At 38.0% G+C, this 144,179-nt stretch overlaps 3 protein-coding genes and 1 long non-coding RNA gene across 4 annotated transcripts; 1 reads left to right on the forward strand and 3 right to left on the reverse strand.

Annotated features, from left to right (window-relative positions):
• Positions 1 to 9,572: 9,572 nt before the first annotated feature.
• On the reverse strand, positions 9,573 to 40,369 carry LOC140138322 (uncharacterized). The gene is given in 13 exon segments (XM_072160232.1): positions 9,573 to 11,496; positions 12,603 to 12,730; positions 13,127 to 13,222; positions 14,230 to 14,394; positions 16,308 to 16,508; positions 17,900 to 17,980; positions 18,719 to 18,888; positions 19,771 to 19,939; positions 20,611 to 20,781; positions 23,837 to 23,975; positions 26,143 to 27,548; positions 27,550 to 27,965; positions 40,232 to 40,369. Coding segments are annotated over 12 exon segments (3,249 nt in total). The 5' UTR covers positions 27,901 to 27,965; positions 40,232 to 40,369; the 3' UTR covers positions 9,573 to 11,324.
• A 270-nt stretch (positions 40,370 to 40,639) lies between these two features.
• Positions 40,640 to 80,574, forward strand: LOC140136805 (uncharacterized). The gene is made up of 12 exons (XM_072158403.1): positions 40,640 to 40,852; positions 42,792 to 42,850; positions 44,702 to 44,864; positions 46,600 to 46,749; positions 47,500 to 47,637; positions 50,093 to 50,164; positions 51,945 to 52,062; positions 66,290 to 66,569; positions 71,813 to 71,915; positions 75,168 to 75,433; positions 77,772 to 77,951; positions 78,943 to 80,574. The coding sequence occupies exons 1-12, from the start codon at positions 40,801 to 40,803 to the stop codon at positions 80,254 to 80,256; spliced, it is 2,895 nt and encodes a 964-aa protein (XP_072014504.1). The 5' UTR covers positions 40,640 to 40,800; the 3' UTR covers positions 80,257 to 80,574.
• A 9,575-nt stretch (positions 80,575 to 90,149) lies between these two features.
• On the reverse strand, positions 90,150 to 95,575 carry LOC140136806 (uncharacterized). Its single transcript, XR_011856767.1, has 2 exons — positions 93,682 to 95,575; positions 90,150 to 90,653 (listed from the first exon to the last, which is right to left on the reverse strand). It is a non-coding gene; the product is annotated as an uncharacterized lncRNA (long non-coding RNA).
• A 1,760-nt stretch (positions 95,576 to 97,335) lies between these two features.
• LOC140136807 (allograft inflammatory factor 1-like) lies at positions 97,336 to 124,823 on the reverse strand. The gene is made up of 6 exons (XM_072158404.1): positions 124,567 to 124,823; positions 116,661 to 116,722; positions 112,595 to 112,661; positions 103,529 to 103,570; positions 101,531 to 101,693; positions 97,336 to 98,563 (listed from the first exon to the last, which is right to left on the reverse strand). Exons 1-6 carry the CDS (start codon positions 124,601 to 124,603, stop codon positions 98,479 to 98,481), a joined length of 456 nt encoding a protein of 151 aa, XP_072014505.1. The 5' UTR covers positions 124,604 to 124,823; the 3' UTR covers positions 97,336 to 98,478.
• Between the last annotated feature and the right edge of the window lie 19,356 nt (positions 124,824 to 144,179).

The following is a 144,179-nucleotide window of genomic DNA, read 5'->3' on the forward strand; positions in this document are numbered from 1 at the left end:
CATACTGTGCTATCAGGTGTATATACCAATACACACTGTACAGTGCATACCGTGTTATCAGGGGAAGATAGCAACACACACACTATACCATACATACTGTGCTATCAGGTGCAGATACCAATACACACTGTACAGTGCATACCAAGTTATTAGGGGTAGATAGCAACACACACTAACACACACTATACCATACACACTGTGATATCAGGTGTAGATACCAATACCCACTGTACAGTGTATACCACGTTATCAGGGGTAGATAGCAACACACACTATACCATACATACTGTGCTATCAGATGCAGATACCAATACACACTGTACAGTGTATACCATGTTATCAGGGGTAGATAGCAACACACACTATACCATACACACTGTACAGTGTATACTGTGTTATCAGGGATAGATAGCAACACATACTATACCAAACATACTGTGCTATCAGATGCAGATACCAATACACACTGTCTGTACAGTGCATACCATGTTATCAGGGGAAGATAGCAACACGCAATATACATACTTAATGTGCTATCAGGTGTAGATACCAATACACACTGTACAGTGCACAGTGTCGACACCCTGTATTATAAATGTAAACTTAATACTCCGTTGGTGAGCGACGGGCGATTGGTATTTCACCGAACTTTCACCGAACGCAAGAAAAGGAAGCCTATCTGATTGGCTAGAAATCGATCGCTCAGTGGTGTAGTACAAACTCAAAATGGAGACATGTATTCAATTCGATTGAAATCAATATTCTATTTAATATTAACGCAGATAAAGAAAGTGGTATAGTGGGTCGATAATGTACATTGTATTATAGATACAGCACCTGGATCTTCATGGGTTCCTTTATTTAATTCATTTCTCAAACAGTTGAATATATCACAATTTTGACTTTTGATTTCAAAATCTTTACTTATAAAATGCAGTAAAATATATCCACAGCAAACAGCAAGGCCCCACTAATTCGTGTACCGCATTTCGAGTTAGTGTATTGGAAACAAAACCTGTGTTTTACCTGACAAATCAAATTTTCTATAATGGCAACACCATATGTGGTACTGATCATGCGCAAATCGTAGAATAGAAACTCTGCGGCAGGCTCTGTGGTATCTCATATCATGTAAATGGTATGCTTAGCCTAACTAAGTCGCTCGGCCTATCTCGAACAAAATCGCCATGCGTAGCTTTTGAAAAACGAGAGGATTCACCGTACTATCACGGGATGATGAAGATATAGGGATGATGATGTTGTGCAGTGCATACTGTGTTATCAGGGGAAGATAGCAACACACACTATACCATACATACTGTGCTATCAGTGAAATTCCAGTTGAAATCCATACACCCCCTATGGAAGAAATGACATTAACCTCCCACACTGGAAGTGTGAACTTCAAATTGGGTTACCTGAATGGGTGTGGGAGATTAAGGTCTTCCATGGGGGGGGGGGAGGATGTATAGATTTCAACTGGAATTGCCAAATACTCTTAGGCCAAGAAACAAGGCGGTTCTCGAACCACGAGTCTCGCCTGCTTTCGCGACCGCAAATATTTTTGGTAGAGGTAAATGAATTTGGCGGTTATCGGCTGGGCACGATTATCTGGCTGATGGTGACTGTACCCACCAAGTTTCATGCCCATGCAACAGTTTTTACTAATTTGACCTCAGCTGACCCCTGGTGACCCTGAAATGACCTTCCAAAAATTTGGCTCTAAATGTTGACTGTACCCACCAAGTTTCATGCCCATACGACAGTCTGAAAAATTTGACCTCAAATGACCCCGGGTGACCCCAAAATGACCTTCCAAAAATGTGGCTTCAAATGTTGACTGTACCCACCGAGTTTCATGCCCATCCAACAGTTTTTACTAATTTGACCTCAGATGACCCCTGGTGACCTCGAAATGACCTTCCGAAAATTTGGCTTTAAATGTTGACTGTACCCACCAAGTTTTATGCCCATACGACAGTTTTTACTAATTTGACCTCAGATGACCCCTGGTGACCTCGAAATGACCTTCTGAAAATTTGGCTTTAAATGTTAACTGTACCCACCAAGTTTCATGCCCATCCGACAGTTTTACTAATTTGACCTCAGATGACCCCTGGTGACCTCAAAATGACCTTCCAAAAATTTGGCTTTAAATGTTGACTGTACCCACCAAGTTTCATGTCCATCCAACAGTGTTTACTAATTTGACCTCAGGTGACCCCCGGTGACCTCGGAATGACCTTCCAAAATTTGGCTTTAAATGTTGACTGTACCCACCAAGTTTCATGCCCATCCGACAATTTTTACTAATTTGACCTCAGATGACCCCCGTGACCTCGGAATGACCTTCAAAAATTTGGCTTTAAATGTTGACTGTACCAACCACGTTTCATGCCCATACGACAGTTTTTACTAATTTGACCTCAGATGACCCCTAGGTGACCTCAGTGACCTTGACCCACTAACCAATACAAACCGGTTCTGTCTCGGGTCAAGATGCACCCACCCACCAAGTTTGAGGAACGTATGACTCCTAGTCTCCGAGAAAATAGGCGGAAGGCAAACTTTAACCAAAACTTTAACCAAATTTGTCACACACACACATACACACATACATACGCACGGAAAAGTGATTATATAGTCTCCTGCCTTATCAGGCGAGACAAAAATTGTTTGCTTGCCCTCAAATGAATTTTAACAATTGGGTTGGTCGGTCGGGATTTCGTTTTTTTTAATTACTAGCAAACTCTACTGTTTGTATTAAGGGATCTGGAATGAGCGTTTTGAGCATTTCGACAGTATTTTTTGTGGGACATGAGAGCACATCAGACATATCGAATTGCATTCTGAATACGAAGAATGTCTTTCTGATATCAAATAATTTTCAATTTTTGAAATTTACGATATAATACAAATTTTATGACAAATTATTAAAATTTGATATTTTTCACATTTTTGATATATAACAGTCCTCGAAGTAAATTTTATAAATCTAATGATATATTCTTAAAGTGTATGTAGCTGGGAGGAAAAGCCGACGATCAATTGAAAATTTTGACCTTTCATATTGAAAATATGGATTTTTTTTCCAAAAGACCTAATTTTTTTGGTGTTTTGAGAAAAAATCCATATCTTCAATATTATAGGTCAAAATTTTCAATTGATCGTCGGCTTTTCATCCCACCTACACACACTTTAAGTAAAAATCATCAGATTCATAAAGTTTACTTGAGTACTGTTAAATATCAAAAATATCAATTTTTAATCATTTGCCATAAAATGTGTATTACATTGCTAATTTCAAAAATTATTTGATATCAGAAGGACATTCTTCAGTATTCAGAATGCAATTCGATATGTCTGATGTGCTCTAATGTCCCAAAATAAATACTGTCCAAACGCTCATACCCCAGCCCTTAATTCAGGCTCAAAATATGAAAAATCAGACAATTTTGGTGTCAAAATGAATCAGCTAAACAACTAAAATGTTGAACACAAGCTCTAAAATACAATTTTTTTACATCTTCAGAATGCAAAAATTTGAAAAGAAAAAAAAAAACTTTTTCAGGAATTTCCAAAAATAGGGTTGGTATTCTTTTGTACAGTAAATAGAATAAAAACACTTTTTTCTGATTTCCAAAATTAGGGTCAGTCGGTTGAGGGCAAGCAAACATCTTTTTTTTTTTTTTTTTTATAATAATTGACCAATTTCAATAGAAAAGTGACATTATATTCTAATTTATTCTCTTAATACCACAACATACAAATCTTACATTTGCAGGTTTCTTTTCCATAACTCAGTCCAATGTTTCAGAACTTGATACACACACACACAAGTTACAAACATTTTCTTGTAATACTAAGAACTATATAATTATACTTCTCTGAAATGACAGTTTCAGAGCAATTGTTTGTAGGTATTACTGTAATACAATAAATAACAGAATTCAAGCTTCCATAATAAGCATGTATAAATTTGGCATTAATTCTAAATGCAAATTTTTCCAGCAGACATAATAAAACTCATGTGCGTTACGCATACAAAACATACTTCTGATAAATTCTCAAATTGTGTTGTATCAAATTTTTAGATCAAATATTCTCTATTTGATTGTCAATCATGGAGACCCAACTTATGCATACAAACCAAGTGTTCCAATATGCAATATACAGTAAGCCAAAAAAAATAAGGTACCAGTTGTGTTCACTCCTGTATATCCTAAATAAAGACGAATATGTCAAAATTAAAACAAGCAGCTAATACCTGAACTCTTTAGCTCTAATTCAAGACCTTATTTGTTGAAATGGGTTGAGAATTGAAGAAACGGTGATCTAAAACCTACTGAGGAGACGAAATCAAAAGTTGCACTTTTGTGTTCTAATCAATGAAAGCATGACGCTAGTTTTAATGTGCTAATCAATGGAAGCACGGCACTGGTTCCCTTGTTCGCGAACGCTTTGTACACAAATCAATATAGCGCATGCAATGGAAGAAACTGCAACTTTTAAATTGGCACCTTCCGTGGGGTTTTGAATCATTGTTTCTTTATTTTTTGAACAATTTCAACGAATGAGGTCTTAAATTCGGGCTAAAAAATGCAGCTATTGGCTGCTTGTTCCAATTATGACATATCTGTCTTTGTTTAGGATATACAGGGGTAAACATAACTGGTACCTTAATTTTTTGGCTTGCTGTAAATACTTTGAATTCCTGAAATTTGTTTTTCTATTGTATTGTTATGATTACTGTTAATTGATCAATCCCACAACTTTCACCACCGATCTTTTTGAATTATAATAACTATAGAGTGCAACATATAAATATTTTTTGCAGTGCAAAGCTGTTTTTGTCATTGTCTCTGCTCGCGCTCGGCAAATCATATAGGACACTTTAATGCAAGCGTCAATTTGAAGCTTGAAGCAAGCTTGACGTCGATTTGATGCTGATAATTGAGGTCATACCTTTGTTGACCTCTATCATCGGCATTGAATCGACATCAATAATATGCCGAGGCTCGAGGTGGGTAGGTTCAAGCTTCAATTTGACTCTAGCATATATAAGGATTATTATAGGGATGGTTAATAGCCATTCCAGTTAAAATCCATACACCCCCTATGGAAGACATGACCTTAATCTCCCACACAGGGGTGTAAATTTCAAATGGGGTTACCTGAATGGGTGACTCCAATTGAAATCTACACCCCTGTGTGTAAGATTAAGGTCATGTCTTCCACAGTGGGTATATGGATTTCAACTGGAATGGCCCAATAGAAATCTGATATTTATCATTATACAGTTATCATGACATGCAAATATATTTTACAACTTATTTTTTAAGCTGAAGAACAGAACAGTAACACATTAATTGTAGGCCTCAATGAATACAGTCTGTCTACATAGAAGTACAAAGTAAATAGACCTCGGAAATTGGAGGTATGAGAATGATTATTTCAGTGCAATGCTTCTTTGGCGCACCAATTGCTGCGAGATTTGTACTTGCCGAGCACACCACGCTCTTTACGCGTCGCGTTCTCGTGTAACGCAAGGCATTGACCCCGGATGCCACAAATTTGGTTTGTACTTCTATGTGGACAGACTGTAGGCAACATAACGTTTTGGAATATATGCATACCCCTCCTCCACATATCACAACACCCCTACCTATTCAAGCAAATTATTTAGGTTTAAGGGGGTACTACACCTCTGTGGCAAACTTGTGACTATTTTTGTATTTTTCTCAAAAACTAATAACACACTGGTAACAAAAGTTATGTAAATTATTGGGGCAAGGAATCCAACTTTTGTTACCAGTGTGTTATTAGTTTTTGAGAAAAGTGCAAAAATAGTCACAAATTTATCGCAGGGTGTAGTACCCCCTTAAGTTGGGCATAATACAATTGTTACAAATCTTGATTCGGTTTAAAAACATTGTTTGCGGTCACCCTTAAGCAGAACACCAACCCGAAAGATTTTTCCTTCGTTTTTCATTTTTTTTAAATCCTCCACCCTACATTATTCAAACACAAAAGGCAAGGAATCATTTTCATATAAGTTGTAAAATTCAATATTCATGGTTTGTATCATTTTCTTCAAAGTGTCCAATAGTACAAACTGTGTCACTAGCTAATGATTTATTTATTTATTTATTATTTAATCTGGGGTGACCAATCAATGCACTGGCACTGTTCTCCCTTGGTTCCCAGGTGACTTGGACAACCGACCATAATGTTTCTCGGCTTGATAGAGCAAACAATAATTTTTTGGCACTTTAGCATGTCTGGTGCATTTAACACCAACTTCATAGAAGCTTGTCATGACAGCATCCCTTAAGGGGGTACTACACTCCTGCCAAATTTTGTGCCTATTTTTGGATTTTTCTCAAAAATTATAGCGCATTGGGGACAAGTAATATATGTATATTATAGGGGCAAGGACTACAACTATTGCACTGGAAATTTTATTTCAGCTCAGACAACAGTTATGGAGTTACAGTCAAAAATGAGGGAAAACCAATATTTAATCAATAAATCAATAACTACTTACTCTGAGTTGCTGAATTTTCAGTACAGTAGTTGTGGTCCTTGCCCCTATAATATACATATCTTCCTTATCACCAATGTGCTATAATTTTTGAGAAAAATGCAAAAATAGGTACAAAATTGGCCAGGGGTGTAGTACCCCCTTAATACATTATGATCTGAAGAGAAACATTGCAAGTTATCTAGTGTGACTAGGATATCAAGCTAGGATTTGACAAGTGTCAAAGCAACTTCAGAAAAGAAAGTTTCCTATTACCAAGAATGTACCTTTTGAGAAGGTTTGCATGTTTAAAAGTGAAAAAGTGGGGTCTCCCTGTCAGTCGGAACCACCGTCAGTCCTAATTTTAGAGGTAGGGTTAGGTTTAGCGTTAGGGTTAGGGTGTTCCTAACCCTAACCCTAAAAATTCGGACTGACAGTGGTTCAGGCTGACGGGGTGTACCTGTAAAAGTAATCACAGGGCATGCTGTTATAATTACTGCGTTCAGAAATTTCAATCATCACAGCAAATCATAAACAACCCGTATCTGAATTTGATTGACAGGTGAGGTGACGTCGGACGCATACTAGTTTCTTTATTTCTGCCTCCGATTATAACATTACCTTAGATTCGTCAGTCTGCGATGATCACGATAGTATGTAATAAACAACTAAGAACATCGTAGGAAAAAATATGAAACACTAGAAAATTACAAACAAAACTTGCAATGAGGCACCTAGGATGTATTGTATCCGATGTGATGATTACAGGAAAACATATTTTTCTTGCAGACATTTGAAAATCTGTTTTATACAGACCTCTTTTATACAGATATATCCGACCTCTTATATACAGATATCTCTGTTATCCATCTGCAGAACTGAATAAAATACCGTATTTCCTCGAATAAACGCCACCCGGGGGTGTTGCATTTTCCAAACGGGGGCGTTTATTAGAGGTCATTTTTAGCACGACAATTCCCGTTAAAATCATTAGGTAAGCTTCAAAGTCACGCTAAAATGACGAACTATGAACTAGAAACACTTGACTTTTGGTTCACTTTTGGGTATCCGATGCAGATTTTCGCCAATTATTGCTGCTATTATCGACCATGTGAACAACTTGGTAAGCTTACTACACAAAATAGCATGGAAATGTCAGCATTTTTGAAACATCTTGGTTGAAAAAAGTGGTGGGGGCGTTTATTTGAAGGGGAGCGACTATTCGAGGAAATACGGTATGCGCTTATCACCATATCTTTCTTACTATGATTTGAGCATTGGAAGGCCATGTCAGTATAGGCTAATCCATTTGAAATCCATACACCCCCTAAGGAAGGCATGACCTTAATCTCCCCATACAGGGGGGTGTAGATTTCAACTGGAGTCACCCATTCAGGTAACCCCATTTGAAATTCACACTCCCTGTGTGGGAGATTAAGGTCATGTCTTCCACAGTAGGTATATGGATCTCAATTGGAACAGCCTACTGTTGTCTGCAGCATTGTTTGGGGAGTATACAATATATTTTGGTTTTATTCCCCGTCATTCATGACTTTTCCAATATGTCCACTTTGGACAATCGGTACAGAATTATGCATAATATTTTCCTCCCACAAAACCTACATAAAAACAGGCCCATATCATACTAGAACTCACAGTATGCCATTCAAAAATTGGAGTGTTCAAATGTTGGTACTAGCATTCAGTCTTGGCTATCAAGTTGCCATCTAGTCAACTTGTTTTCGATTTGACGCTAGGGCAGCTTAGCGACTTATCCATCAGATATCAACAAACACTTTTCCGATAAACAACGGAAAGTTGGGTCTCAGATGATGACAAATCCTATAATGAAACTCTCCCAACTTTATCGTGCTTTAAGGGGGTACTACACCCCTGTGGTAAATTTGTGACTATTTTTGCATTTTTCTCAAAATTAATAACACACTGGTAACAAAAGTTATGTATATTATTGGGGCAAGGAATACAATTACTACACTGAAAATTCAGTGAATCAAGACAAGCGGTTCAGTAAATATGATAGGAAATGAGGTACATCCTAGCGGTACCTCATTTTCTATCACAAGTATCGAACCGCTTGTCTTGGGTCACTGAAATTCCAGTGAAGTAATTGGATTCCTTGCCCCTATAATATACATAACTTTTGTTACCAGGGTGTTATTAGTTTTTGAGAAAAATGCAAAAATAGTCACAAATTTATTGAGGGGTGTAGTACCCCCTTAATGGAAGCAGGCCTCATATGACATAGTCCCGTCATGACCTTAAGACTGCATGTAAATTTATTTGATGGTAGCACAGGAGTATTTTTTTAAATCGTCACTGGGCGGTAAAAACCTCATATGTACATTTTGCCCTTGAACATGGATGAAGCAAACCATTCAATATAAAGTCTACACCTACAAGGCTTTATCCATTTTCAAGGGCCAAAAGTAAATAATGAGGTGTTGTCTGCATGTACTTTTGGCCCTTGAACATGGATGAAGCAAACCATTCAATATAAAGGCTACACCTACAAGGCTTTATCCATTTTCAAGGGCCAAAAGTAAATAATGAGGTGTTGTCTGCATGTACTTTTGGCCCTTGAACATGGATGAAGCAAACCATTCAATATAGTCTACACCTACAAGGCTTTATCCATTTTCAAGGGCCAAAAGTAAACATGAGATGTTTCCTGCATGTATTTTTGGCCCTTGAACATGGATGAAGCAACCTCTCCAATATAAAGTCTACACCTACAAGGCTTTATCCATGTTCAAGGGCCAAAAGTACATATGAGGTGTTTCCCGCTCAGTGACGAAATATCTTTGGTCAAAAAATCAAACTTGATTTATGCCGATGAATTCCTAACAAATCAGATTTTGTAATTTGCACATACCGACGATTGGGCAATTCCAGTTAAAATCCGCATACCCCCTGTAGAAGACATTGAATTTAATCTCCCACACATGGGGTGTATATTTCAACTGGAGTCACTCATTCAGGTAACCCTGTTTTAAATTCACACTTCCTGTGTGAGAGATTAAGGTCATGTCTTGCATAGGGGGTGTACGGATTTCAACTGGAATAGCCCAATACCAGAGTACTATGTTTTGGCAAAAACAGTTTTTAAATTCTTTTCTTTTCTTAATAATATTTCATTAATAAATTGCCCATAACTCGGTAACCAGATGTCCAATTTTGATGGGATTTGCATCAAAATGTAGCATTTGTAAACTGCTAGAAAATAATGGAAAAAACTTCTTATTGAAACTTGCCGACATGCAACTCATTCCCCTTGATCATGTCACATATGTGATTCACTAAGCCTGGGTCATGACCACAGCCAAAATAGCCTCGCACTGCAAAAAAAAAATTGATAACATCACTCTCTTCAGCCAGTGTAATTTAAAAGGGATGGTTTACAATTATCTGGGGTTTGTCAGTTTCAGAAAACCACAATAATATTAGTTTGTTCACCTGATCCTTTTATACATCTGCATTAACTTTTCACCAAGTTAGCACACTGCTTTGATCAACACCTCCCACTGAGGAAGATTTCGCAATTCCAACCAAATTCAACACTTTGCAGGGTCAGAATTTTCTTTCACAGTGCGAGAATCAATCTTGATTCTTGCTGAATAAATTTGCGGGAATCATTTGATTCTTGCAAATAAACTTCTGTGTAAACTACAAAAGTTTACGAGAATCAACTTTGATTCACACAAATCTGTTTACAAGAATCTTTGCCAAAATTCTGACCCTGCTTTGAATAATTCCAGTTCCAACCCTTTTCATCTGAACAAGTACAAAAAGTGTCTAAAATTGTGAAATTCCACACAAAATATTCCTCATTTCAAGCCAAATTGGTGCAAAATCCAACTGGATTTTTAAATTTCGAAAGTTTCAAACTGGAATTTAAAAACAAACTGGCAAAAGTTTAGGTGCAACTGGAATTACGATGGCCGTGTAATCTTCCACAATGGGTGAGTGGATTGCCCAATTACATGCGCAAAATCAGCAACTGCCATGATATTGGCAACTCCATGTATTACCCCATGTTACGTTACGTTCCCTCTTCCCTTTAATATTTGTTCCTAATCAGGGTTGTAGCCACGGTGGTTGGCAGTAACCAGTACTCAGTCTGACCGACCGGCATCAAGGGAATTATAGGTCTTGCCGACCAGCACTAAAATGATAAATTGTCTTCAAAACAGCTGTCAAATGCCATTACTGTCAAGTAATTGGCATTCTGATTCAATTTTCTCTTAATTTTAGCCGGTACTAAAATATGGCTAGCTACAACCCTGTTCCTAATCATTTTCTCATTTTTTATGTTTCACACCACCCTGTCATAGCAGTTTACTTACTCTATCTAAAGAAACAAAAAAAGGGGGGAAATGAGCTAGCTTCTCAGCAAAGTTTTCTTCAGGACAAGGAAGGCGCATCTCAAACCCAAGTGTCGTCTGCTCTCACAATTACCTTAGGCAATACGCATTTTATCCTTGATTACCATTTTCCGACAATCCACAAATCGCAATCTCTCAAGTCTCACTTAGTATGCATCCAATCACCTGTAAATGTAGAGATTTTCGTGCCACATTTAATTTCACGCCTTTCGCATTCTAAGCCCTTACCATGAAAATAGCAACATGAAAACATATTCCTTTCATGCCTAGTTAAGGTCAATGTACGGAAAGTTTAGAATCGCAAATATAGCAAGCGAAACCGTTCAAAATTACCCAAAAGCGAAAAAATTGAAACACACGAAAAATTTCAACTTTTACAGTATCTATCTCTCCGTCCATCACGTAGGTAAAGCAGAGGGATTGTAATTAGGGTCGAGGTAGTTGTAATCTCCCGTGCTAGGTGTAAATTGTGTGTAGTCAGAGTCAACAAAACTTGGTCCAGCTCCTCCGTAATGGTACTGTATAGGTTCCATCTGGTGACTGCTTGAATGATCAGGGGAGCTGAAGTCACTGCAATAATACACAAAAGTTACAAGAAGAATGAGAAAATATTGTCATGGTGGTGTTTTTTCTAAAAGGACATACAGCAGATAAGTTGAGAGAATGGTTACAGTAATTAAGATGGGGTCTGGTGGACCATGACTGTATGTTTTTTTTCCTTTCCACCAGGCCCAAGTACAGGTGAATAAAAATGGGAAAAAAAAAAAAAAAACCGGTTCTAACCGTTTTAATACAAAAAAAAAAAAAAAAAAAAGTTGAGAGAATGGGTAAAAATGCTTTCCACCCCAAAATTATTGTTTGATAACTTTGCCCTCATGAATAATTTATAAATACCTAACCCTAACGGCCTAAGGGCTTTTCGGCGACGGGAAGGGAAAGAAGGAAGGAATAAAGAGAGTAAAGAAAGAAGTTGTTTGCTCTGGGTGGGATTAGAAACAGAGACCCCTCGCATGCCAAGCACACGGTCGGCGACACCTTGCCACGGGTCTTGGGCTTCGCTGGCCAGCGAAACTGTGCCTATATATCACTTAGGGCGATTGCGTCATCACACCACATGGGATGCAGGCACGAACAGCACATACATCAAGTAGTATTTTGTAGTACACGGTACGGTTAGGGTTACGGGTAGTTGACGGTTATCTAGGGGTTTGTCAGATGGTGATAGTACCAGGATGCTTGCATGGTTTAATATGTATGGAGACAGCAAGAACCATAGATAAATGTGATTTTCCTGCGTAATATATTATGCGAGTTAAGAGTAGTATTACAAAAACTTAATAATGTCATTTTTACATTGATGTGACTTACCAGTCTACACAAACCAGACTTTGGATTATAATTGGTGAAGACTCAACCTTGTGGATTGATATAAAATCATTACAAAGGCGTGCACACAGTTGTGCGCATTACATACACTAGCTGCACTTTGTGCGACTGGCGAGCGTAAGTAAGAGCGTAAGTAAGTAAGAGCGTAAGTAAGTAAGCAAGCAAGCAAGCAAGCAAGCAAGCAAGCAAGCTAGCAAGCAAGACTTCGTTATTTATTATAATTTTCACCAATTTTTAGCCAAAAATACTAAACACAGTGCCATCTTATTCCTACTTCAAGTCTGACTTACCAGTCTACACAAGCCTGACATAGATCTGTTGATACATGAACAGGGCAGTCAACACAGTGCCACCTTATTCCTACTATAGGCTCCATATTACACCCATCGCATTTGAATCCCTGATGACTCATTAAACTCTGAAACAAAAATTGATATATTAAAGATTACTATCATTATTGTAAATTGACTGTTTTACATCATTCCCAATGTTTCTACAACTTTAGGATACAATTAAAATACCTCTATGATGTCACTTTATCTATTGCTAAAATTAATTTTCAAGGTGCAGAATTCACCAGGGTTTTTTCCTCATGATTTTACCAAATTTTTTCTTTGAAATTTTCACATGTAAAAACATGTTTTGATTTTTTGTAAATACCTGGTAGGATTGTACGCATATGACTACATTCCACTGGTACTCTTTTGACTTTATCATGGTGTATAGCGGTTCTTGGAAGAAAAAAAAATTAAAAAATTGATTTAAATATTAAAAATCTGATTTAAATAAAAAAAATCAACAACCCTGGACTCACCTGTTGTTTCAACTTGTCTTTCTTCATCTTCTTAAGTCTTAACAAGTCCTGATATTCTTCACAATTTCTAAGCTCCACTGGAATGCTCTCATCATCCTGTGTGTATATCAAAACAAAAATACACCATTACATCAGACTGTGATGCTGTCTAATTCAGTATTCCCACACACTTCAAATCTCTAAGTTTGGCAACTTTTGAATGATTTAAAAAAATCACAAAATTCTTTCTCAACAGATAGAACAGCATACATTATAATAAAATAAAACTGGCTTCCAACCACTCCTCTTGCAGCCAATCTTAAGCTTGATTTCATATACTACATCGCTGAACGATAGCGATTGGTTTTTAGCCAAAGAGGTAGAGCGCTTTTTGTTGCGTTGAAAAAAAGTGTGTTACCTCATTGGTCAAATACCAATCACTCATCTCACATTATTACAAGGCTTTAGGAACCCTAAAATTAAAACGCAGAATTTTATTTCAAACAGTTTTGTTGTTAAGGGAATTTTGTTTCTTCAAATTATTTCAATTCTGTGACTTTTGCAGGCTTTAGGAACCATAAAATTACAACACAGAATATTATTTCAATTTTAACAGTTTTGTTGTTAATGGCGTTTCAATTCCATTACTTTTGCAGGCTTTAGGAACCCTAAAATCACAACCCAGAATATTATTTCAATTTGGACAATTTTGTTGTTAATGGGTTTATTTTTTCTTCAAATTTTTTTTAAATTTCATAAAAATGCTTTGGGCTAAGGCCTAAAAAAAAAAAAAAAAAAAATTGTTTGATTGACGTAACCCGACCGACCCTAAAAATAGACCCTACCCTAGACTTTTTTTTCTTATTTTTTTCGCAAAAAATGGGGGGAAAAAAACCCAAATAAAAAAAAGATTAAAATTCAAAACAAAAAAATGAAAAATTCACGATTTTCAGCTTAAAATGTGTGTAAAATTTTTTTTTTTTTAATTGCTGATTGAACTACCCTAATTTTTTTTAATGTTACGCCAATCAAATTTTTTTAAGCCTTAGCCCAATTTTAGCAAGGCCTGGTGACTTGAATGTTAACCAAATTGTGCGGGGAAAGCCCCTTGTGATTATACTCACCGATACCAAGTCGTCATCATCGTCGTCATCTTGTCCTGGTACATAGCCAGACCATCCTATATTCTCGTCCTCCTCCATATATACCGGCGGTCTCACTGACTGCAGGAAAGTTGAAGGCTGGTATAATGACTTGGTGAATGGATGAACTCTCTTGGTTTCACCCCTCTGATAAAGAAATCAAAACATACAAAATTATGAAGAATAGTGGTCACTGGTCATTGCTTCCGACCATACATCTACAACCTTACACAAATCCAGTGGCAGTGCCAAGGGGGTAGGGGATATGGGCATTTAGCCCCCTCCCCTTGTCAAAAAGAGGGGGGTGCCACCCTTAGGGGGCGCCAAATTTACCAATTTAGCATTTCGGCACAAAATCAATTGAAAGAACATTTAAGACAGTATTCAACTTATAGTAACCAAAATTAATTAGTGGTAGGCCTTATTTGTCCAAATTGTTTCAAGAATGGGGGGGCGTCTAAGATATTTTTGGGTCGCCAATTTTGTTTCTTGCGCCGGGCGCTACCAACCCTAGTTACGTCACTGAATAAGCAGTAACTTCCTTGTAAAGAGTAATTTCAAACTTGACATTGCCAGGGCTCGTACAGTCGCACATCAAGCTGCAATCCTGGTCATAATTGTTTGAACACTTTAACATGGGTACCTCAAATATGCCCCCATTCCCCTTGATCAATGTTGTTGGTTGTTTTTTTGGTCATGAACCCCTAGAAACATCCAACATTGATTGGTGGGGCAGGGGGAGGGTTGTAGTAGTAGGAAATGGTTCAGACTTCACGTCAAAGAAAGTGAACTTTTAATATGTCAAGTATATCAGAATACGGTCTCAAACAGTCCTACTTAGACACAAGTATTCAAACGACTTATGTCCGGGATTGTGGGTGCCTGACCGATTGTCGCCAACTGGACTAAATTAGTAAATGAAGGGTAAAGGCAAATACCTATTGTGAAAAACAACTACTTCAATTGTCCTGATGGCACAAAATGACAGTGTAGGCCGGAGCTTCTCAATAACAATCATTTCAAAGATTTTGTGTTTACACCTTGGTTTGCTATGTTTACTGTACACTTCAGAACTGTTTAAGGGCCAACCACAACTGGTCAGCAGGCATAATCTAGCCCGTGGGCAGCCTATTCGCCATAGAAGCATTAATGTAACAGGATTAATTACCATAGTAATAGGTGAAAACAATTTTTGAATCTGTATCTGTGTGGATACCGCACAACGCTCCGTGCAGAACAATACGAGCAGGAATTGGTGTGCGCCTGAAGATGCTTTAGTCTTGCTTTAGGTATTCTTGCACATCTGCTTTGAAGCTGGTTGAGTCTTGAATTTGGATGATTGATTGTGTTAGTTGATTCCAGTCTATTATAGTTTTTGGGAAATATGAATATTTGTAACAATCCTTTGCACAAGTGATGATCTGGTATGAATCAGTGTGGGTATGCCGAGATTGATGCAGGCTTGGTTTAAGTAGGTGTTCAACCGGCAGGGCCAGGAGGCCCTGTCTGGCTTTGTGGAGAATACTTAATCTGTTGGCAGTTCTTCTATCTTGTATTGTGTCCCAGTTTAAGTTCTTGATGAGTTTGGTAATACTGGTCGTTCTGTCGTATGTGTTTGTTGTGAATCGGGCAGCCCGTTTTTAGATCATCTCAATTTTGTTAATGAGATCTCTCTGATGGGGGTCCTTGCACTTTAAGTATGCTGCACTCATTACCTGTCACCCCTGTGTATGTGTGCAATCATACACCAAATACAATACTGCTCTTTTTGAAGACACTAATCTTACAGGAGAGTGAAATATACATTGACTGAGCATAATGTAAAATTTCCATAAAATTACGATCCAGCTCTTTATGCCTATTCTTTGATAATCAATCATTGGTGCGATGCAGAGTTACAGCATACTTCTAGTGCAGTGCAATACATTCAAAAATTGTTTTCACCTATCGCTATGGTAATTAATCCTACATCACTATGGTACTTCTACAGCAAATTGAGAACCCATGGCTTAGGCATACAAACAAACACATTAACAAACATACAAACAATATATAAGTACCTTTCTATTGGCATAATAGGTCATATTAGGTATCCTCCCTGGCACAGGTAATCCTGCCTTGGTTAATTTAATAAAATATTTCTGTACACGACTAGCCACCTGCTGAGATGTGCGATTGCCAAGTGCCCTGGCGATCTTCTCCCACCTTCTGGCTTCCACTTCCTCCATGGGGAATTTGACGAGCAGCTCTTCTAATTTACGCTGTAGAAATGATAGTTAAAATAAAAACAACACAATGTGTTACGGGTTATTGACAATGCACATACAATACTGAAATGTTCAATCATTAATTAGAGGTTAATGACTGCGCATCAGTTGTTTTGAGGGTATTGTGAAATATCTAAACATTGTGCTTTGGAACCGAGGGATATTCCGAGGTCCAAAGCTCAATGTTTAGATATTTCACAATACCCGAAAAATAACTGATGCAAAGTTATTATATAACCTCATTCATAACCGTCACTTTTCACTTTTCAATTTACGTCACATTTTTAACTTTATCTGTTGTTTCCCTGTAAAAAATCGAATAGCCCATTAAGGAAATACCGCTAGCGACTAATTATGCGATGTCCAAATACGGTGGCCAGCGTCCGCGTAAATTGTTCGAACGCGTAACACATCACGTAACTGTCACTGTAGAGCGTACTTTTAGCTACGTCACGAGACGCGTTCATTATACTTTTTCAATGACCTGCATATTGCGTCCGCGTATTTAAAAGTTATTATCTGTGATTGGATCGCACTTGCTGTGTATATTAATGAGGTTATGAATAATTATTTATATATTTTCAAAATTCAGCAAATGCCAGACAAAATCTAATACATACACATATCAAATTGAAAGGATGCCTAAGACACCAAAATAATAGAGTGGTGATGTACTGTACTGGTTATACACTACTCTCTTATGCTTTCTGAAATACTTCCAAAGTACAGGAAATAATATAAGCCTAATAATACTAAGATATGAAGACAAATGATACTTTTTCAAACCCTTGTTGGCTATATACTTTGTTTCACCTTCAACTTGGAAATTAATGTAGATGCTATTTCACTGATCGCAGAATCAAATCGTGTGCTAGAGCGTATACATACACACACATGTAGAAAGGCAGTCTCTTGGCATACTTGCCACGTAAAAGCACTGACGTTTCTAACAAACTCGATGTGCCTGGCCAGATTTCGGACAGGGCAAGATGGGCCCAAGATCCGGGGAGCGCCAAATTTGTGGGAAAACTGAATAAAATGTAGATAAATGTAAATGTAGATATTTATATAGCGCTTTATGCCGTAAACAGCCTCAAAGCGCTTTACATTTATTCCGCCGTCATTAGAATATGTCAGAACCACGTTTGAAGCCTACAAGTGGTGCAGGGTTCATCAGTACAATGACTGTGACTACCCCTAACAGCTTCCCATTGCACCTGGGTGAGGTGAATCATTGTTTTGGAATGAGAAATAGGTTGCAGGGATAGGATGGGGTGTGTAACACATGGATCCCGATAGCTAGGGGTTCCCAAAAGATTAGCCTGGCCCTGAAAAAGGTCAATCCTGCCCTGTCGAGGTGTAACAAAAAGTAGTTAATGACTAACCTGCTCATCCACTGTCCAGAGTTGATTAAATGAGGCTGGTTTATTAGGGTCAACAGATCGACCTCGTACTACAAAGGCTTCCTGCAGTAACCAGAGAACATTACAAAGGAAATAAGAATATCAAAGGTAAGTCAAAAACATTAGCACATATCGTATGACAAAAACAAAATACACAGAAATACAGTAAGCAACACAGACGCTTGAAGACGCAAACTCTTGTTTGATTTTGGGCTCTTGCCGATAAATTCCGTAGGTACATTGATCCTCTATGAGCAACAAACAAAGATGGTGAATTTTCCATAGGTTATGTATGGTATTGAGTTGGTAATCTTTGGTTCTAATATCTTTGGGTATCCTATGATTCATACTAGTGTTTGGCGACTTCAACTTTTTTCCTAGTCGACAGCAAATAGTCACAACTACGACTATAGTCGCGACTATCTGTGGTCTACATTGGACCGAAAAATTCGGTGAAAGATTGGTTTGCAAATTTACGATAACAAGTCAATAACACCAATTTAATGATGATATATGAACTTCATGATTATTTGTTGGTTAATGTTACTATTAGTAAGACAATGCTTATTATTTTCGCAGTTTATATGTTAGTATTTGGTTGGTTTTGGCAGATATTTGGCGCTTTTAACATGATTTTTTAACATAAAAATATAGTTTTGGTATTCAATAGTCGTAGTCGCGACTACCAGTAATAGTCGCGACTAACGACTATTGGCGACTTAGTCGCCCAAGCCTAATTCATACCCCCAAATGGGATTTCTTCACGATTGATACTAATCATTCCATGGATTAATTTCTTACCTTTCTGTCTATGGTATTCAAGAAGAACATATCAGGTGTAGAACTTGTTGATGGCTGTTGAGATGAAGCCTGAGATATCTGCTGTTGCTGCTGCTGTTGCTGATGGCTTTGTGATGACGGTTGAGAAGCACTAGTTGATTTCTGTGACAGCTGACTTACAGCTGTAAGAACTGAAGAAGTAATATGAACAATTATTGATTATTATTGATTATTGATTATTATCATTTGAGATCAAATGTGACATGTCATGTCAAAAGGACACACTTTTGGGCAGGATCGTAAATGGAGAAATAGCCAAAAATCTGCCCGAGGATGATTCACAATAATTGTGTTTGTTGCGAATTTGTGATGTTATTAATGTTTAAGATATTGTCTGATAGGTTCAGACCAGAAAATAACTGGAATCTTGTATTTTTTTGAGACATTTTTCAAGTAATTCCTACTCTCAACATTGTCAATAATATTTTTAAAGGCCGATATCTCAATTTCCAATTTTATAATACCATAACTTACTAACACAATATCTTCACTTAGGAATGTCCAATTTCATTGGGGAAAATGGCGTTGTGGAGCAAAATATCTCTATATTTAAGAAATGTAAAAACCTCAAAATTGATAACCTGCCCAAAAGTGTCTCCTTTTGACATGTCACATATATATTAGGTTAATCCAGTTGAAATCCCATAATCTCCTGCACAAGGGGTGTAGTTTTGACATGGAGTTATCCATACAGGTAACCTCATTTGAAATCCTCACTCCCTGTGCGGAAGAAGATTCCAGGTCATGTCTTCCATGGCAGGCGTGTGAGAGGCCACTGACCAACAGTGAGGAAAATACTATTGGTAAATTGTGTTTACAAGTCCAATAATTTACTCACGTTTAGACGTTTCATCTTCTGATCGGAAGACTTCATATCAGTAATGCGATGAACCAGCAACACTCCTACTCTCATCCATCTCCAGAGTGTACAGTTCTTTGCAGTAGCTGGTCGTATACATGATTGAGAGAGTATGTCCCTTCATCGTGGTTGATAACGTTGCCCCCCCTCCCACCCCCGATCCACATGGCTTCTCTAATCCATCTAGTTTGCTTGCAAGAGTCTTTGTCAATTACTTTCCCTCCATCCCAATCAATAACAATTAACATGGTTTTCTTGTGACACGTGGTCTGTGATGACGGATTTATTAATTTTGTCGACCAGCTACTGTAAAGAACTGTACACTATGGAGATGAGAGTAGGAGTGTTGCTGGTTCATTGCATTATATGAAGTCTTCCGATCGGAACTGCTAACCATGTAATATGAAATATCGTCATAACGCCGATGTGCACATCCTTTAGCGAACATCGCTACTGCGCATTTGAAATCCACGAAGTGCTCAGTAACAATGTGCGCATTGGCATGATGACATCAGAGGTCTACCCGCAAAGGCCTATGGTAGAGTCCGAAGTTTACCGTTTTCTAAAATCCATTTTCCGTGTTGTAATCCATGTTGTAAAATTTGTAAATCTGTGTCATGAATAAAGCTTAAAATGTATAAACAATGATATTAATGTCACAATAAAGTGTTCAATATCGCGAGCAATATGCTCTGATTGGAATATTCTCACGATAATAGACCGACTATTACGATGTTTGAAGGGATATAGGGGGTTCTTGCCTTGGTAATATGCCTTTATTTCGGTATTATTGACCAGTATTTTTATCATAAAAATTGACATACACAACTCATGATTGTTTTTAGCATTTATTTCTCTTATCTTTTGTCACATCATACAAAAATGTCATTTCCGTGTTGTACCTCCGATTCCGTGATTTTCTTCCGTTCGGAAAACTGCGGACTCTAGCCTATGGGATTTACCATTGAAGGCGAAGCATATATCCAGTACTTACTATTGATATTACTTGTGTTAGAATGTTTGCCTGCAGCAGTTGAGTGTTTTGCCCTCTAGTCTGATGTTTAAAACCTGCTAGCTCTATAGCTTCAGCTGCACCCAGGTACTTAGTCCAATCGGTCTCAGGTAACACCACTACTCTCTGGCCATTGGGTAATCCAACATCCTCCTGTGTATGTAGAAATAAGCATTAATTAGAATCAAATGTGTGACCTGCTACCACTAAATGAGCGTAAAGTCACAAGTTAGTAGTTTCGAGACGTCCTGTCTGCTGTGTTGGTATTCTTTGTTTCACATGCACCTGTTCGAGCCAATAGTATGTCTATGTATGTCTTTCCCATGTGAATGGGAACAAAATGGGTCATACACAAAGGACAGGTGTACAAGCCAGTAGCCAGGATGTCTCAGCAGGCAGCATGTCTCAAAACTACCAACTTGCGAATGACTCAAATATATAAATGCCACGTTAATATAAACATCAAAAAAGGAATTTTTGGCTATGTCACTGTTCAGGGGGACCATACCGCTACTTAGAGTCTCTTTTTTAACTACCACTTAGGCCTTAGGGTCTCTTTTTTAACCACCACTTAAGGTCTTTTTTTCAACCTCAAAGATAACCATTTAGGTTACAAAGTATTTTTGGAAAAATTGTTTGATTTTGACTTTAAATTAGTGAATATAATATTAAAATGTTCATAAGCTCCAGGTCTGAGTCATACAATGACTCTACTCATGTAGTCAGGGTTGCCAAACCCGCAATTTGGTACATGTAGCCCAATTGGGCGACCTTTGAAGACTTTTGGCAATTTCCTGTACCATAGAAACCAAGGTTAAGAAAAAATTTGGGCGACTTTTCAACATTGGCTCACGCGACTTACGATAGTTTCCTGCCCCATAGAAACCAATGGTAAAGAGAAAAATTGGGCGATTTTTTGATTATTTGACCCGCGATTCGGGCTGAAATCTTTTGGCGACCCTGCATGTAGTGTTAAAATAGTCTTTTTTACCATCATGATTTACAAGTGATAATTCACCACAAATAGTTAATAAAGGTATGGTTGGTGGTTAGGCAACAAAAAAAAAATGTTTGGTTGCCCTCAGAGACCGACCCAAAAAATCAGAAATCTTGGGTCGGGTTTTTATTTTTTCAATCACTTTTTTAGAAGTAACCTTAAATTTGGACAGTATCAAAATGGAGGGAAAATGGATAAGGGTGTGAGTAAGTCCCGGGAATTCGAGTCCCGCCTGAGAATCCTGTTACCCGGGCAGGAAATTCCCAGCCCGGGTATCCGAAATTAAAAAAAACAACGATGTTTGTGTTTTTATTAAGGAAATTGATATTTTGTGATAAATGGGGGACTTTTTACGTCCTGGAACCCTAAACCAGGCGTCCTCTACCCATCCAAAAAAATAATAAATAAAAAAAAAAGGGGTTTTTTTTTTTTTGTTTTTCTTAGGTCAACCATGAATGATCCTAGCGTTTAGGTCTAGGTCCGGGGACACTAAAAAAACGGGAATAAATAAAATTATAATTTTTGGCAATTTTTTTTTTTTTTGCAATTTGGTACCCGTTACCCGCCTCGAAAAATGCGCCGGTACCCGGGCACAAAATTACCAAAATCACACCCCTAAAAATGGAGGAGGAACCCATGAAAAAAAAAAGGATCGACCTACCGACCCTCCAAATTTATGTCTTGGAAGGGCAACCAAACAGTTTTTTTTTGGCCTTATGCCATTTAAGGTTATTACACATTGACAGTTACATCATTTAGGATAGCAAATTTGCTACCATACCTTTCGTGACCTGCTACCACGAAATGAGTGTAAGGTCTAAAGTCCTGGCTTCGACGTTGGTGTTCTTTGTTTCACACACACTGTCCAAGCCAAAAGTATGTCTGTATATTCATTCCTTTGTGAATGGGGGTGCAATGGGCCATCATAAATGATACTACTACTGGCTTGTACAGGTATGCAGCAAACAAAGAACATTAAAGGAGTATTTCGTGATCCTAGCATCCTCTTTTTATGACATTTTTCAGTACATATCCACGAAAAAAACCTATTCCCAAAATTTCAGTTGATTCCGATTTTGCTTTGCGAGTTATGCATGATTATGTGTATTACACTGCTCCATCTAGACAATGCGTTGTAATTTCGTTCTGGTGCACCAGAACGAAATTCAAATTTCACGATATCTTTGCAAAACGAATTAATCTGCAAGAAATATTTTGTACATAAACATTATGTAGCCAGAGGTTTCCAGTGATATAAAAATCTCAACTTTTTTTGAGAAAAGTGGGGGATGAGGCTGTGGATCACGAAATGCCCCTTTAACTCAGCAGCTGTCTCCAAACTACTATCTTGCAACTGTACGCTCATTTCGTGGTAGTAGGTCACATGTAAGGGTTTTGCGGGTTGAATAACGAGCGTGGGTGACCCATTTATAATTTTTTGTTGATATCAACAACTGTGCGGACTGACCCAATTTATGCTCATTTCGTGGTCACAATCAGGGTCTAGACCCCACCCCAAGTGCGGTCAATACACTATGGACCACAAGAGCCTCATCCCAATGGCATAGTCCAATAACCTCGCCCTCAATTACATAATCATAGTGCAAAATTTGACCTCAAGTTGCAGAGTATGAGTTTTGTACCCAAATCTTCAAAGGTCATTCAATGAATGTACAATTGTATTGGGGTTTAAGAATTGTTCCCCTGATAGATGAGCATGTTGTGGATCATAATGATAGCTATATTCTTTCTAATGGCAATTTAAATCCACAGTTCCTGTGAGTCCACTGTTGCACAGATTTCTCGAGCGTTTGTCCTAGTTTGCCAGTATTTAGTGACGTAATAAACTGGATTAACTACCATAGCAATAGGTGAAAACAAGTTTGAATATATTGCGCTGCACTACAAGCTGGTTGCACTCATCACCTGTGTATGTCTGCAATCATAGATTGAATACAATACCGGTCTTTTCAAAGATACTAATCTTACAGGTGCGAATGATCAGCATGATATGGTTCAATGCAGAGGTACCGTGTGAACGTTGTAGTGCAGTGCGGTATATTCAAAAATTGTTTTCACCTATTGCTATGATAAATCCGATTATTACATAACTTCGCCAGTGTAGAAACACGTATCCATACACCCCCAATCTGTTTTCGGATTTGTTTATAAATGTTCAATATTATAAATAAGAAAAGAAAAATGTTTTACCCTTTGTTGCAACTTTTGTGCAAAGCCAAGAGGATCCTGTAAAGCCTCCTTCTTCTTGTCCACAAGGACATCCAAATCTTGCACCGCTTGCTTTCTTTGGGCTTCCAAGGTTGTCAAGGTACGCAGCATCATACGGTAGCTGAGGGAGGGAGGAGAAATTATCAAAATGATCAAGGCCCAAGGCTTGAGTTCTGATGAAATGTAGGAGAGCTAAATATAATAAAATATTGCTCTCCTGGGTCCTGTTTCACAAAGCTTTACGATTGATCTTACAATTGATTTACCACACTTTGTCCCCTATTATATCAATGGAAAGGTTATATCGTCACTGGGCGGGAAAAACCTCATATGTACTTTTTGCCCTTGAACATGGATGCAGCAAACCATTCAATATGAAGTCTATACCTACAAGGCTTTATCCATTATCAAGGGCCAAAAGTAAATAATGTGGTGTTGTCTGCATGGACTTTTGGCCCTTGAACATGGATGAAGCAACCTCTTCAATATAAAGTCTACACCTACAAGGCTTTATCCATTATCAAGGGCCAAAAGTAAATAATGAGGTGTTGTCTGCAACTCTGCATGTACTTTTGGCCCTTGAACATGGATGCAGCAAACCATTCAATATGAAGTCTATACCTACAAGGCTTTATCCATTATCAAGGGCCAAAAGTAAATAATGAGGTGTTGTCTGCATGGACTTTTGGCCCTTGAACATGGATGAAGCAACCTCTTCAATATAAAGTCTACACCTACAAGGCTTTATCCATTATCAAGGGCCAAAAGTAAATGAGGTGTTGTCTGTATGTACTTTTGGCCCTTGAACATGGATGAAGCAACCTCTTCAATATAAAGTCTACACCTACAAGGCTTTATCCATGTTCAAGGGCCAAAAGTACAGATGAGGTTTTTCCCGCCCAGTGACGATATGTAATGTAAGACTGAAAGTCAATTCCCAGTTTCCCGTTACATTATTTTTCATGACTGTGTAGGTGACTATTTCATTTTTCATTATTCATTATTTCATACCATTTCATTATTGCATCAGTTACAGGTGTAAACCAATAACTACCCATGTATACATGTGATAAATCAGTGTTTGTAGTTTACAGGTGTAGTTTACAACCACATGAAGGTGATTGTACAACTATTATCAAAAGTTTCACAATATTTATTACGGGATGAGATCAGAGCAGATCAAAAAGTGCGAGACAGAGAATTGAGTAGGTATTCATTAATAATTCATTATTAACCATATACCATGCTCCTACTGCAAAGAAAATTCCTGAAAATCAACAGAAAGAGATTTATGATATATTTAAAACCACAATTATTTATTTGTATGTTAAAGTTTGTTAGAAATCAACATTTTATTCAAAATAATGAAATATTTGGCCAGCAAATTGTTTTGAGCGGAGTAGGGTAACGGGAAACTGGGAGTCAACTTTCATTAGCGTAATGTAAGTCATATGAATGGATGAAGCAACCTCTTCAATATAAAGTCTACACCTACAAGGCTTTATCCATTATCAAGGGCCAAAATTAAATAATGAGGTGTTGTCTGCATGTACTTTTGGCCCTTGAACATGGATGAAGCAACCTCTTCAATATGAAGTCTACACCTACAAGGCTTTATCCATGTTCAAGGGCCAAAAGTATGAGGTTTTTCCCGCCCAGTGACAATATGCAAGTCTTTGTGAAACATGCCCCTGGTGACTATACACCTATTTATATATCCATACATCCCCAATTGACAACATGATCTTTACCTCCCACACAGGGGGTGTAGATTTTAAATGGAGTCACCCATATTAAATAACATAAAGGTAGCCCAATTTGAAATACTCCCTCTGTGTGAAATTAAGGTAACATCTTTCATAGGGGGTGTAATGGGTGTCAACCAAAATAACACAATGAGTAAAAATTGTATCCTAGATATGAGGAAATTATATTTGCATTGGAAAGATAATTTCTAATATTAATCATCGTCAACGTTTTTAGAGGATGTTCCAATTATGCACTCAATATAACAATAACAAATACAAATTGTAGCAGAATTGATGAAGTTTTCAAAATTGACTTAAACTCCTTAATTTTCAGAATTGATACCGATCTGAATTCCTGAATAAAGAATAGATTCATTAAAGAGGAAGCCCCACCAGAGCAGTTCTTCTGGGGAGAACCAAACCTGCCTGGTTATCAAATTAATCAGTGAAAAGGTTATCTCTGAATGATTTGATAACCAGGCAGGTTTGGTTCACCCCAGAAGAACTGCTCTGGTGGGGCTCTCTTTAAACATGACTTACTCTCTGTTTCCTTTGAGTGCCACATGGTCAGATTCAAAGAAAAACAACTCGGTATCTTCTACATCTTCATACCATCCTTCCCCAGTGAAGTCCTCAAGCTCTTCAACAACAGGTTTGCCATCTCCAATCTCAATATCACCCTGATTCTCCTCCGTTCTGCTCTCAGTTGTGTCCTCAGTCCTCTCTGCTGCAGTCTTTTCCTCTGCATTTGCTACTGAATCTTCATTTAAAGGTTCTTTGCTCTCAATTAAACTGTTCGCCTCATTCGACTCTTCACTTAACTCTGATGGGACATCGGGGACTTGTCCTGCAGAGCGAAGCCCTCGTCTTGACGAAGGCGACCTTCCCGGTGATTTTGCTCTTGATTTCCTTGGACTATTGGTTGGGGTCGATGCTCCTTTCCTACGAGATTTTGCACTCTCTTCTTGCACATCAAGGACACTACTAGAATTGTCTTTCACCTCTGAGTCGGGTTTTTCTGAAACTGAATCATCATCCTGAACTTTGTCATCTGTATCACAGTTTGGAATCAATTCTGAATTCCCTGTCTTTCCCCTCTCCTCAAATTCAGAGGTTAAATCTCTGCACACAGAGCCTGTTCTTTTTCTCTTTTTACTGGAATGTGTCGCAGCGGCATCTGCTTCGGTCTCCTGACTCCCAGACGGTCGTCTTTTTCTACTTGAATCGGACTTTGCAGAACTTTGGGCTTCTCCCTCCCCCCGTTCAAGAGATTCATGTTTTGGTAGAGCGACCGTACCTGCGCTTCTTGTCCTGGGTGAAACAGGAGGAGTGTCTTTACTTGCAGCATTGTTTGTTACTGGAGATACTTTGTCACCTTTGGCCAATGACCTCTTGTCAGCGTGCCTAGGTGATACTTTTGGTCTTCGGGGACTAGTTCTTGTATGCAAAGAGTCCTGGGATGCGACATTAACGTCAACACTGAGCACCGTGTCAATTGAAGCAGACTTTCCAGGCGCATGCCTTCTACTAGCACTGTGTGAATCGTGTATTGCAACATCTGAAGAGTCCGATTTTAATTTACTTGAAATTGACGGGACTTTAAAACGACCATCATCGCCATCTGCTTCAAGTTTTTTGTTATTATTTCCAGTATTCTTTTTATTAGTTTCTTTTGCATTTCCAGTTTTACCAACAGGAGACTTATCTTCTGTGGAACTGAGTTTCCGACTTCTATGTCTGAATCCATCTGATTTGACACTTTTATTCTCTGTTCCAACAGGAGATGAGTCTGATTCCGCATCGTTTCCAGATCTTTTCCGTCTTCTTTCAGATCTAGCAACAGACTGCCCAGATGATGTATCGCGGTGAGATTTTTCTTGGTTCTTTCTCCGCATTGTCACCACTAAGACGTCCTGATCTCCTTCGTGTACGTCTTGACGCACCGGGAGAACTATCATTTAAATGAGGCGATGGTCCACTACTGTTGTTCACACTGTGAACCTGCTTAGAATTAGTCAGTCCGTCCACATTCTTTTTAGATTTTACATCTTCCTTATTTTGCCTGGCAGGTTTTGCTTCATTATTTGGCTTTTTCAGTCTGTTACTTTTGGGTAGCTCAAGTATTATAAGATCTTCTGATGAAGTCCTTGATCTGGTGGCCCTATCAGGGGCATACATTTCTTTGGGATGAGTGCGTCCTCCATTGCTTGTTGGACTGAGGTTTCCATCTTCGCTGGTGGTGTCTTCGGCACCAGTAGATCTACTGCCTGAAGATCTTGTCTTCCTTCGTAAGGGCATGGTTTGATTGGCTTACATCATAACGGTTCACACTCTGGAATTAATCAAAACCATTAAACCAATAACTGAAAAAGAAAACAAAAATACTGATTTTAGATTGCAAGATAATGGAACAGCAAGTTATAACTTTGTCCAGGCCTGAAAAAAGGATTACATAATTTCCCAGTGAAGGTCAGACAAAATATCCTGCAAAATTTTTTTAACAAACATAAAAATTCCCCAATGACATAAATGGAAAGAAAATTTAGTTTTAATTTGTACATTTATTTTCTCTACACTATATATAATTTATTCACATTATTTTTTATGAATATTAAACGTCTATGAAAATAGCATAACATTTAAAATATGTTTGTAGTTTTTCTAGGGTCTGTGAAATGAACCAAGTAACCTTGGATTGCTAGGATTGTATTTGTGGAAATATCAGGGTTCTTGCACCTTCAGGGCAATAAAATTCCATGACTTTCCATGACCAAATTATGAAAAATACATGACCGATTTCATCAAAAGTCTAGTGTATCATAGTGACGTACTATGGTAGCACTAGGATGAAAGTATTATACTAATGGTCACATGTCATATGGTGGGGCACATTTGCGTTACAAACACTGATTTTGATCATTTGCCTTCATTTTCACTTAAATTGATACATATCTAAAACTATACATCTCACACCAACAAAACTATACATTTTTGGAAAGCTAATGTTCCAAGGAATCCAACAATGCAAAATTGATGTTGGTATACAGGGTGTGTAAGAAAATATATAGGGTAATATCATGAAAAAAAATAATTTTACTAGAAAATTAATAATTTATTGCATTTGCTACTGATATGGAATACCTCTAATGTAATCTAATTTTGTGGCAGGCAACACTATGAGCTTTAATAAAATGTATACCTTTACTATGTTATGATTGGCCAAAGTGGTGATACAGGGTGTGAAAATGTACGTAACTTTACGCACCAAATGTTGATTTGAAAATATTTTCTTTAGAGTGTATCCTACATTTATTTTAACTGCATATTTGGATTCCCTGGGTAAAATGCTTTCCAAAAATGTATACTTTTCCTATCTATATAATAAATCTGTATAATTCTCAAGTAACAACAATTTAAAGCCAAAACGCATATTGTGACTGAAAATCTTGGCATTTTGTGTGTAGTGAATAGGGAAAAATTGTGGGTCTTGTGACTTGCGGTTCTCAGCGAGTACTTGAAAACATGAAATAGATCAAACTAATAGTTGAATATGAATAATTAATGAACAAGCTTTGATTTGAGATATTATTTACATGTATAGCACAGAATTTGGCAATGATAAAATTTAAAATTCACAAAGATATCATGTTTCCACAACATTTCTCATAGAGATTGCGAACATACTCCTCTACCGCTTATCCTCTACCGCTTATCCTCCAGGTTTATCCTCGTTAACATTTTAATATTTTTTACTAATTAAACAAATGATAATTTCAAATTGTGAAACATGTTTGAAAAGTAGAATAATCAAGCTGTATAATGAGCCCAAACTTAATGCAATTGGACAAAGAATAGCTCTGTACCAACAAGTGAAATCTGGAAGAGGAGAGAAAAATGTAACACCTCCCACTATTTTGGGGTCGGCCAGGGGTGCAAATTGTGATTTATTCCTCAGGAGCAAGGTTTTTAGGCTCAAGATTTCCTCAATCATACCATGCATAAAATAGCTTTATTCTTGCCTTCAAAAGATGAGAATGTTACTCGTAACATAGCGTGTATTTTTAGAGCGACTGTATGTTAGGTCTTCTAGCATCCAAAAAAGGCTTCATGATGACAATGTGAAAATTTGGTATTTTACACTAGTTTGGGGTCAATTTTGGTCGGACAGAGGCTCCTTTCCCCTTTCATTTTCCTTTACCCCCATTCCTCTTTCATTTTTTTGTCAGAGGAGCACAACTTGTTTAGTGCTTTATGGTTCTCTTTTTAATTTTCCTCCATATTTTCCAGTTTGTCCTCTTCTCAGTGATACACTGAATTCCTCCATGACTTTTGTTCCCATAAAATCCTCATTGCTGCCTCTCTATAAATGTCCTCAGATATGATTAATTGCCGCCTCTCTAAATTTCCTCAGATATGAGCCCTGTTTCCACCTGTCTTCATCCAACTTATTTTCTTCCTGTTAAATTACATTGAATACCTCCTATGGTGATGAATTGTAAATTTCCTTATATCCCATTTCTATATTCTAACACCAACACCTTCTTTTTTGCTCTTATTTCTTGAACAATAATGTGAATATCTCCAAATTTTGCACAACCAGTGTCTTTAAAGATATCCTCTCATCCATTCAGTAGCTTCACTTCCTCACAGCCCTCCCCTATTATCTTGTACCTCATTCTTCTTCTTTTTCTTTTTCTTTCCTCTTTTCCCTCTTCCTCTTCTCTTTTCTTTTCTTCTCTCTCCCTCCTTTTTCCTCTCTTTCTTTTTTCTTCCCATGGCATTATTTCCTCAATTTCCTAGGAGCGGTGCTCCCCGCTCCCGCACAATTTGCATCCCTGTCAGGGGTCCCACCATATGACACATGACCTAATGCAAAATTAGATGTACTGTCAGTAGGAACTATGTTCCAGTTCACATACCGTAAACGTTCGCCTAATGGCGCACCTGGGGGCTCCTTTGCCTTGGGGTAAATTTCATGTACAAATAGAGAACTTCCTCCTCTAAAAATCCCAACAAGAATTAAGGGTAGGTGCCCTTATTTGCTGGTGGTATTTTTATGGGAGGGCACTTTTAGTTTGTGTCTAAAATTCCAGTTATGTCAAGGGAGCCCATAGCTATACTATGTGAACTCTATGAATACGGTACTGCATTCCGTGTATACAGTATATTCCTATGTCAACTTTAAAGATTCATAACTGGAAAACTGCGCCACCTGCGTACATATGAACTGCATCATGAGATAGAGCTTTTTAAGATAAAGCTTTCCTGAAAAAATTGGACAGAGCTCCACCTTGAACTGTCAGTAGCAACTTTATAATGGAGGATTTTTCAAGGAAATGCACGACACAACTTTATGAGATTGACTAATTCTCAAAAAAGAGGAAAATGCTGGTGGAAAATGGCGACCGGAGTCTCGCCACTCACGGCCGGGGTCCAGGGGCAAAGCCCCGGTGGGGGTCGAGTGGGTGAAGCCAGACACCATTTCTGAGGGGAAAATTACATTCAAATGGATTAGAAATTTTGAGAAAACAAGCCTAGATAAGGGCTATTTCATTATAAATGACACGTTCACAAAAATGGCTTTTATCATATCTGGTTGATATAATTAGGGTGATAATGCAGTGTTATTAACTTAATTCTAAGTATGCCACAAACTACAAGCTACATGAGCATTTTTACAGAATTCTGTCTATTTTTTGTATAAAAAAATTGCCAAAAGGTACATTTTTAACCCAATTTTGGAGTCCCATTTCATTTTGCCCATGTATTCTGAATTAATTCTTTGAAAAATTAGGTACATTCTATGGCAATGTGCTTGTTGCAATGAAAATATGATATGTGTGGAACATCATGCAAGTTGAATGGTGAAAATTGGTGCAAAAATGTTAAAATTCCGTAGATTCTTGCAAAATTGGCATTTTGCGTTAAATAAAAAAAATGAGTGTCCTCTCCAATTCATGCCTCCATTTTTGTTAACATTAAAGAGGAAATATAAACCCTTACCCTACCTGTATAATCTGTGTTATATTACCAATTGATGGGACAGGGCACTGATTGAGGAATTCATTTATTTTACATACAGTAGACCACTTGTTCTTGATACCACAGTTCCGCGTTAAAAATTTGTCCTCTCCAGAACTGAAGTTAATTACTAATTGTTGAAATAAGAAGGATTATATCATAGAATGTGAAATTTGTAGAGGAAGAGTGGTCTTCCTTCTACCAAGGTGGCACATGATTTGGTATTTGTTGCATTTTTGCAAGCCTGTATCCACGATTCTGTTTGCAATTTAACAAATGTCCTCTCCAGCACAATTATGTCATTTCCATGAATTGGTAAACAAAAAAAAAAATAAAAATTTCAAAGAGCCAAACCCACAAGAAATTTTTTGCATTTTATTGCAAATTATGCTTACAAACCACTTTAGTGTTCAAATTATTGTCCAGTTGTTGAGAACACATATGCTATTATTCTGCATTGAACTTCGGTTAGCTAAAATTGCAATATTCCTAATTTAACCAGAATATTAACCCTGTTAGTAGTGGATTTTAAATGCTGGGGATCTTTTATGCAATAATATTGATGCAATAATATTGATGCAGCTATTTCTAAAGTTAAAGTATGCTTTATTATGTGTTAAAAATGTGTCCTATCCAGAACAAATGACACAGGAGGGTCTTTTATTTTAGGTTTTCCATGACTAGTACAACAGATTGACGCAGAATACTCACTTATGCATCAGTGTAGCTATTGGGCAGGACAAAATGACTATTTCATGAATTTTTCATGTGAAGATAAAGTTTATCCTTAAAATATGTAGTAATTTTGCACCATTTATCTGGATTAGTATCAATTTACTAATTGTTTTATATTGAAACTGGCATATTTAAGACACTGAAGTGTAAAGGAACATACAACAATTATTACAGACTAAATATGAATAAGTATGAACCCAATGTTGGTTACATATACTCTTTCAAAGTTGTGTATTAAATTGTTTAAAAAATGTCCCCTCCAGACGGCAGCTATGTTTTACACAGCAAAAATTCAATTTAATTTTTCTAATGGTTCCTGAGGGTTTGACGCTCTAATATTTTGAGAATTATTGACACACCATCTGAACTTTGAAATGATAATGAATTTGCATGAAATAAATGAGTTTGAATTTTGACCCCTTTTGGGACTCAATGTTGTCATTTATAATGAAATAGCCCACAACAGCCTTGAAAAATATCTATTATGTAATATTCTACAAGGCTGTTATCTTGGCTTGTTTTCTCAAAATGATAGACATTCTTCAAAGTTTTTTTTTGCCTAGTAATAGGCCTAACATTGGTATTTGGGCAATATAAAAACGATGACTCATCAAATTTTTGACCCCCCCCCCCTCTTCATACTCTTCGGGTATGTGGGAGGGGCCCACATGGAGGCACTAGGAGACCATTTTTGACATAAAAACATGTTTTAGACTTTTTTGAAAAAATGCTTCCTTCATCCTAAAAAATTGGTTTGAAATGTTCAGTTTCCTATACTTTTGTACATCGAGAGACATTCTTCAAAGTTTTCCTTTTGCCTAATAACATGGCCTACATGGCTGAAATTGATAATGCGCAATATAAAAACAATGATTCATCAAATTTTTAATAGAATTATAAGGTAAGCAAGCACCGGGAAAATGTGCAATTTGCGCGATTTTGTCCATAATATTCCCAAAATGCACACATTCCCCCCCAAAATTAAATTTTTTAATATTTTTTATTTCCCCAGTGTCTTGCATTGGTTAAAATTTGTCTGCATGGATTGTATTGCAGATCGCCATGATTTCTTTCAAATTTTTTGGAAGTTTAAAAATGGATATTTTGAAAAATCTTTAAAAAAATTGACTGATCACTGACATATTCATGACCCCCTTTCTGAAGAAAATGACATCCCCAATATCCTTATTTTAGCTACTTGTTGATATAAATGCATTCACACCATTCACAACATACAAATGTAGAGTACCATACATGTAGACTATAATATTTGTAAAAATGAAGGGGCTCTTTTCATAAAATCTTTAGGCCCTATACAATTTAAGGTTACACACAATTTTGACAAAATTTTTTCAAAAACTGGCTGTACGTAGCCACCTAAAAAATTATTTTTTCAAAAAATAAACATGGTATGCCCAAAAATTATACTTCATCTTAAAGGTGGCCCTCTAGAGATTATTATTATAATATTTTTAACGTCATAGCTCATACACAAATGTACTTTGCAAGTGTTTCAATTTTGTTCACGTGTCATGAGCATGAAGATTTTTTTAAGACAGAGGCCATAATTTCCTGACGCATAGCCCGATTTTACTCTCGATTTGGCTACTGATTATAAACAGGTCAACAAAATAATGTAGCTATTTATTTTCTATGCAGCTTGCGTTGATTTAATTTTCATAGCTCAGTGTATTGACAGAATTTCAATGGAATCTGGTACCACTTTGTTGTCATTTTGCAACAATAATATTGTTTTCGTGGAATATGTTGTCGACATAATTCTTAGCTACATTATTTCTATGATCCCTTTACAAACAGCATGTGGTATGCTTATTTTACTAGGATTCGCCAAAAACGAAATATCCGTGCGTTTATTCGCATCCATGCCGTCATTTTCAAGGATTTCAATATCTCGAGTTATAGCCAATGACAGAAATACACAAGACAAAATCACCCGTTTTAACTATACCTTTCAATCTGTTGAATGCGCAATGGACATGATGATTACTAATAAACCTGGAATTGTAATCGCCAACTAAATACTCACCATTTATGTAGAAAAGTGCAAAATTTCATCATAATTAGTTCCGAGATGACAGCGCGTTCACATGTTACTTGCAAATCAAAATAAACAGGTTTTGCGCACGTCACTACTCACTGATGAGGTCAACTTGCTTCAGAACCAAATTGACCCAATGCAAATTTGCCCCGCTATGGCAAACAACTGTGTCCAATTTTATCTGCCGTTTTCTTCTTCCTCTCTTTCTTTCTCCCGCACTCCCCCTCCGCTGTCTCTTCCTCCTCTCCTCTCTCTCAAAAAAAAATTAAAATAAATCCATAAAATATATGAAATTAAATAAAGAAGGATACGTAAAAATAACATAGGCCTAAATAATATAAAATAAATGAACAAAAATTTAGAATAACATATAGGACTAGAAAAACCTCTACACTCTCAGAACATTGGTTAAAAATTTTAACCAACTTGGTTAAAATTTTAACCAACCATGTATTTACAGGTGAACAGCCCAACAGTTGGTTATATTGTTAACCAACCTGGGTTGGTTAACAATATAACCACAGGTTGGTTAAATACATTGACCAACTACTGGTTAACATTACGGTAACCAACCAATTGGGCAAAGCATGTTGGGCAAAATGGGCAAAATATAACCAATAGTTGGTTAAACACTATGAATGGGAAGTTCATTTCATTGTTCATATTTTAACCATTTGGAGACATTTGAAGGTAGGAAACTATATTATAAACATTTTATCGGGTATAACACTTAGTTTAAGTGTGTGCGAGGCCAGACTGTGAGCAAGACTTACGATGCTTTATCGGCGACAGCTACCACCACAACTCGTAAGCTTGCTCACAGGCTTCGGCCTCGCATAACACTTAAACTAAGTGTTATACCCGATAAAATGATATACTTTATAATATAATTTCCTACCTTCAAATGTCTCCAACAGATCTTGAAGACCCCGATCCACAGCTTTGCAGCAAGCCACTCATATCGGCCATCTTGTTTTCTGAAATGCATTTTTGCCCAACACAATGACCAATCAAAGTTCGCAAAGGAACACCATGTGACCATGGTTGGGCAAAACCATACTTTGCCCAACTTTATTGGCGGGAAAAGGATGTTTTTTACCAAGGTTGGTTAACTTTTAACCAACATTGTGTAAATACCATATTGACAGGTTTGACCAACCATGTATTAAACTGGATTTTGCCCAACTTCAAGAATCTTAACCATTGTTGGGCATTTTTTAACCAACTGTTTTCTGCCCATTCATTTTTTATCCAATGTTCTGAGAGTGTAGTTCTTTAAATAATTGTTTGCTCCAGCTTCCCCCTGCCCCCAGGCTTTTTAGATTTGGGTCAACCTCGGCCTGTTGCTGCAAGGGGCGGCAAAATTTACATTTCCCCCGGGGGGGGGGGGGCACTCAAATATGACAGTGTACGCATGCGTGACCAAATTTTTTTCAAACACCCCTAACCGAGTTTTACCCTACCAGCAAATTTAGCCCCTTTAGTTTTTAGTTTAATTGAGTGTAGAATTTACCCCCTAATGAGTTTTTTGCTGATGAAAATGCAACAAATGTACCCTTTTTGGACTCATAATTTTCCAAAAATTTGAAAAGGTACCCTAAATAAGTTGTCCAGTTTCAGAAAACTACCCTTATTCTTGAAAATCACTGTTTTTTAGACCCTAAATGCGTTACGCGCGTAACATGCCTTGCCTAAAAAAACACCCCCTTTTACTTGTTTTTTTGGTCACGCATGCGTACAGACCATTTATGTGAGTGATCCCCCCGGGACATTTTCTTATAGCCCCCGGGGTTGGAGCGGCCACGCACGATACGCTTATGTGGTTACGACTTACGCGTGTAAGTACTGGCATACAGCCGACGACGATGCACCGCGGTGATCAATTCTACCGCACCGGGGGTGCTCAAATATTCGCAGACCAGATCACGGTTCGTACCATCATAGTATTGGAGATAAAACTTACAGTGCCATTGAAATTTTATTGATTTTGTTGGTCGTATAAAGGCAGCCGCGGGGCCTGAGGAAATTAGCTGGACATAGTATAAGAGAGAGTGTTCAACAAGACTAATCCAAACCATGTAAGTTTTAGGTTTACAAATTGCACGTGTTCCTAACAATTTGGAATTTACAGGGCACAGTGTCATCGCCCCTATATCTTCATGGTAGAAATCACCATGGTATGTTGAATCCACATGGCAATTTTCTTCCGATCTTTAATATGAGACGCAGTAGCCAAGTGACCTGACTAAGGCTACTGACAATAGCGGGTTGTATACGACATTGCGGTCAATGGTCATACTGCCTCCACTGTGCGGGGGTATACAGTATGGTGGCCGACGCTGGTACTTTGGTGTATAGTACCAACGTCGGCCACAAAGGGCTTGTGTACTCGGTAGTAGCTGCGGTAATAGCCGCGAAGTAACATTGCAGCAGAGGTACTCCGTCGTCAGGAATCTTGTAGTGTATATAGACTGCGCGCTGTAGTCCATACAGGACCAACGCAATATAAAATTTAGAATTTTGGTCAGATTTTGAGTTCAAGACGCATGGCCTTTTCTCAAGACGCAAACTAACGACTATCATATCTGTTCAACACGTATTTTCAAGTGTATGAGACCAGATCTGGTTTCTTGAGACGAAATCATTTACGGAGATATTCATTATTTTCCACCCGGTATCCGAAGATTTTCGTCTGATATCAAAATCGTGCATAGCAATTCATGTGTATCGATCCCGTGTATTTATTTTAGTATCTCTGCTGCACCAAATAATTATTAGCCAGGCGATGTCGGTGTGCACTGTGCAGGGGGTGCAAAGATTTTGACAGTCCATGAAGGAGGGTATATAGGGGCAAGCAATTTTTAGCAGGCCGTGCAATTTCTGGCAAGCCAAGGGGAAGGATTTTTGGCTGGTCATTTTTCCATTTCCTCCTCCCACCGGACAGATAATTACCACCCCCGGTATTGCACAGGAGTCCAGCCACATGGCATAATTATGTAGTAGCCTGAGACCCTTTAGCACTAAAGTGACCTGGTGACCTTTTACTGTTTAGTCTAATATAGTGCGTCTACCAGGGGTCAGTTGTCAATAGGCAAAACTGAAAAAATATTCTACATGAAGCTAAGTGTTTTAGTTTCTACGGTATATTGGCAGAGTTTTAGTCTGAATACTAAAAAAAAAAAGAAGATTCATAGGGCAATTCTGGTCGGTAGAACTTCAGCTCCCCCCAAGTCTTGTTCAGATGCTGACCGCCCTGAAATTTAAAAATTAGTAAGCCAGTTTTGTGTGCCTTTTAACCCATTTTTGATTACCCCCCCCTTGACAGTTGCCCTGCCACCCCCGTCTCATATAAATGTCCTGTCTACGCCACTATTCCCTATAGTACCGGGTAATTACGCAAATATTTGTCAGGATTGCCAGTCACGAACTATTATAATAAATTTTTTTTATTGGCCTAGTTTTTATCTTTTTCTGGCTTTTAAGTTTTATAGAGGGAGGGCTGTGGGTTTGGGGCTGGGTTAGCACTAGGTCGAGTTGGTTGGTTTGTCTTGGTTGGTTCCAGCCAGTTAGGCAGCGCCTTGTGCTTGTGCTAAAATACGAAGGAGCACCAAGCTGACTGGGACTGGAACAAATTACATTGCCTTGTGTTCTGTTCAGTTCAATATCTATATTTGAATAGGAATTGTTTTATGCGCACTTACAAAATTTTTATGGAACACATTTTCTTCAATATTTTGTCAAGTTGGCGTCAAATGTTCTGTTCTATATTATTTGGCAATAGTGTCTTTTATTCAGAGCACATCCAAAGTTGTAATTTTGTGTTTTAGATTGCAAAAATCGGATATTTTTATTCACGACTGCACGTCCGGGGCTTCGCAAGCATTGGCAAGGGTGCAGAATTCGACAAAACTTTGACGGTAATTTTGCCTGTTTGGACACTAAAAGGCATTCGATCGTTAATTTTGTTTGAATAGAGTTTTGAATAGGTAACACAATGAGATGTGTACCGATTTTATATACAAAATTGTGAAGAATTGTTTTCAAATGTCCGACCTGTGTACTTTTTATTGATTACAAATTGGCGTGTGTTCGTCCTAAATATACATAGGCACGTCGTATATAGGACTGGTAGCGAGTCTAATACTGTAAAATGCAGGCGGCGGATGACATGATCGCGCCGCAACTCGTGAAACCGCCCGGCCGTATGGCATTTTCCATATACTCGTTAGTTTTGTGGGGTTCATTATCGAACCCCAACGGTTTTAGCTTGTATTTATATTATTTATCAACATAGGCCTATTTGTTTGTGATATTTCAAGCTATTTAAAATTTCAAAATAATCCCATTCAATTACACGGTTGACGATGAAAATTTACTGAATTTAGGGACTGCATGTCATACACCACCTGGTAAAATGTGTTTATCGATGAGACTACTTACATCGCTAACAAGCGTCCCTAACAACCCGTCAACTTTAAGACAAATAGGTGAAAAATGACACTTTAATGATTTGTTTTCATTGATTTTTTTATTTCACGTGATCCATGCTCATATCGCCTAGCTAAAAAATGTAAAATATTTTTTAGACTAATCAAACCAATATATAAGCCCATATAACCTTAAGCCCACTAACCTCGACTAGATACTACTGAATGTATCAAGTCTGACTGAGATTGTAAGTCTGTTACACAATAAGCAATGAAATCTCTTGGCAATTTGAGAGGTTTTTTTTAAATACCTGTTTGGTAATTTTATATATATTTTGTGTTTTATATATTTGTGCTTGAAATTAAAGCACTAATTTGCAACCAAATCAAACAATGAATGCCTTTTACTGTCCAAAAATGTGAAATTTGTGTCAAATTTTCGCCGAATTCTGCACCTTAGTAGCTTTGCAAAGGTACAGAATTTGAGTCGAGAATAAAATCTTAATTTTTACAATCAAAAACACAGAATTACAACTACATGTATATGGCAGTATATCACTAAAGGCAAATGAAGCAATCGCTCAAGAATACTGAATAAGCCCTTTCGTAATTTCAGATCATGGTGCATCATGGGTAATATTTGCCGATAAAATTGGAGATAAACACGATGAGGCTACTGTACATTTCCAATGCGGTGAACTGTGCCGTTTGCATAAAAACATCTTGTACTGGGATTTTGCCAATAAATTTGACTTTATGATATCAATATCAAATACAATGTATCATGAAGAAATAAAGACACAATAATCGGCATAATTCCAGTACAAGACGTTTTTATGCAAACGGCACAGTTCACCGCATGCCGCATTGAATCGCACTGCAGCCTCCTCGTGATCGTGTTTATCTCTCGTTGAAGAACTGTGTGACGATGTCTGAGCATGCGCAGTTGCAATTTTCCGAATTTACGAAAGGGCTTATAGGACATTTGACATTGACTTAATTTATACAAATATTAAAACTTTCAAAAATTCAACTTTCTAAAAAAATTTGCAAATCGCCAGAAGAATTTTGAATAGCAAGACGGACTTAGCCCAACTCAGTCATCGACATTGTCAGTTACAAACTTATGTCTATTACTATCCTTTTAGACTGGTAAAATTTCAATTCGTATCATATACATACATATATATATTTTCATGTGTCAAAGCTTCCACAGCTGTCGAATTCGGCACCTAATCCCATTTTGTTCCCAGCCCTATTATCTTCCACGTAATTACCCCACATGACATATTTGGAAACCAGCGAGAAAACTACATTACTTCCTACATATAAAATCTACGCGGTACAAAATGACCCGAATTCGGAGATATAATCTGCATATATTTACCTATATTTGACACCAGCCGATGCCCTGTTATTTTCGGTTTTATCTGACAAGATTTGAAAAAAGTCAGCCAACAATTTCGTGATATTTTAAGCAAATTTTGTGCAGATCGGCTTTCACTCTCAGGCAATGGAGGCTGACATATTGGAACATTTCAATGCATGCTTGAGGGGACACTTTTTATATTGCCATGTCAAGTTGATTTCAAACACAATTAACCAGTATTATTTATAATAAAACATTGAAGAAAATGATTTTTACTTATAATTAATTCAATTTCAACACAGTGTACATTGTACAATATAACCATAAATTTTAAAGTAAGTAAGTGCATCATCTTCTCCCATTTATAAATAGTGGAATAGCCCACGACGAAGAAAGGGGCCCCCAACGTGGATAATGAATATTTTATACATATTCATAAACGTCCTTTCTATGACCCAGGGTTTTTGTAGGAGAAGTGAGGTGCTGGCGACAATGAGAATACCATAAAACCTCCGCAAATTGTGATTGCGGAAGTTAATTCTCATTGATAAATTAAACAGACATTTTTAAGGGCTTCAAAGATTAAGATGGATCGAACAAAAAGTTATAGAATATCAGATTTGGCGAGTCACAAAGCTGGTAAGAAAGGATGTTGTGACTTCAGAATTCTGCAGTTCTGGATTGTTATTGAAAAATTCTCCATACCTTACATGGTATTGATAGCATAAATATAAAGCGGCGAGTTCAAAACACCTGATTTCTTGAGCAAAAGTTTATGAACGCATTGAACAGGTGTTTTGACATTGTCAGTGTTAATAATAATGTTCATATTCATATTGATTGACAAAACAGCATCATCAGCAATTCAGAACTGCAGAATATTGAACAATATTAATAACCATGATTTGCATGATACGGCGTAGCATACTGCATAGCCATAGCATTTATTTATTCACTTGTCATGCTTGTATAAATGTTGTATTCAAGTTGTAGTTCGAGCTCGGAACTTCGGAACAAAATGGGAAAATATCTGCATCTGATTCTGGAGACTGAATAATCTAGCCTTCTACGACAGCCTATGGAGTTTAAAACAGTCTGACCCTCGGACTACTGGAGACTATAAACTAAACTAAACTCTGCAAATTTGCCTTGCGTCTTGGACGCATCGGATAAAGTGCTGACGGCCCTGTATTCCGTGTATCCGAGGTGCGCAGGTATAGCAAGCTCATTGGCGAACTTTAAAAACACGCCCTTTGCATCTTGTTTCGCAGTTTTCGGGATAAATTTTTATTTTTAGCATATTAGTTTTTGTTTTTGCTCTTCTTTCAACAATGCTCCAATTGTTTCGCTAAATGCCAATGATATTTGTAAGATACTGGCTTTACAGGAACACCAAGATGGAAAAATCATCAAGTTCCAACAACCCATTATGCATTCAGGCCAAGTAAAAAAAAAATTAGTTTCTCATCCCTGCCCGCATCGTCTTTTCGATTGAATTTAACTGTCAGTACCTTTTCTAGTCTTGTTTGTAGCTATTGTGAGTCGTAACCATTACCGAAATGGAAGTCTTGCCGAAAAGACGCTAGGTCTATCATCTTTGGGGGAAAACAATGTTTTGGAAAAGGCAAAAAAAAGTACCCTCAGGCCAAAAAAAAAAAAAAAAAATTGTTTGTTTGTCCATAAAGGCTTATGAAATAGTTGGGTCGGTAGGTCGAATTTTTTTAAATTTTTTTACAGATATTGCACTTGAAACTGACAACTGACAAGACTGGTAAATAAGTCCAAACACACAGCACTTCACTGGTTTAACTCTTGAGATGGTTCTGCTGATAGGCCTGGCATTTTCGGTAATTTTTACCCGGTACCAGCGCATTTTTTCGGCGGGTAACCGGGTACCAAATTGCAAAAAAAAAAAAAAGTTTTTTTATTTTTGTGTAGTGTCCCTGGACCTAGAACTAAACGCTAGGATTATTCGTGGTTTATATAAAAAAAAAAATTCAAGATGTTTTGTATTTTTAATATTTTAAAAATTGATACTTTGTATTCATGTCATACTCTATTAATGATTTCAAAATGCATTCAAATTCAATGCATTTTGAAATCATTTTTTTAGGTCAACCATGAATGATCCTAGCATTTAGGTCTAGCACCAGGGACACTACAAAACCGAAAAAAAAAAACTTAAAAAAAAATTTAAAAAATCTTTTTTTTTTTTTTTTTTTTTTTTTTTTTGAAAAATTCAAAAAAAAAAAATTCAAAAAAAAAAAAAAAAAACGGTCGGGACCAGGGTACACGGTCGGTCGGACGTGGACAAACAAACAATTTTTTTTTTTGGGCCTCATCCTCCTTTTTGAAAAAAAGTTAGGATGAGAAACTTTTTTTTTTACTTGGCCTAATATGGACGGACAGAAAAATCCTGAAAGAGATAAATGTATAGTATGGAAAGAAATAATTTCAAACTATACTTCATACAGATTGTGATACTATTTAGAGCCATATTGCAAAATGAAATACCAGACTGACTTTTTGTTGATACAACTAAATTACAAGATTTAGAACATTTATTCTTATATTTCAGGGGGGAAATTTCATCCTGGTCCAGGAGGTGATCATGGTGGTAGCAGCAGCAGCAAAAATGTGAGTAAAGTGTGTGTGGTGCCAGGCTTATGCCATGCTTCTACTGTCCTAAACTCTATATGAAGTGTGAGGCTTGGCTAGCCACTTGTCCATCTTAGATGGGGTGTTTGCTCCTTGGACATCCAAAATTAATGCCCTTGACAGTTGCATTATGGTAGGTGTTGAGAAAGGCTATTGACCTTCTTAGGACACCAGATTTGCAAAACAAGGCCGAAGCAACACATTTGAACTCCACAAATGGTCTGGTAAATGTTTTCAAGGTCACAGACATACTAAAATGACAGGCAAAACTCAATTTATTAGGGGGTGCAGAGAATACATTACCATATTTGTAGGGAAGTGCCCCCCTCCCTTTCGGAGAGAGTGTTCATTCATTATTTGTGTACCAGTACATTTATTAAAAAACAAGTGTTACTACATAAAACCAAAGTGTGAATTAAATTAAAGGTGTATGACCTGTTGGACAGCCTTGACCCCCGACTTGCTTTTAAACCTCATCAAAATGCAAGTTTTTGTATCATCAGAAAGCTCATGAATATATTTTTCTCATAACCCCAGTGAAATTGTAGGCCAGGTTTTTATATATTTTGTTTCAGGCGATACAATTGCAAACAAAAACATGGCAGCAGGGCTCGAAATAAAGTGGGCCTAACGGCCCTCGGCCCCCTAAAATCAGTGAGGGCCTGCAAAAGACACATCCAGCGGGCCATTTTTTGTGGGTTTCATAGGTTTAAACTAATGGCCCAAATTCGGGCCCACAAAAATTTGTGAGGGCCCTCAAACATTTAAGATCAAGGGCCCAGGGTTATAGCCACGCAGGTCGGTGCCGGTCGGGGGTAACCGGCACCCGACCGGCACTAAAAAAAAAAATTAATTTTCTTTAAAAAATTTTTCCCACAAATGTTTTATTTATCATAAAAGAGTAAAAACCAAAAAAAAATTTGGGGGTATACCCCCAGCCTATTCCCAGATCCTTGTGTTAAGCTAAAAAGATTGTGCCCTCTAATTGGATAGTAAAATTAGCCGGCACTCAACTTGGGCTAGCTATAACCCTGCAAGGGCCCAAATGGCCCTCAGAGGCATGCATGGCAGTTTGGTGGTTACCTCCCAGACATTGTGTGCTGGTCTATGGGCAACTGAGATACACTTTTTGCTCAGAGAACTAGAATCCGGATTGCTGGAGCAATTTAGCTCAAAACTTGGCATAAGAATGTCTGGGTGATGGCCGGGCCTCAATGTGAGGTAGGAAACATAATGTGGTACATAAAACCATAGACCGTGAAGACATGGACGGTCATCTGCGGCATATCCTTTGAAGCTATGATCGTCTCGCCTGAACACAAAGAATAGATAGTCTTCTAACCTGCCACCGAATCGATTTATGATTCAAAAGGTCAATAACCTAACTCTCGTCCACTCAATTGCATTATCAGTCACAAACCAATGGAATGTTGTGCTCTGAGCATTCATGCAAGCATGATGTTGAGACCAAGCCTTATTTAACGCCAAGTGAAACTCATTCAATGCCAGAGTAACAGGTATTGTTAGATAAATCGCAACGGTGAATATATGTATTTATTTCATTAACTTGAAACTGAATCAAATAAGCAGTTTTTAGCGTGGCATTTCTTGTAACCATAATTGTTTTATGACTAAAGAGTTTATATTGCAGTCGTAACTGTGTCGGAGACAATGTATGTACTTTGATTGATTGCTGCTGACGTACATGGTTTCAGCATAATGTGAAAACAACCGTCCATCTCTTCACGGTCTATGATAAAAACCACCCACAGTTTAACCATTCTGCTCATCTGTTGATGAAAATATTTATATTTCATAATTTGAATTCAGGTCCAAGCTACTAGAAGAAGTAAGAGGCAGCCCAAACCAATCATACGAGAATCATCATCAGATGACGACGATGATGACGATTCAGCAGCTGCCAGGAAGCGCCCTCGCAAGAATCCACCCAAGCGCATACCAACACGCAGGGTCATTGGTCCTATTGATAGTGGTAAGAAGTTGTCAAATAATTTCTGCAACAAACTGCATTTGTATCAGAACTGGTCCAGTTTCCTCCCGATTTTAAGGTAGGGCGAGCTTAGTATCAATGGTCGTATTAACTGCCAACAAGGGTGAAGAGTAAAAATAGTGTAAAGATTTATCCTAATAAGTTACCTGGAAGGCAAAGAACATCCTATTTGTCTTATGTGCAAAAACTGTTTGGGGACTTCCAACTTTTTACTGCCTAATGCCATTAATACCACTTTGGCTTCAAATCGTAGTACATGGAGAAACTTTGTAGTCGCCTGATTCGCAGCCGAATGAAATGAATGGATGAATGAACTGACCATGATTTTATGATGAAATTTATCTCGGTGAAAGATCTCTATTTTAAGTATCATCATTCTCTGAAGTTTGACCAGTTTACTGAAAGTGATTAAATTGAATGGGAATGATATTAAATTTAGTACCAATGATAGTTATTTTTGTAATACAGTAACTAAAGTTTATGAAGCCATACCCTTTTTTTAAAATAAAAATAGAAATTTCTCAGATATTTATATTTTCACAAATCTGGACTTCCTTCAAAAGTATGAAAGTACATAAATTTGTAATAATACCTACGTTTAATAAATTACAAGACCCACACAGTGGTGTGTATATCACCTAGGTTTCATTATCATTGAAGTATAGGACTTTTTATTTTTTCGGAGGAGAGCAGGTAGGGCAACTACTTGATTATATTTCTACATGTTCATACTACATACTCTGAAAATTTTAGAAAATTCATGACGAGTCCGTTTTTTAAAAATCACATTTTGTTCCTAAAATGGGGTTATAAGCGCCCTCAGCGGGCAATCTCTCCATAGGGCTACATGTAAAGACCAGTTATAGACAAATGGCCCTAAAATAAAACGGACTCGTCTGAATTTCCTCAAATTTTGCATATGATGTAGATTTAACATCTGGAATGTAATGCAAGTGATGTCGTTGCTGTTCTTCTAAATTCATTTTTAAAATGTCCGCCCCAGACCAAGGTGATAAGGGATCAGTTGTCAAGGGGGAAGATAACACAAATTCCCATTGTTCACCATTTTGGCCCGTATCATTTGCGACTAAGACAAATATGACCTTTACTAGGGGGCAAGGTGGTACTGGCTACACCTCCAAAGGGTTGCAAGTTTGAGCCCCAGCGTGTTGTGCACTTGGGCAAGGCGCTTTACCTAACTTGCCAAGACCCAAGGGTGAAGTAGGGAGCTGTTATGAATATTGTCCATTGAGCATCACTCAAAGGTATAAGCATACCTTGGGCATTGTATGGCAGCTGACATATTCTAACGACAGCGGAATAAATGTAAAGCGCTTTGATACATGTGAAAGTTGCTAACATTTATAACTAGTTAATTTGGTACTGGTACAAGATTGATCTTGCAATTTTACAAGGGCAAGGTAAATTTGGATGTAAAACACAGGGATGCAAGTTTTCCTGCTTTTGCAGGAATTCCTGCTTTTTGTTACTCCAAATTTACGCACTTTTATTTATTTTCAGCCCGTTTTGTGGCTTTATAGCCCTAATTTAAACACATTTTCAGGCTTTTCCTGCAAAATCACTTCAGGCCACTTGCACCCCTGAAAACAGACCACAAAGAAGATGTACACATCAATGCTGGTTGAACTTTCTGCATGACACTAGGTTCGCCTAATAATATGCTATTATGATTATTTGTTACTCTGTATTTCCACAGAGGGCAAGCCATTCTGCTGTGACAAGTGTCAGTCACCCTATGTGATTGATCCCAAGAAATCTAGCAAAGTAGAAGCCAAGAAGCTGCCTGGTCCAAGGTACAAGATTGACCCGGAATCAGGCAAGAGACTCAAACTCTGTAATGCATGTGGTAAGTATTTGCTAAATGTGTGGAAACACGCTTTAGTCCTAACATGGTCTTGCTTCTAAATGGCTTTAATTAGGTACCTGGTCCAAGGGTATATTGGCATATGTGACCAGCCATCACAAACCGCACGTAAAGTCGGCAAATTGTGTTTCGAGTTACAGTGCAAAGTGTGCATAAAGGTTGTATTCATAATGTACCTAATGTTTGTCCTACATGTTTCTCATTTTAGTCCAGTCAAACACCAATCTTTAATCCTATTGTTGAAGAGGATAATAAGCTTATACTTATGTATAGAATTAGTAAATAGCTTGAGTCTTTGTTTGCTTTGGCAAAATCCTGCTCAAGTGGTGGGTTAACCAACAATTAACAGTGAGAGGACATTCCTGCACCTCATTGACTTGTTGATTTGAAGTGACCGCCAATTATGACCATTTAATATTTAATACCAGCAATGTAGAAAAAGAGAAATAATGTAGTACCAAAATAATGTACCCTTTTACTGAAGGAGCAAAGTTTAACAAGCCATAACTCCGCTTCTGGATATCGTTTGAAGTCAAATTATATATCATTGCAAAGCTTATAATATATATTTTCTAAACACAGAAGAAAACAAATTTGACCAGGGGCCGACTTTACGAGCGTTTCGAAGTGGACGGTCACATATTTTAAGGCCTGAAGGTTAAGTCCCCTGAAATTCAACCCAAAAGTTAGTGCAAACACTTACCATGATCTCCCTCTCACTTGGTCCTTCAGGTTTAGCATTTGACCGAGCTCAGAGGAAACCACAGCGTCCCAAGCCTAGACCACCTACTGAAGAAGATAAACAGAAGTATGCAGAGGATGCAGAGAAATTTGCCAATTCCTTGGTGGAAGGTCTTGGTGATCCTGATGGTAGGTGTGGCTCTTCTCGTATTCTTGGGTGGTTATGGGGTCTTGGAAAATGATAAAAGATATATCTGCAATATAGGAATAATCCCAGTGATCTCCAATAGTAATTCCCCTGGTCATCCAGGGTCATTCTTTGATGGGGAAGGGGAGGGGAGACTTTTGAAAATGATAAAAAGGGCTGAGTGATAGCAAGGTTAGCAACGTGTTTAAGGTTAGCAATTATTTTAAACTGTTGCGATTTGGTAGTTCACAGCATCTTGCAAATTGGTAGTGAGCTTTGGCAAAATTTGCATTGATCATTTCATAGCGAGTGGGTAGAAGAATTCAAATATCACAGATATACTTTTGTAGGTCCTGTGGTTCTTGAGTTATGTTGTAAAGAGGGCTGAAACAACAACACTTCTGTAAAACGTACATGTATAACTTATTCACAACAATAAATCAAGCAAGTTTTCAAAGTATGTGATTTGTAGAATGAAACATCAAAGTGCTATTTTGATTTAGATAATAAAAATCTTTTTTTTTTTGGCTGCTTCGACCAACAATACCTATCCACCCTTAAGCAGAGTCACTCTTTGGGGAGGGGATTAAAAAACTACTGATTTGATGCCAAAATGAACTAAAATCAGTCATAATAATCTTGATCAGGGACCCTCAACTGGGGGCATGTGGCTCTTGTGTTGCATTCCAAATGCTGCACGGCGACCAGTAAGAGGGTAACGGAGAGCTGTGTCCTTGTCAAAGGAGAGCCTGCCTGGACCCAGTGGCGTAGCTGCCGGCAAAAAAAATTGCCTATTTGGGCCCCCACCCCCTAATGCAAGGAAAAAAGAGGAAAAGGAGGGAGAGAGAGGAAAAAGAGGGGAAGAGAGAGAGAGAGAGAGGAAGGAGATGGGGAATCCATACGATATGCAATACCATATCAATAAACCTGGCAAAAATTGTCTATTTGGGCCCCCGCTCCCCTAGTGCAGGGAAAAAGAGAAAGGTTTGGTGGATTTGGGCCCCGCCCCATACAGGCTTGCCCCCACCCCCCGGAAAAAATCCCAGCTACGCCGCTGCCCACCTAAGGTGGACCCATGGACTCCACTCACCCATTTCTTAAACCGCTCCACTCTTATGGGTAGTGTCACTCACTCAAGTATTCTCCAAAATTCTAAAGTGGCACTTCAAGGAATATAGTTGTGAATATCTGATCTTGATTTTAAGCACAGTCAGATGAGGTAGTGCTGATAACAGCATGGACAAGGGTGGTACTCAGTCTGGGAGCTATCTTATGCCATCAAGTTTATTTTTATACTTTTGGGAAGAGATTGTTTTACACTTACAGGTGAATTTTTTGGTGAAATGATGGTGAAACCACAAATACTGATATTTGTAGGTTTTAAATGAACACATATTACTTGTTGGGAGAGAAATTAGACAAAATAATGCATGCACGCTGATGATGATGTGTCTAATGCACTAGCCCCGGCGGGAGTGCATTAGACGCATCAACATCAGTGCAAGTGCATTATTTTGTCTAATTTCTCGAGAAGAAAAAAAACCACTTGATTTCTGCTGTTTTTTTAACAAAATTATCACTAAAAGTGTTCAAAAATACAAGCAAATATAAATGCATCAACGCAAGAAAAATAAACGCGTCCGAATGCGCGCCTTGCATATATACACAACCAGTGCATGGTTTGGATTTTTCTAACGCTTGCTCTGATTGGTTCTCGCTATCTAAGAGTGTATGAAATGTTGATTATTCATCTAGAACAGTTGAACTTCTTTAGAGTTTTACTCATCATTTTGAAACAGTGGTGGGTTGTAGAAATGCGTAATAGGTAGTGAATGAATGTATGAAGTAATGAATTACGGAAGCCATGTGGGTAAGGTAGGGAGGACGAGAATTTACAAGGGAGGGTGTCTATGATCTTGAAACGGGATGGGAAAACTGGCAACACCAGATCCTGCCATAGCAGTGTTCTGAACATGAAGGTAGTAGAGAAGGAGAAAGCTGGCACACATTCTATTGTACAATCATAATTGCCACCCCTTTGAGGTTTCCAGTCAATGTTTTGATTATGTAACACAGCATTTACATGCAGGGGAGTGACTTGGTTCGTACTAAGGCCTAAAAAAATTGTTTGATTGTCGTAACATAAAAAAAATAAGGGTAGGTCGGTCGGAAATTATTTTTTTTTACACACATTTTAAGCTGTAAATCGCGAATGATAAAGGCTTTGGAACTTTTTTTCTCCTTTTTTTTAATTTATATTTTATAAGAAAAAAAAAATTTTTGGCAAAAAAAATTAGAAAAAAGTCTAGGGTCGGGCCACACCGGTTACGCCAATCAAACAATTTATTTTAGGCCTAATCCTGTGATATTTTTGAAATGGCCCAGTTGTTTGGATGTTTTCTGCCATTATGTTTTTAATCTTCTAATGCATTTCTTTTGGTCAATGTTATTTTACAGCTGCAAGATTGGCATGCCCACATTTTGGACAGAAGCCTTGTGGGTGCATACAGAGATTTGTCATTGGAGAAGGTGATATAATGCAATGATCAAGAAATAAATTCCAATATTAAAATTTTAGCACTCTTAAAAAGATATCTTTTCTGCTACTTGTTTAATTGTTTCCATTAGGCAACAAAAAATAAAAACCTTGTTTTATGGGCGGACAAACTTTTCAAGTTCGGTCGGTTGGGATTTTTTTATTCAAGAATTAAAAAAATCCCAACCGACCAAACTTGAACTTTAGGCTAAAATGATCCTAAAAAATCACCACAAGCCTGAAAAATCTGGCAAAAATTTGATATTTCAAAACAGTTTCAAAATATGTTTACAAAAAATTTACAAACATATTTTGGAAAAAAAAAATCAAAAGCTTTCCAGTAAAACCAATAAAACTTGGCACAAAAATGACTGATTTTACCCAAATTTTGTTGCCTTGTGACTAATAGTCGTAGTTGCAACTATTATCAGTTACAGGTCAATCGTCCCAAGGTTCATTAGTCCGAAAACTCCAATAACTTGGTTATAAACCCAAATCCTTACCCTAACTTGTGCCTTAATACTAACCCTACCCATAAAATTAACCCTAGTTAAAAACTCCAATAACTTGGTTATAAACCCAAATCCTTACCCTAACTTGTGCCTTAATACTAACCCTACCCATAAAATTAACCCTAGTTAAAAACTCCAATAACTTGGTTATAAACCCAAATCCTTACCCTAACTTGTGCCTTAATACTAACCCTACCCATAAAATTAACCCTAGTTAAAAACTCCAATAACTTGGTTATAAACCCAAATCCTTACCCTAACTTGTGCCTTAATACTAACCCTATCCATAAAATTAACCCTAGTTAAAAACTCCAATAACTTGGTTATAAACCCAAATCCTTACCCTAACTTGTGCCTTAATACTAACCCTATCCATAAAATTAACCCTAGTTAAAAACTCCAATAACTTGGTTATAAACCCAAATCCTTACCCTAACTTGTGCCTTAATACTAACCCTACCCATAAAATTAACCCTTCAACCCTGACACTAATCCTAACTCTTACCCTAACCCTATCCCTAAACAATGCTAACCCTAATCGTATCCGTAACCCCATTCCAAACCTATTGCCCTAAACGCTAACTTTAACCCTACTAATGACCCTTTAACTAGTGGGTTGTTCCCCTACTTTCAGTGAATGTGACTTATTACCTGGTGGATAGTCAACTATCCAAATGTACTCAAAAAGCATTTAACACAGGAGATACTCACTCAAAATGTGGCTGCAAATTATTCATTGCTTTGTAAATGTTTTTGAAATTGGTGTATTTGTTAGCCTAATTTAAAAGTGTTTTGTTTTGTGTTTACCTACTTGTGAACTTTGTATGGTCACAAAATTACCTTGGACTTTCAGAGATTTGACCTCCAAATATTCATCATATTCACCCTAGTCATTGTAGTCACAACAATTTGGTGTTGACTGTTAAAATACCTGAAGTCATGCAACTCTTGACTCCTATCACATCCTTTCCATTCTTTGCCAAAAGAGTTCAGCCCAAATCGCGGGTCAAAAAATAAAAAAAAGTCGCCCAATTTTTCTCTTTACCGTTGGTTTCTATGGGGCAGGAAACTATCGAAAGTCGCGGGAGCCAATGTTGAAAAGTCACCCCAATTTTTTCTTAGCCATTGGTTTCTATGGGACAGGAAATTGTCAAAAATGGCGGGTAAAATCTTCAAAAGTCGCCCAATTGGGCTACCAAATCGCGGGTTTGGCAACCCTGATCCTATCTGACCTTGTGTTTTGTGTGTTTTTGTTATTCAGGAGACATGGAGGATTCAAGAGAGAAAGCCAACAGACTTTTGCTCATCCTTAAACAAGCTAAAAAACTCAAAGACAAGAAATGTTACAATGTTGATGAGGTCATCAGTAGGGGCAAAAAGTAAGCATAAAGCCATGAAGGGGATATTGTGTGTATGTATTAGGCCTGTTATCGACTGTCGAAAGTATCGTTAGTCGGAAAATTCATAGACTTCCGACATTTTGGTACACTCAATGGTAGTATCGATACACAAACGATGTACCGTCTCCCAACATCAAAAGCCACTAGCCGCTGATAGCTTAAACACTTGAAATATAGCACAAGACCAAAACAAACTAGGAGTAGGAAACTCATGCAAGAAAGCAACTTTTTGTACGGAAAATTACTAGGCCACACCCCGGGCATAGAAAGTTTAGCCATACACTCATCCAGGGGCCAACTTGTGACACCCGACATGATTGAGTTTGTTGACCTTAAGTTCACACATTTAACAAAAATTATACAACGTTATATTTATAAGACACACCCCCGAAACCAGGAGCATAGAATTGAATTCACAAATTACATAACATGCTCAAGATGCCATCACAGTGATGTGAATAATACCGTAATAAATGGACAAACACACATGTAAATATCATGTCAGTGACATTATTATTATATTATTATTATTATTATTTCAAGGATTTATTGAGCGCATTTCCACAAAGTCCAATGTGCTTTACATAATAAAAATACATACAAAATACAACTACAAGAGACATAAATACATATCAAAGTTCACACATTTAATTTGTTGGTGTGGCTGACATCCATCACCTTTGCCTTGTGGCTGTTTAAAAATTATGAAAGGGGGATGCATATAGCATACCAAAAATTGCTTAGCCCCCCTCCCCTTTTGGCTTCTCAAAAAATTAAGTCCCTCCAAGTTTACCCTTCCACAGGGCTCATAATTATTGCACATGCAGCCCCTACAATTAACACTTGTACTTGTACTACATTTACAATTAGTACCAATACCAAATGGTCAATTCTGCATGCATATCAATACAACTAAATGTGGTAAAATACTGCAATGAATTCTGTGGAAGTAAAATGATGCATAATAATACTTATTACATATCAAACAAAAAAGTCATTAAGGTTAGTAATGCAAGTGATGCCATCCTTTGCTATTTTATGTATTAGTTTACCAAGTAACACCAACACCATGTTATGTTGAATAGATTCATCAGGTTTGTTCGGTAAATAAACATTTTGGATTTTTTGCAAGTGAAATTTTACTCACTACAATATTTCGTCCTACATGTCGGAGGACTTAATCAGGTATGACTGATTTTGGTCATCTGATCCACTTTCCCGGCAAACAAGTTTGAGTGGGTTCCGGTATTCCTTAGTCTCTTTTGCAGACTTCAGAAGTGGATGTGACTCAAGAGGTAGGTGCCCTCCTCCCTGTTTAGGGTGTTGGAGCCCCGTCTTCTAATCTCCATTGCTTCCCGGACTTCTCTTGGAGCTTTTGTCACGCTCCCGTCCAAGGATCTTGGATTCTTCCCAATCTATAACATGGTCAGCCCTTGCTACGTGATCTGATATGGCTGATTTGGTCTGTTCCATTTCCGATGTCCTGCGTTCTGTGCGAGTGAACTTTTTCTCATTGGCCTTTTTGACTTCCGCTTTATGTTCAGCAAGTCTAGTGCCGAACATCTGTGAGGTTTCGCCGACATAGGAGAGATGACAGTTTTTGCAGCTGATTCATAATACAATTGCCGGTTTTCTCCTTTTCACATTTGTCTTTTGGGTGGACTAGTATTTGTCTGAGAGCGCGGTGGGAATTCATTGACACAACATGTTTAACACCATGTTACTTCTTCATTGGTGTCCATAAATGAACTTCCTGCCATGCTGGCCTCATGTGACTACCAATGATGTTTCACAACTGGCTCTGGTAAATTCATGAATGTGCTTAGGGTGACTGCTGCCGATCTCCACTTGCCGATACTCCCCATGCCTAAAATAAGGCTCCTTAAAATACCAAGAAATAGAGCAACGGTACATGTGACTACCAATGAGGTCTCACAACTGGCTCTGGTAAATTCATGAATGTGCTTAGGGTGACTGCTGCCGATCTCCCCTTGCCGATACTCCCCATGCCTAAAATAAGGCTCCTTAAAATACTAAAAAATAGAGCAATGGTACATGTGACTACCAATGATGTTTCACAACTGGCTCTGGTAAATTCATGAATGCGCTTAGGGTGACTGCTGCCAATCTCCCCTTGCCAATACTCCCCATGCCTAAAATAAGGCTCCTTAAAATACTAAGAAATAGAGCAACGGTACATGTGACTACCAATGATGTTTCACAACTGGCTCTGGTAAATTCATGAATGTGCTTAGGGTGACTGCTGTCGATCTCCCCATGCCAATACTCCCCATGCCTAAAATAAGGCTCCTTAAAATACCAAGAAATAGAGCAACGGTACATGTGACTACCAATGATGTTTCACAACTGGCTCTGGTAAATTCATGAATGCGCTTAGGGTGACTGCTGCCAATCTCCCCTTGCCAATACTCCCCATGCCTAAAATAAGGCTCCTTAAAATACTAAGAAATAGAGCAACGGTACATGTGACTACCAATGAGGTCTCACAACTGGCTCTGGTAAATTCATGAATGTGCTTAGGGTGACTGCTGCCGATCTCCCCTTGCCGATACTCCCCATGCCTAAAATAAGGCTCCTTAAAATACTAAGAAATAGAGCAACGGTACATGTGACTACCAATGAGGTTTCACAACTGGCTCTGGCAAATTCATGAATGTGCTTAGGGTGACTGCTGCCGATCTCCCCTTGCCAATACTCCCCATGCCTAAAATAAGGCTCCTTAAAATACCAAGAAATAGAGCAACGGTACATGTGACTACCAATGAGGTCTCACAACTGGCTCTGGTAAATTCATGAATGCGCTTAGGGTGACTGCTGCGATCTCCCTTGCCGATACTCCCCATGCCTAAAATAAGGCTCCTTAAAATACCAAGAAATAGAGCAACGGTACATGTGACTACCAATGAGGTCTCACAACTGGCTCTGGTAAATTCATGAATGCGCTTAGGGTGACTGCTGCCGATCTCCCCTTGCCAATACTCCCCATGCCTAAAATAAGGCTCCTTAAAATACCAAGAAATAGAAACAGCGGTACATGTGACTACCAATGAGGTCTCACAACTGGCTCTGGTAAATTCATGAATGTGCTTAGGGTGACTGCTGCCGATCTCCCTTGCCGATACTCCCCATGCCTAAAATAAGGCTCCTTAAAATACCAAGAAATAGAAACAGCGGTACATGTGACTACCAATGAGGTCTCACAACTGGCTCTGGTAAATTCATGAATGCGCTTAGGGTGACTGCTGCCGATCTCCCTTGCCAATACTCCCCATGCCTAAAATAAGGCTCCTTAAAATACCAAGAAATAGAAACAGCAGTACATGTGACTACCAATGAGGTCTCACAACTGGCTCTGGTAAATTCATGAATGTGCTTAGGGTGACTGCTGCCGATCTCCCTTGCCGATACTCCCCATGCCTAAAATAAGGCTCCTTAAAATACCAAGAAATAGAGCAACGGTACATGTGACTACCAATGAGGTCTCACAACTGGCTCTGGTAAATTCATGAATGCGCTTAGGGTGACTGCTGCCGATCTCCCCTTGCCAATACTCCCCATGCCTAAAATAAGGCTCCTTAAAATACCAAGAAATAGAGCAACGGTACATGTGACTACCAATGAGGTCTCACAACTGGCTCTGGTAAATTCATGAATGTGCTTAGGGTGACTGCTGCCGATCTCCCCTTGCCGATACTCCCCATGCCTAAAATAAGGCTCCTTAAAATACCAAGAAATAGAGCAACGGTACATGTGACTACCAATGAGGTCTCACAACTGGCTCTGGTAAATTCATGAATGCGCTTAGGGTGACTGCTGCCGATCTCCCCTTGCCAATACTCCCCATGCCCAAAATAAGGCTCCTTAAAATACCAAGAAATAGAGCAACGGTACATGTGACTACCAATGAGGTCTCACAACTGGCTCTGGTAAATTCATGAATGCGCTTAGGGTGACTGCTGCCGATCTCCCCTTGCCAATACTCCCCATGCCTAAAATAAGGCTCCTTAAAATACCAAGAAATAGAGCAACGGTACATGTGACTACCAATGAGGTCTCACAACTGGCTCTGGTAAATTCATGAATGTGCTTAGGGTGACTGCTGCCGATCTCCCCTTGCCGATACTCCCCATGCCTAAAATAAGGCTTCTTAAAATACTAAGAAAGAGCAACGGTACATGTGACTACCAATGATGTTTCACAACTGGCTCTGGTAAATTCATGAATGCGCTTAGGGTGACTGCTGCCGATCTCCCCTTGCCGATACTCCCCATGCCTAAAATAAGGCTCCTTAAAATACCAAGAAATAGAGCAACGGTACATGTGACTACCAATGATGTTTCACAACTGGCTCTGGTAAATTCATGAATGCGCTTAGGGTGACTGCTGCCGATCTCCCCTTGCCAATACTCCCCATGCCTAAAATAAGGCTTCTTAAAATACCAAGAAATAGAGCAACGGTACATGTGACTACCAATGAGGTCTCACAACTGGCTCTGGTAAATTCATGAATGCGCTTAGGGTGACTGCTGCCGATCTCCCCTTGCCAATACTCCCCATGCCTAAAATAAGGCTCCTTAAAATAATAAGAAATAGAGCAACGGTACATGTGACTACCAATGAGGTCTCACAACTGGCTCTGGTAAATTCATGAATGCGCTTAGGGTGACTGCTGTCGATCTCCCCTTGCCAATACTCCCCATGCCTAAAATAAGGCTCCTTAAAATACCAAGAAATAGAGCAACGGTACATGTGACTACCAATGAGGTCTCACAACTGGCTCTGGCAAATTCATGAATGTGCTTAGGGTGACTGCTGCCAATCTCCCCTTGCCAATACTCCCCATGCCTAAAATAAGGCTCCTTAAAATACCAAGAAATAGAGCAACGGTACATGTGACTACCAATGAGGTCTCACAACTGGCTCTGGTAAATTCATGAATGTGCTTAGGGTGACTGCTGCCGATCTCCCCTTGCCGATACTCCCCATGCCTAAAATAAGGCTCCTTAAAATACCAAGAAATAGAAACAACGGTACATGTGACTACCAATGAGGTCTCACAACTGGCTCTGGTAAATTCATGAATGTGCTTAGGGTGACTGCTGCCGATCTCCACCTTGCCGATACTGCCCATGCCTAAAATAAGGCTCCTTAAAATACCAAGAAATAGAGCAACGGTACATGTGACTACCAATGAGGTCTCACAACTGGCTCTGGTAAATTCATGAATGTGCTTAGGGTGACTGCTGCCGATCTCCCCTTGCCGATACTCCCCATGCCTAAAATAAGGCTCCTTAAAATACCAAGAAATAGAGCAACGGTACATGTGACTACCAATGAGGTCTCACAACTGGCTCTGGTAAATTCATGAATGTGCTTAGGGTGACTGCTGCCGATCTCCCCTTGCCGATACTCCCCATGCCTAAAATAAGGCTTCTTAAAATACTAAGAAATAGAGCAACGGTACATGTGACTACCAATGATGTTTCACAACTGGCTCTGGTAAATTCATGAATGTGCTTAGGGTGACTGCTGCCGATCTCCCCTTGCCGATACTCCCCATGCCTAAAATAAGGCTCCTTAAAATACCAAGAAATAGAGCAACGGTACATGTGACTACCAATGAGGTCTCACAACTGGCTCTGGTAAATTCATGAATGTGCTTAGGGTGATTGCTGCCGATCTCCCTTGCCGACATACTCCCCATGCCTAAAATAAGGCTTCTTAAAATACTAAGAAAGAGCAACGGTACATGTGACTACCAATGATGTTTCACAACTGGCTCTGGTAAATTCATGAATGTGCTTAGGGTGACTGCTGCCGATCTCCCCATGCCAATACTCCCCATGCCCAAAATAAGGCTCCTTAAAATACCAAGAAATAGAGCAACGGTATATGTGACTACCAATGATGAAATGTGCCTTTAAGATATGCAATGATCCAGGCCTCGAAATAAGCCAGAATTTCTGAGGGCCATTTTGGCCCTCGATCTTAAATTGAGGGCCCTCACAGATTTTTGTGGGCCCGAATTTGGGCCATTGCCTGGTTTTAACCTATGAACCCCACAAAAAAGTGAGAAAATGGTAAATTTTTTGCGGACCCTCACTGATTTTGGGGGCCGAGGGCTCTTGGGCCCTCTTTTTTATTTCGAGGCCTGCAATGATCGTTTCAAACAATTTATCTAACCATTATCTTTATAAGTTGATATTGCAAAGTTAATAGACATGTAGATTTGCAAGTGACATTAGTGAATGTGGATTATTTATTACTTACTTTTACTTTTATTTACCACTTTTGCCTTTCATAGCGTCGTGGGGAAATGTAACTTTCTTTCCTGGGCGAGTCGGGTAGCCTTACTCATGGTAATCCCATGTCTTGTGAGTACTTCCTTTACTCCATCTGCCCACCTCTTGGTCTTCCTCTAGCCCTAGTTCCTGTTGTTTTGCTGTTATATGTTCTTGATGCAGGTTGGCTAGGGGCCATTCGCATAAGGTGACCGAACCATCTAACTTGTTGTTTTGCAACATATTCTGTGATTGGTGTGGTGCCCACCATCTTTCTTAGGAATCTCATTTCACATGTGATGAGCTTTTGGGTTGTTCTTTTGTTGAGCGTCCAGGTTTGGCACTGGTAGCAAAGAGTTGGGAAAATTTTCCCAACTTTATTTATTATTCCCTCTTTACTGATTGACTTCTTCCGAGTTACGAATTTATCGACTAGCTTTGTCGACTCATTCCACATATTGGCTGTAGTATATTTCCTGCACCTAGAATTAGTGCTCTTCAGCCCTAGGCGTGTAGCCCATCCGTGATCATGATCCACCCAGAGATGAAGTGCACATCCTGTTGAAAGGCAAAACTTGCACACACAAGTGTTCTTTATGAAGGTTTCCAGCAGATCCACATCCAAAAGGCGATTGCCACAGTTGCCATCCTCAGCTATTTGAGGCTCTGGTATCTGGGAAAATAAGGATCAAATCAATTACACTAAACACAATGGTACATTTTCAGCACAATAACAATAAAAAAAATGGTAAATTCTGCATGCGAACCAATACATCTAATAGACATGTAGATTTGCAAGTGACATTAGTGAATGTGGATTATTTATTATTACCTCTTTACTGATTGACTTCTTCCGAGTTACAAAGTTTATCGACTGGCTTTGTCGACTCATTCCACATATTGGCTGTAGTATATTTCCTGCACCTAGAATTAGTGCACTTCAGCCCTAGGCGTGTAGCCCATCCGTGATCCTGATCCACCCAGAGCTGAAGTGCACATCCTGTTGAAAGGCAAAACGTGCACACACAAGTGTTCTTTATGAAGGTTTCCAGCAGATCTGCAATTTTGAGCAATAATGTTCCAAAATTTTGTTACGGACGTTACAAAAGGCACTTTTGGCATGGAATTGGCCTTTAGCAGTCTTTGTTGATGGAGTAAAAGAGGGAGTTTCCTTGTAAACTGTAGTGAGCCTGGCTATTGTGCAACATTTCTGAAGGGTGTCCCATTTGAGATCGAGGAGCATGTCTGTAACACTACTGGTCTTCCTGTAGTTATTGGTCATGCTGGTTACAAACCTGGTAGCTCTTCTCTGAATTCTTTCACGGTTGTTGATGTGAATGGCTTGGTAGGGATCCCAAATGGCACTACAGTATTCCAGTCTTGGACGGACGAGGGTTTTATATGAAATTTCTTTTGTTTATCTTATTAAGGATGCACACAGGATCACTGAAGTGTTACATGGCCAAAATTGAGATTTCATCACTAATGTCATCTTCAAACCGTATTTTATCTTGTCATTAATAGATTTTAAAGAAATCTTAACATTTGAACCATAAGAAAAGCTATTTTAAAGACCCTTTTTCATTAAAAATTCGTCAAAATGCAAAAGCAAATAAATCATTGTTTTCCATAATAGATCGCGTTCTCGTGCGCGTGCTGTGGCGCATAGCTAGCAAAGACACGCACACATGGTCAACTGGATGGGCGAGGTGATTGCTGATTGAGGCGCTGGAGTCGCCAATCGCGATCACTACCGTATGTTATCGTATTGATCTCTTCCAAGGTAGGTAACTGCGGGCCGACAGACCACCACCGTCCCCGTCCCAGAATCAGTAGGCCTACTCGATAAATTTCGCCAAAAAGTACTGGTATAGTGGTATAAATTAGTCTCTTTTTTTTTTATATATATGAACATAGTAGTGAATTTTTTGTTTGTTTTTGTTTTGTTTTTCAAGTTTCATTCTGAACTTGAAGAAAAGATGAAATTTATCTGTAAGAAGTAGTTACCCGTAAGAAGCTCTGTAATGATGATGCAATCTGGTAGATACGATAGAAAACGTAGGCCTTAAATATTTTGCTAGTAGGCTAGACTTAGCCCGTATAGTACATCATTAGGCTTATTATTTTATGTAACAATTTGTTTTATTTTATTCATTCATTCATTTCATTCCCATTAACGCAATTTCAAAAACGTTGACATTTCAATACATCGTATCGACTATAGGCATAGGCCTACAACTCTGTGTCAGAAATGTCTATTATTTGAAATCGGCATGAAGCATTTTCATGAATGTTTTAATGCTAAATAATAATTTCAAACGAGAAATATAATCGAAAACGCAAATTCGTGCTTTTTTCATAACCCATTTTAAGTACATTTCCATTAGTAGGCCTATTAGGTCTACCATATGCCATGCGTGATTGCGATAAAAGCTTTTGGTTTTACAACACTTTTTGCGAATGTTTTGGCCGAATGCCTTTTTATTTGCAATGTTTTTCTGGCTTTCAACATTCACGTTTATAATGTTTTCTGTATACTTTAAAAGGTAAACTGCTTTAAAGCATTTTTCGTGAATGTTTTCATGCAGTGTTTTAAAACGCTCTTTATAGCATGATGCTTATATCCTACGGTAGGCCTACTGCATAAACCACAATCTAATTTAAAGCCATAAGTGTTCCGTTTTCTACTTTTGAAATTCGGTTTTGTTAGGCTATGTCAATTTCCGTGTTTTTCAGTTTTCTTGTGACCTCTCCGTGTTTTGCCCGTTTAACATTATAGGCTTATATGCCTACTTTTTGTCCGTTTTACAAGAAGTTTATTCAAGACATATTACAACTTTTATCCCACTTATTTTTGTTGTTGTATTTTATTCACTTTTTATGCGGTACAAAATATTTTACAACTTTATTGTGGCTTTAGGCCTATAATAGGCCTATGACTTTTGTACGTGTTTGATATTCCGTAAAAAGTTAAAATAAAATATACTAACAACAAACAATTACAATAACAAAAACGGAATATTGAGTAATGACACATCAGAATCTTTTAAAATTTTACTTGGGATTCCTGTGGTGTAGGCCTAGCTATAACGGACGTTAAAATGCCTATCTTTAGCGCGGACGGGCCGCTGTGGTGCCTCTCAAGCACCAACTAAAAAGAAAAAGCAACGAAAAGTAACAACTAACAACATCATGTTTGCGGTTCAGAAAAGGACAATGAACATAAAAATGCAATATTTGTCAACACCAAAAAAAAAAAAAAAGAAAAAAAAAGAAAATCACCAAAAACGATACATAAAAAACATTGCATCATTAAAGCAAAATTATGAAAATTAGGACAAAACAGAAATCGCAATTATCATGATTATGTCTCAATTTATTCTTCATTTCATAAAACTCCTGATTATCTGCTAAAATAATTGCTTGTCAGTTATTCTATGCTACTTTTAATGTTCTGATGTCCGCAAATTTTAATACAGAGCATGATCTTTTTTTATACGGAACAGGACAAACTTGTGCTTAAATAATCATAGTTTCGTTCGCGGCAACACGACCATGCACTGTGCAATTTATTCGCGTAACCTGTCTGTCTGTCCGCTGCGCCTGTCGCTCCTCAAACGCCAACGCGACGCTTGCGCCTTGCCGGACGCTCTGCTGCACCATGGAAACAAGACTGCAGTAAATAAAATGGCTGCTCCATGTGGATAAACATCTGCGAATGTGCACGGATAATTTTGTCATATTGTATATTTTACCTTCTAAATCACCCAAAAATGCCAATCTGCTGCAGTTGGACGCACCTTCTCATTTGCTTACTTGACCAAACGTCACAAGTCACGGATTATATATTTATGGAATAATCTTCAAAATGGACCTAAAATTAAGCTGTATTTTTCTAAATCGCGATTTTAGGCAAGTTCACTTTTGACCACTTTTAACCATTTTTGGACCGCCGTACCGTCTAAATGAAGCAACACTGAGGTAAGTTTTTAAGTCGAACGTTTAGATATGGCCAAAATCTAGATAGTGTTTTTTCATTTTTTTAAATTATGGCCTAGAACTTTTTTTATCACCCATGATTCAAAAATTTGAACACGGGTCACACGTTTTTACTGATTTTTTGCCTATATTTTAAAAACTAAGCAAAATTTCTAAAAAATAAAAAACACTTTCTAGATTTATTTGTCTAAATTAATAAAATTCATGTTTTACAGTTTTTGATTTTCAAATAATTTTTTTATGGCGGACCAAAAATTTTTGGTCAAAAAAGCCGTTTTTTGAGATTTTCTCGAAAATTGTACTTTTTGACCCAAAACTGACATTTTAAATGGATTTATGAGTTCATTTCCTTTCAAAAAATGTATATTTTTATATACTTTACATAAATAGTTTTCGAGTTATGAGGTGAATAATAATGGATAATTAGTGATCCTGTGTGCCTCCTTAAGTGCAATTCCAGAAGTCGCCACAATCTATCTAACCAATCTTTATATAAGTTGCTATCACAAAGTCTAATAGACATGAAGACTTGCAAGTGACATTAGTGAATGTGGATTATTTATTATTCCCTCTTTACCGATTGACTTCTTCCGAGTTATCGACTGGCTTTGTTGACTCTTTCCACATATTTGCTGTAGAATTTTTTCTGCACCTAGAATTAGTGCACTTCAGTCCCAGGCGTGTAGTCCATCCATGATCATGGTCCACCCAGAGATGAACTGCACATTCTGTTGAAAGGCAAAACTTGCACACATAAGTGTTCTTTATGAAGGTTTCCAGCAGATCTGCGTCCACAAGGCGATTGCCACATTTGCCATCTTTATCTATTTGAGACTCTGGTATCTGTGAAATTAAGGATCAAATCAATTACACTAAACACAATGGTACATTTTCAGCACAATAACAATAAAAAAAATGGTAAATTCTGCATGTAAACCAATACTTCTAATCTAAATGTGGTAAAATACTGCACTGAAATTCTGTGGAAGTAAGATGATACATAATAATAGTTAAGGTTAGTAATCCAAGTGATGCCATCCGTTGCCATTTTAAAGTGTGTCAGCAGGGCATTCCAAGTTGGTATGGTCCTGGGATAGAGTGAGTAGCGGTAGCAGTCTTTGTTGGTTGGGATAATATTGTAGTTTAAAGGTTGGTTTTGATGGGCTGCTGGTCTGTTGTTTGGTTGCAGGAAAGATGACTAATGTTGGATGGAGTAAATGAGTGAGTTTCCTTGTAAACTGTAGTGAGCCTGGCTATTGTGCAACATTTCTGAAGGGTGTCCCATTTGAGATGGAGCAGCATGTATGTAACACTACTGGTCTTTCTGTAGTCACTGGTTACAAAGCTGGTAACTCTTATCCCAAATGGCACTACAGTATTCCAGTCTTGGACGGACGAGGGTTTTATATGAAATTTCTTTTGTTTATCTTATCAAGTGCAATTCCAGAAGTCGCCACAATCTATCTATCTAACCAATCTTTATATAAGTTGCTTTTGCACAGTCCAATAGACATGTAAATTTGCAAGTGACATTAGTAAATGTGGATTATTTATTATTCCCTCTTTAGCGATTGACTTCTTCCGAGTTATGAAGTTTATCGACTGGCTTTGTTGACTTTTTTCCACATATTGGCTGTAGTATATTTCCTGCACCTAGAATTAGTGCACGTCTGCCCCAGGCGTGTAGCCCATCTACATTTATGATCATGGTCCATCCAGAGCTGAAGTGCACATCCTGTTGAAAGGCAAAACTTGCACACATAAGTGTTCTTTATGAAGGTTTCCAGCAGATCCGCGTCCACAAGGTGATTGCCACATTTGCCATCTTCATCTATTTGAGACTCTGGTATCTGTGAAATTAAGGATCAAATCAATTACACTATACACAATGGTACATTTTCAGCACAATAACAATAAAAAAAATGGTAAATTCTGCATGCAAACCAATACATCTCATCTAAATGTGGTAAAATACTGCACTGAAATTCTGTGGAAGTAAGATGATACATATAATAGTTAATACAAATAAAAATAAGTCATTAAGGTTAGTAATCCAAGTGATGCCATCCTTTGCCATTTTAAAGTGTGTCAGCAGGGCATTCCAAGTTGGTATGGTCCTGGGATAGAGTGAGTAGCGGTAGCAGTCTTTGTTGGAATGGATATTATTGTAGTTTAAAGGTTGGGTTTGATGGGCTGTTGTTTGGTTGCAGGAAGTCTGGAAAGATGACTAATGTTGGATGGATTGATGATGAGTTTCTTTGCAAACTGTAGTGAGCCTGGCTATAGTGCAACATTCCTGAAGGGTGTCCCATTTGAGATGGAGAAGCATGTCTGTAACACTTCTGGTCTTTCTGTAGTCACTGGTTACAAACCTGGCAGCTCTTCTCTGAATTTTTTCAAGCTTATTGATGTGAATGGCTTGGTAGGGATCCCAAATGGCACTACAGTATTCCAGTCTTGGACGGACGAGGGTTTTATATGAAATTTCTTTTGTTTATCTTATCAAGTGCAATTCCAGAAGTCGCCACAATCTATCTAACCAATCTTTATATAAGTTGCTTTTGCACAGTCTAATAGACATGTAAATTTGCAAGTGACATTAGTGAATGTGGACTATTTATTATTCCCTCTTTACCGATTGACTTCTTCCGAGTTATGAAGTTTATCGACTGGCTTTGTGGACTCATTCCACATATTGGCTGTGGTGTATTTCCGGCACCTAGAATTAGTGCACCTCAGCCCCAGGCGTGTAACCCATCCGTGATCCTGATCCACCCAGAGCTGAAGTGCACATCCTGTTGAAAGGCAAAACTTGCACACACAAGTGTTCTTTATGAAGGTTTCCAGCAGATCCATGTCCACAAGTCGATTGCCACATTTGCCATCCTCATCTATTTGAGACTGTGGTATCTGGGAAATTAAGGATCAAATCAATTACACTAAACACAATGGTACATTTTCAGCACAATATGGGTGCTATGTTGGCATTTTCTGTGTTTGAGATATTGGACAGGCAAATTCTCCTCAAAATAAACTTTGCAATGATACTACATGTCCATGTTGCTTGTTTACTAAGTAGTAAAAAATCAAGAAAGGAGTTCAGTTGAGAATTCTTAGTTGTCTATTGTTTTTGAAAAATTTAATGGGCCACTCAAAACAAGCTCTACTGACGTTACAGCACATTGGTGGTGGATGGTCATGTTAAATGTGACTTGTTATTGTCTTTTAGTTTCAACTGTTAAAAGATTGTGATTCGGCTATATTTTAATTTATGAGAACAGAATCATACTATTAAATTTCCCAAAATGGTTTTGGTTCATGGTAGGTTTGACACTACATTGCTCTAAATAGTAACATGGTACATAAAGTGGAATCCATACAGGATCATGAGCCCTTGGCATGATGCAATATGATGTGATGTAATTGTGCTTGTACAATTGGGCATAACTGCAGTTAATTTGGAGAGTCCAGCACTCCAGTTTTCAAAATGCCAGTTCATAATACTAGTACCTGCTAACATGTGGGACTGCTTTGATGATATGCAATACACCTTGTGTAAAGTGACAAAAACCCTACAACCCTACAAACATTTGCTTGAACACTTTAAAGGCCTTATTGGAAATGGTCCCCCTTCTACTTCCGTACAATGTTGGCATGCCAAATATGCTCATCTTCACCCTATCTTCTCCCAACATTGTTTCGTGGGGTTGGGTAAGATGTACATTGAGACAACAATATTATAATTTTTAGTTTCCAGTGACTCATATAGCATGCGCAATATACATGAGCAAAGAAGAACATGGAAATTAGAGTAGCTGTTCACACATTTTTTTGTGGGATTGTAGGTGCATGGTTTAATATATAGGAATGATAACAATCATGTCACAATTGGTTCTATTTTACAGACATAGAAAAGTAGGCCTTGGCAACGGTCAGAAAAAATCCAAAGAATTTGAGGAGTTTGTGATGACCAATCGCAAGTTACTACGTGACGACGTCAAACTTTGCGAGCGTGCCACCCAGCGTATCTTGCTGTATTCCAACAACTTCCTGCACAAGAGACTAAAGACAGAGCCAGAGAGGACACGGAGAATAGAAAGAACCAGAGGTCAAGCGGCTCTTGGACTTCTCAAGGAGATTTCAGAGTTACCAGAGGAAAAGTGCTGTGAAGACTGTTGTGTACTGGTTAGTTTTGTTTTGTTCATTCTGAAATCAGATGAGGAATTGTGTGTGGAGTATTTTAATTTTAAAGGAAGGTGACCTGATATATTTGGAAAATTTACGTATAACATAAAATGTCATCCCTTTCAAGCACTCATGCAAAAAGAACATGTAAATGTTTTTTGTAAATGTGACTAATTCCTAATGGAATTACCGACATTTATAGAGCGTGATATTTGTAGTCTACAGTGTTTTTATTAATCATAATCATCATGATCATGTAATATATTGATTTCAAGTGAAAGACCCTATTTTTCTCATAAACATATTGAAATTTGAAGTTCCAATTAGGTGTATTTCCGAAGATATCATCAAAAAACTGCCTAATTAGTCTCATTATTATGTTTTGATGGATCCAAGTGTGTGAAAATATTTGATCCAAAACATAATAATGATAAAATTGGATTAGACAATAATAACTGCGCACCATCTATTTTGAGGTCATTGTGTGAAATTGGAGGGTTTTGTTTTGGGCCGAGGAAAATACCGAGGCCCAAAACAAAACAGCGCCCGAGGAAAATACCTCGGCCCAAAACAAAACCCTCCAATTTCACACAATGACCTCAAAATAGATGGTGCAAAGTTATTATTGTCATTCATTACCGTTTTTGTACAAAATCCTATCTTTCCTTCAGTATTATTTGCTGGAAATTTTTCAATATTTCAATTTATTTAGTCGTCATCCCTCATTAATAATGGGCGAATCCTGACTACATGACGTCATTGGCGTGGATACAGGGCATTTTTGCTATCCATATTCCGGGGCCCCTTGATTAATTGATTAATTTGACCGTTGACTGCGGTACTGTTGATTTTTGCTACAGAAATGTATTTTTACATGAAACTTTATTTTTATATCGTGACATTATCTGGAGAAAAATAGCATATATATTCATGTTGAATATTTGGCTATCGTAATTGTGCATGCATGAGACGTGTAGGCCCTACGTGTGTGAAATTTGAGTCACTCTTGGCCCAAGATGCAGATTTTCTGAATGCGTGAATGAGTTGTATCAATCATGATTATTGCACGCCGAGTTTATATTCTCATGTTTACAAGTGGACCTGGATATATTGTATACTTGGATTTAAATGGATGAATAGTTCTACCATTAGGGTTTACACCCGGTAAGTAGGTTTTATAGGTTTTATAAATGTGATTACAATTTTATTGGCTTAAAATCAGAATTTTCTCTTGACCCACCAAAGGCTGACAATTATACCGTGACGTACGGTGGCTGAGTGACAGTAAAATAGAGCTCAAGTTTTCCTTGCACTGTATCTTCAAATCTGTAGGCCCTATTTTTCCATATTGGCCAGCATGCTGATAATTTATATCATCATGATTACTACGCTTTTTAGCCTGGCTTGAGCATTTTGTTTAAGTCTGGCACTGCTGGCTAACCAAGCATCATGCCTGTCCGCATCATGAGCGCGAGCATTCAAGTGTCTCTGCACGGCGCGACCGTTTACCGAGCATGCGAGGACCGTTTAAACAAAGTTGCAGAATGATCCGAGAAAAATAGAATGGAATGATGCTCTAAAAATGATTTTAAAAAACAGTTCCAGGTTTATATTACCTAGCCCGAGGTAGCCTACTCACAGTCACACCTCCGTCACTACGATGACTGACTTTCTATGGTGAGGAACAACAAATGCTAGGCCTAGCTAGCATGCTAGGCCCCCTGTGCCATGATGTTTCGCTACATGATATTTGTTAGGCCTGCCATTTACAAAATGATTGTGAATAAATACCTGAAGAAATTAATTGTTTATATTGTGAGGAACATGGGAAAGAACAACCAGCATGCCCGGCCAGCATAACTATTTATAGGGCCATGATATTTTGAGCTTCATAACTATTTATAGGGCCATGAATGATATTTTGAGCTTCAAATTACCATACAAAATAATAAATAGGCCTATTCAGTAATTTTCTCATCTGGATGATAATAAAAATCAAGATTCAGATCTTGTTAGTGGTTTTAAAGCCGAAAGCCGGACGTGTAATTTATTTTACAAACAAAATATAAGATTTATTTTCCAGTTTTGTCAATAGTCCACCATGCACAATAGTACTGCTGTTTTCCTGGGTTTTTTTTGGGGGGTCAAGCCGTGTTCCCGTCATTCACATTTGCACTGCACACAGTACTGATGATACTCTCGAAGAGAGGAATGTACTCACCGGTAGAAGAAGAAATGTTTCATTTCAAAAATATCTAATTGGCAATTTTAATGACTAAATATCCTTCAAGTACACAATAACAAATATATATTTTACACCTTCACTGGGATGTCACGGAGGCTTGGGCCTTAAAATAATTTTATTGTAATAATCGTTTGGTTCCTGTTGTTGTTGCTATTTCTTGTTGTTGAGACTCGTCTATTCTTTTGTTTTTTTCCTGTTTGGGATTCCCCAATTGTATTTGTTACGATCATACGATGATACGCAGGTCGTAAAGCTCACTCCGGGAGCTCACTCGATCAACGTAACACACAAACATAGGCCTACTTAGGAAAAATTGTTTATATTTATTCAATATTCATTCAAAACAGGACCCTGTTTTGTTTAGAATGTGTGTGCATATTTATTGGTTTACCTGCTGTGAGCGGGGCTGCTTTTATTTATTTATTTGAAGGTAGTCGCCATTTGAATTGGACGCTGCAATTCGCAATGATGCCAATTCTTTATCCATGTTCGGGGCCCCGATCACCCCATGTTTTGATTGCTACGTCAGGCGGAAGTCATTGTTGCGCCGTCCGAGTCAATTGTGAGATATTAATGACCTCGAATTGGTTCGCGTTTTCACAAATAATAAAATATGATTGGATCACACGCATCATGCATATTCATGAGGTTATGAATATTTATTGGTCTCGCTATGAGTTTTAAAATATTGGACTCGACTACTTCTCGTCCAATATTTTAAAACTCATAGCTCGACCAATAAATATGGGCTCAATCGATCCAATTTTATATCAAATGTGGTATACCATATTTGAGACTAATTCGACATTTTTTTGATGATTTCTTCGGAAATATACCGATTTGTAATGCTCAATTTCAATATGTTTATGAGAAAAATATGAGCTTTCATCTGATACCAAAATCAGCATTTTGATGAGGTAAAGTGGGGGGATGAGATTGTCAATCAGGTTACCCACCTTTAAAGCCATAGTGTACAATCTTATATGTGACGTGATATGCTCCATGGGGGGTCTAAACTAAACTTCACTCGCCAAAGGAAGCATTTTTGACAATTGAGTTACTATAATTATTACCTTATACAAACATTGGGCTATCATATTACTGATAACATATCTAACATACTTGGTTCCAAAGTTTTGAAGTTTTATTTTATATCATTGTTTTTACTCCATATTTTAGCCTTCATCTCAATTTCAAATTTGCCACCTTTGGCCCCCATGGACCAGACCATGTCACATATGAAATTGGTAAAATATAACATTAAAAGAAACAAATTTACTCCATTTTCACTACGATTCGTTTCGCCCAAATATATATTTGTAATGTTTACATATTTCCCAACTTACACCTAAATGGATTCAGCAGAATTGCTTGTGTTTGTAAGTCAACAGCAATTTCAACATACAGTTGTATGACATTTAAGCCCACCATATCCCAAAATAGCTAGTGGGGCACAGCGTCTTCGTGTCAAAAATTGCCGTGTTAGTACAGCGAATCCTCTTGTTTTTCAATAGCTACGCATGGCGATTTTGTTCGAGATAGGCCAGGCGACTCAGGCTAAGCATAGTACGACTATCATGTGAGACACCACCAAGTTCTATTCTACAAATTATTACGATTTCATGCTCTAGTATCCCATATGGTGTTGCTATTACAAGGAAATTCAATTTGTTTTGAGGTAAACCCCAGGTTTTGTTTCCAATACACTAACTTGAAATGCAATACACTAATTAGCGACCATTGCTGTTGGCTCTGGATACATTTTTACTGCATTTTTGGCGTAACAATTTTTAAATCGTAAGTTAAAATTGTGATATATTTAATTTTGAGAATTACAATTATATAAAGGAGCACAAATAGCCCATTCACCTAAAATCCAGGTGCTTGTATTGAATATTATACGTGTATTTCACAATGCATATGTAAACTTTCTTTATCTATGTCAACAATAGAATATTGTATGGAGCTATGAAAAAAATATTTTAATACAGGGTGTTGACACTGTGTGGGGTTTCTTTCACTTTACCTCATTATTTTGGTTTAAAATGATGGGAAACACTGACAGTTATTACTAATATTATATCAGAATTTTGGGGAAAGAATAACAAAATCATATTTGATGGAAATTTATCATAACTTCACAGATTAACAAAACTTTAATACTGATTAGCTCATAGTTTGTAACAAATGTTTTAAAATGAAAGAAATATTCTGGCCCAATTGATCCCACTTCCAGCCATTCATCAGGATCTATTGATATAAAATTGGATCGGTTGAGCCCATATTTATTGGTCGAGCTATGAGTTTAAAAATATTGGACGAGACATAGTCGAGTCCAATATTTTACAACTCATAGCGAGACTCATGGGCGTAAAGCATCCAATTTTATCATTATTATGGGTTGGATCTAATATTTTCACACACTTAGATCCATCAAAACATAATAATGATGGATAGCGGTGTTTGCATGGAATATTTTGTTATTTAAAACTAAATTTGCACATTATGTGACTGATTGATGGGAGTTAAAGGATTAGAAGGGGACACATGGGTGATGTTTATTAGGGAACCATACACAAGATACACTAAAAGATGTAAGATGTGGGAAATAGTGGTTGAATTCTTTATTTAAAGGGACTCTATCCCCGGGCTCTATCCAGGGGTGGAATTCACACTTGATCAAAACCACTCCAATGTATCCCTCTGGCCATAAGGATTCAGAAAAAAGAATAGTTTGACCTATCTGTGACACACCAATTTCTCAAATTAATAGCAAATAGGGACAAGATGTCATATTTTGGGCTCTACAGAGATAAACATCATAAAACAACATAAAATGATATGATATCATGTTTATAGTTCAACTTCTGGAGTCCATTGGCTTGGTGGGTCCCATATAGTTGATGTGCTTTTCTTGGGTTTAAACATCAGACAAGTTTGATAGACTACTGAAAAATAAGAAAAGTAAAGTTAGCTTTGTTTACTTTGTATCCATTAGCTTGCCAAAACTCATTCAGTATTACTAACTCAGTGGAGGGATAGAGCAGTCTCAGGTCAAGCAGAAGCCAGGAAGGTCTTAGCAGAGATGTTAACGCCATCAGGTAGGTAATGTGGACATATTATCAGACCAAAAATCATGTTAATGGAGCTTAGCCAAATCCTGCTTCTGCATGATGTCACAATTACTTAACGTCAAGAATTTTATCATCAAGATCAGTCAAAACTTATATTTCTGGACATTTCATCAACCATTGGTTGACTTCATTAGCAGTGTTGCTGTTTTAAAGTGCTGTGATATTGTAACGGAACAAACCAGATCAGCTATTTCAGACCACATAGCAAGGGACAATCAAACAAGGAGGTGGCCAACATCATAGATATGGAAGCAAACAGCAAACAAGATGGATCAAAGAAGCAATCTGGATCCGGAGGAATAGCGGCAAGTTTCTAAACAGAGATGAGGGAGTCTACGAACTTTCACATCTATATGATCTTGTGTTGCACAAGAACTTTGGCATAGGGAATGAGAGTTGCTGGATCAATATCACACAACACTTCAAAACAGCAACACTGCTGATGATGTAAAACGATGAAACGTCCCAAAACATAAGTTTTGACTGGTCTTGATGTGATGAAATTCTTCATGTTATGGATAAACTAAAGACCTGATGAATTTATTCAAAGTCACAATTGTTTGACGATATCCTCAGGATGAATAACTTGAGAGATAAACATGGAAATCTTGCTGTCAGTCTTTTTTTTATTTGCTATTAGTACCTCACCTAATCTAATAACTCCTGCAGGGTTGTTTCAGATTTTTTTTGATTTAAATCGATTTTTTTAATTCCAAGAACTGATATACCCCATGATACAAGTCAAAAGAGTACCAGTGGAATGCTAGTCATATGTATAATCCTACCAGGTATTTACAAAAAATCAAAACATGTTTTTACATGTGAAAATTTCAAAGAAAAAAATGGGTAAAATCATGGGGAACAAACCTGTCGAATTCTGCACCTTGAATATGAATTTTTAGCAATAGATAAAGTGACATCATAGAGGTATTTTAATTGTATCCAAAAGTTGTAGAAGCATTAAGAATGAAGTAAAACAGTCAATTTAAGCAAGAAATTAACTTACATTTATCAAAAATGGTAAAAAATGGAAAAAAATTGATTTAAATCGGCGTGATTTAAATCAAACAGCGCTGATTACTCCTGTGTTCATATTTTGTTTGTTTTTTTTCATTATCATTGACAAGATTTATTATTATCATTTAATATGAAGCTTCCATCTACAGGGTGATTCCACAGCAGCTGAAAGGAGTATCCCATCATGCACTGCAGTATATCTACTTGCTCCATAGCAAACATATACAAAATATAAACAAGAGCCGCTTAGATATTGAGAGCTATTGATAGATTCACAATACTCTATGGGTGATATTTTTTCAAACAAAAGTCTAAGCTTCCCTGATTTAAGAGAGTAATTGAAAGTTGAAGTGTGGGATTTTGTGTACATTTTCTATGGCACAATCAGTTCTATATTAGGTACCGCAAAGCATAATGGGATACTCCCTTTAGCTGCTGTGGGGTGATTCACAAATAAACTCATGTTTGTGCTGGTTTTATTCAAATGAGTATAAGTCATGTTTGGTATAAGCAAATACAACAATTCTTCTATAAATTGATGAATGTTTTCAGTCATCCAGTTGTAGTATATGAAGTTTGGAATTAAATCAAAATACTGGAGGTACTATTTTTAGCAAAGCTATGTTGCGTGTGATACCATCACACTTCATCAGGCAACTGACCAGGGTTCGCAGGTTTTTGCCGCAGGTGGAAAAAACCGCGGTTTTAACCGTGGTTTTTTCCACTTGGCAAAAACAGTTTTTGCCAGCAAAAATGGCAAAAACTAAACAAAATGATAAATGTTTCACTTTTTTCATCTCAAAACAAATCATTAAGTCACAAAAATAATTTCCTAGATTTAAAACAGCAAGATTTGGTAATTATAAGTTACATTTTAAGAAATTAAATGTATGGATTTTCATTGCTCACTAGTGCACTTAGCATGCTTAGTGCATAAGTGTCATAACAAATTCAAAATGTTTTCATTTTAAGGACTTGATAAGACAAAAAATATGTTTTAAATGATTACTGTTACTATTTATGAGCTTTCTGTGTTACTTATTAATACTTGACTGACTATATGTGAGTTTTTGCCATTTTTTGCCATTTTTGCCTGTTTAAACCAGGCAAAAACTGGCAAAAACAGGTTTTTGCCACTTGTTGCCACTTTTCTGGCAAAAACAGGTTTTTGCCGGCAAAAACCGAACCCTGCAACTGACCGGCTGGACTGGTCATGTGTCAAAGAGGCTATTTTGGAGAGAGTAGAATCACAATCACTCAATAAAATGGGAGGCCTACGATGCAACCTATCTCACGCATGGGACAGAGCCATCAAGCCAATCCCTAGCCGTCTGTCACATGACCAGTCCAGCGGGTCAGTTGCCTGATGAAGTGTGATGGTATCACATGCAACATAGATTCGCTAAAAATAGTAAGTCCAGTATTTTGATTTAATTCCAAACTTCAATTCTTCTTTAAATTTAGACGTTCAGACTCTATTCTTTGTAATGATATTTTCATCTACAGCAAATTCCTTATAGATTTTGTATAAGCATTTACTTCATTTTGATTCAGCCACCAAGTTTTGATATTGCACAGCTTAATATTAAGGCTGGCATTTTTCGGCGGGCTAGTGGGTACCACCGAGATTACATTACCCGGTAGGAAATACCCTCCCGGGTACCAAATTTAAAAAAATAAATAAAATTTTTTTTCGGTTTTGTAGTGTCCTGGACCTAGATTAAATGCTAGATCATTCATGGTTGACCTAAAAAAAAAAAAAAAAGATTTCAAGATGCTTTGTATTTTTTAATATGAAAATTGATAATTTGTATTCATGTCATAGTCTATTAATGATTTCAAAATGCATTGAATTTGAATGCATTTTGAAATCATTAATAGAGTATGACATGAATACAAAGTATCAATTTTCATATTAAAAATACAAAATATCTTGAACTTTTTTTTTTTTTTTTTTTAGGTCAACCATGAATGATCCTAGCATTTAGGTCTAGGTCCAGGGACTACAAACCGAAATTTTTTTTTTTTTTTCAATTTGGTACCCGTTACCCGCCTCGAAAAATGCGCTGGTACCCGGGTACAAAATTACCCGAAAATGCCAGGCCTACTTAATATGCAAGATTGAGGCAAATTTGCTGCAAAATTTGTTGCTTCTCACTCTTATTAGACCAACTCCATTTCAATTTTGTTTTTCGCCTGCAGGTTTACGCTCCAATTGTTACAAATTCATCAACCTAGTAACGGGATGCAGCCTAAGCACCATTACCAGGGTCAGTGAACAGATGAAAGCTACCGGTGGAAATCGCGAACCTCCTCCTCACGGTTTGTGCAAATATTGGGAGGATAACCCACGACGACAGAAGCTAAGCGATGACATCCCAACATACCGTGCCCCGCCTTCTCAGCTGCCCGTCAGTTTATCCGTTGTGAGGGCGCCTGCTACTACGGGATCTTCTACATTTACTCAGGTAGATACTATAATTTTCATGTGGTTAGGACACTTCCCTCTGGTGTATGAGGTCCCGGTTCAATACCCTGTTGTGGTAACTTGCTGTTAAGTTGTATTTAAATGATTGGTACTCGTCATTTTTCATTGATAATGACACATCAAAATTTGACATAAGATCCAAATAATGTATTGTATAACAAGTCATAAACTATACATTCTGGGTATCAAATCTGAGTATCAAATGTTGCATTTCATCACTGGGCAGGAAAAACTTCATAAGTACTTTTTGCCCTTGAACATGGATGAAGCAAACAATTCAATAAAAAGTCTACACCTTCAAGGCTTTATCCATTTTCAAGGGCCAAAAGTAAACAGGTGTTTCCTGCATGTACTTTTGGCCCTTGATCATGGATGAAGCAACCTCTTCAATATAAAGTCTACACCTACAAGGCTTTATCCATGTTCAAGGGCCAAAAGTACATGAGGTTTTTCCCACCCAGTGACGATTTGGAAGAGACAGGCTCTTCAATAAACATCACAATTGAATGGGTACCAAATCATTTTAATACAGCCTGTATTGGCTTGGGAGGAGTCTGAATTTAAACTGTTCAAATAAAGAAAGTCCACAGTCATGTAACCTGTCCTACACCAAAACCTGATCTTGTTATGACAATAATTGAATTGATAAGGTCGTGTGCAGAATCTTGTTAGCTCCAATTTGATACCAGATTTGCTCCCAAACACTCTAAATTCAGAGAGATTGATACCAGTATATGAAATTTGGTGCATTTTCAAAAGTTGCAAATTAAAAACGGACCACACCGTCCACACGGACCTGTAGAGGTGAATGGCAGAGCACGACCATTGACATAGCCCGAAACAACCGCTAGGTCATATCGATCGCATCGTGCCCTAGTATTCATCAGTAAAGCATTGTAGCAATCCATGCATTTTAAATTAACAATTGAATAAAACGCGCACTTGGGATAGTCGACAGGGGCCCATTGTAGGCAAGCAAGCTTGACCACATTGCCACGCTAAGCAATTTCGACTGTGTGCACAGTTTGATTTGCAACTTTTGAAAATGCACCAAATGCAATAAACCGGTATCAATCTTTGTCACTTTTGAGTGTTTGGTAGCAAATTTGGAATCAAATTGGAGATAACAAGATTCTGCACAATTCAATTGTCATAACAAGATCAGGTTTTGGTGTAGGACAGGGTACATGGCTGCGGACTTTCTTTATTTGAGCAGTTTAGTTGGTAGCATCAATATGTTGAATTCAGACTTCTGCTCTCCCCTTGTTGCATTTTGAACTGAGTAATTGAACCATGTGAGCATGGTATTAAGATATCAGTCGTGTGTACAGACTATACCTGTATAATCATATAGCTTGCAGTCAATTGAGAAATGAGTAGGGTAGAACTCAGACTCTACCAAGTCGTCCTAGTTCTTTTTGGAAACAAAATCTTCAGTACAGCAGATGTGTTGTACACCACAGCAGCACTCATAGGGGAAGTGAACGGATATCTATTATAAACAATAAGGCTTTGAGATGTTTGTAACATAAAACAGCGCTCGAGCAAAGATATTGGTAATTGGGATCACCGTCTATCATAGGGCTGGATAGCTCAGATGGAAAAGCACTGGTCTCACAAACAAGAGTTTGTTGGTTTAAATCATGCTTCAGCCAAATTTTCTTTGCCCCTTCTTATAATTTTTTAAAATAATCAAGTGAAAAAACATTTGGATACTCACACAAAAATAAGTTACTGTATGGATATTAGAAAGCAGGGGCGTCGCTAGACCAATATGATTCGGGTGGTGTACAGCATGTTTTACCAACGGAAATATTTTGTGAATTGTAGACCCAAATTTTTTTTAGACAGTGCGGCTCTCAAGAATCTAAAAAGTGGGGGGTAACGGTCAAATTAAAAAAAAAAATTAGTAACTACTATAACTTTAATAATAGGTCTATTACGTAACAACAGAACAATTTCATAACACTAATATTAATCTTTAATATGACTCTTGCAATGTGCTGGCAATCGCATAGCTTTGACTACATTTGCCGACAATCAAATGGTTTTGACGACAACAGTCAATTTTTGCCGTCAAAAATTGTGTTATGGTGGGATGTCACCGCCCCCCATACCCCCCCCCCCCCCCCCTCTAGCGACGGCCCTGAATATGAGGTTTCTTCAGATGCTAAACTTTCAGGCGTAAATTTTTCTAGCATTATTAGAAAATATGAGCTTTCTTTAGATGCCAAAATCTCAGGTCATCCACTTTTGAGAAATGTTACTTAACTTTGCATGAGATACTTACTTTTGATCTTACTATTATCAAACTTTAGGCTCAGCTGAAGGAGCAACAAGTACAACTCAAGCGTCTTCAACAGCAGCTTGACGAGAGACAAAGGCAGGTGGCCCAACAGCAGAACCTGATTGAAAAACAGCTGCAACAATACAAACTAGCATCGCAACAGAAACAGCAAAAGAAGCAACAGGAGCAAGAACAACAGCTGAGATTACAGGTAGGTTTTATACCAAAATATGGCAGGAGTACCATAGTGGGTATGTACTTGATCTACAGGCATGGAATGGACTAATTAAGTTTCCAGTTGAAATCCATATATACACTTTATGGAAGACATGACCTTAATCTCCCATACATAGCCTAGGGGTGTAGATTTCAAATGGAGTCACCCATTCAGGTAACCCCATTTGAAATACATGGAAGACATGACCTTAATCTCCCATACATAGCCTAGGGATGTAGATTTCAAATGGAGTCACCCATTCAGGTAACCCCATTTGAAATACATGGAAGACATGACCTTAATCTCCCATACATAGCCTAGGGGTGTAGATTTCAAATGGAGTCACCCATTCAGGTAACCCCATTTGAAATACACACTCCCTGTGTGTAAGATAAGGTCATGTCTTTAATAGGGGAGCATGGATTATGTTCGCCTGATGGCGCTATGGGCTCCCTTGACATAACTGGAATTTTAGACACAAACTAAAAGTGCCCTCCCATAAAAATCCCACCAGCAAATAAGGGCACATACCCTTAATTCTTGTTGGGATTTTTAGAGGAGGGAGTGCTCTATTTGTACATGAAATTTACCACAAGGCAAAGGGGCCCAGGTGCGCCATTAGGCGAACGTTTACGGTAGTCGAATGTTACACACCCTTTAAATTGACATTTTTAATGTCTTGATTAATAGTGCTTATTTACTTGCTTAAGTGGAGTTGTGTCCTAGAGCTTCGATGGCTTTACCTTTCTTTGCAGTCCCAAAGTCTGTAGATTCTAGCCCAGTTCTTGCTTGAGAATATAAATGAAGGGTCATGGCATTGACAGCCAATCAGAGACAGGTGTGTTTAACACAGATAATTATATATATCAAAAATTCAAAGGTTTACAGTAATTGATTATAACCCAAGGTTTGAGCACTCAAACAACATGTTTGCAAAATGTATGGATAGAGAGTAAATTTCAATACTCTAATTTATGTTTTGCAGGAACAGGTGCTACAACAGCAGAATCAACTTCAGGAACAGCAGGAGCAACAGCAACAAATGGAAGAGCAACAACAGCAGCAGGTGCAAGAGACACAGACGATAGTCCAGGAACAGCCAAGCACACAGCCAGCCACAGCAGTCATCACCCAATCAACCCCCTTACCAATTGCTTTAACACCAGCCACAACCCAAAGTGTCCTACCTGCTACCGCCGTCTTACCGACTTCTTTACAGGCTTCATTAGATGGACTAAACCCACAGATATTGCAACAAAACATGCAGACTCTACTCACGGATATAGCTAGCCAGATCACGCAACAGCAGCAGAACATGCAGCAGTTGTTGATGGAGATGCAGAACGAGTTGACAACGCAGCAGATTCAGCAGCTTAGTAATCTCGCTGCTAACGTGAATCCCACTTCTGCCACCAATTTAAACAATGCTGCTACTAGTCAGCCGCCACCTAGCTATCCTGTAGCCGTTGCGTTGAACGCCGTCAACGCTAGCCAGCAGGTGCAATCTACGTCGTCGTCTCCATCTGCGAGCGTGAATCCTGCAGTGACTTCCGGTGGCCAGCAGCAAGGACCTCACGTTATCATACAAGCAATCCCAGCATTACAACAGAACGTTCTTTTAGGAAATGCAACGTTGACGAGTCAGTTGTTGAATAACGGGGCATCAGACTCTCAAGATCAGACTCAGCAGGAGACAATGTCCGCTACAACCGCACAATTTCAAGGTCAAGCATATCCTCAACAAATCCTTGTCTCATTTTCCCCATCTTTAAATCAAGACACGCTAACATCATCTACTCTCGCTCAGAGCGGTCTAACCCAGGAGGCGTTGAACGCGACAGAAATCGTTGAAATCCAACTTCAAGATGGACCTCCAAATCAGGAAGTCCCTCAGGACCATGCTAGCCAAGATCGCCAGGTATCAAACGAAATTCAGGATGCTTTTGCTCAACAAATCCGACTGGCAGGGTTAAATTTTGGTAATCAGGAGCTCCGCGCGGCTCTAGGAGGGACATTGCCTATGATTAGCCAACCGCAAACTTTCACCACAAGAAATAGGTCTGTGCGAATATCGCCTTTAGACCCGCCTAGCACAGATCTGACTGGAGATCCAACGAGACAAACAATCTCTTTACTACAGCAGGGAAGTGAAGCAGGTAGTTCACAGCTACCGGTAGAGACACTATTAAGCCCGGAGGCCTTGCAGATCTTTGGCTCTGCCGTGAATCAGAATCTAGTATTGCAACCTATCTTGTCGTCATCTGTATCAAAACAAAACACAGAGCAAGCATCGCAGTAATCATATCTTACCGCCCAGGTAACCTGACCAGATTGACAGAAGGGTTGCCAAAAGATTTCAGCCCGAATCGCGGGTCAAATAATCGAAAAGTCACCCAATTTTTCTCTTTACCATTGGTTTCTATGGGGAAGGAAACTATCGGAAGTCAAGGGAGCTAAGTTGAAAAGTCGCCCAATTTTTTTTTTTTAACCATTGGTTTCTATGGGACAGGAAATTGTCAAAAGTCACGGGAAAAATCTTCAAAAGTCGCCCAATTGGGCTACCAAATCGCAGGTTTGGCAACCCTGATTGACAGCCCCAATCATCACCATTTGAGAGAGACCTTAAACTAGTCTTTCTTTGGCGGCAGTTTTGAAGACAATTATTGAGGTGTGTGAGTTTCATCATTTGAAATGCCGGCAGAGATGGATCGTATAGATAAGGTTCGTCCTTAGTGTCACAGCATGTATTTATGTCCACAATATATTTCGGATAAAAATTGTAATAAAAAAAATTTTGGTGTATTTCCTATAAAAGAATGTAGGATTTCTCCAATATATTGGTGATAAAGGATCCGTGTGTTATGAAGCCTTTACGCTGTAAATTACACACATGCAGTTTTCGTCCATTTTCAGTAATAGCAACGTCACGCCAAAACGAATCAAGCTATTTCCATGAAAGTCACAGAATAAGTAGGAGATATATGTGTCATTGTATTGCACTTATTAAAATTAAATACACTGTTGACTATATATTTTTGATATTTTTTTCAAACACGGTATAAATCATTCTGTGACACCCTGTTACAGGTAGAAAATAACCGCATTTTGTGATGGTATAACAAAATACCATTTTTTCAGAAATTATTTATTCATCCTTCTTGTAACTGTTTGCTAAGTTTCAATTCCGTATCTGTATCTGTTTTAAAACCTAAAGGTCCGTATGCACAAAAGAGTTAGACCGGGTCTAAAGTTAGACCTGGTCTAAGCAGAATTTAGTTCAACCAGGAATGGACCTTTACTCTTATTTCCTCCCTAAAGTAGCTAGCAAATTTTAAAGATTTAAATGCAAAGTTCAAAAATAATACAAAAGAACTTAAGAAAATGTTAAGGAAAATGTCCTTTCTCCTGGTATTAAATTCCACTTAGACCAGGTCTAACTTTAGACCCAGTCTAACTCTTTTGTGCATACGGACCTAAAGGTTCAACTCGGTTCTGAAATAAAAATGGATTCTTTTCTCTATTGCACTTTTTATGACTCGCCCTGTAGGCCCTACAGTGTAGGGTCAAGTGAGTATCACACTCAACAAATTGATTCAGTAAAACTCTACTATTAAGGAACTACCCTAAAGATCAAGTCCTAAAAAGGAAAATATGTAGTTTCATTTACACAAAGGGGGGGGGGTTAAAAGTCTTGCTTCATATGTTTGTAAAAAAATTTCAACATTGCAGGATGATAAAATGAGCTATTTTTCTACCTGAATGGATGATTCCATTAGAATACACTTACACCCCCTGTGTGGGAGATTTAGTGTCATTTCATGTCTTCCATAGGGGTGTAAGGATTTCAAATGGAATAGCCCAATATTTCTAGCAGGGAGGGAGGTGGTCGGTGAGAATCAAAACTAAATTCATAGGAATTGTATTAAGCAATTGTTAGATTTGACAAGGCAGGTCCCTTAGCAAATCGAGGCTGTATTGCAGATTTACTTGCTCCATTGCATTCACACCCACATACCTCCTCTGACAGTGAATTGTCCAGCGTGATGTAATGAGGTGTCACGGTAAAGGGGTTGTCATTTTCTTCGAAAGAGGGGGGTCAAGAATATATGTCGGTGACCAGAGTCAATTTTTTATGACCCCTATCATGCCATATCAATTTTTGTTATGACTTGATATGCATGTATAACATAATATAAACTCGGGAAAGAGGTATAGTTCTAATTTTCTTAAAAATTATGTTGAATTTCTGCAATTCCCTGTTTAAAGGGGCACTTTATGATCCACAGCCTCATCATCCCCACCTAAAAACCGTTGAGATTTTTATACCATTAGAAATGTAGGACTACATAGTATGTTTGTGCATAACCTTCCTTATGGGGCACTGCACTGTTCATGAAATTCATGATGTGCAACAGTGGCATAGCGTGAGTCATCATATTGGGGGGGGGCCCGACCATGATTGGGGGATCAAGCCATTTTTGGCAATCGATGGGGGGCACGTGTCCCCTATCCCTATGACGCTACGTCACTGATGTGCAACTCGTGAATTCAATGTTCAGCAAATCAACTGATCAACTGGGCAGGTCTATTGCAAACATCATATCATTGGCAAGCTAATATTATGAGGACAATGAAAATGACACCTTTTTTGAGAAAATAAGACGGTTAAAATTGATATTCCGCAAAAACAAACTTAAGCGGCGAGTTCCTTCGAACGAGACAGATTTGGCTTAGAAAAAAGGTGATGTCATGAAATGAGATGTGCCGGCTTTGAGAAAAGGGACTATAAACGCTCTCAATGGACAGAACGTATACTGTTGTTGTTCACAGAAAAAAACTCCAAATTGAGTATTACAAATTTAATGGTTTTTAAACACATGGATAAAATCAGCCGCTTCTTTTTTTTATATATTAGTAAATTGTGATATATTACAATTCATATGTATATCAATATCATGAGAAATATTAGGCCTAAAAAATAAATATTAGGCCTAAAAAATAAATACATAAATTTCATCTGAGACTAGCATATAAACTGTGTTAAGTCCGCAAGCTCATGTATCTGATTTCCCTGTATACATGGTATATTGCAGTGCTATAGTTATTAAAGTTTCAGTTGGATGAAATATTACAAAGCAAATGTATAGTAACAATACTGTGTGGGCTTTGTTTCCGAAATGAGAACAATAGTCAAAGTGATTGTGATTGTATGATGACGCCATCAGCCAAACGGGGAGAACACGTGACGCTTCAAACGGGGGAAGAACACGTGCGAGGCTGAACTTTACCCACACAATTTCTCCTTTTTCAGGAAAATACGCATAAAAAAATTGCAACAAGTGTCAACTTGTAATGTAATGATTATTCTCTTCGAATAGAGGTAAACTCGTTTTTGCAATAGACCTGCCCTTTAAACCATATACGCCAGTACATAAAAAGTGAATGCTAGAATCAACAAATGCCCCTTTAAACAGCCCCGGTTTGATACAAATTGTGGATAAATGATTGTAATTGTATTATTTATACTGAATTTGTATAATAAAATGGAGTTTCATTTATTTTAAAGCATGTGTCATTTGTTTCATTTAATAAACTTCATCAAATTAAATGTCAACTGATCAGTGACATCCCGAGTGACATTTGATTTGGATGAAGTTACATAAAGGCGTAGATCCCGGCGGGATAAATCCCCCAATACTTTGACAGGGGATGGTCCATACAATGACCAAATTTAACCTCATATTTGGCCATTTTAGCCTAAAACTATGTATTTAGTGGCTTAGATTTCTCTTTGACATGGGGGAGATGAGGTTTGGAAATATATAGTGAATGCAGCACCTTTTGATGACAAAATAATTTCATGGTACAAATGCGCGCGAAATTTTTGGCATTTGAAGCTAAACTAGTATGAGGCAACAGTGGAACTTGGCTAAAATGGCCAAATATGAGGTTAATTTGGCAGTGGCGTAACTAGGGGGGTGGGGGCAGGGGGCAACATGGCCCGGGCGCTACCCTTAGGGGGGCGCCAAATTGACCAATTCTGCATCGATTCTGCGCCCCTCCAAGCAATAAAAGTCAAAATTTTCGCGCGCTTCGCACGCATTTCATCACAAAATCAATTAAAAGAAAATTTTAAGACCGATATTAGTTAGTGGTAGGCCTTATTTGTCCAAAATGTCGCGCGCTCCGCGCGCAATTGTTTTAAAAGAACATTTTAAGACCGATATTCAACTTCTAGTAACCAAAATTAATTAATGGTAGGCCTTATTTGTCCAAAATTTCGCCCGCTCCGCGCGCAATTGTTTCAAGAATTGGGGAGGGGACGCCAATTTTGTTTCTTGCCCCGGGCGCTACCAACCCTAGTTACGCCACTGTAATTTGGTCATTGTATGGACCATCCCCCTGTCAAAGTATTGGGGATTTATCCCGCCGGGATCTACGCCTTTATGTACTATTACTAGGGACGATACAGTAGAGAAATCAGGCAACTTTCAAGGAGGGGAATTTGACAATGTATTTCCAAAATGGGTTAAAAAGTACCAAAAAAGCCTATTAAAAATCTAAAATATCATGGCGGCCGGGGTGGAGAGACTTCTCACAAGTGCTTCCCCTCTTGGCGACCGTCTGCATGTATATGATACATGCCCGTAGCCAGGGTTTCAAAAAGGATGATTTTCAACCCTTTTTCATTCAAAAAGGGTTGATTTTCAACATTTTTATAGAAAAAAGGCCCTATTCGCTTTTTTATTTATTTGGAGAACCCCCCCCCCCCACCCCTCTGGCTACGGCTTTGCATTTTTTCTTTCTGAGCATCAATTTGGCTACGGCTTTGTATGTAGGCCTATAGCATTTTTCTTTCTGAATCATAGGATCAATTTGGCTAACGTAGGGAAGGGGGAGAAGGTCTTCGGAATGAATGTGGCCCGGGGAATGTGGCAGTGGCTGGAATTTTGAAAATTGACCCTGAAAACTTTTGAGAGACTCCAAAATAATAGAAATGTTCCGCCAACTTCGGTTTGGTGAATAATTTGAATCAGCTTTTTGTCCAATTTATAGGCCTTAAATATCCTGGAGCACGGATATAGCAGTGTGCACATACAAGGGCGTGGCATATGAAGCCCGAAACCTTGACATTTGTGACGTATGTTTTGATGCCAGCAGACAGGACGTCAAGGTAACCAAAGGTAACTAAATCAAGGGTTTTTGTTTTGTAACCATGGACCGTAGCTAGGTAAGGGCCGAAAATTTGCATTTAAAGGTTTAAAAAAAATGCGTAAAATAGTAACCAAATCAAGGGTTTCTGTTTTGTCTACACAGACTACAAAAGGCAATTTCGCTCCTCAGAAAAAAGTAAGGGATCATAGCAACAGTGTTTGATTTTGATTTGATTTGTTCGGGTTTTGACAACCCTGGATAACCCAAGAAAGCCTCTATTGAAGCTTATTTCCATTGGGGTCCATTTGAACACCGGGACGGTTTTGGAACAGTCAGGGGTTAACACCCTACTCTTTTTCGAAACTGGCTGCGAGATGTATGTACAGGTATGGCTCTCTGTACACGGGACCGACGGCTTAACGTCCCCTCCGAAGGACTGAGTACTTTTATGATTCATTTACCCAATTCTAAATGAACCACGGGGAGAGCGGAAGTCTGAATTTAATCTACAGAGGTTGCCAATTAATTTCAGACATATCCCCCCCCCCCCGCCAAGAAATTACCAATGTCCCAGCAAACCTCCACCGCCGGGGATCGAACCCGGGACCTCATGCACTACAGGCAAGTACCCTATAATCCATTGAGCCACGCCACGCTCTCCCTCTGTTATAGGGGGCCTATGCAGTGGAATCAGTAACATCTTGGCTATAACAGAAAATCTTTGCTTGGTTTCTTTACTTGTTCAACTCAAACGCTGGGCCACTTTGACATTTTCGTGCATATGAAGCTTGCATTGCATAAAATCGACTTTCATCATTAGCAATTTATTGCATTTTTACTGTTCAGAAAAAACAAATAAAGGGGTCATGGCGTAAATGTGATACGCAGTGGAATCATTAATATCTTGGCTAACAGAAACTTGACTCGGTGTTTTTCTTTGTTCATCAGGTTCAAACGCTATACCCGGTTTTACTTAATCGCCTGAGTTGAGCCACTTTTAATTTCGAGCCACCAATAATTTCGAAAGGCAAAGGTTTTTCATGTTTTCTTTGACATAAATAATCATGATATTTATATCAAAATACCACTTCAAATCGGTCCCATTGTTTAAGTACCCATCTTAAGAGCACCGACCAGATGGTTCATGGTCCCGCCACCTCACTCCCACCTTAAAACAATCTAGGGGCTGCCCCAGCAGCTGTGCAATAATTCTGAGCCCTCCCCTTCCCGGATGGGGGGGGGGGGGCGTAAATGTCCAAATGGCGTGCCCAAAATTGCTTGCCCTCTCGGCCTGCCAAAAATCGCTTGCCCCCCCCTTTCGGCCTGCTAAAAAAATCTTTGCCTCCCCCCCTTTGTACATGCCAAATTTTTGGGACCCCAATTTGCAAATGGTCTAGATAATTGATATGTTGCTAGCGCAGCGGGCAGGGTAATTTGCCTATTTAGGTTAAAGCGTTTCCGTACTGTTTTCCTAAGCCTTTTTAGAGCGTTATATTTAAGCGCCCCATATGAATGTGTGCCAAGAATCGCTTGCCTACCCCCTCTCGGCTTGCCAAAAACTTAGCGCCAAAAATGTCTTGCCCCCCCCCACTTTGCCCTCTCACCAGGGCTCATAATTATTACACGGATTCTGTCGCCAAAGGTGCTGGATTCCAATTCACTATGGGGCCTACTTCAAAATCTTTTCCAACCCCCCCCAATGTCAAAAAGATATCTACGCCACTGGAAATGATCAAAATCATGGGTCTTTCAGCGCACTGATTTGATCAAATTCTGGGGGTCTTTGGCAGCTGCGCTGTGAAAAACAGGAGTCTTTTGCCTATTTAGGTTAAAGCGTTTCCGTACTGTTTTCCTAAGCCTTTTTAGAGCGTTATATTTAAGCGCCCCATATGAATGTGTGCCAAGAATCGCTTGCCTACCCCCTCTCGGCTTGCCAAAAACTTAGCGCCAAAAATTTCTTGCCCCCCTTTGCCCTCTCACCAGGGCTCATAATTATTACACGGATTCTGTCGCCAAAGGTGCTGGATTCCAATTCACTATGGGGCCTACTTCAAAATCTTTTCCAACCCCCAACCCCCCCAATGTCAAAAAGATATCTACGCCACTGGAAATGATCAAAATCATGGGTCTTTCAGCGCACTGATTTGATCAAATTCTGGGGGTCTTTGGCAGCTGCGCTGTGAAAAACAGGAGTCTTTCCGGGGAGCATACCCCGGGAGCACACCCGTATGATCATGTGTTAAGTGTCCCCCTGGAACTATGTTTTTATTGCAGATCATCCTTGTTGATTTTCATAAATTTTTAATAATGCTCTACCCGACATATTTGGTCCTTAAGGAACAATTTAAATCAGCACAAACACACATAAATTAACTTTAGGAGTTCACGAACTTGACACCAATAAAATATCATAAATAGAACTAATAATATATTAAATTCAAGGGCATGGAAACTACCGGGAATTGCGTCACAGTCTTGATGTGTAGCCAATATTAATTTCCTCAGGAGGAAACCAGCCAATTAAGGTTCCACACCAAATGGCAGATTTCTAACTTGAGGTTGAGGTAGAGGTCAGAAGAATAGTTGTTGGGGTAAAATTCTGCAAAATAGTTTTTATGTCAAACAGTGGTGTAGCCAGGGGCAAGGGGCAGCTGTACCCCTGTGAAAAGTCTTGCCCCCCCCCCCCGCCTGTGGGCGGGCCTGTGGGATGGTGGCCGCCCCGATATGTAAGATTTTAGGCCTTTGTTGTACTTTTTGTTTGCCCCCTCCCTTAAAATTTGTCTTGCCCCTACTCCCTTTGACCACCCTCTGAAAAAGTATTGACTACGCCACTGATGTCAAACTACTTTGGGGTGGTGCAATGTGTGCCCCCGGGGTGGTGAATTATAGGGAGGGGGAAAAGATGTTTTGACAGGACAAAGGGGGCGGAAGCATTTTTGGCAGGTCGAAGGGGGGGGGGCGATTTATGGCAGGTTGAAGGGGTGGGGGGAAGCAAATTTTGGCACAGATGTTTTGGGCACCGTTTCTACCGTTATTTACGCCCTAAAAGGTGTAGGAAAACGTTAGGAACAGGTTATTTATGATAAGACAATTAAAGGTTTTAAATTTGGGTTCCCAAAAAATGTGTAAAGGGGGGGGGGGGGGGGAGATTTTTTGCACATCAAGAAAAAAAGGGGGGGGGCAAAGATTTTTTGGCACATCGAAAGGCGGGCAACGGTTTTTTGCAGATAATAATGAGAATTCACTGCCCCGTGGCTACATAATTCCACCTAGTCCTTATTTCGTTGAGACCGAAAAAAGTAGCGGAACCAGAATTTTGGAGAGGGATGCAGAATGATAGAGGTGAACATGATATCAGACATGTGAGGGAACACTGATATGAAAATTTGCCTTACAATATGTATTGCCGCAACTTATTTTGAGTGGGGGAGTGGGGTTGGAAGAGCCCAAGATGGGAAATTCCTCCGGATGATGCGCCCATCCCCGGCGCTGCCACTGATATTAAGTCGGTTGACTTGGCTCACAAGAACTTACCATGCAAAGCAGTAAAGTCCAGGAAGCGCAAGCGAACACACCAAACCAAAACCGTATCCAGGAGCCCCCCCAATAAATCATGTCTATAAACGAACTTGCACCAGACCTGGCGAATGACATATCGCTGTGCAATAATTTTCTGTCGGGAGAGGCCATTTCAAAATGGCCTGCCAAAAAGTGCTTGCCATCCTTCTCGGCATATCAAGAAAAATGTTTACCCCCTCTCGGCCTGCCAAAAAGTACTTGCGTTGCTCCTCCTCGGTTTGCCAAACATCCTTACTCCCCCCCCTTCTTTGGGCACGGCAAATGTTTTGCAACCCAATTTGTAAAGCTTATGCCCGATGAATTACATATACGTGATGTGAGCGTAGGTAGCAGAAAATTGGAAATGTTGTATATTTAGAACGTTTTCTTACTGTTTTCCCCCAAGCCTTTTAGAGCAAAGTTATATTATGTACCCCATAAATATAAATGTGTGTCAAAATATTTTACCCCCTTTGACTTGCCAAAATCTCTTGCACCCCTTCGATCTGCCAAAACGCCCCACCCACTTTTTTCCTGCTAAATCTTGTTTGCCACCTCTTTTTCCCAGGGGACGAGACAATTAATTGCTCAGCCCCTTAAATAGCACTTCATGACTTTGTTTAATTGGTCATCTGAAATAATTATTAAAGTGAACTGATAAATTCGATATGAGTAAGGCTCTGTTTTGAGTGTGTTCATCATCAGAATGACAGACGGATAGGCCTACTCTGAAAGTATAAAGACTGCTTCTCATCACAATGGTCACTAGTGGTCAACTAAACTGGCCTCAAAAAGAAACTTTTTTCACAAGGTCATATCTTAAAATCCTGTCCATAAAAATGAACCAAAATTATACACAGAATTTCTTCAATAAACACATGTCAGTAACCAAGCAGTTGTCCAACTGACACAACAGTAAAATGCACTGACACGGAACAGCTTCCTGGACCACATTCACAGGCGTATAATTGGCACCCAGCAAAAGAAATCTGTGAGAATGCGTATACAAGATCTTTTCACAAGTGATAATTTCCCAAGAGTAAGTGGAATAGTGTGGAACGGGGCTGCTTCTGCTTTTCACACACTTTCTTCAAGAAACAGGTTTTGTTCCACACTATTCCACTTACTCACAGATTTCTTGTGTTGGGTGCAAATTATTGGGCTGTGAATGTGGTCCAGGAAGCTGTTCCATGTCAGTGTATTTTGCTGTTGTGTCAGTTGGACAACTGTTTGGTTACTGACCAGTGTTTAGAGTAGCGTATTGAAGCAATTCGTTGTGCAATTTTGGTTTATTTTTATTGGCAGGATTTTAAGATATGATCTTGTGAAAAATTATAAGTTTCTTTTTGAGCTCAGTTTTACATGTAGATAATAATAACAATTTGGCTAAACGCCTAACGTGTTTAAAAAGTGTTACAGCTAGGGATTTAAAGTGTACTCAAGAAAGACACACAAACAAACAAACAGCTTTGGTCCCAATTTCCATCATTCTTTTTATAAAATTTGTTTATAACAACAACAAAAAAAACATTAAACACACACGACAAAAGGGTATTATGCCATTATTTTCGCTTGCAGTATTCTTCATGATTTTCATTAATTCGAGTGAACTTGTTCGCGAGTTTGCTCATTTCGCCGAGTCTATAATATAATGCACACTGCAAAAACAGTGTTTAGAATTTTAACACTTCAAAATGGAGTCTATAGCTACGCCTCTGTAATATTAACATTCATATTCACATATAAAACTGTAAAAACAGTGTTTAGCGATTAAACACAATTTTGCCACCACTTTGTAAACATGTTTAAAAGCTAAACATCAATTTCTCAACATTGGTCGTCAGTGATGGTGTTTAATTTCTAAACATCTGACATCCATATTCTAAACATAACGTTTCTCTGAACACATTCTTGCCACCACTTTCTAAACACTGTTTTTACAGTGTATCCAAGATGAATTAAGAAAATCACAAAAATATAACCCTATAACTAGGGATGACCATCATAATTTCATGTTGCCCCTTTTGCTACAAAAGATTGTGTTCTGGAAAGAACTCATCAACAGAAGTATTTTGGTGGTTAAATGGTCAAAATCGGTCAAAAACTTTTCGAATTATGAATTTTCAAAGTTTCCCATTCTGACCTGTCATTGGAACGAAATAAATTGACAAAGTCTAAATATAGCAATGTGAGCAAAATTGGTATAAGCATATATTTACCTTTTTATATTTCTTTATTTTAATATATATGCAAACATGAAACAAGCATATTGTGAAAGTATCAAAGGGTTTCTTATGAAATGGCACTTTACTAGTCAATAGCATTAAGTATTTCTTCAAACCGAGGCACTGAAATCATGCTTTTAGAAAACATTTGCCAAAAATCATCCATAATGGCCAAAAGTGGCACAAAATCAAAAGTCCAGGTGAACTTTTTTCCACAACAATATACACTACACATAAGAAAAATACTAATGTACTACAAGGGATTTTCAACATAGGAATCCAAACAATCAAGTACCAACATGCACAGCTTTGTCCTGATATCACTTCTGGGGTTTTAACAAAATGTTTAACCTCTATTGTGATTGGCAGCAGCATAAGGTATCTCTTTGATAGCTGATAATGCCCAGCCATTCAGCAAGTGGCTAATAACTGACCTTGATAGGCTTGAATGAATACTGTCATGTGCTACAAAACCATCACACTCCAGGGCCTGGTCATTCCATATGCCACAGGGAGCACAGTACTTTAACAATGGAGTGAAAGACTCATTATTGATTAGGCGCGTATTTTAAAAGTACAGCTCCTGTGCGTGTATAGCAGCAAGTCAGTGCAGATGGTATAAATATAAGAAAATGTTTAGGGTTGAGATCAGGTGAATAATACAACAAATGAGCATGAAACTTCACATTTATGTTCAGAAAGGTGTCTATTTAACATGATTCGAAAGGTGTTTGGAAATTCCAAAGGGAAGCTGGTGATTTAATTTTTAACTCGAGATCTACTTGTCCGGTTTTTCCTTAGCAATTTGCAAAATTGCTAAGGTCTGTTTCTGTCAAGTTCTTTGTTTCTTTCTTTCTTTCTTTCTTTCTTTCTGTCAATCTTATAATGAGCCACCGTAGCCATATGCTTTGAGTCATGTTGACCATAGTTGGTCATTAGGACCATTGGGTGGGGGGACAAATGAAACATGATCAACTTCAGGTCAAAGGTCATCCACTTCCTGTCAATGGCCAAAAACGTGATTTCACTAAAAATGCTACTTCTTCCACAAATTATACAGCACGATGATGGCACTTGGGTACATGCATCAGCTATACCCAGTGTCTAAAAGTTAATGTTCAGAATTGGGGTCAAAGGTCATTAGGGGATACTTCCGGTATATGACCAAATGCCCTAAAATGCTGCTGCTGTCGCAAATATATATGGTACAACAATGTTACTTGGTCATCAGGACCAATAGCTGGTGGCACAAATGTCACGTGACCAACTCAAGGTCAAAGGTTATGGAAAGGTTATTATGGCCGAAAATGTTATTTCCTGTTATTTTTTACTAAAACTGCTACTCCTTACACAAATTACACAGCAAGATGATGTCATTTGACGCATGCATTAGCCTTGAGGTCAAAGGTCATACGAAGGTCATTATGGCTGATGCTGATTTTCTGTTCTGTTACTAAAAATGCTAAGTCATTCCACAAATTATAATATAGCATGATAACATTACACATTGTATTCATCCATTGGGGTCCAAGGTCATTGGGGTCAAAGGTCATGCAGATATTACTTCCGGTATGTAGAAAAATACCTTAGGAAGTCGCACTCTAATAGCGCATGACCAAAGTTGCACAGAAATATTTACATGAATATTGAATAATTTTTGGTTAACAAAATGATTTCACAACTATGGAAAATAATTATGTAATATAATTAATAATTATAAGGCCAAATAAAAAATTAAACATGTTTCACGTACCCTCTCGCTTCCTTTTTGAGGTTTCTTCAATTATATATTTATTCAATTATAACTTTTCAAAAAATATATCTAGGAAGCAGAAATATTTCTTTAGCCTTGCTAATATACAAGAAACACTTTTGGAAGGTTTTATGAAAATGAGAGGGGCCGGCCTATATCCTCAGAACAAAAATAAAAAGAGGCCTCCTCCTTTTTCCAGGCATTATTGTGTATGCTAAAACAGCTCAAATTATGGGTATTCACACCGATTTTGCCATGAAAATATAAAATAAAAGCCCCTCTTCCTCCTTTTTACAAAAACCCGGACTTGAAACATGTTTTTTATTTTACTTGGCCTAATTATATGATACTACAAACTTCTGTTCTAGTTATACATGTATATTCCAATGAATTACACCAAACTGCTGGACCTTTTGAACTCACATATGCTATAGGTGAGCTAACAAATTACCCTTGCTCCCATTGTCCCTATGGTCAATTTCAAATTACAGTGCATTTCAAAAAAGACATCTCAGTAAAATCAGCATATTATACTACTGCTGGCTGTTTATATGCCTTAATACATGCATGCATGCTAGATAGCTGGGCTAATTAGCCATAGGCCTAGTTAATTAGCTATTGCTAAGGTCGCGTATATGTGTATGCGCAATTAGCTCTAGTTTTTCCTTTTTACAGAGAGTATGATAGAGGTAATAACAACAACTCTGCCAAATTACAGCTCAGTAGGTCAAGGTGTTCACCTGATCTTATTCATCTGAATATTTTGTGCCATTCTGAGCAATTAAGCGCACTGTGGCGATGGACCAATTTTGACTCACACTTACAGAAAAACCAAATAAGTTATGATGCTGTAATTTGCAGGATAGTTACAAAACATAATTGGCATTAACATCTCCAATTTTTACAGAAAAATTATGAAAAATAACAGAATGAGCTCAATTTAGAAATGTCTGTGCAAGCAGTGCACAGTTGAGCTCCCTGCATGGCTATGGGAGTGTTCTAATCAAGTTGATGGTTCATTGGTCATCCCTACTATAACAACAATAACAGCTTATAGTTACACTCTAAATGCAAGTATTAATATACGGATAAAGCTTTCTTAACTCTTCAACACGTTTATAGCTGTGCTTTACACGTAAAAGAATAGGAAGCGTTGCTAACGATTAACACTGTTAAACACCGTAACAGGTGTATTATCCCCAGACACTGAAATGTTACGTCTTCTCTGTATGCTCGACTGACATAGAATGAGTCCTTAGTGACAAACTAGCGCTGAGGCCTGTCCGCGAAACTATCACGTGATTTCACTACGGAAGAGATTTCAGTCGCGGGATAATTGTGTTTTATTCGACAAGCGAATTAAACTGCATTTCAACCAAAAATATTAACACCGTAACATGTTTATACCAGCAACATTAACACGTTATTATACAGCGTTAAACGTGTTGTGTGTTATATGCAACGGCTTTTATTCTTTTACGTGTAATGTACAGATAGTACAGTGTTAAAAACGTGTTATCCGTATATAAACACTCGTGTTTAGAGTATATATATTTATATATATATTTACAGTCATACTAAAACACAAGGCTTGTATTAAAACAAAATAATAAACATAGGATTATGTATTATATGCTATCAACATGATAAACAACGGGACAAACGCTAACATTTCTATATTATTCAAATAGTTAAGAAAAAATACTGATTTATACCTACATATGACACAAGGAAATAAATGAGTTATACAAGATGGATACCCGTACCCGTTGTTAATAATTAACTTTTCATAAAATATACAAATCATAAATCAAGTCAAAACAAACGTTATAATTGGGCCAACATTTCATTAGGTTGGGGCATAGATGCAAGATCAAAATAATACTAAAACTGTATGGTAGGCCTATAGACGAATCCAATTTCACGCATTCCTACACCTCAATGGCAGCCATGGCTGGGTCCCCGTCGGCTCCATCTCACCTAAAATGTGAAATGTTGCGGCCTTCGGAGGGGATTTTAAACTGCATACTATCACCCGTGTTACACGTAGACAAAAGAATGATGACAGTTTACAACACAATACAATCTAACATCGATTTTTAAGCGGCTTTAATCCACCCAATTGGACAGTCACAACACCAGTTTGGTGCTGCGGGGACCCAGTAATGGCCGACTGATTTCTGACCATCGCTTGGCTCGTTGGATTCGTCTATATTACACAGGCTAGTGCTCAAGAAAGAGGACACATATTAATTAACATTTCTATTTAGATTACACTGTTAGAACACATGTTAAAATTTTAACAACAAGTTCAAACTTTTATAAGTGACATTCATTGTTAAAATAATTTGCCTTACACTGTTAACACACGGGTTAACGTTAACTTGTTGGTTAAAGATTTTAACCCGTGTTCTAACAGTGTACACAGGCAAAATATTTTAACAATGAATATCACTTTAAAGGTGGGTGACCTGTTTGACAGCCTCATCCCCGACTTTACCCCATCAAAATGCAGATTTTGGTATCAGGTGAAAGCTCATATTTTCCTCATTAACATTTTGAAATTAGGCGTTCCAATAACTTCCAAATCGGTACATTAACGAAGAAATCGTCAAAAGCTGCCGAATTAGCCTCAAAATAATGTGGTATACCACATTTTTGACTAATTCAGCAGTTTTTGATGATATCTTCGGAAATACACCGATTTGGAACTCCTAATTTCAGTATGTTATTTGAGAAATCTTTCATTTGATATCAATTTATTACATGATCATGATGATTATCATTAATAAAAACACTGTAGACTACCAGTTTTACGCTGTAGGCCTATTAAATGTCAGTAATTCCATGAAGAATTAGTCGCATTTACAATGAACATTTACATGATCTTTTTGCATGAATGGTTGAAAGGGACAACAGTTTTAAGTTATACAAGCCCCCATGTCACAAGGGAAAAAGCGGTAAATCGCACATTATTTCACATTATTTGCACATTATTTGCAGAATCTCTCATCTTTTTTCAGATTATAAGCTTACTTAACAGAAATTGTGGGAAATTTTGGCGAACTTAGCGTTTTTGAGCGATTTTGCTCGTTTTACCGCTTTTTCCCTTGTGTCATGGGGCCTGTATCACCCGCCATACACCAAATTTTTGAAGGGAAAAAAATGCATTGGGGGGGGGTGTTGGGGTCAAAAAAAAAATAAAATGTTTGAAATTGCCCATACTTTCATCCCCTGCAATTTTAAGGCAGTCAATATATAGGATATTGCCCAATTTGAATTCCAAAATGTGGCTTTACCACAGGGTTCAATGGGAGAATTCAAACTTTAAATGGCTTTTTCCGGAATTTCAAGTGCTTTTTTCCTCTGGCGTCAAAAATTAGAATTGATTCCGGATCAAAGTTTCGCAACGAGAACGCGCATATTACTTAGGGCTTTCGAAAGAAGCGGGAAATTTAAATCAAATTTGCTCCACAGGTTCCAAAGTACACAATGTGCTTACACTCAGTGATTTACCAGCCTACCTTGTATGTCCGATGTGTGAAATGTAGCCAATGCAATGGGCTGTTCCAGTTAAAATCCTTACACCCTCTAGATGGAGGTCATGACGTCAATCTTGCGAGGAGTGTAGATATCAAATGTGGTCACCCATTCAGGCAACTCCATTTGATATTCACACTCCCTGTGTGGAAGATGTCTTGCCGGGTGGGGAGTATGGAATTCAAATGGAATAGCCCAACATTTCTTCTTTTGTAGGATTTGAAGGATTTCAATATTTCCAGATCATGATTTTACATTTGAAATCACTCGCCTTTAAAAAAAAAAAAAAAAATCTGCAGGGGGGTGGTAGGTGGGGGGGGCTGAAAATTTGAAACGTTCAAAATCACTCATATTTTTAACCACTGGAATCTCAAGGCAGCCAATGTGTAGCATATAGCTCAATTTGGACTCCAACTTGTATATTTTGCATAGGGTTCCATGTAAAATTAAAACTTCAAATGCATTTTTCTTGAATTCCAAGTGCTTTTTTCCTCTGGCGTCAAAAAATTAGAATTGGTTCCGGATCAAAGTTTCGCAACGAGAACGCGCATATTACTTAGGGCTTTCGAGATAAAAAAAAAAAAAAAAAAAAGCCGCAAAAAATTGAAATCGATATTTTACTGCTGTGTACTGTACATACTCAATGTGTAGCTGATACAGTGAAATTTGACTGCCACACTCTTGCAGCCAATGGGCTATTCCATTTGACATGCATACACCCCCTACATGGAGGTCATGACCTCAATCGCGCACACAGGGGTGTAGATATCAAATGGAATCGCCTATTCAGGTAACTTCATTTGAAATTCACACTACCTGTGTGGAAGATTAAGGGCATGTCTTCCATAGGGGTGTATGGATTTTAACTGGAATAGCCCAATGGTTTAATCACCTGTTTGAGTTCTGCATGTAAAATCATCTGCAAGTAAGAAGCCCCCATGTCACAAGGGAAAAAGCGGTAAATCGCACATTATTTCACATTATTTGCACATTATTTGCAGAATCTCTCATCTTTTTTCAGATTATAAGCTTACTTAACAGAAATTGTGGGAAATTTTGGCGAACTTAGCGTTTTTGAGCGATTTTGCTCGTTTTACCGCTTTTTCCCTTGTGTCATGGGGCCTTATACATAAGTTTTAAAGAATTTGATTTTCCAAATACATCAGGTCACCTTCCTTTAAGTGGTGTAATAAAACTGTTGAATGTCATATCACATCTTGGTTATTTTATGCAAAGAGCATGGCATTCTACTAGGTTTAGGTATACGTAAGGTAACTCTTTTATTCAATAATCCACAGAAATTTGTCAAAACTTTGCAAGGTTTACTAGCGACAAGTAAGCCGGAGACTTGAAATTGAAAGTAGTTCCTTTTTTAATTTTTCTGTTCTACTCACTAAGATCCACAACATGCTTATCTATCAGGGTACAGTTCTTTAACCCCAATACATTTGTACATTCGTTGAATGACCTTAGAAAATTTGGGTACAAAAACTCATACTCTGCAACTTAAGGTCAAATGTTGCACTATGAGAGTTTAATTGAGGTTATTGAACTATGCCATTGGGATGAGGCCATTAGGGTCCATAATGACTTTCCCCGCTATTTTCTAGGGTCTCTGACTGTATGTTTATTGCAGTATATGCCCTGACATTTGGATTGTTTTAGGTCTACTCGATGAAAACTATCAGACGGCCCCACGGGAGAGGGCCGACAGGGTAAATAGTCTCTAATGCACACCATAACCAAATTTGCAACCAAGTTCGGTCTTTTGTACAGTGCAAATCAATGTATAATGGGGGTGGGGGGGGCTACGGCTTGCATAAAAATATCGGTTGCACACTTTAGAGGATGATTGATATATATATATTCATTTTTTGCATATTGGAAAAAAGTACAAATATGTTAATAGAAGCGATGACATTCCATACTACATTCTCAAATCTGGCGATCTCATGTACACGTACATAAGCCTAAACCGTGGATTTATAGTACCCCCACCCCAAGTTGATGCAAAAGCATGCGCATAGGCTATATGTATTGTTCATTAAACGAGCAGTTTATGCAGAAGCGTTCAAAATAATCCCGCTAGCTCTGTGACGATTATGTAATCTTGCGAGAATAAAATGCCCGCCAAAATTTGAATCCTTCGAAATATCACGTGGTTGTAGACGCTGCGTAATCTCGATGTCAGTAAACAAGTAAAAAACCTCCTCTAGTCAACAACTTTCATATGCATAATATACATATAATAAAACAGTCTTTAATGCAAATATATACTATCTGATGATCTTCATGGAAGACTTGAGAGATCCCGTTTAGGTGGTGGTCCTGATGGTCTTTCCTTCTCCTTGTTTTTCTCTTCAAACATCAGAATTCTGTAGTAAAAATAATATTAATACAAAAACAAGATGCATCTTTGTTATTAACGTAATGACATTATATGCATGTAAGGAATATCGGTAATGAATTATGCATAGGCCTATGATGACCTGCATTCAAGTACAGTATATAGCGATCAGTGCAATTTGATTTTTTCCCTATAAAGAGGGGCGTGGGCTATGAGGTCATTAACAATGTCAAATAGTTGGGCACCTCTTTTGAAATTGCCAAAGAAGGTATGATGTTAAATGTCTTGCTTTTATCCAGAATTATGGTGAAATATTGACTGCATAAATTACATTCACTTTCAATTAATTTGATTTGAAATGAAATGGATTCAAACAAGATTATATCAGACAATTTTTGCATAGTGACAAATCAGTGATTGGACTTATCCCACGTTCCGAGCAAAACTGTAGGACTACCCCTCTGCTTATTTATCAGTTAATCAGCAATGTGCACGTCATAAATGGGCATGCTATTATACGATACGAATGATTAAAAATGGACTCTTCAATACACGTGCAGATTTATTAGACCTATACAACAACAAACCATTGAATTCATTAAAAAACATACATACATATTATATAAAATTAGTTGTGAACTTGAGGATTACGTTGCCATATCCCATGCTATATGTGTTCGTTATGTTTCGCCAACATAAAGCCATGCAGGACTGCCAACTTTCTATTTTTAAATGCATTTTGTCACTTTCTAACGTCATCGATCGGGGGAGAAGCACTTTCTGATGTTATCGTGTTATCGTGTTGTCTGACATTTTCATCTGTCTCGGTCGTTTATAAGCCCACACATGAGAATTTATTGAAGAAGAAAATACACATTTTACAATTATGACGGCGTTATTCTGCGTGGTGCAAGGTAAAACTAAATAATATATAATGTGAACCAATTTTAGACAAACTTTTGAACCCTATTTTCAGAGTCATCATTCAAATCTTTCAGTGCACAAGAAACAGTCCACTTAAAGTGTTCTTTTAGAGCCTAAACCCGAGTCAAACGGCTCTTTTCAGAGCCACCGCTATATGATACCATGCCACAAGGTACCATCTATATAACGATCGATGTTATCCTAAATATATCGGAGCTTATACTGACGAAAGCTTGATAATTGATACTCATTAATCTAGATTATGAATATCAGTTGTAATGAAGTTGGCAATCCTGGAACATCGCACGCATCCATGCAATAGCCTAAGTCTCACAGCCCGCATCATCAACAATTCAGGCTATTATAGTGGTATCAATCTTCTTACATGTCTATAACTGATGGGACGAACGTCAACAGGACGACGTACTCATCGTCCGAATCACTTGTACTTATTTCACTTTGACAGAGTTCATCCAAGTCTGGCACGATTAATAATTCACTTTCTTTCCCATCAAAAATATCGAAAAGTAAAGAAAGACAACAGAAAGGAAAACTAGTACTTCAAAACATTTTGATACTTCAAGCACGGAAGTTATTACTGTCTGTTCAATTAGCTTAGATTCTTGTAATTTTAAGATATTTGAAAAAATAAAACACGGTGGTCAAAGTCATCAAAGAAAAGTGTTAGTACAGCCTTAGACCTAACGTGATTTATACTTTTCAAATTCCAAAGTTCAATTTGAAACCCCATATCTTTTCAATTTTGGTCTTTTCCCGCGATATTTTTATAAAAAGCTGTAGAGCGTCGGGTACCATAAACTTTTTTGAATCAATCCATTTAGTGCAATGGGGACGAATGTCATAATAATTAGATGCGCTGTATAGTATTCGACCATCCGCATCAGTAAGTATTGGGTAAATAGCTATATTTGCCAGTAATTTGTGTTGAAACCCCACTGTTGAAACATTACGTTATTATAAAAATGTGAATAGAACTAGGGTTTTCTAGAATAGGCCAAGCTTATATGAATACATTCCTTTACATTTACATTGTTAACCAAATGAAATAAGAACGAAATCTATAATTTTAATGTCATTGTTTAGGAAAAAGATAATGCTCAGCATAATGTTATGCATAGGTCTAAAACGTAATCGCGCATATAATTTCGTGCAACAAAAACAGGTGGACAATCATCACCTATAGATCCTATCAAATAAACCGGAACGGTATTGAAATGGCAGGACAGATTGGTGGACACTTTGTTTTGCTGAATTGGATAGGGTCTATGCCCTAAGTTGAAAATGGACCGTTCCACTCGATTTGTGAAAAGGTCGCGAACCCTTTTGGTGGACCCAAGTAACTGCCTAAAATGAGGCAAAATTGAAAAGAAATGGGGTTTTAAATTGAACTTTGGAATTTGAAAAGTTAAAATCACATTGGGTCTAACGCTGTGCTAACACTTTTCTTTGATGACTTTGACCAAATTTTTTTATTTTTTCAAATATCTTAAAAATACAAGAATCTAAGCTAATTGAACAGACAGAAGATATTAGCACGGAAGTGTAAGTTTCACAATCTGTCTTTACTACAGGAACTCCCTATTGGTATGTATAACATCAATATGTGAGCAAAAGCAGATGGACTTACAATTACTTTTATACCAATTAATTAATTTGTTAAAGGAGGATTTCGTGATCCTAGCATCCTCTTTTTATGACATTTTTCAGTAGATATCCACGAAAAAAGCTTATTTCCAAAATTTCTGTTGATTCCGATTTTGCGTTTACGAGTTATGCATGATTATGTGTATTACACTGCTCCATAGACAATGTGTTGTAATTTCGTTCTGGTGCACCAGAACGAAATTCAAATTTAACGATATTTTTGCTAAACGAATTAATCTGCAAGAAATATTTGGTACATAAACATTATGTAGCCAGAGGTATCCAGTGGTGTAAAAATCTCAACTTTTTTTGGGAAAAGTGGGGGGATGAGGCTGTGGATCACGAAATGCCCCTTTAATGGTCACTACATTGTTATTACACTATTTTGCATAATACATTTACTTACATTTTCATTATTGATGACTTGTTCCCAAGCATCATCTTGAGGAACTCTCTGTAGCTGACCGTCCCTGAACCATCCAAATCGATTTCAGCAATAATTTTTTTTTTTTCTAAGACGTTTTTCGGTTGACCTAACTTCTCCATCATATATGACACATCGGTTACGTCTGAATGGGGGAGAAACAGCAGATATTTGGCGACGTTACGTTCATTTAATCAATTTCTTGTATTTTAATATAAACTCACAGGATTGAAACAATTAAAGTAACACTATGACAATCCATTTTTTCACTTCTGACAGATTATCCGTCAAGTGCATTTCAGCTATAATGATACATAATAATTAATATGGAAAGACCGATTCTTCCAGATGCAACACTAGATTGCAATAATTGCCCAGTGGCGTCAACCCCTCCAATTATTGCAGTGATTGTCAATGGTATCGATCCTGGAGGATAACCCCCCAAACTTTTTGACGATGCACCGTTCATGTTCTCTTCAGCCACTTTTTGACAATTTTTTGACAAATGCCCCACCCCCAACTTTTCAAGACGCCGTTTGCTATAGGCCGTACGGGCTATCAAGAGTATTTGGTACACATCAATTTTAATCCCGGGTTTTTTTGATGTTTTATACTGAAAAGCGTGCTTCTTTCAAATATGCAACATTGGATCCTCTTGAAATGACTAGAATTTACAGTTGAATGACTAGAATTTACAGTTATTTATTTATAACGCAGGCTTAAGGGGGTACTACACCCCTGGCCAATTTTGTGCCTATTTTTGCATTTTTCTCAAAAATTATAGCGCATTGGTGACAAGCAAGATACCGTATATTATAGGGGCAAGGACTACAACTACTGCACTGAAAATTCAGCAACTCAAGGCAAGTAATTATTGATTTATTGATAAAATATTGGCTTTCCCTCATTTTTGACTGTAACTCCACAACTGTTGTCTGTGCTGAAATAAAATTTCCAGTGCAAACCCTTGTGCATTTATTTTGTGAATGTACTATTATCACTCCTCTTTGGGATAATCTCTTGGTTTTCATCAATGATATCACTAAGGAGAATCAAACCTTTTCCACATTTGAGAGATTATTTGGAGTTACTAAGGACGTCTCTCCTCATAGTACTGGCATTAACTTTTTATTTCTCTTTCTTAATTTCCGCAATTTTCTTAAGCTTAAATTCAACATTGAGTACAAAATTGCTGAGAAAAATGGCAATCTTGGCAAGCACTTTAAAAAGTTTTCTTTCGACATCGATAAAATTTGATTGTGTTTTTTTTTCAAGTAACTTTTATATTTTGTATATTATGTATAGATCATGGCTAGGTTTTTTTTAAGTGTGTGAGTAGAATATGAATCCTTTTTTCTCGTTTGTCTTCTGTCCTTTTGTATGTTTTGTATGAGTGTGAGTGTTCGTTGTCTTCGTCCATAGTCTTTGCCTCGTCTGTCTCTCTTTGTACCTGTTGCTCAAAAATAATATTTTGATTATGTAATTATTGTTCATGATCGTTGGGAACTGATGGCTCATTTGAGAGCTTGCGAAATGGCGTTACTTTAACTTTAACTTTAACGTATAGAGGATTATAGAGGATTATGTATTCAAAACCACCTTGGTTTTGAATACATAATCCTCTATAATCCTCTAGACGTTAAAGTTAAAGTTAAAGTAACGCCATTTCGCAAGCTCTCTATTATGTATGTCATTTCTCCCTCCATCAGTTCCAAGCACAGGGAATAAAAAAAAACTTGTCACCAATGCACTTTAATTTTTGAGAAAAATACAAAAATAGGCACAAAATTGACCAGGGGTGTAGTACCACCTTAAGCTACAAATTAGGTGGATCTTTTAATGTTGCATTTTGGCGAGGCTGTAACAAATAAAGAATGATAACAATCAATCTTTACACAATCTCGATACAATTGACCTTTAGGTCAGACAATCTTCTCTGGCCAGTCGCATTCAAATCTCTTCCTATATCAATATACTTACCTAAATCACCAGAGCCATCCAAATCATACTCGATGAACTTGCCTGGACAAATAAGAAATAAAATAACAAGAAAAAGTTACGGTTGCGTTTATATCATTTATACGCGAAACATTATATTAAACTAGCGGCAAAAACAGTGTCTAGAGATTGAAAACTTTCCTGTCCTTGATTTGTAAACACGTTTAAAACATCATGTGTTTAATATCTAAAGTTTTAGTGATCACAAACGTTTACGAAAATGTTTAATATAGCCTTAGCCCTTAGCCGTTTCACTATAAACCGTTTCACTATAAATGTTTGACAAACATTGCGATTGGCAATTGTTAGACAAACGTTTTATTAGCAATGTATATTATATAAATGAATTAAATAAATGTTTGGCAAACAATTACTAAATTAAAACACTATTACGAGGGGGTGGGATCAAAAAGTTTTTGAAATCACCAACGAGCTATATCGATGGAATTTCCTTATACATTATGGTGCAAAAATAGTATCATAATATAAGTATGTTTACTTTCTTTGCAAGTGATGTTAATGATGAAATGGAAGGCTGTCTACGTTGATGACTGCCCGTAATATGTCACTGTTGCCTTTTGGAAAAGGAATTTCCACATCCCTTCTCACAAGATTTTGTATTGTACACTATTTTGGCCCATGATCGGGGTGAAAAATTGTGACAATGGGCGCGCGTAGCGCTCAAAAATAATTGGTATCTTGCACTATTTTGGCCCATGAGCGGGTTGAATTTTTGTGGGACACAAGCTATTTACCTTCCCGATTTTCTCTTTCATTTTTTTTTTGTCAGAGGGGCACTTTTCTCTTTCACTTTTTGTCAGGGGGCACTCTACCCACCCACCCACGCTGGCCATGCTACTGCACGTGCCTCATTTGAATTCATAACTGCAATTGATGTTAATCTAAAGTGACAACGTTGCATTTATTACAATGACGATCACGGTACATCATTGACCATTTTATATTAACCATACATGTGTGCATATTGTGCATCCGATTGTTTTATACTATCCCCGTAAATCAAAGTAAATTTGTGACCCGTTTTCACACACCAGGAACATGGTCAATTATGTTTAAAACGGAGGGTTTTTTTTTCACTAGTATGAGTATGACACCAACATTAAAAACCGTATAGGCCCTACAATTTTTTTAAACTAGTCAGTTCTTTCATATTTTATCAAAATCCACACTACCCCAAGAAACATCTTGCACCAGTGGGAGTATGAATTGCAAATGAAATGACCCGGTGAAATGAACACATTAGGCAGCTCCATTTGACACTCACCCTCCCTCTGTGGAAGATTTGGGTTGAATCTTTCTCAGAGGGTGTATGAAATTCAAAAGGAGCTGCCTAATGTGTTCATTCCATTTGAAATTCATACTCCCCCTGTGGAAGATATTTCCAAAATCCTACACAGGGGTAGTGTGGATATTATATGGAATAGCCATGAGCATTCAGCCCTTCACCGAAGAGTGGCTCATAGATCAATCGGAAGACTCCCATTTTGTTGCGTGTATAGTACTATGCAGTGACCATGGTCAAAAGTGAGACAAAAAATTGTACTCTTTCAAATATGTGACCGTACAGCACGAATGAGCCGTAAATGTCCTCAATTGTATTCTGAGTTACAGTGTAAAATGGGCATGAAGGTCATATTCATAGGTATTTCAATTTGGTGCTACGTGTATCTCATTAAATGAGGTACACGTAGCACCAAATTGAGGTACCTATGAATACGACCTTCATGCCCATTTTACACTGTAACTCAGAATACAATTGAGGACATTTACGGCTCATTCGTGCTGTACGGTCACATATCTTGTTCTACAAACTAATTGTTCCGCGTGTCGTTGGAACGGTTCTTATTTTTGATTAATATCACCCACCTTAATACACTATAGGATCCACAACATGCTCATCTATCAAGGCACAGTTCTTTAACCCCGATACATTTTCACAATCATTAAATGACCTTTGAAAATTTGGGTGCAAAAACTCATACTCTGAAACTTGATGTCAAATTTTGCACTATGATTGTTTAATTGAGGTTATTGAACTATGCCATTGGGATGAGGCCATTGTGGTCCATAGTAATATTTCAATGTGGTTTGGTCATATGATATTAGATGATCATGATGATAGCTATTGCATATATTATGAAAGCTAATCTGTGTGTATCGTTTTGGCTTCGCTGACTTTGACACCAAATGTGTCGTGTTTTCACCATGGTTTGGCACATAAATCAAAGTGCAGTCTCGTCACCAAATTGCACAGTTCTAAATACCGCTGGCACATCGGGTTTTCTTTTCTCAGTTGTTTATTCTGTGCATGAGATTATGTTGAGACGTGCTTTTTCAAGTTCTCTACTTTGGCGCCTTCAGGTAGACGGTAGATATGTGTCACGGTGATATATCGTCTGGTTTATTATGAGAGATGGTGAGAAGGAACCAAATATTTCCCGGAGATATTGCATCAATATATAGCCGGTGTGCACATTAAAATTAAAAACTAAAAAAATGGTTATCATGTGATTTAAAACGTTCGCTTTTTTGCCATACAAATGAAAAAATGTTGTTTTTATTTTAATACTGCATTAAAACCAATTATAAAAGCTACTTGGTGGAAGTGGATTTTTTGCTTCAAAATTCAAACAAATTGAGTGTGTGGTGGGGGTGTGGGGGGGGGTTTGTTGGGGGGACTTTTAACGAAAATGTAATCAGTGCCTCCGATTTTTTAAACAGTAATTGTTAAAATACTATTATCAAACACTTTTCGCACAATTTTAAATGATGATAAACAGTAAAATTGCACCAAGGTATTTGAATTGTGTAACTGTTTCAAGTTCTTCCCCTCCAACATGAACTTCTACAATTCCATATCAGACCCCATCTTCAAGACCTTGCTCTTTGCAGCGCTGATTTCCATGCCAAGTCGCTTTGCACTGTCATCTAGCCTTCTTGTGAGGTCACTTTAATAGTTCTTCAGGTTGTCCTGTCAAGAGGTCAATTTCATCAGCGAATCGCAAGTTGGTAACCCTTCGCCCTCCGATATACTGACTGTTCCCTCGAATCCATCACGAGCTTCCATCATGAGATACTCAAGGAAGATGTTAAAGATGGTTGGTGACAGTAGACAACCTTGTCGGTATCCAACTCGGGTATACGAAACCACTCACTGATGTCATGAGTGGGCTAATGCATGAATAAACGAATGAATGAAAAGTTGATTGCAGTATATCATTTTGAATGAAAAATGCTAGGATGGGATTAACAGTTCTACAGGTGGATCGAAATGGATCAACGCAAGTCAATCTCTCTTGCTGGTCGCTTCTTCATTTGCAAGAAAGTTATAAGCAACCTTGGTCCGATTATCAGATCTGGATAGGCTCGAGCTATTGGAAAGTTTGAGGCTAGCATACCTCCATCCAGTGAATCAAGTTGCGTCACATTTTGGAGTTTCCCTCAGTATGATCTCCAAGCTAAAAGCCAAGTTTCGTCTGACCGGAGATGTCAATGTCAAAGGGGAATATCGATGACAGGAAAGACCAGACTAGTAGTAGTCAATGGAAATCTCAATGCATATCAAATATCGAGATGACATCCTTCAGCCAGTCGCAGTCCCATTTCTGCAAAACCTTGGACCGAACGCTGCAGGATGATAACGCTCGACCACACCGTAGGGCAAGAATTGTAAATGACTTCCTGCAAGAAGAAAGAGTTCAACGAATAGAGTGGCCAGCCAATAGCCCGGACTTTAACTTGGTCGGGCTGCTGCACTAGAGTGACAGATCAAACCACATTGGCTGGTTTAAGATCTTGCTTGAAGAATGGAATGCCATCCCTGACGAGTATGTGGCCAGGTTGATAAGAAGCATGATAAGGAGATGCAATACTGTTGTGAACGCGTATGGGCTCTCTACTCGTTACTAAAGTGGCGATTGTTTCAATGAAACAGTGTGATATACTGGTGCAAATGGCGCAGTAAATGGCAGATTTGGCACATTTTGTTTGAGACCTCATTGTCTTTCAAAGACAGTTACTCAACCATAAGTTATGGTCACAAATTCGGTGTCATTTTTGACAGAAAAGAACAATGTTTGTATTGATATGAAACAATATGGAAATATATTTCAATATTTCTGATAGGCCTATATAGCCGGTTTTTTTTAGTTTAGTTGCTGAAACACAGTCGCTCATTTATATGTGCCGGTCTCGCAACCATCTCATCAACAAATAAAAATGTATGATAACATAATTGACTATAAATGAATGATACGATGATAGAATGATAAATGGACATTTCGTAACCAGTGATTAATTCTCTCATTCTGATTCCATCTAGTCCTTCATGACTCATTACGAGCCAGATGCGTCCTTAAATGACCTGTATTGATGCAGTCCCATTATATAAAATAACCCTAGCAACCATCATCGTGATCATAATAATTAGCATCGATATTTAACCTTAAATCTGTACATGAGTGTACCCAACTTTATTAGGGTTTTCTCTCTTCTTTTTTTTCTTCATCTTTTTTTTTTTTTTTTTTTGATATCTTTATGTATTTGAATTTAGTCGGTTATATAACCGAAAATGTGTAAAGTGTTCAAACTATATAAATGTTGGTCATATAACAGTGGATTTTTGACAAATGTGCGTGTGGGGGGAACGGTGTTTTGTTGTTTTTTAGCTATAGCTATATGATTTTGGCAATATCTATATGCAACGACATTTAATGTAAATCGAAATAGGTCCTATTAAGAGTAAAATATAGCACGGTTCCCCTTTCTTTTCCGCTTTTGACTCATTATATAAATCTTGAAGGGACGATATGAACGCTGTAATAGGTCTACATGTATACCATGCAGAGTAGCAACTTTTCCGTGATTTAAAACACCGAATTCCGCGATTTTCCGTGCTTGGTCTTAAATACTAAATTCCGTGATTTTCCGTGATGTAATTTCAATTCCGTGTTCACATTCGGGGTAAAAAGAAGTTACTTGAATTATCTTCTTAGTTGTTTTAAGTCTGATATCTTTGAAGACGGACTTCATTTTCATTATTTTAACCTCATATCTCATTATTTTTTCTTCATTTTTATTTTTCTAAACACGTTTTCTGCGAATTTCCGTGTTTTCCGTTTTTTTCTGAAATTTCGTGAATTTGTCCGTTTTTCCGTGACACGGAAAACTTGCCACTCTAGTCTATACCGTTGTGAGTGACAAAGTGTTCGGTATCTTTATTAAATTTTTCGATTAAATATTCCGATCAAAATGGTTGATTTTTCAATCTCTTGCCGACTGCAGTTGAGGAACAAATAGTTTTTGACTGAATATTCAGTCAAATGATTTGATTTTTCAATCTTTTTAATCGATCTAAAGGAGTGATTTTCTATCTGTTAGGCTGCGATCAAATCAGGCTGAGTTCACATAGGAGTATACTATGTGAACTCAGCCTGATCGAATGAGCGTATTTCATATAGCGAATACCGTATACCGTATATACTTCTATTTGATCGCAGCCTTAGCGATTGAAGTTATAAGGACAAATCTGTTCCGATTGAATATAATATTCATTCGAAAGGATTGATTTCATTGTTTTTCAATCTTTTGCAGACTGAAGGTGCATGGGTATTGGGACAAATCATTTCCAATTGATTTTTGTGTTTGTGAAATAGGCCTATTCACTCTAAATAAGAAGTGAAGCTCATGACTGGCACTACAGGCTGAGTCAAAAAGAAGTAAACTCATGTTTGAGGAGCTGTAACTCGAGATCTGTAAGGAATCTGCTAAAAATGAAAATACCACTGGATGGAAAGAGCAAATTCTACATGTCTAAATAAAAAAGAATTGTTGCAATTGCTCACAGAACGCTCAAGTTATACTCATTTGAATACAACCACCCATTTTTCACTGTTGTCGAAAGGGGGAAGTCGCAATTTCATTGACGCCGACCTTTTGTAAATTTGGGACCCCTCCCCCCCCCCACCCTTCGAAGAAATGATAGCCCCCCTTATTAGGAACTGTTCAAAATTAACGCAGTGGGGAGTGAAATCCGAATTTGTTTTTTGATTTGTTTGATGCTTTGTTGTGTTGTTTTGTTTGTCTGGTGGTTTTTTTTGTCTTTAGGGGGGATCTGAATTTACTACTTGAACGACGATGGGGGTATGTTAAGTTTTAAATATGGAAAAATGGTGAAAAAGGGAGGATCTTTTTTTGTCGATTTTTTTGTCAAAACTATCAATCCCCTAGCGTAAATATTGAACAGTCCCTTATTCTTTCAGGAAGTAAAGGATACCAAAAAATAGTCTTTGAGGAAGTAGAGGGTACCAAAAAATCCAGGGAAAACATACCAGGGACGCGTGTTATACGTGTGACATGCATGAATTGGCAGGAATAAACGCATATTGTGGAAGCAAATTTTTGGTATATACGAGGGTCATTCAAAAAGTTCTACCTCCATCGTAACATCTCTGTTATTGTACGTGCCAGGAAGTTGAAATTACCCATGAATATACTCTTACATCTTGGCTACAAATGTGATTTTTTTATAAAGAGATTTGAGAAAAATAGCTGTTCAAAGCAAAGAAGCGTCACAAAATGCATGGAATTACAGACTTGACATTTAATATGGAATATTTTTGGCAAAATTACAAGACTGGTCTGGAAGGGGTCTGCATAAATCGCACGGCGTAAATATTAATTGGGGTGTGTCGGGAGATGGTGTAAAGTAATTGTTTGTCAGAAAATGTGCTTTCCATTAGTTTACATAATGGCGCTCATAATGTACTTAATTAGCCTAAAATGGCGGATTTAAGGATACTGAATTTGATTTTTGTGGTGGTAAAATATATGAATTTGAGGAACATTATTCTGATATTATCAAATTTATTGAGGTTTGAGGTGATATTTACTGAACCTAAATACAATAAGTGTCCGTAAGACCTGAAATGCACTTGTAATCTACCAGTTTTGAAAGTGGGAGGAGCTTTTAATAAAAATTCCCTTTAAAAGGGAAAGCCAGCCTCAATGTAGAAGAGGTCTTGTAATTAGTTTTGGTCAATGTGAAAGGCATTTTTAGGATCACGCTTACATCTACATGACAGTCCACCAAACCATCAACGATGAGAACATGCACACTGAAACAGCAGAAAACATTAATTCCTAATCTCATGTCAACTCTTTTAATTCATTACATGTACTCCAAATTGTTCTGGTCTGTTTGTTTTGTTGTTGTTGTTGTTGTTGTTGTCGTTGGTTTTTTTTGTCTTTTCAGCTTTTTACCCACGATATCTCAATTTTGTAATACCAGAACTTACGAACTCAATATCTTCGCTTAGGAATGTCCGATTTCACTGCTTTCGATATATACACTGCCGGTTTGAGTTAACTTACATGTACATTTTATTTTAAAATAACTTAATTAATTCGCAATGTATAGTTTAAGCCTACTATATTATAATAGATAGTGGCCAGCACATTTATAAAGGACTGGTTACTCACTACAATCTTCACTCTTAAACTGTGTTTCTGAATGTGCTGATCATGTTGATTGCTAGTCGGAAACTCCTGCGAAGCTATGGACATGGCATCTTACATGCTCCATTCTATAACAGTCTGCCTAGTGCCTTGTGTGTTTTCTCTTCAATCATTTTGTTGAATGTAATTTTATGAATCAAATAGTTATGTGTCATTTTATTTATAATAAAGAAGTTATTAAATTAATAAAGTAAGACAATTTATTTATCTATAAGTGCATGTCAAATGGGGTACATTGTTCAATACTATATGCATAAATTATGCCCATATTATAGCTAGGCCCTAAAAACTTTATTTTGCATCGGATTTTTCCTGTTGAAAAGACAAAACTGATGTTTATGATAGCAACCATTTCATCAATAACATTTTGAGTCATTTTTATCCATAAAACGACACAGGATATGATAGATAACTACTTTCACATCAATATGGTCCATATGATCACAGATTGTTGAGAATCTGTGATATGATCCGGGATATGATGAAGATTTTGATTCTATAGATCTGTTATCAACATGATATCACGCTGTTCAGTGGTCAAGGAGTAAGGACCCCGGTCAAGGACACTGATATGACATCATAGGTGATGTCAGATTTTCTTCTGCTGACCATATGATGCTATATATATTAACTATTATTGTTACATTTAGGCCTTTAAACTTTTAAAGTCATAATTAATTAGTTCAAACATAACTTTGGTAATACTCACTCGTTTTCGTTCGTTGAAACGGCAAAACATACTTACTTTTCCTAACAAATCGAATTAAAATATTTTTAAAAAAATTTAACCACAAAAAGTAAAAAAAATCATTCCAATACCACTAAAATATAATCTCTTGAGTAAACTGACCCCAAACCTGAAACAGGTACCAGCCCCGAATGGGCTGGCGAAAATATGGCTCTGAAAAGTGTTACGCACTAAGAAATTTTGAATGGCCACCTGGGGCCAAATGTTATAAACTTACTGTACACAAAGAAACAGCGTGAGTTGATTGGACAACCAAGAATCCGAGCAGTTGTTTACTTTAAGTTTATACCATTTGACCTCATGGGGGCCATTCAAACTTTCTGAGTACGTAAAACTTTTATGAGCCATATTTTAGCTCCTCCCGTGTTAATTGGTATATTGCAAGCGTATTTCAGCTGTGATGAATGCCAATTGCTAACGAAGTTTACGAAATACCACTTCAAACCCCTATAAATGTGATAATAACAGAACAATGTTGCATAAAGTACGAAATTGTGTCCCCCACAAAGCTCAATTTCAGCCTCCCTAAATCCGCCATTTTAGGCAAATTCGCTATGAGCATCATAATGTAAACTCATGGAAAGCACATTTTCTATTATTTATTGTACACCGTCTCCCGACACACCACAATTAAATTTAGCCCGTGCGGTTTATGCAGACCCCTTCCAGTCCAGTCTTGGAATTTTGCGAAAAAATAATCCATATTAAATGTCAAGTCTGTATCTCCTCATACACTTGAGTTAGTTATATTAATGCTATAATACCTTTATATGTTTCTAGTTTTTCATCAAGATCTTCAACATCTTTGTAATCGCCATTTTGAACAACTTCCTGCAAATGATATTAAAAAACACACACCAAGAAATAGTATGCAGAAATATTCATGTAAATTATAAGCACAACTGACGATGAAACAATATCTTTGGAAGAAATAATAGTCTCTCATGCCCAATTTCCTTGAAATTGACAAAATATATGGAATTTTTGACCAAAAATGAGCATTTTTTAACATTTTTTCAAGAAAAAATAAGGATAAGCTGAAAAAGTTCATCAAGAAGGACAACATACCGCTATGGGGTAACTTTGGGCACTTTTCAGAGTTTTTAAACCACTGCTTCCCAACATAACCATTTATATTTCTAATTATCTCTTTTTTACGACATTAGGGTTTCCTTCTACACCTTGAAGTTGAAAAAGATCTTTTTATAATTTTTTAAGGGTGCCCTAGGGGTTAAAAATAACCGGACTAAAGTTACCCTTCATTACATGAAGAAGAAAAAATCAAAAACATTGATCTTCGCTGTAAATGGGCAAGTTGTTGTTTCTTGTGACATTTGACCCTTGCAAAATTAATCAAGCATGCAGACATCCTTGTTCACAAATATCGATTTTTATTTTTCTGAAAAAATTTACAAAATGGTCATTTTGGTCAAAATCCTATATATTTTGTCAATTTCAAGGAAATTGGACATGAGAGACTATCTTCCAAAGATATTTCTTAACAAATTGACACCAAATATGACCAAACAATATTGCTGTTTGGAAATATGACAATTTGAAAAAAATATTTGACCGACCAAAGTTACCCCGCTGACCGACCCCATTTTACGGTATAGGGCCTTCCAAAATCGACAATGAAATATAGTGCAAGATAGTGGAGGACATGCGACAGGGTTTGCAGGTTTTTGCCGCATGTGGAAAAAACCGCGGTTTTAACCACTTGGCAAAAACAGTTTTTGCCGGCAAAAATGGCAATAACTAAAAAAGTGATTTATAATTCATTTTTTTCATCTGAAAACAAATTATTTAATACATTACAAAAATAATTTCCTGAATGTAACAAGGCCAGATTTTGTAATTACGGTATAAGTAACAACTGTAACATTATAAGAAAGTAAAGGCATGCGTTTTCATTGCTCACTTGTGCATTTGACTGAAATGTGGCATATCAAATTCAAAACTTTTTCATTTTATAAGGACTTGATGAGACAAAAAAGATGTTGACTGATTCATTAAAAGTTGTGTGTTACTGTTTATGAGCTTTCTGTGTTACTTTTTAAATATTTAAGTGACTTTTTATTATGAGTTTTTGCCAGTTTTTTCTTGCCGGTTTAAACCTGGCAAAAAACAGGTTTTTGCCAGTTTGCCGCGGCAACAAAAACCGAACCCTGGTGGACAGGCCCGTACGCAGGATTTTTTTTGGGGGGGTGCTGATTTTGAAAAAGTGGACTCTTTTCCCAAGGGGGGGGGGGCGATTTTGTGAAAACTTGCTTTCGTTCCAAAATTTGGACCTTTTTTGACGAAAAACCCGTAAAAAACCTGATTTTTTGGGGACTTTTTGTACACTTTGGCAAATTGGGGGGGTGCAGGCCTGCTGGTGGATGAGTGTCTAGAATACTAGTATTCGATGAAACACGGAAATGAAAGACGAGTAACATAACAGGAAAGGAAACGGAACAATGGTTTGAACATGTTGGAGGAACAAGGAACTTAGATAACAACTGATTACATGGACTGGTTTCAAAACATCATTATCGCAAATACGAGGCGTTTGGGTTAGGATATGTATTAAAAGTCATGTGATAGATAGTTTATAGATTGCAACTCATCAAAACAAATACAAAAGTCAACGAAAAGTTGGGTGAACATTTGACAATTAAGTTTCATAAAATCCATCCGTGGATTCTACCCGGACCCCCCCGGAAACAATCCTGGAAATAATCAACCGTTGCTCATCTCTCGCGACGTGCAAAGACCCCCCCCCCCCCCTTCCTGCATATAATGCCCGATATCATGATATACATAAGCAAAAGAATTCAGGTACCAGTTATGTTTGTATATCCTACACAAAGACAGATAATATATCATAATTAGCTCGAATTTAGACCTCATTTGTTGAAATCGTTCAATCGTTCGTAAGAAATAAAGCCCGAAATAAAGACACGGCGATCTAAAAACCCACGGAAGACGCAAATTCAAAAGTTGTAGTACACAAAGCGTTCTGAAACAAGTGAATGGTGCTTTTATTGATTAGAACACAAAAGTGCAACATTGGATTTCGTTTCTTCCATAGGGTTTAGATCACCGTTCTTTAATTCTCAACCATTTTCAACAAATAAGGTCTTTAAATCAGAGCTAAAGAGTCCAGGTATTGGCTGCTTGTATTAATATGGACATTCTTTGTTTAGGATATACATGGGTGAAGATAACTGGTACCTTAATTTTTTGGCTTACTTTAAGTTAACGAAGGTGTTCGTCCTCTGTTTTGTAGGGGACACCCCGTCAGTCCGAAACACCGTCAAATTTTCGCAATGATCTTATTATTTATATTAATTTTTATTGTTAACTCCACAATTATATAATTTATAAAATCATAGGTCTATTACTAGTATTTTGCGTTGATCTTACAACACAGGTTATTATCGGTCAAATATGCACGTGAGATATCAAGTCAACTTAAAATGTGCCATTTCTTTGCCTTAGGAGGTCTACACTTGGATATTATTTCTTGACCTTTAAACATAAAGGTCATCCAAACCTGTCTCGTCGTCATAATATTGCAATTGCCAATCTAGAAATTTGATAACATATTGGCTGAATTTTCCTAGTAAACCAAAATTGTGGTTTCTATTCGATTTATTGAAATCTACTTTATATCACTATGGACCACAATGGCCTCATCCTAATGGCATAGTTCAATAACCTCAATTAAACAAGCATAGTATAAAAGTTGATCTCAAGTTGCAGAGTATGAGTTTTTGTACCCAAATTTTCAAAGGTTATTCAATGAATGTACAAATGTATTGGGGTTAAAGAACTGTGCCCCTGATAGATGAGCATGTTGTGCATGGATCCTAGTGTTAGGGGTTGAAAATTCAAACGAACAGTTCCAATTTGATACGCAAGAAACCTTTTTTCACGTACCACCGGTGTGCACACTGACGGCAAGATTGTGCAAAGTGCCGAAAAGTAATTCTGTTATTATATCTAATTCATATATTATGCATGCACAGTGATACATGCAAGTAGTATATACTTGAAAAAATCTTGAGCTGTCGTGTGTACGTAGAACCTATTGATGGTTCTATGAAGAACGGAAAAAGGCTCTGGAAGGCCAAAAATAGAACTGGAAAGGATCGGGGTTCTTTCAATTTTCAAGAACCCTTACATACGTACAGGACAGCCAAGAGTCAAGAGGGTCAACGTCAGCGACCACAATTTGTTGCTATACAGCGCATTATAGAAATTATAGTATGAAGCAATGTGCCGATGACGAAGATAGTGAAGCCGACATCATCGCAGAACTATATTAAAGCCATATTATAACATTTTATAACAAAATAGATTAGCATTTCTTTGCCATAAAATGTTAGCTTTTACTGTCAGATATATCCCTTTTATTTTTGAGCCGAACAACTACGGCAAAGCAAAGAAAATTGGAATTTACTACCAGCGCACATGTCGCCATTACGTACCACTCCTTCGGTCATGTTGTGGTACGACCCTTTGTTGTGCATATCACCGTCCCGCACGCCGTGTACGTACTGTGTGTTATGAACATCGTGTATGCGTTCGACTAATAATTCCGTCGTAATAATAAAGCGCCGAATCCGGCGTTTTATTCAAAATCTCGGATTTTGACAAAACTACAGCACCTAGAGTCTTGATTTTTGCAGGGTATATTGGTTTACTAAAGTACAATTTAATCGTGTATAAAAAAGGAATTTTAAAAATTCAGTGAGGGCGTCTTCCTCAGCAAATGTTATAATGTGGCTTTAAAAGAAATAAGCGCAAGACCTACAACTTCCATTTTCAAACTATCAAACTTACCAGATTAATATCGTCTAGTGCTTGTTCCTGTTTTCCTTTTATCTGGCCCCATGCTTTGCCCCCTGAAACAAATTTAAATAAAATATAAAAAAAAATTGAAATGCTTTGTCACATTCAAATTATTGTTACGTAATGTGTAATCATTATTTTGGTGACGACCTGCACGGATAGGTTCCCGGGCTTGGGTCCATGATGGGGAGAAATTTTCCACATGCCCCCCCCTCTGGCCCTGGCACCACCGCTATATACTACTGTCAAGATTGCTAACACACAAATGATACATTTTTTGAAGCAAATGCAGTTAAATTTCAAAAAGCAATGTTGTGCTCTAGCCTGAATCCTTCCAGGCCCAGAATTGCGGCGTCTTTTATTACCCACAATCCTTTACGTAGGTATCACAGGCAAACCTTAGTTAACACATTTACTAGTCAGCGAAATTCGCCGAGACCGGGGCCCAAACACAATGCATTTACATAGAAATTTGAATTTTTTCGAGAATAGGTCGGTGAGGGAAACCTACATAAATACGTTTTCTATACTTCACTTGACCCAAATGTATGATTTTTTATGGTGATAATCAAGTCGCACATGGCCTGGAATTTTAGAGGGATTTTGATAGCAGTTCCATTAAAAAAAGCTGCTATCGCCGTGAGACTAAGATCTAGAAACACCCCTAAATGCCGTTTTGGGGAATTTTGCTAGCAGAATCTTTTTGATGAAAGTCAATCTTTGACAAGATGTAACTTTGTTACGGAAAGTGCTATGACAAAAATGTTTTCAGTTTTGGCTTTCTTTACTCAAGGGCTTTAATTTGATATGTAAAATGATGCAGTTTGATGGCAAATTTGAATTCACCTAGCATACCTACTTTACGTTGCCTTATTCAGCACAACCCGATGACCGTGCGTAGATGTTGAAGGACTGGGGGATTTAGTCTAGTTGTGCTCAGAGAAAATACAACTTACAATCAGATTGGCATCAAACTTTTTTGTGAATTTTCGCAAAATTTTGAAAAATTTTGCCCAGAAAGTTATTTTTCACGGTCAATGACGTCCAATTATAGCATTTCCACACATAAAGACCCCCATTTTCTTGGAACCACCGCTTAATGACACCAGTGGCGTAGCCAGGATTTTTATATTGGGGGGGGGGGGCAAGTTTTTGACACAAACCGACAAGTAATATTGACAATTCGAGCGTAGCGAGCGAAGCGAGAGGAGCGAGCAACGGTTGGGGTCCAGTGGCCCGCCTTAGTGCCCCTGGTGGGGTCCAGGGGCAAAGCCCCTGGTAGGGGTCCAGGGGCGAAGCCCTCGGAAGCTCTGAGGTTTTAGCGTTGTGGAGGGCCATTTTTCATGCATGTTTTTACCTTTATATATAGTATTTTTTTCCTTTAAAATTGAGTGAAAATCACTAGAGAAGGTAAGGAAATAATGTTTAAACATGTTTTAAAGAGAACGGTTGCTATTTAATATAGTGTTTGGAAGTTTGAAATAATTTACGTAGGTTACACAGTGCACCGATGTACCTAAATACCATACAAATAAGTAATGTTGAATCAAATTTTCACATTACTGACACTTTTAGTCGGACCCAAGTTCACATGACCGACGATGCAGATGCATGATTTGCAGACCGGCCCTCCGGGCCGGCACTTAGTAGACCACTCAAAATGGACCGACGGTCCCGTCTGAACCGACGGAATGGCATATTGGGGGGGGCAATTTCCCCTTGCCCCCCCCCTCTAGCTACGCCACTGAATGACACCCTTTTGGACAAAAATCGCCAACGAATCGTGTTGTAGGCTACTCCAGTAGCCACATATTACAGGTAGGCCTACTAGGCGGTTACCCGTATTTCGCGGTTCTCGGCTGTCATGGTTATTGGCCTTTGCAGATCTCAAAATCAGGGTGTATCCTTTGGCTGGGATCACTGTCCTCACAGCTGAGGTCAATTGCAGCTTTTTGCAATTTGACCTGGCTTTCGCCCTCAATTTGAAATTTGACCTGACAATTGACATGATTGACCATGGAGCTTCCTTTGCCAAAGTTACACCCATCCACCAAGTTTGAGCTCCATAATTAAAAGTAATATGAAATTTTACGTTGCTTTTTACCTATGACATCTTAACCGTAGGTCTGACAAAAAGGTCACCGCGTGGGGCAGGGGTGAAATTAAGTGGGAGACGGGAGCCGTTTGGCCCCCAGAAACTCTGAAATGGCCCCTGGTTCCATCTCAAATTTAGTTGATCAGGGGCCACATTTCTCACAAAACTGGCCCCCTGGATAGTGAACCAAAATATCTAATTACAAGCAAATGTTGCTTATTTAACTCATCCAGCACATCTTTATTTTTATTGGCCCCTTGGTAATTGGAAATGGCCCCTGGTTCTTCCAAATCTTGGTGAACCAGGGGCCATTTTTTTGCCAAAGTGGCCCCTGGTTCAAGCTCTCTTATTTTCACCCTTGCCGTGGGGTATAGTCCAAGGTCCACCCACCCACCAAGTTTGAGCTCCAAAGGGGCAATTTGAAATGTTTACCTTTGTTGACCTATGATCGAAGCAATTTGAAATTTGTACGTTGTTTTTTACCTATGACATCTTAACCGTAGGTCTGACGAAAAGGTCATCGTGGAAACTTTTGTTTTTAGTCCAATGTCCACCCATCCACCAAGTTTGAGCTCCATAGGAGCAAATTTTTACATTTTTTGACCTATGACCTCTTAACCGTATAGGTCTGACGAAAAGGTCACAGTGGAAACTTTTGCTTGATACAATGCAATGGCTAGATTTGTCATTTAACGTTTTTGAAATTAAACTTCAATTGGACTTGAGCCCGTTGTTGACCTTTGACCTTAAAATATATAAACTCGTTCTTCCTTATACCAAGCTGCACCCACCCACCAAGTTTGAGGAAGTGTGCTACCCCAGTCTCCGAGAAAAGAGCCGGACAGACAAACAAACAATCAGATGGACAGACAGATTCTGGTGAATTATGACTAGGCGGTTACCCGTATTTGGCGGTTCTCGGCTGTCGCGATTACCTGGCTGATGGTGACTGTACTCACCAAGTTTTATGCCAATAGGACAGTTTTTACTAATTTGACCTCAGATGACCCCTTGTGACCTCGAAATGACCGTGATCCAAAAATTTGGCTCGAAAAGGTCAAAATTTTCACATGATGGACGGTTTTCATCCCAGTTGTAAACATACACTTTAAAGTAGACCTACATATCATTAGATTTATACAATTTACTTTGAGGACTGTTAAATTTCAAAATATCAATTTTTAATCATTTGCCATAATGTGTATTATATCGCGAATTAAAAAAAAATCAAAATTATTTGATAACAGAAGGGCATTCCACATATATTCAAAATGCAATTCGATATGTCCGATGTGCTCTCAGGTCCCATCAAAAAAATACGTGAAAACGTCGCTATCCGAGCCCTTAATGGTCTCGGAATTTCAGTAAAAAGAAGAGTTATTTTTTGTGACTTTCGTGATAATGTATTATTCTATATATAGGCCTAGCACGTAATACAATTTTCCCACAAAACTATTATTATTATCTATCTGTATGGGAAGTGAATGCGTTGAAGGAAGTTCCTGTACATGTTTCTATATCGGGTCGGCTACATGTAAACCTACAGGGATTTCCTCCGGGGATTTCCCCATCAGATCAGTGCGGATATGTTGTATGATAAATACAGCGATGGGTCTAATTATAAATATAGGCCTATAGTGTCCCACTCACCCCATTCTTACCCTATATTGCTTATATTTGGTGCGTATCAAGTAAGTTGTCGGGGGGGGGCATTGAATATAGGTTGAACGTTTCCAAAAACATTACAACATTATATCATTAAAAGTTGCCATTTCACTGGAAAAAATGACAAGAAAGCCAAAATAACCCAGGTAGGCCCTATACATGGTATATAGGAAAAACAACCACCCTGAGTTTCTTGCGTTTAAGGAAATACATGTGAGGATATATTATTGTTAAATTTGAATAGCACCTAGACCCCCATGCAACCTTCGCTCATTGTAATGTAGATTCTGAAGAGATGCCGTAGGCTTAAAACTAACTCGGAATAATACAATGTTTGTTTTGTAATCCTAAGTTATGTGGAAAAATAGAAAACTTTGTATAGATGTACTCGTACTCATAGTATAACTAGGGGGCCTAAGGGACCGTTCACAAACACTTGTAAGGGGGGGGCCTGATGCAAAAAAAAATTCATCGCGAAAATTTTTCGGGCCCCCCCTTTTACAGACCTCAAAAATTTCAGGCCCCCCCTTTTTGACATGAAAATTATGGGTTAACCCCATAGAAAAGCATATAAATTCAATTTTCCCAGGAAAATGTGTGGTCATTTGTTTCCGCCCCCCCCCCCCGGAGGGTCAAAAATTTTCAGCCCCCCTTTTTGCATCAGGCCCCCACTAACAAGTGTTTGTGAACCGTCCCCTATGACAAGTAATGCTACACCGTAGTTAGAGAAGGGTAGTGACAATAGTAGGCCTACCTGTTCTTTTTACAAGGGGATGGCCCGGCCCCCAACCGGGGGGTGATTTTTTTGAAGTATAGTGAATCCAGCACTTTTTCGCGACAGAACAAGCGAAAATGTTTGCCATTTTGAAGCTAAAACTGATGAAATATGGTGCAAAAGTGGAATAAATTCGCGCAAAGGGCGCAAAAATTGGTACTTAGTGGGCTAAAAGAAAAAAAAATCTGCCTCATGTATTCAGATGAAATTATAAACATAAGGCTAATGAAATGAAATTATTTAGTTTCCCGTCACCCGCCCTCTTAACTTTTTCAATTTGACCAAAACTTTCATTATCTGAAAATTGAGATGGAAACTAGAGGCAAATGGTGGTCATAGACCACAAACCTAGCTGGGGCATGTTGGTGTTGTGGAGGTATCTGACCCCTGCAAAATGTTCCAAAAATGTTCCCCTGTCATGAGGTTTGTTGTCACCGAGTTTTGAGTCCTGTACTCCTCACAGATGTCCAGAAAATACAATTCTAAGATTTGACCCAGATGACCTTTGACCAGACCCCTGCAAGATGTTCCATAATTCACTCCTGGTCATGAGTTGTCACCGAGTTTGAGCCCTGTACCTCTTACTTAAATACTTGTATTTCCCACATTGCCTCTGTCACATATTTCCTTCATATTATTGCCAGCAAGTCCTAATTTTGACTTTGCAAATTGCAAAATGTCATTTCATATCAAATTAGTAGACTTTCTTTGAAAAAACATATCACTGGTGCCTGATGGGAATACCCGTCCGCCATTTCATTAAACTGGATCGTTTTCGCCTGGTTTGTGCCCAGATGTATTGGGGGCGCGCTATACTCTCATTGAACAGGCAAAGTTCGCAAAACTAACAACGTTGTTATTTGCGAAACTCAATTAACATGATCCAAGGGGTCGAACATGAATTATTCATAACGAGCTATAACGGATCGATAACTGGCCTCACTTTCTAGCTAGTAAACCAGCTGAATTTTTCATAGATTTTGCGTTGCTAATAGAACAACCGTGAATTTAGTGTCACCCCCTTGATTTGCATTTTGTCGGCGAATTTGGCTGACTAGCAAATGTGTTAACTAAGGTTTGCCTGTGATGAGTACATCATCAGGTTGTAGTAAGCTACAAATTTCAAATGTTTGAGGACTTGTTCTCATTGCTTACCTATGTTTTCACATCATATTTTGTGGTCAAAATGATTACAAATGTGTAATTTGCCCGGGGTAATTTGCAATCATTTCCGACGGCTAAGTAAGATGGCCTTGAACAGGGATCTCTGATTTGAATGCACACTAACCAGGGCCGTGACACTCGTATTCAATCCCTGTATATCAGTAAGCTTAAAGACGAAATACCTAGGGGAAACTGGGGAAAAGTGGAAAAAAAATTTTTGTCCAGCCCAAACAGGATTACGAAGCAAGGCAAGGCAAAACTTATTAAGGTTTACAAGATACATATTTGGTGCATACGCACCGATATGAACCTCGCGCCAATCAGGCCGTCTTCACGTATTAGAGGTAAAGTTTGACATATCAGATATCGCACGACTCTGTGGTATATTTGGTTAACAAGGTAGAGGGTTAAATGCACAAAGTGCTATATCTCATTAACCAATGATCCTACAGAGATGTGAGCACTGACTTTTTTGTTCTTTATGACCAGAGGAAAAGTTTGACATATCGCACGACTCTGTGGGATATTTGGTTAAAAAGATAGATTGTTAAGTACACAAAGTACAAAAAAGTGACTATATCTCATTTACCAATGATCCTACAGAGATGTGACCACTAACTTTTTTGTTCTTTATGACCAGAGGAAAAGTTTGACATATAGCACGACTCTGTGGGATATTTGGTTAAAAAGATAGAGGGTTTGGTGCATAAAGTACAAAAAAGTGACTATATCTCATTAACCAATGATCCTACAGAGATGTGACCACTGACTTTTTTGTTCCTTATGACCAGAGGAAAAGTTTGACATATCGCACAACTCTGTGGGATATTTGGTTAAAAAGATAGAGGGTTAAGTACACAAAGTACAAAAAGTGACTATATCTCATTAACCAATGATCCTACAGAGATGTGACCACTGACTTTTTCGTTCTTTATGACCAAAGGAAAAGTTTTACATATCTCACACTCTGTGGGATATTTGGATAAAAAGATAGAGGGTTTGGTGCATAAAGTACAAAAAGTGACTATATCTCATTAACCAATGATCCTACAGAGATGTGACCGCTGACTTTTTTGTTCCTTATGACCAGAGGAAAAGTTTGACATATCGCACAACTCTGTGGGATATTTGGTTAAAAAGATAGAGGGTTAAGTACACAAAGTACAAAAAGTCACTATATCTCATTAACCAATGATCCTACAGAGATGTGACCACTGACTTTTCGTTCTTTATGACCAGAGGAAAAGTTTGACATATCGCACGACTCTGTGGGATATTTGGTTAAAAAGATAAAGGGGTAAGTACACAAAGTACAAAAAAGTGACTATATCTCATTAACCAATGATCCTACAGAGATGTGACCACTGACTTTTTGTTCCTTATGACCAGAGGAAAAGTTTGACATATCGCACAACTCTGTGGGATATTTGGTTAAAAAGATAGAGGGTTAAGTACACAAAGTACAAAAAAGTGACTATATCTCATTAACCAATGATCCTACAGCGATGTGACCACTGACTTTTTCGTTCTTTATGACCAGAGGAAAAGTTTGACATATCGCACGACTCTGTGGGATATTTGGTTAAAAAGATAGAGGGTTTGGTGCATAAAGTACAAAAAAGTGACTATATCTCATTAACCAATGATCCTACAGAGATGTGACCACTGACTTTTTGTTCCTTATGACCAGAGGAAAAGTTTGACATATCGCACAACTCTGTGGGATATTTGGTTAAAAAGATAGAGGGTTTGGTGCATAAAGTACAAAACATGTGCAATTTCACTTAGTTGCCAGCGGAAGAAAACGGGAAGATTACAGTGGTTTGTTGCCAGCGGAAGAACCCGAACGATTACAATACCTAGCTGGGGGGTGTAAACCCCCCCAGCTAGGTAATAATCAAAATTGAAACTCTCAAAATGTGTAGGGGTAGAGTATATGGTAAATAATGAAAAAATAAGGTTACCTCATCATGTTTCTAGTGATTACAAAAATTGCAAATTTCTTTTCATTTTAATAACACCAGACATTGTCCTAGGATTATACTTGAATTTATATAAAAACATAAGTCCAATCTTAATTCACTTACATGAGTTTTATATCCAATAATATACTTAAGTCTCCACTCTCCCACTTTATACCCCAGCTTACCCCATCCAAAGTACTTTGCCCCATCTTACCCTACATCATAATACTTTACCTTGGACATTTTTGTGATCAAGTTTTGTCCCTGGCATCTTTCTTCAGATAATACTCCTAAATAAACCTTGAAATATTTATCCAAATCTGCTACTGACGTTCAAATTCAAGCTACTTAGACAAAATTGTGCAATTTCGAGGTTGAACTCCAGCTCCTGCAATATATCCGGGTTTGTATTGTTGTTGTTTGTTGTTGCACTTGATCTGGCAGTCTGCTGCTGCTGTTAGTGTGTTCCTGAGCCACTGACTTTACTAAATGACCTTGGTGTTCTGGTAGTTCTCAACACTTCCTCTAATATTTCCTCGTATGGACTGTACCATTTTATTTTAGGGATTCAGTGCAGAGATATTTATGAATGAAAGCGTAGTATACTATTAATTGGATTGAGGGCAGTCTACACAACAGATTGATGATCAGACTAGGTTTATCAGGTAGCTGAAGGTGGTTAAGCCTACTATGATTTCAGAAAAAATACAGTACTAATAAATTGCATTGATTTAATAATTCCAATTGCACCCAAAGGTGTATTGGACAAAAACATTGTCAATTTATGCTAGCTGCATCTATGAGAGAGGTAAGGCGATCGCTAGATACCACAGGTTCAGGTTTAGCTCAAATAAAAGCAGCGCGCTCACACTATTTTGCAGCGACAATAATGGCTTGCCGATTTGCTGAGATATCTGGCAATTGTCCCAACCATCTTTGGATTCTCATCATTTTATTTTTCTTCTTCTCTGTTGCGTAATTATTGCATTACTATGCCCGCTTGTATTAGGCCTATATACGTCGTATATTGTATTTTACTGTGGTTTTATATGCAATAAAAGATATGAATATGTATGTATTAGCCTGAGTATATTAAACATGTTAAACACGGCGGAACAAAATCGCCATGCGTGGCTTTGAAGAACTAGTGGATTTAATCTATGCCTATCGCGGCAATTTCTAACTCGAAGATATAGGGATCGATGATGACGGTGTGCTACGTGTATGGAGAGAAGTAATTCATTGGTAGAGCACCAGCGCAGTCACCTTCGGAGCCTTATTTCACCCTTATACAGATGCGCACTCCATTATATGATTATAATGCCTCTTTGAAGGTGTTTTTCTTGAACCCCATATCTCCTTGTCTTGGGTAGGCATCAATCAATTCGGGTCTCTGGACTTAGGACCAGACTCTGGTGGGTTAAACCGGTTTTAAGGGTACCCAACCGTCCCGCGTCCCTCAGAGATAGATTTAATTAAACCATCATCAGAGATTGGGCACTCCATCCTATACTTTCAGGCTAGGAACAGCTGGTATGAGTGGCGTAAACCAGCGTGGTAAGTCAATGCCCCTATATTACCCAGCAGACCCTTGAGATAGAGTCAGCTGAGCAGAGCTTGCACTGCTGGAACTGGGATGTGCAATGTCATTACGGACAATGACTGTCACATACTGGTCACAGGAACCTAGTCTTACTATCAGTTGGAGAGGTAGTTCATTGGTAGATCACCAGTGAGGTCATCTTCGGAGTCTAATTTTACCCTTCTTAAGATGAGCACTCCTGGTGTTCCCTCTTGGAAGATGACAAAATTGGAAAAATCACCTTGTTGCAGTCTAACTAACAAACGAACAAAATCAACTTGTTACACTAGTAAGAAGATAAGCTTGCCGAGGAATCGTATGGGTTGGTCGTGGATATACGCAATCTATTCTCCATCTATTGTCACTTTGGATCGTATGCCACATATTCGGTTTTATGTCCCTCTTGCTTTTGTTTCTTATTTGGGACAAACCTCTTCATGGCATGGGATCGACAGTTGCTTGGCTTTGCCTTCATTGATCGAGTCCACCTCAGGAAGTCATTAACGACGTTGACCAGTTTCTGACAGTCTTCTGGGTTTCTTGCAGTTAGAGTAAGGTCATCAGCATAAGATTTGACTGAAGATTTGATGGATGAATCCTTCATGCAGTATCCCAGATGGCTGTGTTGGTCAAGAAGATCAAGGCAAAGGTTGAATACTCCCAGGAATAGGATGCAAGATAGTGGGCATCCATGGAATACTCCTATGCTGCAGTGTATCCAATCTGTTGCCCATTCCTTAGTCTTTACGGTAACTTTCATCATAGTAGTTAAAGATCATCTTCCTGATGTGGTCGGGAACATGGTACCAATCTAATGCAAACTGGATGAGGTTGTGTGGCACGGTACCAGATGCATTTTTTTGTATATTATGCACTGAAGAAACCTTACACATGTTATAATGTGGATATTTTCACCAAACACCAAAAACATAATACTGTCACCTTTGGTCAGTTTTGTCCGGGTATTTAAAGCCATGGCGGGCAACTCGTCCACCTGCCCTCCAGTTGGTAAATGGAGCAGGCTCACTTGCCATACCTGAAATGTATCAATGCTCCTACGCCCTCCCATGGCAAAGTCGCCCAAGAGGTACAATTTGGCAATTGTGCCCCGGCTTGTTAACCCTGATATTCCCCCTATCTTTTAATATGTTAAAAGAAGTCTATTTGAGTGCCAACGCGTGGTTTTTAAAAAGTAATTTTAAAGAAGTAATTTATTGGTAGAGTACTAGCGCAGTCACCTTCGGAGCCTTATTTCACTCTTATACAGATGAGCACTCCATTAGAATGCCTCTTTGAAGGTGTCTTGGGAAGTATTTCTTGAACTGCGTATCTCCTTGTCTTGGGTAGGCATCAATCAATTCTCTGAGGTCTCTGGACTTAGGACCAGACTCTGGTGGATTAAACCGGTTTTAAGGGTACCCAACCGTCCCGCTTCCCTCAGAGATAAATTTAATTAAACCATCATCAGAGATTGGGCACTCCATCCTACTTTCAGGCTAGGAACAGCTGGTAGGAGTGGCGTAAACCAGCGTGCTAAGTCAATGCCCCTATATTACCCAGCAGACCCTTGAGCTAGAGTCAGCTGAGCAGAGCATGTACTGCTGGAACTGGGATGTACAATGTCATTACGGACAATGACTGGTCACAGGAACCTAGTCTTACTATCAGTTGGAGGGGTAGTTCATTGGTAGATCACCAGCGCGGTCATCTTCGGAGTCTAATTTTACCCTTCTTAAGATGAGCACTCCTGGTGTTCCCTCTTGGAAGATGACAAAATTGGAAAAATCACCTTGTTGCAGTCTAACTAACAAACGAACAAAATCAGCTTGTTACACTAGTAAGTGCCACACCGTTGCAACGGTCCACCCGAAGGCAGCAGACAGGACTAGTGTATACCTATGAAAAGTTGAGGAATATTTTTAAGTGTCACTTGGCATTTTAGGTCTGAGTGTCTTGTGTTGGTTCGTCTTCTTTATCTTCACATGGAGACGGTTTCCAGCTTTGAACCAGGTCTATCTGTCGGAATGCTTTGCTTTGACGGCATAACCATATCACATAGCTGGTTCTGAGTGCGGTTTTAGAAGCCACATCCATGATGTTACGTCTCTTTCCACTTGGTACTCCGAGAGCAGCGATGCATTTTTGCTGTCAGCGATGTGTTGTAAATACCTCTGCTACCAATTTCAATTGGGAAGTAGTGTGTACACCATCCCCTATTTTCGCAGTCGGCTACAAGATCCTGGTATTTGCTTTTCTTGCATTGGCATTTGACAGGTTTTCTTCCATTGGGACTGTAAGCTCAATGATGATAAATGTTTTGGTCCTTTCACTTGCCATACCTGAAATGTATCAATGCTCCTACGCCCTCAAATGGCAAAGTAGCCAAAGAGGTACAATTCGGCAATTGTGCCCCGGCTCGTTAACCCTGATACTCCCCCTGTCCTTATGTTAGAAAGTTCAAAAGTGCCAACGCGTGGTTTTTAAAAATCTTAGGAACTCCAAGGGGAGACACCACCTCAATCCCCAACAAAAACACATTATCCCCACACCTTCACTTACATTTAGTGCCCACCCTAGCAGAAATTCTATACAGCAAGAAGTGTATCAAAAGTGTATCAAAGTGTATTAAAACTGTATCAAACGGCAATTTGATATACAAAGGGTGTATTGAAAATGTATCAACTGAAAATATAGGGTATCAAAACTGTATCAAATACCACCTAACTGTATCAAAAATGTATCAAAAGTGTATCGAATTTGAACTTAGTTAATTTTGGCCATGCTTGTGGTGTATCAAAATTGTATCAAATTGGACTTTGCAGTTTTTCAATGTATGTAAAGTGTGTCAAAATGAACTTTTTGGTGCTAGATGTATATCAAAAGTGTATCAAATTGGACTTTGCTTGTTTTTTAGTGTATGTAAAAGCATGAATATAGCACATGCCTGTATAGTAGATCTTTTTGTTATTGGTAGCCTTTTTGTCTCTTTATTGAGGGTAACAACTTCAGTGACAAGCACTGCTTTCCAAGCAGGCCCTCTGATGTATGCATGTTCCATTTTGGTTGGGTTTTGCTTCTTTTTTGCAATACTTTCTCACACATTTATCCTATTGCATTGTAATTTTGAACGTTGATAGGGGAAAGTGCATTGAGCTGCTCCGTGATGGGGGAAAGTGCTAGAGGTCAGCATTGGCAGTAGAGGGCAGTGCTGAATTTGAGCTTGATTAGACTAATTTCAAAATTTGACCTTTGACCCCTTCACTTTGGGGTCATTAATGTTTGCAAATATGTTTAGATCATGTAAGGGAATTCTTGTTGAATTTGAGCTTGATTGGACCAATTTTGAAATTTGAAAAACTGTATCAAAAGTGTATAAAAACTGTATCACAAGTGTATAAAAACTGTATCAAAAGTGTATCAAAAACTGTATCAAAAGTGGTATCAAAAAAACTATCAAAAGTGTATCAAAAAACTATCAAAAGTGTATAAAAAACTGTATCAAAAGAGTATCAAAAAACTATATCAAAAGTGTATCAAATGGCATGTATCAAAAATAGGGTGGTCCCGCTGGCCAGCATTAGAATTGGAACGCTGATTTGATACAGTGACATATTTGATACACTTTTGATATAATTATGTATACAATGTGTATAAAATGAAAGGATAAAAATTTCAATGCTAATTTGATACAGCTTAAATTGGAACGCTGATTTGATACAGTGACATATTTGATACACTTTTGATATAATTATGTATGAAATGTGTATGAAATGAAAGGATAAAAATTTCAATGCTAATTTGATACAGTGTAAATTGGAACGCTGATTTGATACAGTAACATATTCGATACACTTTTGATATAAATTATGTATGAAATGTGTATGAAATGAAAGGATAAAAATTTCAACGCTAATTTGATACAGTTTAAATTGGAACGCTTGATTTGATACAGTTACATATTTCATACACTTTTCATATAATTATGTATGAAATGTGTATGAAATGAAAGGATAAAATTTGAACGCTAATTTGATAGTTTAAATTGGAACGCTTATTTGATACAGTTACATATTTCATACACTTTTGATATAATTATGTATGAAATGTGTATGAAATGAAAGGATAAAATTTGAACGCTAATTTGATACAGTTTAAATTGGAACACTGATTTGATACAGTTACATATTTGATACACTTTTGATATAATTATGTATGAAATGTGTATGAAATGAAAGGATATAATTTGAACGCTAATTTGATAGTTTAAATTGGAACGCTTATTTGATACAGTTACATATTTGATACACTTTTGATATAATTATGTATGAAATGTGTATGAAATGAAAGGATAAAATTTGAACGCTAATTTGATACAGTTTAAATTGGAACACTGATTTGATACAGTTACATATTTGATACACTTTTGATATAATTATGTATGAAATGTGTATGAAATGAAAGGATAAAAATTTCAACGCTAATTTGATACAGTTTAAATTGGAACCCTGATTTGATACAGTTACATATTTGATACACTTTTGATATAATTATGTATCAAATATGTATGAAATGAAAGGATACATTTCATTTGATACTTTTTGATACATTATCTTGGCATTTGATACACTTTTGATATGTATAAAATGTGTATGCAATGTTAATTTGATACAGTTTTGATACATAAAAGTGTATGAAATGAGGGTTCCAATTCAAATACTTTTTATTTCATACATTTTTCATACGTATCAAAAGTGGTGTATCAAAAGTATATCAAATTTCAGCCAGGGCACGCACAGCCTGCTTGGATACTGCGAGAAAAGTAACTAAAAACTTTCCATTTGCTAACGTACAGTATCTATTACCCCCCCCCCCCTCCCCTTACGAAACAGCTCATGTTGATGCTATAGTTCCAGAACATCCCATAATACATTAGAGTTTATATAATCCTTCTTTTCGGTCGTAACATCAACTTTTAATGATTTAACATAATTGCCTTTTTCTTTTTTCTAGCTTTTTATTCTAATTATGTGCCAGTTTTATTTTTACTCAAAATATAACATCCGTCGAAAGCATTACACTATATACACTATGACGAATATCGAATTACATAATACATAAGATTTTAAAATTACCATGATTACGATACGCCTGCATTTGTAATTTACAATACGCAATTCTAAATCATCCTAGTTTTAAGAGTGAACTGATTATTTTGATTTTCACATTAAAGTTATTATCAAATGCATATTTCCCTGAAATTTCTCCTAAATTGAAATACTGTACCTTTTTTCGGGCAGTCTGATTTAAGCACTTCCCACCACGCCACTGTGTTGACTTGCGGTTAGCACAGCTGTGTGAGTGAACATGACACCACTGCTCGCACATGGCATTGACGCGCATGGTTAAATTTGAATTTGGACTGATATATTTACAATAAAAACGCATTCAAAATGCTAGTCGATTTCACATTTTATGTTACCTACAGATGGTGTGAATTATCCTTTATGCATACATCACTTTTGTTCTGAAATCGACCAAGTAATAATGACACACGCACAATTCTTAAACAACATCTTTTGCACAGAATTCAATGGGATTTGAAAAGTAAAGTGGCAGTTGAAACTCTAGGGATAACACGTTTGCAGTGCATGATGGGGCTTCCTTAAATCATCCTCTGGTCTCCTTAATAGTTCATCATTGCATATTGCAGATGGCTCTAATCTTATGCTCTAACAGGTTTAGCGCGTATGACATATGAACATATTTCAAAACGTATTCTGAAGTAAGAACATTATTCTAATTTTGCTAAACAAGATTTACATATTATAGTTACTAGTTAGACCACATTCTAGAAGATATGAAAACTTTTGATACGTTTCATCTATGATTTTTTCCACATCTCACGAGCCTTTTTGTTCAATCCAAACGAGAAGAATACGTGGACACCTTGAAGAGAAGAAATCACGATAGCAATCCACCATATTACATCCACATCAACAGCGCTGGCTAACAACATCAGAATCCAACACAGACCCAGAACAGAGGAAACCTAGGCAATATCAATAATAACAATGATGATTGGTAAAATAATGATAAATAGTTTGTAGGACAATATTGTAGGTTTACGTATATGCAAAATGGTATTTTGTACACATTGGCATCATCCCTATAAATCAAGGTTTCCCTAATCATGCTAATCATCCCGTTCGACGATTCGTGGATGCTCCCTCCCAGGCGATTGGTAGGCCCTGGCCAGTGTTAGTTCTTAATCGATTCTAGACCACAGTGGTTTCATTCTTGAGTCATTAGCAAGACACAAGTAAACGCAAGAACTGAACAACCCCACCCGTTTTGCTTTGCATAGCAAAGTATCTTACCTTAACAAACAGAATACATTCTGTCCATCCATTTTCATTACGAGATTTTTGCTGCAGTGTGTTTGCTCGATGTCTTGCTTTTCGTAGTTTAATAAGCGTCACAGTGACAAGGATGATGTTGATGATAAGACAAAGCGCTGCGGGTATACCAAATGCAAGCAGAGTCGTAAGTCCAGAGCGAAGCCAACATGATGAAGCGTCATACACAGGGATCAAACTTGAATGAAGACACTCGCATAAATGCAGGGACAAGGTTGTGAGGACAATGAGCACAGGTAACCCCCAACCCGTAAGTTGTAGCAAGAAATTAGTCTTAAAACTGTCATTAAATTTCTGCGTCACTTGCCATGCAAATCTGTAGAAGAGAATGCCCGCCAAAATAGATGTCCACGTGAACATAGCCAGCCAATAGTAATGAGTTATAATGGAAAATATGATACATTGTGCTTCTGAAAGTGGTGCTATGTTGGACACAATTGTAAACAACTGAGCAAAAAAGAGCGAAATTGAAAGTGATATGATTCCGTTACCATAGGTATTACGAAGCTTTTTAAATTTTATGTACGTAGTAAGTGTTCCAAGCGATCCAGTGAGGGAGAAAGAGGATGTTACAATACTAACAATATCACTAGGGCTGAGAAAACCAGAATCCATTCTTTCTTCTTTGCTTTTTCCGAATAACGAATTAATGCAAACTTGCGCCTTGCCGTCAAATAAAAGTACGAAACCATTGTCCTTAATTTCCAGACCTTTGTAGATCAGAATCGTGCCATTTACATTGGTAGTATACTCTTTGGCGTTTAAAGTTACGAATGCGCAATCAAGAATCGGGTTATCCACTTCATGACCACACACTAGTACTGTACGTTGACTAGATATATCGGAGGACTCCAAAATACGCTTTTCATAATAGATCATATATTTCGTGGTTATATAGATATTATCGGTTACGTATAACACCATATTCTCATGTAGGAGAGCAGGAACATGCACAAACTCAAATGGGTTTCCAGAGTACCAGGTTTCCTTGCAATGGGTATTCATTGATTTGTCCAATGATCTTTGTTCGCATGATATGAAGGCGTCCACGTTTGTTACACCACAGAGATACTGATTATGTCTGTCCAACTTTGCATTATTTTCGATCATCCGAAATAGTTCAAACCCGTACTCCGGGCCAAATTCAAAAGCTGTCCACTCCTTTTTATCACTCATCATCATTATTTGACTATAATCATGTTCATCTATTTTTCTATTCCATGCTTTGCCCAATGTTTCTTTTAGACATTGAGTTGTTTCAGACTGCGATGATGCACTTCCAACATGTCCAAAGAAAAACATACTTTTATGCTGACTACAATTCCAATTGTTAATAACATGCAAATGTGACTGGTTATTTATAACACAATGACCAGAAAGTGAAACGGAATATCCGGGTCTACACGTAATCTTACGGCATAATTTTGCCACCTGATCACGAATTTCTCCAGATGAGCATTGAACTTCAGTTGGGGAAGTTGTATCTGCTCTGCGGAACTCCCACATATTTCGATATATGGATTTTGCTGACCCATAACATGCTATTACATTTGATTTAAAAGTCATGACATCATTACATATCGCACAGTGCGGGTTTTTGTAAAGCAACTGTGTGCTGGGGTCACATCGTTTGAGTACATACGATTTACATGCTGCGGATATTGATGAATTTGAAGATGTTGGACAATCATCAATAAAACACAGACGAATACGTTTTCCGACTTTGAAATCCTGATGATGATAGACTAATGTACTAAGTAATGTTCCCCCAGTATCAAGAGCTGATTTGATGCACTCAGCAGAGTCTGCAGGATACACATTCCAAGGATGAACTTTCCTAAGCTCACGATAATGGCAAATGGCGCAGAATATATTACGAAAGTTGTAGCCAAAATCGTCAAAAACAGGCATTCCATTATTGAAACGGCTACTGCATTCTGATTTGATAAAGTTTTCTTTCCAGGAATATGGACATGAAGCTACCAGTTGCACTTGTAGAGATTCCCGTATTGTATGACACACATGTGACTTTTGTGATGTGCCCTGAGTAATTTGATTTAATTTAATTATTTAACTTTGTTTACAAGCTGAAAGTATTTCATGAGATGGGAAACCCCTTGTATTTTGGAATTCCCCAAATTATTGTAAACAAAGTCAGAGCTATGTTTAGAACTTGGAAAGCCCCAGTTCATTATTGCACCATCAGGAAAAACCCCCAGGAAGTGATGTAATGTGAAAGGTGAATGTGTATAATTAATCTTGGGAAATCCCAAGATTGCAGCAATGTTGTGAAAATATGATTGAAGTAATGGTTTATTAATAGATGATGGGTTTTTGCATGAGTACTGATATAAAAAGTTGAAGGCTTTTGTTGGGACTTTACAGAATGTCATGTGAGATTGAAAACTCCACATGTGTGTGATGGTCTTCGTGCTTCAAAAAGGTAGTACATTTGACCAGTTTACATAGCCAATCATTGAGCTAATTTTAATACAGCAACGAAGAAGACAGCGAGCACACAAAAGTGCTCTTCCTCATCAAAGGATTAAAAGTTCTTCTGTCGAATTGCTGGAGTTTGCTGAGTTTGTGAAGGCCACGCATCTGTCAAAAACAGCGGAGCTGTGTTAAAGAAACCTGTTCCCTGGAAAAGAGTGAGTGGTGAAAGAAACGCCATTTTGGAGAAAGCAGCGCAAAGAGATATTGCGGAGAAAGCAGCGCAAGGAGATATATTTGTGGAGATAGCAGCGCAAAGGAGATTGGAGGAAGCATCATCATTTTCGTATGAGAGGATTTTATACGCAAGGATTTGTAAGCGCAAGTGTACACTGGACTTCGCAGGACAAGCGAATAAGGATATATTACATCAGTCGTCCAGAACATTGCAAGAACTCTAGGATCACCAACAAGAAGACAGCTGGTTAAGTAGTCATAGAGTAAAACTGTCATTGTGTGATTTTATTGTATATGCGATATTGTTATTATATGTACCAATCATACTCTGTTTTCAATTAAAGACTTAGATTTTGTTAGCTTAAATAAACAGTGTATTTGTGTTGTGCATTCGTGTGAGTTCGGGTAAAAGGTGATTTTGGCCTTGAGTCAAGTACGACTCGTAACAAAATTGGGGGCTCGTCCGGGAAATACACTGTAAAAAAGTTGACATTAATTTACTGAGTCTTGAAAGTGAAAGTACAGTATGGCAGAGTTCAAAGCAGAAGAGTTTCTTGAAACTATAGATTGGGAGAAATTTGATAAGTTGAAGAAGCCTGATTTATTAGCACTTGCCAAACATTATGACTTGAAAGTAAAGCAAACTACAAGAAGACAAGTAATCAAAAATGTCTTGATTGAGGTTTTGGTTGATGAAGAGTATTTTGAGGATTCCATTTTGGGCAAGAGAAAAGAGGTCGAAACTGAAATCGGTGGGGATTCGGCAGTTAAATTGAAAGAGTTGGAAATTCAATTAGAACTGAGGAAAATAGAAATGGACCAAAAAGAAAAACTGGAAATGATCAAGTTAGAGAATGAAAATAAAGAAAAACAAGAAAGGCTAGATATGGAAAAACAGAAAATGTTTATTGAAGAAAAGGAAAAGGTGGCAAAATTGGAACTTGAGAAACAGAAAATGGCAATGGAAGACAAAGCGCGCCATGAAAAGATGGCGCTGGAAGCACATTTGAAAGAAAAAGAAATTGAGTTTGAACAAGAGAAGTTAGCAAAACTAGGTGACAAATACTCATCAAGTTTCTCCTCAAAGTCAAAGTCAGGGTTTGATGTTACAAAGTATGTAAAGCTTGTGCCTAAATTCAAAGAGAAAGAAGTTGACGAGTACTTTCAACATTTTGAAAAGGTAGCTACAAATTTGAAATGGCCTCCAGAGCATTGGACCCTACTGTTACAAAGTAGTTTTGTGGGGAAGGCCAGGGAAACTTACTCAGCTCTACCAATAGAGAAGTGTAATGATTATGAAGAAGTCAAACAGGCAGTTCTTAAGGCCTATGAACTGGTGCCTGAAGCATACAGACAAAAGTTCAGAGATTCAAGAAAGCAAGCAGATCAAACCCATGTAGAATTTGCTAGAGTAAAAGAACAAATGTTTGACAGATGGCTTGGGTCAAAAGAAGTCAAAGATGATTTCGGTCAACTTAAGCAATTAGTTCTTATAGAAGAGTTCAAGAAATGTGTCCACGTTGACATAAAAACCCATTTGGATGAAAGCGCTAGCAAAATTAAGACGCTAAACGAAGCAGCGACAATGGCGGACGACTATGGCTTAACTCACAAATTGAATGGGAGTAAATTTAGTCATAACAGAAGTTATTCAAACAGGTTCAGCCATAACCAACCTAGAACAAATCAGGGTGGTACACAAGAAGTGAAACCTCAGTCTAATTCACAGCATAGTGCTGGTGGTAGAGGGACCCCAGGGAGCGCAGGTAACAGAGCAAAATTTGGGACTGAATTTAAAGCCAAAGTAACTTGTACTCATTGTAAGAGACCAGGGCATACGATGACCCAGTGTTATTTCTTAAAAGGCAGACAAGACGCACAAAAACAGCAGCAAACTGCTAGTAATACTGTGGGATGTGCAGTGTCACTTGAGTCAAAGGAAAAAGTCAGTCAAATCAAGAAGCAAGAATTCCCACAAAGGGAGGTGAGACAGACAAGGTGTGTGAAGAATTTGAACCATTTGTGTTAGAGGGAGTGGTATCACTTGGTGAGAATGGTAGTCCAAAGCCCATCAAGATTGTGCGAGATACGTGTTGTGCACGGTCTATGATTCTGGAAGGAACTTTGCCCTTTAATGAGGATAGTTCAGCAGGTAATGCTTTGATCCAGGGTATTGGGATGGAAATAATTAGTGTACCTCTCCACAAAATTAACTTGACATCTGACTTGGTTTCTGGTCCTGTAACCATAGGAGTTAGACATGAATTGCCAGTCAAGGGAGTGTCCATGTTGCTAGGAAATGATTTGGCAGGGGGGAAGGTTTTCCTGACCCAATAGTCACAGATAAGCCCTGTATACAGGATGATAATAGTGAGGAAGAGGAGATATTTCCTGCATGTGCAGTGACACGGGCAATGAGTAAGACCCCTCAAAATGACACAGCCTCTGAGCATGAACAAATTGAGGAAACCATGAAAGACCCATTAAGTCATGACAAGCTAATTCTGGAGCAACAAAATGACCCAGAACTCAAAGAGATCAATCAAAGGGCATTGACCCTAGAAGAAGCAGAACAAAATTCTGTCTGTTTTTACAAACAAGATGATGTGCTAATGAGAAAATGGCGCCCCCCCTGATGTACCTGCCGATGAAGAGTGGAAGGTAGTGCACCAAATTGTGGTACCAAAAGTCTACCACACTGAAGTTATTAACATAGCACATGATAGTCCCATGGCAGGGCATTTGGGTGTTAAGAAAACTCATGAAAGAATTCTGAGACATTTCTGGTGGCCCACTCTCAGAAAAGATGTTTCTGAATATTGCAAAACATGTCACATATGCCAAGTAGTAGGGAAGCCAAATCAGAAAATACCTCCTGCTCCATTAAAGCCAATTCCAGCCTTTGATGAACCATTTAGTAGGGTTATTATTGATTGTGTAGGCCCCCTACCAAAGACTAAGTCAGGTAATCAATACCTTCTGACAATTATGTGCGCGTCAACACGTTTTCCTGAAGCCATACCTTTGAGAAATATTAAAGCAGTGACAATAGTGAAAGCTTTAACCAAGTTCTTCACATTTGTGGGGCTTCCCAAGTCCATACAGTCAGACCAAGGATCAAACTTTACTTCTGGAGTATTTCAGCAGGTCATGTATCAATTAGGTATAGAACAGTATACCTCAAGTGCTTACCATCCAGAATCACAAGGTGCACTAGAAAGGTTTCACCAAACATTGAAAAACATGATCAGAACATACTGTTTGGAATTTCAGAGGGACTGGGATGAGGGAGTACACTTGTTGTTGTTTGCTGCTAGGGAAGCTGTTCAGGAAACTTTAGGATTTAGTCCTTTTGAGTTAGTGTTTGGACACACAGTACGCGGACCCTTAAAGTTGTTGAAAGAAAAGTGGCTCAATGAGAAATCAGATATCAATTTATTGGATTATGTCTCCAATTTTAAGCATAGGCTTAACAGAGTAACTGATATCGCCAAAGAAAACTTGAAACAGGGTCAGGCCAAATAAAACAATGGTATGATAAACATGCCAAAGAGAGAGTGTTCAAACCAGGTGACAAAGTTCTAGTACTGTTTCCAATTCCAGGACACCCATTACAAGCCAGATATCATGGTCCATGTGAGGTAGAGTCAAAAGTGGGTGAAGTAGATTACATTATCAAGACTCCTGGTAGACGCAAGAGCAGGCAGTTATGCCACATAAATATGCTCAAAGAGTATGTTGAAAGAAGTGACAGTGGCATTTCAAAACCTGTGTGTACAGTAAAACATGCTGATAATGTAGACAAACATGCCGATGTAGACAAAATCGCCAATGTAGACAAGAGTAAAGATGACAATTCTGATGTCACATGTGACCAGGATAAAGAGCTGGAGCACAAGGAGTATAATGTAAAATTGAACAATTCTGATGTGCTCACTAATTTGGACTCAAAGTTAGGTCATCTTTCTCAAGATCAACAAAGTCAAATTGCAAATTTGATTCACAAATTTGACAATATATTTCCTGATACGCCAAGTAGAACAAATGCTGCATTTCATGATGTAGATGTTGGTGATACTAAACCAATTAAGCAGCATCCTTACAGAGTCAATCCATTGAAAATGGAACATCTCAGAAATGAGATCAATTACATGCTAGACAATGATATCATAGAACCAAGTAGTAGTGAGTGGAGTTCACCATGCATTCTTGTTCCCAAGCCTGATGGTTCATACCGATTGGTCGCAGACATGAGAGCTGCAAATGTTCATTCAAAGACAGACTCGTACCCAATTCCAAGAATTGATGATTGCATTGACAAAATTGGGAATGCAAAATTTGTTAGCAAATTTGATCTTTTGAAAGGGTACTGGCAGGTTCCACTCACAGATCGTGCCAAAGAGATTTCTGCTTTTTGTACACCATTTGGTCTTTACCAATACAAAGTTATGCCATTCGGGTTGAAAAACGCCCCAGCAACATTTCAGAGAATGGTGAACCAAATTGTGGCAGACATAGAGGGATGTGAAGCGTATGTAGATGATTTGATTGTTTACAGTCAAACTTGGGAACAACACATGGAACAACTCCATCAATTGTTTAAGAAGCTGTCTGAAGTACAGTTAACAGTCAATCTGGTAAAAGTGAGTTTTGCCATGCCACAGTCACATACTTGGGATATGTTGTAGGTCAAGGTCAGGTGAAACCTATCAAAGCCAAAGTTGAAGCAATTGAGCAATACCCCACACCTGTAAACAAGAAGGCACTCATGAGATTTCTAGGAATGGTTGGCTATTATAGAAAGTTCTGTCCAAACTTTTCAGAGATAGCAAGTCCTCTGACTGATTTGTTGAAGAAAGATGCAAAATTCATTTGGTCAGAACAGTGTGAAAATGCTTTTCACAAAGTCAAATCTATACTCATGAGTTCACCAGTGCTTACTGCACCTGATTTTCAGAAGCAGTTCAAGTTGACTGTTGATGCCAGTGACATAGGCTGTGGAGGTGTTGTGATGCAAGAGGGTGAAGATCAAATAGATCACCCCATTTGTTACTTTTCAAGGAAATTCAACAAGCACCAGAGAAATTACTCCACAATTGAGAAGGAGTGTCTAGCATTGCTATTAGCACTGCTACATTTTGATGTGTATTTGGGTACCACAGTATACCCTGTGCTTGTTTTCACAGATCACAATCCCCTCACCTTCATCAACAGGATGAAGAACAAAAACCAAAGACTGGTGAGGTGGAGTTTGACCTTGCAAGAGTACAATCTGGACATCAAACATATTAAGGGAAAAGACAATGTAATGGCTGATGCCCTGTCCAGAATTGCATAAAACCTGACAAACAAAAATTTCCTTTAAAAGGGAAATTGTGTGTGACAAGTAGTCACTGTGTATGATGAGTTAAATACTCAAAGTTGATAATATGTTGAAGTTGATGTAAAAGAAGAAAACATTTAAGAAAGTTTTCATTACATTCGAACTTTCTTCTTTTAAGGGGAGGTGTGATGTGCCCTGAGTAATTTGATTTAATTTAATTATTTAACTTTGTTTACAAGCTGAAAGTATTTCATGAGATGGGAAACCCCTTGTATTTTGGAATTCCCCAAATTATTGTAAACAAAGTCAGAGCTATGTTTAGAACTTGGAAAGCCCCAGTTCATTATTGCACCATCAGGATAACCCCCAGGAAGTGATGTAATGTGAAAGGTGAATGTGTATAATTAATCTTGGGAAATCCCAAGATTGCAGCAATGTTGTGAAAATATGATTGAAGTAATGGTTTATTAATAGATGATGGGTTTTTGCATGAGTACTGATATAAAAAGTTGAAGGCTTTTGTTGGGACTTTACAGAATGTCATGTGAGATTGAAAACTCCACATGTGTGTGATGGTCTTCGTGCTTCAAAAAAGAAGTACATTTTAACCAGTTTATATAGCCAATAATTGAGCTAATTTTAATACAGCAACGAAGAAGACAGCGAGCACACAAAAGTGCTCTTCCTCATCAAAGGATTAAAAGTTCTTCTGTCGAATTGCTGGAGTTTGCTGAGTTTGTGAAGGCCACGCATCTGTCAAAAACAGCGGAGCTGTGTTAAAGAAACCTGTTCCCTGGAAAAGAGTGAGTGGTGAAAGAAACGCCATTTTGGAGAAAGCAGCGCAAAGAGATATTGCGGAGAAAGCAGCGCAAGGAGATATATTTGTGGAGATAGCAGCGCAAAGGAGATTGGAGGAAGCATCATCATTTTCGTATGAGGATTTTATACGCAAGGATTTGTAAGCGCAAGTGTACACTGGACTTCGCAGGACAAGCGAATAAGGATATATTACATCAGTCGTCCAGAACATTGCAAGAACTCTAGGATCACCAACAAGAAGACAGCTGGTTAAGTAGTCATAGAGTAAAACTGTCATTGTGTGATTTTATTGTATATGCGATATTGTTATTATATGTACCAATCATACTCTGTTTTCAATTAAAGACTTAGATTTTGTTAGCTTAAATAAACAGTGTATTTGTGTTGTGCATTCGTGTGAGTTCGGGTAAAAGGTGATTTTGGCCTTGAGTCAAGTACGACTCGTAACACTTTGGATCTACCCAATAACGCCCTGTAGTATTGTCAGTTATCGTCAAGTCACACGAAGATTTGTAATCTATGCAACAGTCTCCAAACTGTAGGCATTCTGCGTCACATCGACACGTAGTATGGTCTGTATGATTGCATCGCCCTTCGCAACTCTCCTCGTGGTAAATGGACGTAGTCATATTTAAGTTAGCAAGTTGTAAGACTGAAACAATAAATCATTGTAAACATGGTAAATCAGTACAATTTTACGGGGTTTTTTATATCCCTCACAAAGTACGGTATATTTATTAACAAAGAATACTTTTACACATTTAACACCCCCCACCCACACTGAAGAATGCTATTGGACACTTCAAACCTTTTCTACAATAGTAATGACTTTGTACTAATCCATAATTGGCGCAGGTGCCGCTTACAAAACCGATTTGCGGGTTCGAATAAGCATCAAGTAAAATTGCAACTTTTGTCGAATTCATTGAATATTGAATGGTATGATTTCTCGTTGTCTCGCACGTAATTTGATGAGAAAGAAATTGGTATTGATGAGCGTCTTTCGAGCATAACTTGTACCATTCCGTGATGTTCGGTAAACTTCGGACATCAATCGTGAATAGATTGGTAGTGAATTCTTCCACTGGTACCAGATTGACATTCCACGCTGTTACTGGTACGATATTCGTGTCTGAAATTTAATTAAACGTGAAAATGAGGATGGCGAGTAGTGGTGGTGGTGGTGGTAGTGGTGGTGGTGGTGGTGGTGGTGATGATGAAAAAACATTCCTGAGTCTAGATGGAGCCGTCGATCATGGCGATAGTTTTGAGACAGAATTTATCAACTGAGATACTCATCGATCCAGTACAAAAGGTACAGAACACAATGTTGCCAATAATGCGGTTAAAGCGGCAAAGTGTCCTACAGTTTATAACATAAGATCGTTTACCACGGTTTCATATGACTACTTAACTTTAGATCTCGGTTTTGGATATTTTTGTTTTGAAAGTATGTTTTCTTTACGAGTTGATGCAGCAACATACATCAATAGGTATTGGATGGGTTATCAATGAAGTGTTTCTCCGTTGGCTAAACGTGATATTGTAAAACACAATTGACATTTAGCACGGACTTGTGCTTCTTTCGCTGCTTATAAGGCATCGGCAACACTGACTGAGTGAGATGGGTTCAAATGAGGCTTTCTTGAGGGGTCAAATAGATGTGTATAGTGTGCCATATAAGCCGAAGGTTCCAAATTATATTTCTTCCGCTTCTTTAGCGACAGGCATCAAGCTTGTACACTCTTATCGCTGATATTAAGAAAACGCTGTTTAGGAGAAAATTGTTTTAACATTTTTGCCCTGATTACGATTTTTTGCTTTAAACAGCATATATGTGACCATCCATCTCAAACCGCTCGTTAAGTCGGCCTTTCGAGTTACAGTGCAAAATGTGCATAAAGGTTGTATTCATATTTACCTAATTTTTGTCCTACATGTTTCTCATTTTAGTGTCAGTCAAACGCCAATCTTTAATCCTATTGTTGAAGAGGATAATAAGCTTATACTTATGTATAGAGTTAATAAATGGCTCTAGTCTTTGTTTGCTTTGGCCGATTCCTGTTCAAGTGGTGGGTTAACTAACAATCAACAATGAGAGGACATTCCTGAACCTCGTTGACTTGGGGATGATTTGAAGTGACCGCCAATTATGACAATTTGATATGTAATACCAGCGATACAAAAGAGATATAATGTAGAACCAAAATAGTGTACCCTTTTACTGAAGGAGCAAAGTTTAACAAGCCATAACTCGGCTTCTGGATATTGTTTGAAGTCAAATGATATATCATTGTAAAGCTTATGATATATATTTTCTAAACACGGAAGAAAAGAAAATTGACCAGGGGCCGACTTTACGAGCGTTCGACGTGGACGGTCACATATTACTAGTATTTTAAGGGCTAATCAGGGGCTATTGATATTGTTTAAACATTTGCGAGGTAAATAAAATAACATGCGTTTAAGCAACATCAGTATAGTTTCGTCAATAAAGTTCGCGCAACCCTTATTTTAATTATAAGATTGATTAATGAGTACAATAAAATGATAATACTGAATTAGAGTCACGCGGTAGCCGTGACCAGCAAGTTTAAAAAAAAAAGACTGATAAAGAAGACTAATAACAGATGCTCCCGCGAGACTATATTTACAGCTAACATTAAAACACTTGACTTCTATTGTTCGATGTTATTTTTCGCTGGGTACAAAATGTATCTAAAACCATGCTAAATGTTATTTACAGTCCCAGGTGTAATATCTTGACAACTCATTAATTCAAAAGGGCCACCAATCCTACAGTCAATCATTGTTCGTAATAAACAAATATTTTTGCTTCCATTTCACGCGGTATTTCATAGCTAAAATTAGTTGCAAATCATACTGATCCAGAATTTTTAGACACTGCTACAGGTCTACCTGGTTATCACCTTCACACTACTTTTTCAGATTCACTTCCAATTATACCCTAGCAATTTCTGAAATACCGTACATACAAATTCCGAACCCCGTTCGCCAAAAAATCAAGTTTTTCACA

The sequence above is a fragment of the Amphiura filiformis genome, chromosome 17, assembly GCF_039555335.1.
Source record: "Amphiura filiformis chromosome 17, Afil_fr2py, whole genome shotgun sequence".
Classification (NCBI taxonomy): Eukaryota; Metazoa; Echinodermata; class Ophiuroidea; order Amphilepidida; family Amphiuridae; genus Amphiura; species Amphiura filiformis.

Excerpts from the sequence above, each read along its gene's own strand:
- LOC140136805 (XM_072158403.1), top strand. The coding sequence starts at position 40,801 with ATGGATCGAACAAAAAGTTATAGAATATCAGATTTGGCGAGTCACAAA. Across the intron at positions 46,750-47,499 it reads CAAACTCTGTAATGCATGTG|GTTTAGCATTTGACCGAGCT; the intron begins GTAAGTATTTGC and ends TTGGTCCTTCAG. Across the intron at positions 66,570-71,812 it reads GTGAAGACTGTTGTGTACTG|CTTGCCAAAACTCATTCAGT; the intron begins GTTAGTTTTGTT and ends TGTATCCATTAG.
- LOC140136807 (XM_072158404.1), bottom strand. The coding sequence starts at position 124,603 with ATGCCAGGGACAAAACTTGATCACAAAAATGTCCAAG. Across the intron at positions 116,723-124,566 it reads TGATCACAAAAATGTCCAAG|GGGGCAAAGCATGGGGCCAG; the intron begins GTAAAGTATTAT and ends AATTTGTTTCAG. Across the intron at positions 103,571-112,594 it reads AAAACTAGAAACATATAAAG|GCAAGTTCATCGAGTATGAT; the intron begins GTATTATAGCAT and ends TTATTTGTCCAG.